At 41.1% G+C, this 144,179-nt stretch overlaps 1 protein-coding gene across 4 annotated transcripts; it reads left to right on the forward strand.

Annotated features, from left to right (window-relative positions):
- The first annotated feature begins 2,689 nt into the window (after positions 1–2,689).
- On the forward strand, positions 2,690–104,348 carry CACNB1 (calcium voltage-gated channel auxiliary subunit beta 1). Of its 4 annotated transcripts, none has more exons than XM_058179666.1 (14): positions 2,690–2,975; positions 7,194–7,280; positions 27,130–27,249; positions 47,495–47,617; positions 48,387–48,523; positions 55,822–55,898; positions 56,580–56,740; positions 59,165–59,245; positions 61,290–61,348; positions 61,816–61,925; positions 63,963–64,114; positions 65,943–66,038; positions 66,837–67,022; positions 69,748–73,844. In XM_058179666.1, the coding sequence occupies exons 1-14, from the start codon at positions 2,889–2,891 to the stop codon at positions 70,258–70,260; spliced, it is 1,989 nt and encodes a 662-aa protein (XP_058035649.1). In that variant the 5' UTR covers positions 2,690–2,888; the 3' UTR covers positions 70,261–73,844. The 4 variants fall into 4 exon arrangements, with proteins under 4 accessions (XP_058035649.1, XP_058035652.1, XP_058035653.1 ...); XM_058179669.1 differs by lacking the exon at positions 69,748–73,844 and adding an exon at positions 103,099–103,206 and having other exon boundaries at positions 2,691–2,975; XM_058179670.1 differs by lacking the exon at positions 69,748–73,844 and adding an exon at positions 104,284–104,348 and having other exon boundaries at positions 2,692–2,975.
- The last annotated feature ends 39,831 nt before the right edge of the window (positions 104,349–144,179 follow it).

The raw sequence follows: 144,179 nt of genomic DNA on the forward strand, positions 1-144,179 counted from the left end.
GTGTGGAAAAAAGCAGATATAGGAACAACTAGACTGCACCTGTATGAATATTCACCTGGAACAAACCTCATAAATACAGGTAATACTACTGATTGTGTTTGAACAACATGGTCACAGAAAAGGAAGTGCAGGACCTATTTCACAGACAAAAGCCAGGAAAAGCTCCAGGCCCAGACAAGATAACTCCTTCTTGCTTAAAAGTCTGTGCTGACCATATTTTCAATAAATCACTAGAGATGTGCTATGTTCCTTCTTGCTTCAAACACTCTACCATCATCCTAGTGCCGAAGAAGCCCACTGTCAAGGAACTGAATGACTACAGACCAGTTGCTTTAACATCTGTAGTCATGAAAACCTTTGAAAGGCTAATGCTTTCCTACTTGAAAACCATCACGGATCCGCTGTTAGACCCCTTGCAATTTGCAGGCAAATAGATCAACAGATGATGCTGTTAATATGGCTCTGCACTACATCCTACAACATCTTGAGTCTCCAAAGACCTATGCAAGGGTCCTTTTTGTAGACTTTAGTTCAGCATTCAATACCATCATTCCAGACACTCTTCTAACTAAGCTAAACCAGCTACAGGTACCGGAACAGACTTGTTAGTGGGTCACAAGCTTCCTAACAAACAGGAAGCAGCAGGTGAAGCTAAGCAAGATCACATCAAATACCTGTACAATTAGCACAGGGGCCCCCCAAGGCTGTGTGCTCTTCCCACTTCTCTCTGTATACCAATGACTGCATCTCCAAAGATCCATCTGTTAAGCTACTGAAGTTCGCAGATGACACAACAGTGATTGGTCTCATTTGAGACAATGACGAATCCGCATATAGACGAGAGGTCGAACGACTAGCCTTGTGGTGCAACCAAAACAATCTGGAACTGAACACACTCAAAACCGTAGAAATGGTGGTAGACTTTAGGAGAAACCCTTCCATACTTCCACCTCTCACAATACTAGACAACACAGTATCAACAGTAGAAACCTTCAAATTTCTAGGTTCTATCATATCGCAAGATCTAAAATGGACAGCTAACATCAAAAACATCATTAAAAAGGACAACAAAGAATGTTCTTTCTGCGCCAACTCAGTAAGCTCAAACTGCCCAAGGAGCTGCTGATTCAGTTCTACAGAGGAATTATTGAGTCTGTCATTTGCACCTCTATAACTGTCTGGTTCGGTTCTGCAACCCAACAAGAAAGACACAGACTTCAGAGGATAATTAGAACTGCAGAAAAAATAATTGCTACCAACCTGCCTTCCATTGAGGACCTGTATACTGCACGAATCAAGAAGAGGGCCATGAAAATATTTACAGATCCCTCACATCCAGGACATAAACTGTTTCAACTCCTACCCTCAAAATATAGAGCACTGCACATCAGAACAACTAGACACAGAAACGGTTTTTCCCCCGAAGGCCATCACTCTGCTAAACAAATAATTCCCTCAACACTGTCAGACTATTTACTGAATCTGCACTACTATTAATCGTTTCATAGTTCCCATCACCAATCTCTTTCCACTTATGACTGTATGACTGTAACTTTGTTGCTGGCAATCCTTATGATTTATATTGATATATTGACCATCATTTGTGTTGTAAATGTTGTACCTTGATGAACTTACCTTTTATGTACACTGAGAGCATATGCACCAAGACAAATTCCTTGTGTGTCCAATCACACTTGGCCAATAAAAAATTCTATTCTATTCTATTTCTATTTCTATTTCTATTTCTATTTCTATTTCTATTTCTATTTCTATTCTATTCTATTCTATTCTATTCTATTCTATTCTAGCTATTTTAACCAAATAGATTTTATGGATTTGTACAATACCGTAAACTAATTATACAGTTTGGGTTCACTCGATATGTTAGACAAAACTATGGTTGGCTAATTTGGGGTTCTGTGTTATTAAAGCAATCCTGAATTGGCCCACCAATTTCAACTTTCCAGTCTGTAAAGTTTGCTATTCTTTGCTTATAGCTGGGGTGGGGGGGGGAGTGTGAGAAATTATCAGTGTTTAATGATGCATTTGAACCAAATTTAATTCCTGGTCATTTTCTTGGCAACTGTATGGAAGTGCTTTGTCATGGCATTTTGCCAGGTAGTAGGTTGACTTCCCAATCATGGGAATGTTTAATGGTCCTCATTCAGTATTAACCCTGCTTAGTTTCAGGGTCCAGAAAGGGTCAGTAGTCAGATTTGGCTATTTTCAGCTACAACCTGAAATCTTCTTGCATGACCCAAATTCTGTAGGGATTTCATCGGAAGATAGAGAGAGCGAAAACAAAACTGAGTTGGAAGCAAAATGGTCGTTGGAGGGACAGAGGGAGATGTTAAAGGTGAATTGACAAAACAAACAGGGAAAAATGTAGCTAGCTATAAACCAGATGGGAAACTGGACCAATTTCCTTCCATTCTGGCTTCCAGGATGGGATAGCAGCAGGTGGACTCTAGAGGATCTTTGTAAGGAAGGTAAACTAGATGCGAGACCATTGACAGGCGCTTCCATCTTGCCCTCCCCTCCCCTCTCCGCCATCTGCTCGGCCCCACTTTGGCTCAAACCACACCCACCCCTTCTTCCTTCCCCTGGGGAACTGAAGGCAGCAGTCAGCCCTTGCCAGTTGCCAGGAAGCGCTCGTAGGCGGTGCCCTATGATTGGAACGCTGGGCTCATCCATCACGGCGGCGGCGGCGGCGGCGCGCGCGTAGGGGGCCCTGCTTGCTCATCTTAGCCGTCAGGAGGGGCCATGCCGAGGCTACGGGTTTGAGGAGGCTGGTGGTCGGCTCCTTGGGCAGGCGAAAGGCGACCTCAATCTTCCCTGGCTTTCACCATGAGTCCGGCGTGAGGTCAGCCGACAGCACAGGCGTCTCCATGGTGCAGGACAGCGGCATGTCACGCACACCTTACAGCTCCAGCCAAGACATCCAAATGGAGGTCTTAGACAACCCTGGCCTCCAGGTGCGTAACCGCCAGCCCGCTCTTCAGTCGGCTGCACCGGTCGGACGCCTTGCAGTCCATTGGGCGGAGGATAGCATGGCTGTGATGTGGGAAACTTTGGACGTGGAGATCGTGTCCGAAAGAAAGCAGGGGCGGGGAGAAAATCAGAAAAACCGCGGCGGCGGGAGAAGGAGGGAGTAGAGAGATCCAGTGGATGCGATCGTGGGGACCTTGCAAGACCCGACCCGGGTTGAGGCACCCACGTTCTGAGCTGAGTTATTTCCTCTCCACCTTTTCCCCAATCTAGCACGTAACTGAGAGAAATGTTTTTGCTGGAAGAGGATGGGGTGGTAGGGCACGTTGTCGGTTTCTGTCTCTCTTCCCTCTATTGCCTCTGATCTTGAACTGCCGGCCACCCAGGAAAGTCAGGCTCTTTGGGATGGGTGCTGAGATGCAATTCATTGAGTACGACAAAAGGGGTGCAAGGAGGGCTGACATGGGGGCTTCGCCTAGCCGTTCGGTCCGGTGAAAAGTGTTGCTCAGCTTCAGGCCCTTTTCTTCTCCTTTACGATCCTTAAATCTATCCACAGCCAACGGCGGGCGGCGGCACTTTCAGATCAGACTGAAAGTGGGAAATCGCCCTGTCTCAGTCCTTCAATTTCACAGGGATACATGATCTGGTGTTTGTGCCTTTTCATATTTTCTTAGCACTTCCTCTTCCTCCCCTCCCCAATATCCAATCGTCATACAAATTGGTTAAGAATAAGATGCTTTTGAGACTGGTAATAGGAGAAGCTCTTCAGGCTGATTCCAGGAAAGACTTTTTGAAGTGCATCAGCCCTTGATTACTAGTGCATCTTTCCAGATATGTCAGAATTTCCAGCCAGTTGAGATCAGGAAAGTGCCCTGGGAATTAAATGACCACTATTGTTTGCCACTGAAGTTCAGATGTTTCATCTGGCTCTTTTCTCAAATAGAAATCAAGACTCGTGGATTCAGGTTTGGTAATGATCTCCACAGTTTATGTGGGAAAATGTTTTTAGGGGACTCAATGAAGACAATTAATTATATATCTAGCTATTGAGAAAACCTGGGACTTGGTAATAAAGGTTTTTTCTCCTCCTACGCTTCTTCAGCCACTTCAACCAGGAAACTGATAAATCTAAGAACAAGTTTCAGATAGATAAGAATTGACAGAATGATGGAAATATCTTCGATCTTTCAGAATAGAAGATGCATAGATGAAATATGCTAATTTGGGGGAAATGATTTGATTGTTCAGTTCATCCTTTCAGATGTGTTAGACTTTGTTCCCATAATCTTCTACTCCTGTGTTTTAACTTTTCAAAGCAAGGAGTTTATATTCAACATCTCCTATATCCAACAGTTATAGCATAATGATACCATATTGACTATTGCTAAATGTTTGTTTAACTGCTAATTTTAGCTATAAGAGTTCCCGAAACAATATTTACTGGGTGGATTATTGGAAAATGGGTGGTGTTTTTATCTGCCAGACACTTTTTAAGGGATAAATTATTGACCCAGACTGGAAATAAGGGATTCTCAGAAACTGCTGTACAGTAGGGTTTTGATGAGCAAAAGAGAGGAGAGAAATATTGAATATTAATAAATCTAGACAGGGAGTGGGAGTTGGCAAATGCCAATGTACTCTTTATTGTGATGTATATGGATAATGAGAGAATAGAACTCAGTGGCAGAATATATTAGGAGAAGAGGTTGAGCTACATGAGTCCTTTGATATGATCCCAAGATAGAAAATATCAATTTTCTTGTGCTCTTTTATGAACATCAGAAGTTTTAAAACATTTCAAGATAAAGGTAGATCTTAGCGGGAGGAGAAGGAAGAGAGACAGAGAGAGATCAAGTTGATAAGGAAGTAGCATCTCCAATGTTCTCACTTGATGAAAGAATCAAATGGGATATAAGATGCTATTTTAGATTTTTCTGTGATGGATGAATGTGTGGTCCTTTGCAAAATGAACCTCATGCAGGTAGCCTCAAAAGCAATGCTAAATTCAATATATGTGAGGTGGTAGTGGGCTGTTTGGAGCTAAAACATCTTCTGGCAATTCTTTTGTCCTGCTCTTCATGGTCCTCCACGTGTTGGATCCTGACTGCGTATTGCAGCTATGAGTGACGCACGTGCCTGATTTAGAACAGGGAGAGGAAAAGCCTAAAAATACCAGCTTCATCTCTGCCTTCTTTTCTTGCCCTGCTTGGCCTTAGAACTACGAGAACCATGTCTGTGGGGGCCTAATAACAATGGGTTTCTCCTCAACCAGCTGTCCTCTCTCTCTGTCTCTCTAGAGACATGCTTGGGTAGCGTCTGGCTCATTCCTGGTGTGCTCCCCCTCCCTCCTTCTCAGGTTCAGTGCAAAGGGTTGATTCATGGGGGAGTGAACATTCTCCCTCGGGATATGGACGGAGGCATGATTCTTAGAAGCAGGTGAAGAAAAGAAGCTTAAATTGATATCCTCTCTCCTAAAAAAGGAAGTTGGTATTGCTAGCTTCTTATGAAAAGAAAAAGCCACAGGTTATAACTGTACTGGGTGTAAGAATTAACTGACCAGCAAATATATGTGGTGGGGGGGGGTAAGCAAGGTGTCTTTCTGCTTATGGTTACATGGGGGGGGGCATGGGGGAGGAAGAGGAGCTCTCTTTTCCATTTTACTTTTAGTAGAACTTCTTAATTTCCCTAAATGAAAATTTCACTAAATCCCTCTAACCTTTTTCTGCTCAATAATCTTCTGATTGGATTATGTCATTTATAGTGTAATATCGATCCTCAGAAAATTATTCACGATCCTCTCAGTAGGCTTTCCCACATCCCTGATAAATCAGCTTTGATATTCAATTTGGATGATCCAGACTGAATTTTTAAAAAGGCTCATGGTTAAAGAACATGGACGCTTGACAGTTCACAGTTTACCCTCTTAAACTGGATTAGGTATCTGGTTGATAAGATCTGAAAAACAATAAACTACCAATGTTTCTTTCTCAGCTTGGAAAAAAAAAGTGAGGAATGTTGGTTATGATAATTAGGCCAACTCTTCCTAACTTTTCCTAAAGAAGGTACTGGTGGAATTTTTTCCAAATCACTATATTCAGCAAGAACAAAAAGGACCAACAAAAAAAGTAAATATGATAATTGTAACCTTTACAATGAAGTCCCACCCTTTTGATGTGTTGCATACGAGGGTGACCAAAGTTTATAGTTCAATCAAGCCAATAAAGGATTCTCCCATTGCAGAATTCCTGATATAATGCATCTAAAAAGCATGTGTTTTTCTACAATAGTTCTTTTTCAAATTACAATGTATTGCAAAGCCATGGCATGTGAAACTGTTGGGCTCAAAGTTTTGGTTCTTGCTCCAGTGCTTGCTTGTGTGAATTTCGGGATCTGACCTGTATGTATCAAAACAAAAGCCATGAAATGGTGGTATACGCCATTAAGGTATTTACACTTCAGATACATTGTTTTGGGGTTTGTTTGCTTTTTTAATGGTCTCTGGCTTTTCATTTTTGCTTTACATGCAAAAGAGGTAGTAGCATTGTAACAGACCTTTACATAGCACAGTTTGTTTATGAGGGGATTGCCATGCTATTGGGGTTTGTGAATCATAACTTATGATTTAGTGTTTTTTTGTGAATCAGGTCACTGTGTCTTGTTCAAAAACAAGTGAATTTGGGTGAAACAATCAAATCTTTTCTGCAGCATGTAATGGCACCTGCAGCATTCTCTGAAGATCTCTAGCATGCTCGCTGAGGAATTCTGGGAGTTGAAATCCACACAACTTAGTTACCGCAGTTGAGAAACATTAATTTAAAGAATATGGAACGTGTTCTTCAACTGTCTGAAGATGGGGTTTATCTTATCTCTCTGCTGGATTAGAGTATAGCTTTACAGCGGCATTGTGTATATCCACACTTTTGGTCATCTACTTACCCAGGGGTGGGTTCTACTTATCCTTACTACTGGTTTGCATTGTGTGTGCGTACTCCACTCGTGCCCCTGCACACTCTTCTGCGCATTCACAGAAGCTTCTGCGCATGCACAGATCACTTTTGATGACATTTGGGTCAATAGGCAGAGCCTCCTGCCAATTTCTATAGAACCGGTACGAACCGGAGGCAACCCACCACTGCTACTTAGCTACTTGTGTATGATTTTCTGAATTCATGCTACTCATGTCCTTTCTATGTTTTTCCCATTAGGGGAAGTATAGCAAAAGGAAGAACCGCTTCAAACGCTCTGATGGCAGCACCTCTTCTGACACAACGTCAAACAGCTTCGTCAGGCAGGTAAGAGCAACCAAAAAAGAGAGCATGAATTATGCTTGAAAGGAAGATGAGCAGGAGACAACTACTAAATCCATGACTTAGAAATTAAAGGCTTGGATTGATGTCATACTAAACTGTAGTTTGCTGTTTTTCTGTCTTTCTTACTTGACTTCCACTCAGTTTTAGTCCTGTCAACTGCATGGACTAGTTCCTTGCATTTGTGAAATAATTTGCCACGGCTTATACTAGAACTCCTTGTCTCTAATCTGGTGCTTTTACACCAAACTGTTTAAATATGTATTCTTAAATTATAAACTTCATGCTTGGCCGTAAGGTGGTTGGTATATTCTGAGGTGAGCATATTTCTAAATTAAGTCATGGGGCTTTTCCTCACTTGCACCTAGCCACAGCACAAACAACTCTTAGCAACGTTTTTCTGCTATGTCCCCATGAGACTGCTTCCCCTCCAGGGGTGTTTGCAGGATGTGGTCAAAAAAGGCAAGATGGCAGTCACAACACTAATTAAAGATCCATCTGCTTTTTATGTACAACACAACATGGCCACCATCTTGACTTTTTTTGACTACACTCCTTGAAGATCCATCTGCCTAGCCCAACATGAACAAGCAAGTTTAGACTATTTTCAGCTATAGTAGTTTTTAATCCCCACCCCCTTTTTCAAGCATCCTCCAAGGGCACCTCAAGGAAAGTGAAGTAACCCAATGGCTGAAACAGAGGCAACAATGGCCGAATTAAAGGATCAACCATAGGGATAGCAAATATTATGCTGATAGAAAATGTTAACCTAGATTAGTTTTCTGCTGACTCGAAGGCAGGTGAACAGCCCTTCAACTCAACAATGGGGAAAGCCCATGGTTTAATATATTTTCAAAGTGTTTCCCAACCATGATGAGTTCCAGGTGAATAGTCTTCAGCTCCAAAATGCCACAGCCATAACCATTGATGAGAATTTGTAGATATCTAGTCTCCGGGAATGGGCCACTGGTGGAAACAATACTCTTCTTAACAATGTACTTTAATTTCAGAATTCACATATTTCCGAGCTTTCATTTCCACCCATCACAACTTTTTTATTGCAATGTTGCCATTTTCTTCACCTGTTGTACATGTGCAGCTCAAAGAACAACAAATAAAAGGGGAATTTCAGTGTGGGGAAGAAATTGGTTTCCTTCCCATATACACTTCAGTAATTTCTTCCTTGGTCTAGAGATTTTATGCTCCTCCACTTCATCTGTTTGCTGAACTTTTTATTTGTTTCCTTTTGTATTTCTCACCTGTTTTTAAAATATTGCCAATAAGTCAAAAGTCTCTAAAGTTTGGGGGGAAATAAAATGATGAGACATTTATTTCATCCTTTCTTTTTCATTTCCAAGATGTAAATCTACAATTTATTTTCCTACTCTTGTTCTCACTTCTTCTAAAAAGGTACCAGTTTTTTTTCCCATATACTATATTTCGTTTTGCAACTATAAGTCCATCCCTTTCCCCATGTGAAGCAATTAAGTGGCTGAAAAAAATCCCCATTGAAGATCAAAACTTGGTTTTTGTATTTGAGAACACTCTAAAGCAGGAGTGTCAAACTCATGTCGTCATGGTGGTGTCACGTGACGTATCAGAACTTCCCTCCCTTTGCTAAACTGGGCGTGGGTGAGGCCAGCATGTGACGCATCTGGCCCATGGGCCAGGAATTTGACAGCCCTGGTCTAAAGCATACTCCTAGGTCTCTTTTCATAAAGTGCTCTGAAAATAAAGCAGCAGCAGGTGGTAGTTGGGAATGTGAACTGTAATCTTCTATTTATGGACCTGGGAGAAAGCCACTCTGACTGAATAGCACTGATTCTTGAGGTTTGGATCTATGAAATGGAACGTTTCAAATGAAACAAATAAAACGTTAAAATGTTATTATATTTATGTAGTTATTTACCAAGCACATCTAAATTATATTAAAGTAACCAAAATATCTTTATAATCCCCAAGGCATGTCACAACCTTTGAGCACCTCTAATGTTTGGAAATTGAAAAGTGAAAAATTTGACATGCCCTAAACTGTCCCTTCTGTATATGAAGGATCTAAATGACCCAAGCAACAGAGACAGAGGGAAAAAGTATTCTGTGTTGAGGTGATGAACAAAGAGTTGGGTCGTACATGATGATAAACCAAATGCAGTTATCTGCTGAGTTCCTAAACTATGCTGGAGAGGAGACATGTTTCAAGGTTTTCAGGATGAAACTTTGTTAAGCCTGCTATAGGACATGCTGTAATTCTAATATGCTTTCTACCTTAAAACAGTGAAAAATATCACAATTTTGAAGCAGTAGCAGCAAGACATTCTGTGGTATGAAGAAACTTCAGTGGGTTGACTATAAATTTGCCACCCAAGTATTATGGCAAGCTTCCATTGGTTTATCAAAATAGGACGTTCGTACTTCCGGAGATCACATCAATATTTAAAAGATGTTTGTGAGGAATGGGTTCCTGTTATTCTTGAAAATGTGAGGACTTTGTGTTTCAGATGATAAAAATTAAGGCCAATAATGTAATTTATATAACACAAGTTACTACAGAATTTTTTCTAATGCAAGGGAACTCCATTCAGTTGAGCTCTGGAACATCTAGATTTCTAAGATGTCAGTGTCATCAATTTCTTTCACCTTGTACAAAATAGGCTACTGATTTAGGAGCTTTAATAAATTTCTACAAAACCTCCCACCACAATAACACTTCAAAACTACAATATCACCTGGATCAGATAGTCCAAAATACTAAATCCTTGAGTTGGCTAATCTGCCAAGCAGGGGTGAAATGCTACTGGTTCACATCAGTTCAGGCAAACAGGTAGTGGTAAAAACTACCGGTTCAGATTAACTGGTAGTAAAAAAAAGCTACTGGTTCATCCGAACCGTTAGTTAAAAAAAGCTACCGGTTTGTCTGAACTGGTATTTCCAACGAATTCTATGTTTTTTATGAGAGTTGTTTTTTATGGATAAAATGTCATAATTTGATTTGCAACCCAATATTTTTCATGCATACATTGTGGCATTAATTGTATGCATCTAAAGTGATTCTCCCATAAATCTCAATATTTCCCAGTATTAAAGGAATAAAACAGCTTTTAAGATGAATCCAAAGAGGAATTTCTGAATTTCCAGTTCCTTATTCAAACCAGCATTTGAGCCTAAAATAAGTATTCAACAATAATCCTGAAAAAGTATGGAAAATTAATTTCTAAATAGATCATTGCAATTTTAATAATTAAATATCACAGCATGTTTTGCCAAATAAATGTATTTAATGATCTACATATTTGCTTAAAGTAATTTAATGGAATAAAAATAGGAATTTCCAAATAGAAATCAGCCTTGGAGCTAAATTTTTCTGAATCATATTTATCTCAGTCCACATACTCAAAACAATTACAAACTCTCTATCTAGATTTTATTTATTTGTATCAAGGTAGAGGATAAATTAAAATATACTAACAGTGAGAATTTACAAAGAAAATTTATTCCAAGGCAAACAAAGGAATCAATACACAACCTAGAGACTTACGGTAGTCCAGTTTATCAGAAGGAATGTGGCAGTTAAGAAGCAAAAAGAAAATTGTCTTCCAAAACTGGAACTGGGGGTGTTCCTTGGAACCCTGACAGAATGATGTGACTGAATGAATAAATATTGATTAATGATTGAGTACGTGCATCAAGTCATTTTAAACTTCTAGCCAGCACAACAGAATAGATTTTCTCCATATGTTATGGATAGATTTTCTTTACACATTATAGATAGATAATCTTCATATGTTACAAACATTTGTGATGTCAAACTCCATATGGTATGTATAATATCACACCCATGCATGAATTTTTTGATATATAAATATAAAGCAAAATCTTATATTCTATCAATCCACTCCTTGTGTAAGTGGGAAGTCCTTTAAGACTTTCAGAAGTCATACTAACACTTGGGAGAAGTTTTAAAACAAGATGTAAATAAAAGAGAAAGAGAGCATCTTTGATGATAATTCACAACCAGCCAGGCAAAGGTGGTAGCGTCAAAATGAGCAAGATGGTGGATAGAGCTTGTGATTCAAGCCCCACTCCTTTTATACTTGGAAGTGGCATTGACATACATCTAAAACAAACAGAGTCTGCATCGCAGTGCTCTGTCAGCCATCTTATTGATTTTGATCCTTCTAGGCAACCCTAACCACAACCACACAAATGCATCTAAGAAAAAGACACACTTTTAATAATAATTTTTATTAGAGAGGTGATTTTTTCCAATCTTTTTTAACATCTGTATGAGGCCTAAGGGTGAGCTCATCCATCACCATGGAGTGGGATATCATCAGTATTCTAATTATATTATACATCTTTCCCCCTGGTGAATTAAGCAGTGTCAGGCCTGTCTTATTCTGGTACCTGGAACAAGAACAGACTTCAGCTGCCATCTTTAGGGCTGGATGCATTACCCCAGACCAGTTTTGTCAGCTGCGGAATTCTGGGAGTTGAAGTCCACAAGTCTTTAAGTTGCCAAGTTTGGACACACTTGTCCCAGACAGACCCAGAGTGCAACCTGGGAGTCCTCTAGATTCTCAACTTCTAATATGAACAACAGGCAGTCATGGCTGGGAGGGCCCTCACATAGCTTCATCTTGGGTGCAGTTGTGTCTGTTCCTGGATCAGCAAGTCATTCTTATAGTTACTCATGTCCTAGGGGCCTACAGATTACTGCAATGCATTCTAAATGGGGCTGGCCTTGAAGATTATCTAGAAGCATCAACTGATACAGAACACAGCAGTGTGGACATGCACATGCATTCGTAGACTAGCATATGTTACATCTTTGTTCTGCAAGCTGCATTGGTTGCCAGTTTACTTTCATGTCCAATTCAAGGTGCTAATTTTAACCTTTGATGCCCCTCATGGCACAGGACCAGACTATCTGAAGGATAGCTTCTCCCTGATTATGTCAGCCTATCCCACTTTACCTTCAAATGCTTTTGATCTCCTAAAAGGCCCTCAAGATCTGGTTATGTACCCAGGCCTGGGGTTCCTATAGAACTGGAGATTTGTCTTGATAGTCCACTGTTGAGAAGTCAATTTTTTTATTCCCCTTCATTTATGTTTCTGTTTATGGGTTTTTAGAAATATTATTAATTTTGTATTTTATTTGCTGTTTTTATACGTTTTGATTTATCTTTGGATGTGTACTGCCCAATCACCTTTGGTGAGATGGGCAGCTTTATAAATTTATTAATCACTTAATAAATAAATGTTGTGATTTGTGGGTTAAATAAATCATATTAAACCAAAGGACAACGTTTTGGAGAAACCAAAAGTAAAGCACCTAAGAAACATCCTAAACAATATAACGACCGTTTTCAGTTTTCAAAGAAATTACAATTGCTGCATTTTACTTATTTTTAATTAAAGTAAAAATATCAATTATAGATCCAATAATGTCAGAATTTTATAAGCCCATATAAATCCATACCAAATGAGATATTTAACAGTCAGAAATTCAGCTACTGTTGCTAAATTAAGCTAGATGTTTAACGGGTTTGGCATTTTTGTCAACCTGTCCAGTCCTTTCCAAGGACTTGGGATATGGCGATGTTGTTGTTTATTAATATTAAAATAATTATTGCAGGATATAAGCTGCTCTAAGCAAATCTATCTTTTTATTATTATGGTTGGCCATATAGTCAACCAGATATTTAAATATTGCTTAATGCTGTCTTTTTTTTAAACTAAATGTTGCTTCTTTTATAATAAGCATATGCAATAATACAACCTCAGGTGAATGCTTTGGCAGTATCCCACAAAATGACATAATCCAGTCCCTATATTTATTTAATATATATCATTTTATAAAGCTATATTTAAGGGCCACTTAAAATTTTTTTTATTTTTCATCAAACTTTGTAATAAACATCACAAGGGCATGATCTAAAATAGCAACAGCATTTTTATTACATGTATCAGCTTAAGAAACCAACATATGAGATATAAGGGATTAATCTATATGGAAATAGTATATACATACCTAAGGGAAAATGTATGTACATGGTGGGAAATGTGTTAACTAAAGGGAAGGATTAATTTAATATGAGGTAGCCATTCAATTGAATTCATATATATGGAAAAATATGAGAAAGCTCACAATATGTGGCAGAGATTCTTCAGCTGTATGGAAAGAAAAAACTTCTATCTAGCTCTTTTAGCAAAGCTAATGCTTCATATTTTAGAGTTCTACAAAAAAGAATTAGTTGTTTTTTCTTTGCTTGCTCAGAATCCCCACAATAAACATATTGGCCTGATGGGAATATGCTTCCAGAGACAATAACTTATTCTGAAATAATTTATTAGCCTTCAATAAACTAGTTATAGATTTACCTCCTCTGTGTTTTCCAGGTGAGATAACTTTATTCTCAGTCATGTCCAAACTTGAGTGTAAAATATTTACAGTGTTATAATAGCTTTTATCTCCTCACCCATCTAAAATAATGTAGCCATTGTAATATTCACCAATATCATTGTTGTCCTATAGGAGAAGATGAGATTGATATTTTCTTGAGCACTTGCTAAACAAGCCACAAACAAAGCCTATATGATAATCAGAGCAGAACATAATTATCTAATTCTGATTTTGAAGAATGCCTACTTGTCAAAATACGCTAACATCTTGGCTAAATGTTACCTGCTTCTTAGAAGGTATGAATATACACAGAAAGTTGGTTCACTAAGCAAACCATAACTTCATTAAGCAAGCCTGTTTGTGTATAACACAAAACTGTAAATCAGGATTTGCAATCCATAGTGATGCTGTCAAGCCTAGATAAATCACATTATAGTACTGCTTTGTATGATTTAAGCATTTTTTAATTTTTTGACAAGTGATGGTGGTTGTTTACACTCTCCAAGTTATCATCTGAGATCAAAGAACCAGCATTTGCACTTCCCCACTACAATATTTTTGTTGTTCATGTTTGTCTGTTTCAGCTGCTTTGTCAGTTTCTTGCCTTAGCAAATAAAAAATAAACAGAAAACATTTCTTCCATTGCACAGGGAGGCAATGAGGTTGCTATAGCAATTCTCATCTGCTGAGTGTCTGGGAGGACAGAAGTGAAGCATCTATCAAAGCATTTATAAACCAAATAGGAGAAACATATTTTAATTTAGATATAGTCCTGGCTCTGGAATAGAAATTGCCTGGGTCACCCTGAGAAGGTCTCTGTTTATGAAGACAGAGACAATGCATAAAAGAATGCAATGTTGTGGATAGGACTAAAATAAAATAAATAGAATAATAACAAATTGTAACCTGACCTATTCTAAACATTTTGAATGGAGAGCCATGTTAAAATCAGGAAACATGGACAAGTACTGAAAAAATCAATTGATCATTTGTCCACCAAAAGTTAATTTAAATGTATCCACTTCAGAAAATTGGCTCAAAAATTCTCTGAAAACAATTATACCCTGCCCATGATTTTTTTAAAGGTTACAAGTAAAAGAATAATAAATCTAATTTATTGGAAAAATATCAAACGAAGGCTGCTGCTAATAGCAACTAATTCAGCAATTTGGATGGAATTTTGTCTCATTGGTTCATGAGAGGAGAGCAGCTGTGGCCCTCCAGTCTCCATCTCCCATCAGCCCAGATTCCTGGCTATATTGGTTGGGACTGGTAAAAGTTGGAGACCAATAGCCTTCTTTTAGAGGGCCACCAATTCTTTAATTTTGCTTGTAAAGGGACACCAATTCTCCAATCTTGCTCCATTCATCTGTTTGATGAATGAAAGCAGGAATATGCTGTATTTAATATAAGTCCAACATAGCTGTTTTAAAATGAGATCAAGTGAGAAAAATAGAGGGAAGTAGAATTTTGAGCATCTGGTTTCTTCAGTTTGTTTTTTACTGGGTTGTGTATTCTATAAGTCAACATTGTACATTTGATATTATAAGCCTCTGTACGCCACTTAGACATACATCATGCACATGAACTTTGTTTTGAATGTGTGAATGGAAAAAAACAAAGAAATGGAAGAAGAGTGTGAGGGAGAGCATCAGTGACCTAGACTTGCATTGCCATAGTGATGACGAAGGAGGCAGTTGCTATGGAGGAGATCCCTAAGCGATCCTTCAGCACAGCACCAGCACACATTTAAAGGCTGTCATGCTATGCAAGCCCTTCATTTACAGCAGAGGTCCTTTCTGGTACAGAGTATCACAATGAGTCCAGGCTTAGAGAACTGGACACAAATCATGGCAAAAAGTTATTTTAGAATCTTAGCAAGGGGCTGTTAGTGTTAGAGCGAGCAGTTTGAATAAGGGAAGCTCAAGCTGGTTTGGAGAAAAATTACAAATTTCTTGTCTGAAAAACGTGCAGCAGGAGAAACCAAATGTCCTCTCTTGGTCGGGGGAGGGGGGATTGTGTAAACCTGGATCCCAAATTAACAATTCAGACCTCAACAGTACAGTCTACAAAAGGGAAGGGTTCTTCTTCCCCCATCCCAACCCTCCCTTACATATCTTGTTGATTGTAGACTGTGGGGAAGTAATTGGGAGAACAATGTGTGGAGTCAGAAGAGGGATGCAAAACATATTGTTTCCTGATTGCTTATTTGTACCTTATGACTGTCATTAAGTGTTGTACCTTATGATTCTTGATGAAGGTATCTTTTCTTTTATGTACACTGAGAGCATATGCACCAAGACAAATTTCTTGTGTGTCCAATTACACTTGGCCAATAAAAAATTCTATTCTATCCTATCCTATCCTATCCTATCCTATCCTATCCTATCCTATCCTATCCTATCCTATCCTATCCTATGATATTAAGGAGATTTGGGTTTAAACAGGTTTAGACACATCATTATTATTATTTCTTCTTCATGATACCCTCAGGCTAGTAGATTGCATGAACACAACCAGGTTTATTTATGAGTTATGGTTAGTATGTTGTTTAAACTCAGCCAAACATAGGTTATTCAATAAGTAAATCACAACTTAATGCAGATATGTACATCTGTGGATTCCCTTTCAGTTTTTCAGATCTTTGTATCCTCAGAGCCCTGCTCTGACCACGATAACTAAAAAACCAGACTGACAGTTTCTGCCTATTTCTGGACGAAACAGATAGAGATTATAATTAATTGTACATATACACACAGAGAGAAATATGCACACAAATACACATGCATGCGCATATAATATTACTCATGAAAAATATTTTAAATAAAACAATGTACTGTAAATCCTGAAATAGGCATAGCAATGTAATTGTAAAAAAACCTTAAAAATCTCCTCACTATCGTATCTGCTTACACGATACCTCCATCTACTTTGAAGCTTACAGCCACACCCTGGACCAGGTCATGAGCTACCCAGAGCAATTTATTGTGTGAATATATTCACTGTGTGTATTATGTGTTCAGATTTATTTTTCAGCAAAATTCCCTACAGCACCGGTAATTATAGCTATGGTAAGAATGTGTGCTGCTCTTGGCTCCTTGTCAGAAAATTTGGATGCCATGTAATTATATGGATAAAAATTTGAAATAGAGATTCAGTCATTTACAGGAAAAGGGTCAAGGAAGCAGTGTTTGTAAGATGCAGAATTACCAGCATCAACAAAATCTTAGGGGAGTCTATGACATTAAGAAATGTCATACAAAGGTTAAATCATTTTTAAATGTTTGTAAGGACAATGATAGCAGAAGGCCTTGTACTCATAGAGAAAAGCATAACACTGTTGGAATGTATATGTGAGTCCTTAATATACACACATTTTCTATATTAATGTTCAACCAACTCATTTTATTCCACAGATAAGGTACAGAAGACTCCTAATTCTTCATTCAATTACATTTGTCTTTAACGGTGTTTTTAATGCAACTGTTAAAGCAGTTGCATCATATTTTAGATTTGAAGTTGCGTCGTATTTTAGGCCTGCAAGAAGACATGTGTCCATTAAAGAATAACAGACGTACTGTCCCTGTATTCGTGCAAGATCCAGAGAACTAATTCTGAATTATTTTCACTGAGTGCATAGCTAATGGATTAGATTAAGGAAAACCCAAATCCTCCCACCACACCCTGCTTGGGAAGATGTTTTCTCAGGGTAATTGTGACATTTGGTCCCACTATTTCAGAAAACAGAAATTCTTAAATTCCAGGACTCATTATAATACTAAATTCCAATTCCCACCCCCCAAAAATAAAGTTGTTGTAATACTGAATGCAGAGAGCACTGGCTATTATATAAACCCAACCCGGCCATTTTAATTTGTAAACCATGATTTATAATATAGGAATTGTGGAATCAAATGACTTGTAGTTTATCCAATAAACCAACATTAAGTAAACCAATTGATTTGTAATATAATGGGTCGACATGGAAGCAAATTAGACAATCAGCTATAATACAGTATAAGCAAACATACTGGAAGATATACTTGGATATACTTCATCACTTGGAAGAAAAAAAGAATGAGGGGGTTGCTTCTGTCACTATTTTAGAGGAGAAGTAGAGTGTACAAGTTCATTTTTTGGTAGAGAGCCTTTAGCTCTCCATCAAGGGGGCAGGCATAGCCGCAAAGACAAGAAGCAGGGAGAACGGAAAATAAATATCCCATTGCTTCTATTGTTTGATTAGGTTCTTATTAATTGCCCAGTATTTCCCACAATGGGGGGTGGTGTAAAATATATTCTTATCTCAGAGCTTCCCCCACCTATTCTGCCTTCTCCCCCAAAAGCTGATCTTTTCTTAGAGTCTTTTATTACTACCTGCTAGCTCATTCTTTGTCTCTTTCAAGTACATCCAATAGTGCATTTAGAAAGCTTAGAGGTTAAAATGACTTAATTCACTGGAAGAAGGATTAGCATGGATCACATTGATTTGAACTGTTATGTTGGTGCACAGTTTGAATCATCCTTTTTAGGCTAATAAAAAACCTCCAGGTATGAGCATGGTAGATAAATTACTGCTTTATATAAAGTGGGCTACCTGAGAAAGAGATCTTAAATGCATGGGAATAAGATCCTTGAAAACTGAATTATTCATTCCAATTGGGATTGGAATGCTGGATTTAAAAACAATTAAGGAGTACTCCATATAGGAATTTGGCATTTATTCACACAGTAGTATCATAAATGGAGCCCATTTTCTTTCACTTTGGCTGAAGATGGAACTCCATGGAACATTGAGGTTACCGCCATAGATAGTAATTTTCATTAGCATTTTCTCCTGGATTCCACCCTCCCTGTAGTTGGAAAATCTCTGGAACACTATGTGAATCTTATTTTCTTGCACAGACTTGTTTTCTTCCTTTTTTGTTACAAAACCAAACTTGCTGGAGTACTGGCAGCCTGCCAGTGTCAGTGCTTCCCTGTTGATCAGTTGGAAGAATGTTAGTCTGCTCAGGAAGAATTCTCAATAACTGGGCAGATATTCACATTATAGCATAATCTGTTTTTTGGGTGGCTGGAAGAGTTTAACAGAAACTTTATGGACTTGTAGAAGTCCTCTATCTGGAATTGGCTTCAAATGACCTTTTCAAAATCTTCATTATATTTATTTATTTATTAATCAAGTTTGTATGGCTGCCCATCTCATGGAAAATACTGAGAAAAAAAATAATGCATAGAGGGATACTAAATAATAAAGGAGTGACCTCATGAGATCACTGTCTCCTGGAGGTCCGAGGTCTGCTGGCATAACCAGGTCTTGAGAGACCTTAGGAAGGTTAGGACTGATTAGACCTACTTTACCTCAGGGAAGAGAATATTTTAAAATACAGACACCACAGCAGAAAAGGCTCACTGCATTGGGCCCACTAAATATAGCATTATCAACATTGAAACTAGTAACATATCAATTCTATGAGATCTGATGCATGAAATTAGGGAAAGGCACATGAAATTAGGGAAAGGCGGTCCCTCAAATAACCCAGTCCCATACCGTGTAAGGCCTTAAAAGTCAATCCCAGTACCTTGAATTGCATCTGGAAAAAAACTGGCAGCAGATGAGCTTGTGCAGCAGAGGTATAATATGTGCTCTACCAGAAACACACATAACTTCTTGCCCTATTGCATTTTGCATCGGCTTAAACTTCTGCATACATTTCCAGGGAGGGAAGCCACATGTCTTATGGGCAAAACATTGGTAGAAGATTCTTCAAGGAAGAAGAACTTCTTCAATGATTTCTTAATGACAAACGTCCTCCTTTGTGATCATAGTAGCGTCATTGCTGAAAAACCCCCAAAAGATAATGGTGTGGTGGCAACTCCAGACAAAAACAGGGATATTCTTATCTTGCCTCAAATTCTCCTATTCCTTGGAATAATTATAAAATATATAATTGGGTATGCATATGTGTATACATATATGTAGTCTAATCCTATAATACATACCACTGGATTTCCATATTCTCCACAAGATGATGCTCTTTCCTTCTTTCTAAATTACCCCTCATTTCAGACTGGGCATCAGCTAGAATGACTTTGGCCTAGCCTCACACACACACACACACACACACACACACACTTGCTGGGATGTCCAGTCCCTAGTCTAAATATACCACAGCTGTTTGCTAATGTAGCAGAATGTTTGTAACCTGAGAGCCCAGGAATCAGGCAGAGCCACCTCTGTCCACATATCACCAGGCCTAGGCAGCATGGAGACGCCCAGCAGCAAAGACCCCAGACCCGTTTTGGTGAGCACTTCTGTCTCTTAGCCTTACCTGGCCTCATGGGAAAACACCCCTTTTCCATAGCCTTCCATTCCCCCCTGTCATTAATGTGGCCCCCAACCTGAATTTGGGTTTTTAAGCTCAGAATAGACCCTACTAGTACCCTCCTAGCCATTTTAATGCCACAGTACTAGAAAATCTGTTCAATCCAAATTCTTTCCTTCCTTCCCCATCTTTTCATTTCTCTTTTACCCCCAGAAAAACTGTCCCATTACCTGTTCTACTCTAATCTCCCCCTTACAAAGCAAATGTACTGTGACAGCCTTTTATTTTATTTTCCTTCTTCTACTTAGCAGCCTTTCCAAATATAATTTGCAATATTACAGTTCGGTCTGACTATTCGGTCAGCCAACCCCTAAATCTTGATTGTTTGGGAGCTAGAAGTAAATCTCTGCCAACTTTTTACATCTTGGAAATGATTCTGCTTGGTTGCGGAAGGGGTGTGAAATGCTTTATAAAAAATAGCGGTTTGAAGTAAATAAACGAACACTGAAGTTTTCAGGCTAATAGGATTTTTCTTTCCAAGTTTCTTTTGTGATATGTTATATAGGATTGTATCCTAATCTGGAAAGTTGCTTGTTGTTCTTTCCCATATTGTAAGATAAGATCTTATAAATTCTTATGAAATCTTGCAAGGTCCATGTTCATTACATGTAAGCTAGTACTTTTAACACTTGCATATGCAGTCATCACGACTAAAGGGATTCATTCTTTCACTGTTTATTGGAATGACTAGAATCATTTTTATTTGAGTGTTATGATGGTATAGTGATGATTGTAAACTCATATAGCTATAAATAGAGTGTCAGGTGATAGCTTCACATTAATTGAATTTAGAATAAAAGAGTGTGATTGTATTCAAATGTCATCTGCCTTTTAAATTCAATTCATTGTTTTTCCACCACTTTTTTCCTGACAATTTTGGCTAGATCAACTTTTTCTAATCTGATGTTTTCCAGATATGGCTACACTCCTTAGAAATGCCCAGTAGATAGTCCCAATTGATGAGAAGGAGGGCTAAGCTGGTGTGTATGTGTGTGTGTGTGTATGGGGGATCATCTGCTTCTGCTTCTTTTATGTACACTGAGAGCGTATGCACCAAGACAAATCCTTGTGTGTCCAATCACACTTGGCCAATAAAAAAATCTATTCTATTCTATTCTTTTCTCAAAAAGCAAGTCTTAAAACTTGCACATTATTAATTAGTGGCTACTTTCTTTCTTTCTGCTGACCCTAGATTAAAGTGACCAGATTTCAGCGATGGCAAAGCGGGACACCATTGACGGGGGTGGTGGTGAGGGGGGGGCTGCGCATATGCACTGACTCTCGCCACCTGGCTGAAGGAGGAGGAGCAGCTGCTGCTTCTTGGCTCTTCCAGGCAGGCTCGGCTCTCCTCTCAGCTCTCCCCGGCTCTCCTCTCGGCTCTTCCAGGCAGCGGGCGATCTCGTGCCCCCTTTTCCACCACTCCCCCTTCTCCGCCTCCTCCTCCTCCTCTTGTGTTGCCGCCTCCCATTTTCAGAATGGGTGTGGAAAAAAAATCGGGACTTTTTTGAAATGCTGCGGGACGCGGGACAAAGTATTAAAAAGCAGGACTGTCCCGCCAAAAGCGGGACGTCTGGTCACTATACCCTAGATTGCCAGGACCAGTACATCAAAACTGACTTTGAGGTGAAGGTAGACCTGGTAGAAGGGAAATGTATGTCTTCTATGGATCGGATAAAATACGTGTTTCTCTATAGGGACATATATAGTAATCCCTCAGCAATGTCCATCTCAGGATTAGAGGATATTCTTGGCATCAATATGCCAAGTCCCCAGCTTTAATTCTTGGTATGTGGAAAAAACTTTCTACCTGAAACCCTACTGTGACATGACCGATCGAGGTAAAATCAAGACTGGGCTAAATGAGGCAGCCTGATGTAGCATAAAGTAGCTTTCTAAGCAGAAGTTTTATTATGCAGTTTAACATATCCCTCAAAAGTATAGCAGGACTGATTTCCAGATAAATGGGAATAGGGTTGCATGTAACAAGGCTGTGATAGCAAAATGACAAAACTCATGTTCATTTTTATTTTGCAAGAATATCATCCATATAGAGAAAAAAAAACCTCTAAGAAAAGTATTGCAAAATTTGTCTGATTGATAAATTCCACTTTTCTCTTTGAAATTAAAATTACCACACAGATTTATTTCTCTCCAAAGATTAGTTGGACAATAAGACTTTGAAGAGGGATCAGTAATTTGGATTTAGAATTAAAAAAACAATTAGAAAATTAGAATTTAGGGTTCAGTTCAAAAATAAAACCACAGATTTATTTCAGAGAAGTTTTCAACTTTTAGATATGGCTATGGAAAATAAATAAAATAAATAAATATGATAAATATTTATAATAATAAATAAAATGAAATAACCTTCTTTGAGACCTTAGATTAGGTGGGAAACAAATCTTAAATATACAGATTTTGGATATATTTGTTTTCGTAGGTTTTCACGGGTATAGGTATGTAGGTCTTGGCATATTCGGGTCTTTTCCCGTGTAAGGTTGAGAGTATCTTGGCAACGTTTTAACAAGGTCTCACTCATCATCTTCAGGTTGGTGCTTACGGCTTTGTGCTTGTGCGAGCACAAAGCTGAAAGCACCAGCCTGAAGATGATGAGTGAGACCTTGTTTAGCTTAGTGCATTATGTAAATTCATCCCTTGCCGTTTTAAACTAGGATCTATGGGTTGGTATGCTATGTAAATCCCAATCCTTGTGGTTTATTCAGCAAAACTATGACTAAACAAATACATTGATGTGGGTATTCAACTAGTATTGGGAATTCTGGTTGAGTACTTACATCACTGTATTTGGTTAATCATGATTTTTCTGAATAAACCGCAAGGATTGGGATTCACATTTTTGCTTGTTTTAATAATATAAAATAATGGTTTATGACGTGAACAAATCCTCTTGCCACTTGCCACAAGCCAAGTTTTTGTCACTTTTGCCACTGGTCAATTTTATGTTCCAAAACATCTCCATCACAGATTATTCACCCTTAATGTCTACACTGGTTTTAAACAATGAGGCTCTTATGCATACATATTACAGATAAACTAAACCACATACCGGCTTTGCTAATGAACAACACATAAACGAATAAGCCATTTGCATCTCAGAAGAACGTCATCAGCACTTGGCTCTTTCGAACATCAGTCTGTAGATCTCATGCATTGGAAGCTAAGACGCTGTTGAGCCAGCAAGACTCTTGCCCAGATTTCTCCTTTTTATCTCTCTTCCAAGTGGGAGAAGGACAGCCGGTGCCACTGGCTGGATTTGCCGTTCTTGCCTATTTGCAGTTTTGTGCTTCTGGAAGTGTTGGGCTGTGGCTTCAGCTTCCAAGCCAGTGCCTCTGTGCATGCTTTTGAGCACAGGGAGGAGCGTTTGTGCTGTACCCTGTAGGCCTGAGCTGCCACCTGCCAGGATGTACCTGTATGAATGGGATGATGATTCAGAGGCGGTGAGTAATTGCATATGCCAATTTCAGTACCTTGCATTGCTTATGTCTGCCAAATTACTGTGGCGCATCTGAAAACATCAGAGCTCAGATTTTATCTTTTTTTTTTTTTTTTGCTTCCCTCTGTTCTGTCAGGGTTCTAATCTGCATCTCTTTCCTTTCTGATCTTTTTCTTTCAACCTTCCTTGTCCAGGGAAATTGTCCATTTTTAAACAGGTCAAAAAGTTGCTAAAAGAAACATAACTTGAAGACCCATTCTCAAATCAGATAAAGTTATTGAGTTGGGACAGATCTTGACAGGACCTTTGGGGAGGTCAGTCAGTACTACTTGACATTCATTTCCAGCTCAGGAATATTCTGATTCTGGTTTTTTTTTTCTTTTTGTAGTGGTAGGGGTTGGTAGGATAACTCCATCTTCCCCCAAATGTCCTTTTCACAAAGAGAAGATTTCACATATAACAAGCTTAGTATTTTTTAAATGGATTTTTCTAGTTTCTATATTGCCACTCTTTATAGTATACTTGTTACTTAAAACATGATTTTGTTTTTGTTTATTTCTGTGCCTAAATCTGCCCAACTCTATCTTCTGTTGTATACCACATGTTGGTACATCAGGCTGAGATGCGGCTTAATACCCACATGGAATGTAGGCCAATTGCAGCTGTGCCGTTTGTGCATTTTGTGGGCATAGAAACTACCTCGGTATCTAGGTATCTCTGGATTAAAAAGGCCGCTACCATGTGAATTTTCAGTCTTTAAATTGAAGCAGAAATCAAGTTTTACTGTGTGTACCTAGGAAGAGTCAAAAGGAAGGGCAAGGTTTTTCCCCCTCAATTTTTCCTATTCTGAACTCCCCTGTGACTCTCTTTTTGTGAATCCCACCATATCTTTTCACTTTGCAAGACATCAGCTTTTTACTTCCAGCTTTTTGGGCAAATTCAGCTGTCCAGTCTTCTTCTCCTAAAAGGAAATAGCTGCACTCCTTTAGCTTGCAGAATGGCCTGCTTTTTGCAATTACACAATCAGCTAGACAAGCCTTTTGGTCTTCATGTAGCTTCTGTTTTTGGTGGGAACCTCCCTTATGTTTGCAAACAGTGACAATAATGGGCAATGTGTAGGAAACCTTGGGCTTAAATAATGGAAATATATCCTCTTGGAGTTGGAAACATTTTCCCGAAAGCAATCAAATTCCCACAGAGTACCTTAATAGGCGAACTAAAAAATAATCTGTATACAATTGGGTTTAAATAAGCACCCCTATTCCTTCCTTCTTACTACTTGATTGGCAACTGCCTGGAGAGTTCTCACTCCTTGAGACTTTTCCTCACTTCAGCTTTTGCAGAAATTCTGCCTTCTTAACTAAGCTTCCTGGGGGGCTGCTAATTAACAGTGGCATTTCAGCCCCTCAGACTCTCTCCCGTCAAGTGACCGCTATTCAAGAATTGCCAGGAGCATTAATTATCTGTTCATCATGAGAAAAACATTATTTCCTGCAAAAAGCTCTGAAAAAAGACAGGATAATTACTACTTGTGTGTTCAGAAAAGATTTAGCAGCAAGATAGTTTGTTTGCCTGTGATAACCAACATGGGAATATGGACATACTTAAATGCATCACATCTGGGATATAGGTAGTCTTCAACTTACAACAGTTCATTTAGTAACTGTGCAAAGTTAAAATAGCACTGAAGAAAGTGATTTATGACAATTTTTCACACTTATGACTGCTGCAACAAGCTAATGGACACTTGGCAACTGACTCATATTAAAGATGTGGGGTCCTGTGATTACCTTTTGCAACCATCTGTCAATGTCACTTAACAACCATGTTATTAACTTAACAATTATGGCAAGAAAGGTCATAAAATAGGGCAAAACTTAACAACGGTTTCACTTAGCAACATAAATTTTGGGTCAATTGTGATTGTAAGTAGAGGACTACTATTTTCTGCAGAAAATGATCAGATATACAAATAAAATTAACTTAGAAAAGAAGACAGCTAAACTGAATGGTCTTCTTTTAAAGGAAACATGAATAGGATCAAATCATAAGAAAAGGAGGAATCCAATCAGGTATTTTCAAGACAAGATGGTACATTTTCTCAATTTTCTGAATGTAAATCAATGGTAATCAAATAAATCCTTTACTGAACATAGTCCACTGGCCTTTACAGGTTGCAGGAAAGCAATAAAATCTAAATATGACATATAAACATGACTAGTCTATAAAATAACAAAGAATGACAAGTATCAATTCTGAGAGATTAATACTATCAAAAGAAATTGCTCAGTATAAACAATTGTTAAAATTGAGTACTATAAGATACTTACTTGTTCTAAGAGAGGCAAAATTATTAGGCCCTTCAGAATAAATTGCTATGTAACAATTGAGTGGTCTCTTCAAAAGAAATCTTTAAATAAGAGGTAGGTTAAACTGTCTCTAGAGCAAAACCAAATGTAAAAATAAGTACAAGGTTTGTTTTAATCTATTAACTCTATCATATTTAATAGAATTTTATAGAATTTTTTTTATAGAATTTTTATTGGCCAAGTGTGATTGGACACACAAGGAATTTGTCTTGGTGCATATGCTCTCAGTGTACATAAAAGAAAAGATACGTTCATCAAGGTACAACATTTACAACACAATTGATGATCAATATATCAATATAAATCATAAGGATTGCCAGCAACAAGTTATAGTCATACAGTCATAAGTGGAAAGAGATTGGTGATGGGAACTATGAAACAATTAATAGTAGTGCAGATTCAGTAAATAGTCTGACAGTGTTGAGGGAATTATTTGTTTAGCAGAGTAATGGCCTTCGGGAAAAAACTGTTCTTGTGTCTAGTTGTTCTGGTGTGCAGTGCTCTATAGCGTCGTTTTGAGGGTAGGAGTTGAAACAGTTTATGTCCAGGATGCGAGGGATCCTCCATATTTGCGAGGGATCCTCCATATAATCCATCCATATTTAATCCATCTCCCTTGTCTTCCCCAATAGTGACTCCCAAACATGTTTATTTTAATCTGGGAACCTCCCTCCAGGTGGAGCTACTCAATTTCTGGATTACTTGGGAGCTACAGGTTCTTTCCAATGGTCTAAAGAAGCGATCCCATCCCTGCACAGCTGGCTAATCTGCATTTTCCCACTTTCTCCTTTTTTGAGAAGGGGAAATCCGATGGGAAAAAGGACGGGAGGGCTGCCCAGGAACTAGACCTTTTTTTTTGCATTTTGAACTATACCAAAATCCATTTGCTATTGGCAACAAATAATTGCCTGGGGACCAGAGGCACGATTGCTCTGTGGTAGAACTTCATGCTTTATTTTTCATACATACTTAATCCAGTCAGCCAGATGCTCAGTCAGGGCTCTTTACCAATGTTCTGGAAATATGCAATCACATTAATTGAGTTATAGGCCATTATTTGAGTATTACACAGTAGACAGCCACCTCTTTCAGGCGACATCTGGTGTCCTTTTGTGCTAGACTAATACTGAAAATAGCTCTATTACATCACTAGTGCCTTCTCCTTGCCCAGGCAAGCATCAGGGGCTTGACTTCATCTTTTTTTCACTTCCTCACGCATTTTCAGGGTTCAGCTGAGTCCTATACCAGCCGCCCATCTGATTCTGATGTGTCCCTGGAGGAAGACCGTGAAGCCCTGCGCAAGGAAGCAGAGCGTCAAGCATTGGCACAGCTGGATAAAGCCAAGGTAAGCATCGTCTTCCTGCAGAGTTAGAGAGTTGGGATTCAGAAGATGTCCTGTTGCAAAGTCACCTGCTTATCTGGCTTTAGATTGGGAGGCAAACATACCATCTTTTCATTCCAAGGATGAATGCAGTACGTGAATAACAGGAAAACAGAAGTTTCCATGAAGATCAAAATATGTTTCCTACACTTTATGAATGAGAAAAACAGAAGTTACGCCTAATCCTAGTTCACTAGTTTTTTTCCTTTGCATCAGATGGACAAACCAAGACAGCTTCTCTTACATCTACTGAGTCTTGTTGTAAAAGATAGCTTATATTCATGTCAAAAATTTCATCACAAATGCACACCTCCTGCTGTTTGAGAAGTTATACCAGAGCAGAAATATTTCTCTAGAAAAAAATATGTCCCTTTCCACTTTTCTTTATGGAAAGAGAGACTGCTTTTCCTGAATTCTTAATATTCGTTTTCTAGGATCGGTATACAGTATATCTGATAGGAAATTGTTTTTGCAAACAGAGCAGAACAGAATTTGGGATGTAATATTATGTAACTTTCTCAGAGAAAAACTTCCCTACAGCAAAGGATACCAATTTTGCCCTGCATGTAAAGCAGAGCAGTTCAGAATGGCAGGTTTGATTCAGGGCCAGAAAAATTGTGAATCAAACTTCTTGTATTAAAGTTTTATTATATCTTGCTGCCTGATTGTTAGATGAAAATTGTATTTCTTTGCTTTGTTAAAGACCAATGTCTCTTCTGACTCAAAATAGTCTTCAGCAAGAATTCTTTTTTTATATATCATTAATTTTTGCAAAGATTATGCATTACAAATTAATCTTTTGTTGCACTTGAAATTTCAGCCTGTGAGAGGAGGTTTGTAGTGATCTACATGATACCTTGGGTTGGCTAAACAGCTTTCTTGTGTAGTTTGGATTATGATAAAAGTAACCCATCTGTGCTTTCACCCTCTTTTAACAAGAAGAAAGTAAAGAAGATCTGACTAAATAGTTAGCTTTAGGTACTATCCAACTGGAAGGATCTCTTGGTCACATACAGTATATAAGCAAGAGTTTCCCAAGTGGCCATTCTTCAGATGTTTAGGATTATAACTTCCTTTGACTTTTTGTCTTCCTGGATGAAGGTGATGGAAATTGTAATCCAAAACATCTGGAGGACTTCAAGCAGCTGTAGTGTTTTTGGTTTATTAAAAGCTCTTGTCTCATTTGTCAAGAAACAGGTAGTTCAAATCACCAATATAAATGTGGCAATCACTTTATGCCTCAATAAATAAAATGGTGCTATATCTGTCACTGCATTAGAGATGATTTGATTGGAGTATTATATTGAAGGGCATGTCAGATTTAAGTGGCTATATGCTGTAGCAGCTTTTTCCCTCCACAAATTAAATCTCCATTCTTATCTAGAGCATATGCATTACCTTGGGAGTATTTTAGATTCAATTCAGCTTTCAGTTGCTCAAGGTATCTCCTCAGATTAGTTTACAAATGTCTTCAGAGAACTGGAATAATAGGCATCCACATTGTAAGCCACATTATTATTATATGTTATACTTATTTCACTCACTTGATCTTTATGGTAGAAGAGGGCTACTATGCTTTGAAAAATTAGTTTCAGAGAACTTTCTGTGTTCATGCAACATACTTGACCAAGTCAGTCACAAATCTATCAACTGCTTTCCTATAACATACTAAATTTGGTTAGTTTGGTAAATTTGATTACTTTGTTTTGTTTTTAGCATGTTTTATAAATGCAGACCATTTGGTCAATAAGTGGTTCAATATATTGTGCAAATCCAAAAATTGGATTAATTCATGAAACACATTTCACATTATCTGAACACAGTTTAGATATTCCTATCTATCTATTTATTTATTTATTTATTTATTTATTTATTTATTTATTTGATTTATTTGATTTTTATACCACCCTTCTCCCGAAGGACTCAGGGCGGTGTACAGGCAAGATAAAAACAATACAATATACAGATTAAAATACCATTTAAAAAACTTATTTAAATTAGCCTAAAATTAAAAATTTCCGTAAACTAAAAACCCCGTTTAGAAAATTGATAAAATTTCACATTAAATCCAATTTAAGCCAGCCCCGCGCGGATAAAGAGATGTGTCTTCAGTTCGCGACGGAATGTCCGAAGGTTAGGTATTTGACATAAACCCGGGGGAAGCTCGTTCCAAAGTTTGGGAGCCCCCACAGAGAAGGCCCTTCCCCTGGGGGCCGCCAGCCGGCATTGTTTGGCGGACGGCACCCTGAGAAGTCCCTCTCTGTGGGAGCGTACGGGTCGGTGGGAGGCGTGTGGTAGCAGGAGGCGGTCCCGTAAGTACCAGGTCCTAAGCCATGGAGCGCTTTAAAAGTCGTAACCAACACCTTAAAGTGCACTCGGAAGGCCACAGGCAGCCAGTGCAGTCTGCGCAGGAGCGGTGTTACATGGGAGCTACGTGTAGCTCCCTCTATCACCCGCGCAGCTGCATTCTGGACTAACTGAAGCCTCCGAGTGCACTTCAAGGAGAGCCCCATGTAGAGAGCATTACAGTAATCCAAGCGAGAGGTAACGAGCGCATGAGTGACTGTGCATAAGGCATCCCGATCAAGGAAGGGGCGCAACTGACGAACCAGGCGAACCTGGTGGAAGGCCCTCCTGGAGACGGCCGTCAAATGATCTTCAAACGACAGCCGATCATCCAGGAGGACACCTAAGTTGCGCACCCTATCCTTTGGGGCCAATAACTCGCCTCCAACAGCCAGCCGCAGCTGCAGCTGACTGAATCGGGATGCCGGCATCCACAGCCACTCCATCTTGGAGGGATTAAGCTTGAGCCTGTTTCTCCCCATCCAGACCCGTACGGCTTCTAAACACCGGGACAGCACTTCAACAACTTCATTGGGGTGGTCCGGGGTGGAAAAGTACAGCTGGGTGTCATCAGCGTACTGCTGGTATCTCACCCCGAAACCACTGATGATCTCACCCAACGGCTTCATGTAGATGTTGAACAGCAGGGGCGAGAGAATCGACCCCTGAGGGACCCCACAAGTGAGGCCCCTCGCAGTCGACCTCTGCCCCCCCTGTCAACACAGTCTGCGACCGGTCGGAGAGATAGGAGGAGAACCACCGATATACGGTGCCTCCCACTCCCAATCCCCCCAACCGGCGCAGCAAGATACCATGGTTGATGGTATCGAACGCCGCTGAGAGGTCTAATAGGACCAGGGCAGAGGAATAACCCCTGTCCCTAGCCCTCCAGAGATCATCCACCAATGCGACCAAAGCTGTCTCCGTGCTGTATCCGGGTCGGAAGCCGGACTGGAATGGGTCTAGATAGACATCTTCATCCAGGTATTGGGGTAGCTGTCGCGCCACGGCACTCTCTACAACCTTCGCAACAAAGCGAAGGTTGGAGACTGGACGATAATTACCCAAAATAGCTGGGTCCAGGGAGGGCTTCTTGAGGAGGGGTCTCACCACCGCCTCTTTCAAGGCAGCAGGGAAAACCCCTTCCAACAAAGAAGCGTTGATAATCCTCTGGAGCCAGCCTCGTGTCACCGCCTGAGTGGCCAGTACCAGCCAGGAAGGGCACGGGTCCAGTAAACATGTCGTGCCGTGAAGCCTCCCCAACAACCTGTCCACGTCCTCGGGAGCCACAGGGTCAAACTCATCCCAAATGGGCTCAACAAGACGTGCTTCCTCTCCCTCGCTTGGATCATCCCAAATTCGGTCCAGACCGTCCCTCAGCTGAGCGATTTTATCGTATAGATAACCGCTAAACTCCTCGGCTCGTCCCTGCAAAGGGTCATCCCGCACCTCCTGATGTAGGAGAGAGCGGGTCACCCGAAACAGGGCGGCCGGGCGGTTATCTGCCGACGCAATGAGGGTGGAGGCATAGGAACGCCTCGCTTCCCTCATTGCCACTAGGTAGGTCCTAGAATAGGATCTAACTAGTGTCCGATCAGCTTCGGAGCGACTGGACCTCCAGGTGCTCTCCAGGCGTCTTCTCCGGTGTTTCATCTCCCTCAGCCCCTCGGAGAACCAAGGGGCCGGTCGAGATCTGCGCCGGGTCAGAGGCCGCAAAGGCGCGACACGGTCCAAGGCCCCGGCCGCGGCCTGTTCCCAGGCCACGACCAGTTCCTCAGTCGTGCCGTGGGCCAGTTCCTCAGGGAATGGCCCAAGCTCCATCAGGAACCTCTCGGGGTCCATCAGGCGCCTGGGACGGAACCACCGTATAGGTTCCGTCTCCCTGCGGTGGTGAATGGCGGTTCGGAAGTCTAGGCGAAGGAGAAAATGATCCGACCATGACATTGGTTCTGTTACTAAATCATCTAATATCAGATCATTTAACCACTGTCCAGAGATATAAATCAGATCCAGTGTGCCTCCCCCCATGTGCGTAGGGCTATCATTTACTCGAATCAGGTCCAAGGCCGTCATGGAAGCCAGGAACTCCCGAGCTGCCGTCGATGACAAGCCGACTGATGGCAGGTTAAAATCTCCCATGACTATAAGTCTGGGGGTCTCAACCGCCACAGCAGCAAGTACCTCCAACAGCTCAGGCAGGGCTGTGGTCACGCAGCAAGGAGCCAGGTACGCGATCACCAAGCCCAGCTGATTCCTATAGCCCCACCGCACATAGAGGGATTCACAGCCGGCAATCTGAGGAGCAGTGGTCTCCCTCGGCTCTAGATCCTCCTTAATAACAACCGCCACCCCTCCACCCCTACCTTGGACCCTCGGCTGATGAAATGCTCGGAAACCTGGAGGGCACATCTCAACAAGGGGGACCCCCCCCTCTGGGCCCAACCAGGTTTCCGTAATGCCCATAAGGTCCGCGGACTCCCCCTGAATAAGATCGCAAATCAGGGGAGCCTTATTAACCACGGACCGGGCATTACATAACATCAGCCGAAGATCCAAGCTCTGAGGATCATGGCCACCCGAGGAACGGGTAGGGACTGAGGGGCCGGAGCACGCGATCGCTTTCAGACATCGAACACGTGCTCCCACAACTCGGTACGGCCCCTCCCCCCCGCCATATCTGCCTCTCCCACTTACCGTACAGATCGAACAACCCTCTAAACCTGGAACGTCCTCCCCCCCTGCCTTCAGACAAGATGGAATAGTGTCGCGAACTAGCACAGGGGCTGGATCCCTCCCCGACGGGTTCTCACCCCCACCCGTCAAATCCCTCCCCCCCCTTAAAAAACCCTTATTTAAAAAACTATTTAAAAAACCCCACAGATTCTTCTTCCTCGCATGCCACCTCTCCGGGTCCTAAGACCCCTCGTTAAGGCAGGCCCTCGATAACCCAGAGGGCCATTCCTGCGAGGCGGGAGAACCTTGCAGTCGGAGAAGGTCAGCCGACGAATATTTCATGGAAAGGATTAAATAACAGTGGGAAAAAAAGGTGTTCCCTAGCCACTTGATGGTATCGCAGCCTACGGACAAAGTCAGGACAGTCACAAAACCAGGGCCAAATGACCGGTAAGGGCAATAAATAAGATGGAAGTTCGGCTGATGGAATCCGCCCTTTAATGCTGCCCATAATGGATACAGCAAAAGTTTTTGCCCGCTGGTGCCGCCCATGATCAGGTCCGAGGCCGTCCAAAGTTGATGCCATAAATAAATAAATACTGGGGACAGGAAAAAAGTTTTCAGCCGCAGATGTCAAATGATGGTATGTATAAAAGTCAGCTAAAGTTCTAAATTCTAAAATGTCTGAGCTACCTGTGTCCAACGCCGCTGGTATCAATGCCGCTGAAAATAATACGGCAAACAATCCAGCCGCCAGCCGCTGATAACAAATGCGGCCATAACGCAGTCAAACGATCCCAGGTGTTACCAATGGTACCGGGTGACAATCCATACCATTCCATACCCCACCGGAATGGACGCCGCCCTCTACCATCAGATGGGTGGAGTCGTAGAAACCATGCCGCTGAGCAATGCCACTGAAGGATAGAGCGGCAAAACAACCAGCCGCTGATGACATGTGTGGCCGGCAGCAGCAAACCACGATCCAGCCCGGCCATTCCTAACGAGCGCCGCTCCGCGCCCCTCCAAAATGGCCGGCGCCATCTACCGTTGCCGCCGATGGTATCAATGCCGCTACTGGTATCCAAGCCGCTGATGGTATCACTGCCGCTGTACGATACCGCTGCTGGCCAACACATCGCACACCCAACTGGCCGCTGATGTCCGAGCGACCGCTTCGCCACAGAACCGCAAGCCGGCTCTATTCCGCAGGCACCGCTTCGCGCCCAGCCAAAATGTCCGCCGGCAACCATCCGCCGCTCGCCCACCTCTCCAGCCCCGTTCCCGGCAGCCGAGGGTCTAACAAGACCCAAAGATCTCCTTTCGGCTGCCGGAGAGATGTTCTACGGGGCGGGGGGCCCAGATAGCTTTAAACCCGCCCCGAGGCATCGCGGCTAGAAAAAACGCCGACCCACCGCCTGCATGATTCTCAGGTCGCCGCCATTCCCACGCATGCGTAGTAGAAGAAAAACTTAATTATCTAATTAAATTAGGGTGGTAACTAACAGGCAAATAGTTTTTCAGCAATGGCTTCTAAGTTAGACAACTTACTCCCCCAAAGCCTTCTTTTTTGTGTATCCATTACACCCACTCCAAGATCATGAGGCCTCGATAACCCAGAGGGCCATTCCTGCAGGCGGAGAACCTTGCAGTCGGAGAAGGTCAGCCGAATATTTCATGGAAAGGATTAAATAACAGTGGAAAAAAGGTGTTCCTAGCCACTTGATGGTATCGCAGCCTACGGACAAAGTCAGGACAGTCACAAACCAGGGCCAAATGACCGTAAGGGCAATAAATAAGATGGAAGTTCGCTGATGGAATCCGCCTTTAATGCTGCCCATAATGGATACAGCAAAGTTTTGCCCGCTGGTGCCGCCCATGATCAGGTCCGAGGTCATTCCAAGGTTGATGCCATAAATAAATAAATACCGGGGACAGGAAAAAAGTTTTCAGCCGCAGATGTCAAATGATGGTATTTATAAAAGTCAGCTAAAATTCTAAATTCCAAAATGTCCGAGCTACCTGTGTCCAATGCCTCTGGTGCCGCTGAAAATAGTCCGGTAAACAATCCAGCCGCCAGCCGCTGATAATATGTGCGGCCATAACGCAGTCAAATGATCCCAGATGTTACCAATGGTACCCGGCGACAATCCATACCATTCCATACCCCACCGGAATGGACGCCGCCCTCTACCATCAGATGGGTGGAATCGTAGAAACCATGCCGCTGAGCAATGCCACTGAAGGATAGAGCGGCAAAACATCCAGCCGCAGATGACATGTGCGGCCGGCAGCAGCAAACCACGATCCAGCCCGGCCATTCCTAACGAGCGCCACTCTGCGCCCCTCCAAAATGGCCGGCGCCATCTACCGTTGCCGCCGATGGTATCAGTGCCGCTACTGGTATCCAAGCCGCTGATGGTATCACTGCCGCTGTACGATACTGCCGCTGGCCAACACATCGCACACCCAACTGGTCGCTGATGTCCAAGCGACCGCCTTGCCACGGAACCGCAAGCCGGCTCTTTTCCGCGGGCGCCGCTTCGCGCCCAGCCAAAATGGCCGCCGGCAACCGTCCACCGCTCGCCACCTCTCCGGGTCCTAAGACCCCTCGTTAAGGCAGGCCTCGATAACCCAGAGGGCCATTCCTGCGAGGCGGGAGAACCTTGCAGTCGGAGAAGGTCAGCCGACGAATATTTCATGGAAAGGATTAAATAACAGTGGGAAAAAAAGGTGTTCCCTAGCCACTTGATGGTATCGCAGCCTACGGACAAAGTCAGGACAGTCACAAAACCAGGGCCAAATGACCGGTAAGGGCAATAAATAAGATGGAAGTTCGGCTGATGGAATCCGCCCTTTAATGCTGCCCATAATGGATACAGCAAAGTTTTTCCCGGGTGGTGCCGCCCTTGAAGAGGTGCGAGGCGGTCCAAGGTTGATGCCATAAATAAATAAATACTGGGGACAGGAAAAAAGTTTTCAGCCGCAGATGTCAAATGATGGTATGTATAAAAGTCAGCTAAAGTTCTAAATTCTAAAATGTCTGAGCTACCTGTGTCCAACGCCGCTGGTATCAATGCCGCTGAAAATAATACGGCAAACAATCCAGCCGCCAGCCGCTGATAACAAATGCGGCCATAACGCAGTCAAACGATCCCAGGTGTTACCAATGGTACCGGGTGACAATCCATACCATTCCATACCCCACCGGAATGGACGCCGCCCTCTACCATCAGATGGGTGGAGTCGTAGAAACCATGCCGCTGAGCAATGCCACTGAAGGATAGAGCGGCAAAACAACCAGCCGCTGATGACATGTGCGGCCGGCAGCAGCAAACCACGATCCAGGCCGGCCATTCCTAACGAGCGCCGCTCCGCGCCCCTCCAAAATGGCCGGCGCCATCTACCGTTGCCGCCGATGGTATCAATGCCGCTACTGGTATCCAAGCCGCTGATGGTATCACTGCCGCTGTACGATACCGCTGCTGGCCAACACATCGCACACCCAACTGGCCGCTGATGTCCGAGCGACCGCTTCGCCACAGAACCGCAAGCCGGCTCTATTCCGCAGGCACCGCTTCGCGCCCAGCCAAAATGTCCGCCGGCAACCATCCGCCGCTCGCCCACCTCTCCAGCCCCGTTCCCGGCAGCCGAGGGTCTAACAAGACCCAAAGATCTCCTTTCGGCTGCCGGAGAGATGTTCTACGGGGCGGCGGGCCCAGATAGCTTTAAAACCGCCCCGAGGCATCGCGGCTAGAAAAAACGCCGACCCACCGCCTGCATGATTCTCAGGTCGCCGCCATTCCCACGCATGCGTAGTAGAAGAAAAACTTAATTATCTAATTAAATTAGGGTGGTAACTAACAGGCAAATAGTTTTTCAGCAATGGCTTCTAAGTTAGACAACTTACTCCCCCAAAGCCTTCTTTTTTGTGTATCCATTACACCCACTCCAAGATCATGAGGCCTCGCATATTCATGCCTCGATCATTCATGCTTCAACTCTTGCAACATGTTCTCTTCAAGGACTATCTTTGAAGACCATTCAGAAACTACAATTGTTCCAGAATGCAGCAGCACAAATAGTTATGGATGTTCCACTTGTTGCATCACTATTTTGCAAGCCACACTATTTTATGTAAGCCTCCAGGTGCAATTTAAGATGCTGGTTATCATCTATTAAACCCTTTATGGAACAAAGTAGATTATTTTCAGGACTATGAACTCTGACAATTCAGAGTTTGTCCTTTTAACAAAATCTATCAGAGTAGTCATGCTTCTAGTCTCCTTCATCAAACAATGCATCTAATGGGAACCAGTTTTTGTTGTGGCATTTGCCTTTTGGAACAACACATCTCCCTCCACACGAATGGATGGATGGATACTAGATAAAGCAAAACAAAAAGCATCTGAAACATTTCTAGATGTCTTCTTTATTGTAAGAAAGCATATATGGTTGTTACAATTTTTAATAGCTTGGTACATACTCAGCTTTGGCTTACTGATTTTTCAAATGTTTTTAACAGTCGACCAGTTGTGACTTTAAATTGTTCGTCCTGGGTTTTTAAAAAAAAAAAATTAAGAAAATTATTATCTTTTAAAGGGAAAAAAAGATGACATCAAGCTTTCAGGTTGTAAATACTAGACGCACCTTGGTTTTCTATTTACACTGAACAATACTTTCCTCAAATATATTAATCTCTGCACTACTGCAGCAGATCTCAAAAGAATTGTTTGTTTTTCATTAACAGTTAACTCAGGTTTCTGCTATGGCACGATCAAATAACCCTCTCCAAGGTGGGAAATATGAAACAGGGATTTGAGGACATGACATATGAGGACAGGCTGAAGGAACTTGGGAGAGAAGAACGGAGAGGAGACGTCAAGTGCAAATGCATGAAAGGGAGACATTGAGTCCCATTACTGCAGAAATTATGGTCATAAATAATGAGTACAAGTTGCAGTTACCTAGATTTTACTTAACTATAATGGGAAAGTTCCTAATGGTAATATCTATGCAGTAGTGGCATAATATGCCTATGGAGATTGTGCGATCTCCTTCTCTGGACGTATTTAACAGTCGACCAGTTGTGACTTTAAATTGTTCCTCCTGGGTTTTTTTAAAAAAATTAATTAAGAAAATTATTATTAATAATAATTATTAATAATAAATTATTATTATTATTAAGTCAGGACAGCAAGAATAGTCTAGACAGCTCCTTCTTAACAATGCCTTAATAGATTTTCCTGCAAATTACAGTAGGTTGGATTAGATTATCTCCATTGTCCCTTCCAGCTCCATAATTCTGTCATTCTATGATTTACTTAATCGGGGCTTTGGGTACTTTTTCTGCTTCTGTATGGAGTACCCAACTTTCTGATTAATGCAAGGTAGCTATATACTTCACTTCACTTTATCAAATAGTATCCATCCAAAGAATGGCCAGACTGTCAGGATTGCTTTTCTAACTTGTTTCTTGATCAATTCCCTAAGAAAAAAAGCACATGAAGTTTATGTGAGGTGCTTTTTTGGAATGGTCTACCCTACAATTATGCAGTCTTCTCTCCTTCCCTGATTTTATGCAATTGGAATCATACCTTTCCCCCTGGAATATATTGTGCAGATGACCTGAAAGAATAGTTACTTTCTGGACTCTGAGGCATGTGCAAATCACTACAAACTTCTACTTGGTTGGATGATCAGTTCCTTGGTTAGACTTCAGAAAAGTTCCAAACCAATTGAGACAGGCACAAAAAATGCCTCAAGACTGGATTGGCTCAGTTCACTAGATTCAATTAAAATAATTGGAGTCATTCATGGTTCAGTGCATGGATTCAGCCATTGTTTTAGGATATGATCCCACAACTGTTGTCCCATTACCCCATGTTAAAATGTAGTAATCCTTGTAAAACCAAGCCATTCATATAACTACTCTAAAACTGTAGCTATATCACTTGCACTAACAAGATTTATTTATTTATTTATTTTGTCAAATACATATTAAATAATATATATAAGTATAAGCATGAATTGAATACATAAAATGAATACAACTAAAGGGAATATTAGGACAGGGACGGTAGGCACGCTGGTGCTCTTATGCACGCCCCTTACAGACTTTACAGAAATGGGGTGAGGTCAACAGTAGACAATCTTACGTTAAAGTTTTGGGGATTTTGGGATGAGACCATGGAGTCTGGTAGTGCATTCCAGGCATTAACAACTCTGTTACTGAAGTCATATTTTCTGCAATCGAGATTGGAGCGGTTCACTTTAAGTTTGAATCTATTGTGTGCTCGTGTATTGTTGTGGTTGAAGCTGAAGTAGTCAGTGACAGGAAGGACATTGTAGAAGATGATTTTATGAGCTATGCGCAGGTCATACTGAAGGCGGCATAGTTCTAAATTTTCTAAACCCAGAATTTCAAGTCTGGTGGCATAAGGTATTTTGTTGCGAGCAGAGAAGTGGATCTGCTATAAGATCCAGCCTATCTTATAAAGAACCCATCACCTGATTTTTATCAGCTTATTTGTTTTTTTCAGAATTATATTGACGCTTTATCTTCTGACATAATAACCTGCACTAAATCATCCAAATGATTCATCCAGATGAAAGATTCCATGAAACTCAAGGATCTGATATATTATTACCTAGAATTTAGAAAAGCTTGTAGGTCTTCCTCATGGTGCCCTGTAAGCCCATTCTTTTCCAAAACATACGGTGTGATTTTCCTTGAAATCTAATAAGAAGCTAGCTTTCTCACATGCGATATATCAGAAGCATTTCTGGTGGGCACCATCCTGCTGTTCTGAAATAAGCAACTTTTCTTGTATTAAAATGCATGTTCCTAAAAGAGTAAATTGGAGGGCTGCATCACAGAACTGCAGGAAGTGGTAGATGGGCCAAATGTTGTAGGTTCAACATTTTTTTTATTGCCTCCCTTATTTTGTAGAGTGGGGAAAGCACTTCTTTACTTTTATCAGAGTCATTCTCTTCCTTTCTCACATGCTTTGCAGTCCATTGTTTATCTCAACCTTACATTTCTGCAGATTGTTTATTATCTTATTATTTCTTTAGCAAACTAATATACTATTGAACCGGTGTTATGTAGTGATAAAGACGTTGGATTTAAACTTGGGAAAGCCAAGTTCATGCTTTTACTCAACAAAGATGTTATTAAGTGATTATGAACCAATCATTCTCTCTCAGCCCAACTTTTCAGGGCTATGAAGATAAAATGAATGGATATGCCACTTTGAATTTCCAAAAGATCTGTTCAGTTACAGATTTTCATAGTAAGATGCCTGGGTCTTCTACCTCCACTTAAAGAGATTGGCCCAAATCTAGACAGACTCCATATTCTTTGCAACTGGCGTCATCCCATTTATCGCTACAAATTCCTGGCTGGCCACTCAGCTGCAAATTAATTTGGCTAATGGCATGGTGATGCTTTATCAATTCAGGAGGTGGATGAATAGCTTCAGTAATATTTCTTATTAATTGAACTGGCTAAAGGAATGCTACAAAAAACATGAACCTTTGCTGCAGATTGGCACAGTCCCAAGTCTTGTCTCAGCACCTGTTCACCACAGGTATGTCACAGTTGCTATTTTCCAAGCACCAGCCATGAATAGCCGATCCTGCTCACAATAACTGCAGAAAGTAGCCTGAGAAGTATTACAGAAAACTATTAAGTTCATCTTTCAGTAGCATCCTTTAAAACAGGGATTGGAAGTCTGTACTTACAGTACTTATTTTTGAAAAAAATAAATAAAACTCAAACAATGAGTAAGAGCTGACATGCGTCTTCTTTCCTCCCTGCTATTCTCTGTACTATTTGTTACTGTACTGATGTTTTTAAACCCAACAAATAGTGAAATAATATTAGGAAAGAAAAAAGCAACCAGATTAATTGGATCAAAGGAAAATATGATTTACAACAATGTTTTTCAAGTTGGCAACTTTTAAGATGTGTGGACTATATATATATATATATGTATGTATGTATGTATGTATGTATGTATGTATGTATGTATGTATGTATGTGTGTGTATATACACACACACACACACACCATTTTGGGGAAGCAATGATTGGCATCCAGTCATTTAAAATGTTAAAGAAACTAGAGGTGCCCAAATGGTATCAATGCAAAAGGTACCAGTACTTGCCTATATAGCTTCCCCAAATGGATGCCAGTCTTTCCAGCAGATTTCTGTTAGGGTCTTGCTCATGATAGCAGGTATTTGTATCCCTATTGTAAACCATCATATTTCTGAAAAGGAGGCTCCTTTTGGCTGAAGCCTCGTGATTTTGACAAATGCAATTAGCTAATGAAACCTCTCAGTCTCCCTCTGTTTCAGCTTTTGGCGGATCCTGTTGCTTCCTTCTTGCAATTAGGATGTCTAGAAGCATTTAGGCATCTGGGATCTGGTCCAGGCTTCCTGCTGCCAGGATGAACCAGGAGGCAGAACTGAGTAGGAGTGGTTGGCACCCAGAACATCCCTAGCTTTCTGCTTGGGCTTCAAGCCAAAAGTTTCATCCGTTGCTTCTCTCAGCAGGTTTTTGAAGCTGTTTATTGACTACAGTTTCAGATTAACTCTGGGGCCCCATAAGGGTCTGAAAAGTCTCGGCCTCAGGTATGTTTCGTACTAGGAATGATGGCGTACTTTTTTACCTGCTTTTTTTGCTGGTTGGCCTCTGGGATGAGGAGAGCTGAAGAGTTGTTTTTCATTTTTATGTAGCATCATACTAATTAACAATATGAAAAAGCAGACGCTTTTCTTGGGTGTGGGAGGCACCGTACTTCGGTGGTTCTCATCCTATCTCTCCGACCGATCGCAGACGGTGTTGGCAGGGGGGCAGAGGTCGACCTCGAGGCGCCTCCTTTGTGGGGTGCCACAGGGGTCGGTTCTCTCGCCTCTCCTGTTCAACATCTATATGAAGCCGCTGGGCGAGGTCATCAGTGGTTTTGGGGTGAGTTATCAACTGTACGCGGATGACACCCAGCTGTACATTTCCACCCCTGACCACCCCAATGAAGCTGTTGAAGTGTTGTCTCGGTGTGTGGAGGCCGTACGGGTCTGGATGGGGAGAAACAGGCTCAAGCTCAACCCCTCCAAGACTGAGTGGCTGTGGAAGCCGGCATCCCGGTACAGTCAGCTGCAACCGCGGCTGACTGTTGGAGGCGAATCATTGGCCCCAATGGAGAGGGTGCGCAATTTGGGGGTTCTCCTGGATGGACGGTTGTCCTTTGAAGATCATTTGGCGACCGTCTCCAGGAGAGCTTTTTACCAGGTTCGCCTGGTCCGCCAGTTGCGCCCCTTTCTAGACCGGGATGCCTTATGCACGGTCACTCATGCCCTCGTCACTTCTCGCCTGGACTACTGTAACGCTCTCTACATGGGGCTCCCCTTGAGGTGCACCTGGAGACTTCAGTTAGTTCAGAATGCAGCCGCGCGGGTGATAGAGGGAGCCACTCGTGGCTCCCATATAACACCGATCCTGCGCAGGCTGCACTGGCTACCTGTGGTTTTCCGAGTGCACTTCAAGGTGTTGGTTACCACCTTTAAAGCGCTCCATGGCATAGGACCGGGATATCTTCGGGACCGCCTTCTGTTACCACATGCCTCCCACCGACCGGTACGCTCTCATAGAGAGGGCCTCCTCAGGGTGCCGTCAGCCAGACAATGCAGGCTGGCGACCCCCAGGGGGAGAGCCTTCTCTGTGGGGGCACCTACCCTCTGGAATGAGCTTCCCCCAGGACTTCGACAATTTCCAGACCTCCGGACTTTTCGCCGCGAGCTTAAAACATATCTATTCTTTCGAGCAGGACTGGCTTAATAGGGTTTTAAATATGGATTTTATTGGGGTTTATTTTATATTTTGTATTGTATTTTAAATTTAGGCTATTGGAATAAGTTTTTTATAATATTGTTTTTATTGAATGTATTGTCTTTATTTTATCTGCCTGTTCACCGCCCTGAGTCCTCCGTGAGAAGGGCGGTATACAAATTAAATTATTATTATTATTATTATTATAGATGCAAAACAATTAAGTTTTAAAATATGGAACAATATATATAAAACCACTCTTAACCAGTGGTGGGTTGCTCCTGGTTTGGTCAGGTTCTTGCGAACCAGTAGTAACGGTGGCAAGAGGCTCCACCCACCCACCCGGATGTCATAATAACATATAACATATAACAACAGAGTTGGAAGGGACCTTGGAGGCCTTCTAGTCCAACCCCCTGCCCAGGCAGGAAACCCTACACCATCTCAGTCAGATGGTTAGCCAACATTTTCTTAAAAATTTCCAGTGTTTGAGCATTCACAACTTCTGCAGGCAAGTCGTTCCACTTATTAATTGTTCTAACTGTCAGGAAATTTCTCCTTAGTTCTAAGTTGCTTCTTTCTTTGATCAGTTTCCACCCATTGCTTCTTGTCCTACCCTCAGGTGCTTTGGAGAACAGCCCGACTCCCTCTTCTTTGTGGCAACCCCTGAGATATTGGAACACAGCTATCATGTCTCCCCTAGTCCTTCTTTTTATTAAACTAGGCATACCCAGTTCCTGCAACCGTTCTTCATATGTTTTAGCCTCCAGTCCCCTAATCATCTTTGTTGCTCTTCTCTGCACTCTTTCTAGAGTCTCAACATCTTTTTTACATCGTGGCGACCAAAACTGATGCAATATTTCAAGTGTGGCCTTACCAAAGCATTATAAAGTAGCACTAACACTTCACGTGATCTTGATTCTATCCCTCTGTTTATGCAGCCCAGAACTGTGTTGGCTTTTTTAGCAGCTGCTGCACACTGCTGGCTCATATCTAAATGGTTATCCACTAGGACTCCAAGATCCCTCTCATAGGTACTACTATTGAGCAAGCTACCACATATATGGTACCGGTGCATTTTGGTTTTTTTTGCCTAAATGTAGAACCTTACTTTTTTCACTGTTGAATTTCATTTTGTTAGATAGCGCCCAATGTTCAAGTCTGTCAAGACCTTTCTGTAACTTAGGATTGAGACTAAATTGATTCTGAATTTAATAACAGCAGCAAGACTGTTGATTGGACAACACTGGAAGAAAGAAGAGATACCTACAATAGAAGAATGGATATTGAAAGTTATTAATTTGGCTGAGATGGCTAAAATCTCAGCGTTTTTAAAAGACAATACGCAGGAAAGATATTTAATTGAATGGAAAAAATGGATTGATTATCTACAAAACAGATATCAGATTAAGAAATATCAGATTGCCTTTGAATAATTAGAAAGTTATTTTATGTAATGGGGAGGGGGTTGGGAGATGAAAAGCTTTGGATGTGGTTATTTGGATTGGAAGGGAAAATTTTATTCTATGTTTGGTTTATGTATAACAATACCTTGTGATTGACCCGGGAAGCCGGGGGGGGGGGGAGGGAGGGGGGGAGGGTTTTTTTTTTTTTTTTTTTGGGAGGGAGGGGGGAAAAAGGGGGGAAAATGTTTTTGTTTTTTAAAACTCTTTCAATAAAAAAAGACCTTTCTGTAACTTGAGCCTATCTTCTGGAGTGTTGGCTATTCCTGCCAGCTTGGTGTCATCTGCAAATTTGATGAGTTCCCCATCTATCCCCTCGTCCAAGTCATTGATGAAGATGTTGAAGAATACTGGGCCTAAAACAGAGCCTTGAGGTACTCCACTGCATACTTCCCTCCATGTGGATGTAGTTCCGTTGAGGACTACACGTTGAGTGCGGTTGGTCAGCCAGTTACGAATCCATCTGGTGGTGGTGCTGTCTAACCCACATTTTTCTACTTTAACAAATGCTTTACTGAAGTCCTAGTAAATTATATCGACAGCATTCCTCTGGTCTACTAATTTTGTCATTTTGTCAAAGAATGTGATAAGATTAGTCTGGCATGATCTGTTTTTGACAAACCCATGTTGGCTTTTGGTTATTACTTTGTTTGCTTCTAGGTGTTCGGTGATTCGTTGCTTGATTGTCTTTTCCAGAATTTCCCCCGGTATTGAGGTCAGGCTGATAGGTCTGTAGTTTCCTGGATCTGTTTTTTTTTCCTTTTTTGAAGATGGGAACTACATCAGCTCTTTTCCAGTCCTCTGGCAGCTCTCCTGTGCTCCAGGATCTTTGAAAGATATAGTTCAGTGGTTCTGAAATCACGTCTGCCAGTTCCTTCAGAACCTTGGGGTGTAATCCATCCGGTCCTGGTGATTTGAACTCGTCTAGGGTAGACAGGTGTTCACTTACCATTTTCTTCCCTATTTTAACTTGTGTTTCTAATAATGAGCATGCACAATAATGAGCATGCACAGAAGCGCGCAAGCGAGCTCCCATTGCGAACCGGTAACGGAAGATAAGTAGAATCCACCCCTGCCCCCACCCTACTTCTTGTGATTCAAAAGGATTATTAGCAGTGCTAATAAAATAACCCTTTGCCAAAGTTCACCAAATAACAAAACAAAAATGTGAGGAAAAATGTCTGGAAATGTATCTCATAATCAAAACAACTGCAAGAAAGTTGGAAAGGTTCCTAAAAAGTTCTATCCCGTGGGTATTCTACACATCAATATACTTATTCTACTAGTTCACTATTATTATTGGTGACAGTCAGCCAGATGTTTAGACTGGATTTAGCATTTTTATCTATGTCTCAAGTTCTTCCCAAGAGCCTGGGACAGGCAGACATTGTTTCATGGTGTTAGAGATATCATTGTGGAATGTAGGTTATTGCAAGTAAAGCTGTCTTTTGCAATTGACTGAGGGTGATTTGATCAATGCCAATGGTGTTCAAGTGGTGCTCCATGTCAGAGTTTGTTGCAAAATCGAATCCAGAAAGCACACAGAGGTAAAATGATTCAGCAGGATTCATTAACTTATTTATAGACATAATAACACATGAAGTAAATGTACAATACCAACAGCAGATTCTTCTAATGTGGTAGAGAGTTACAGGCAAAAAAAACCACAGGCAGAGGAGAGAACAGCAAGATAAGTTTCAGTTCAGGAGACAGACAGACTAGTTTACAGTTTCAGAGCTCAGAGTTTAACACAGACAAAGAGAACCTCCTCTATACAGGGCAGTTAAGCTAAGCCTAAGCCACACCCAGGCTCCAAGCTGTTTCAGCTTCCAAACAGCCCTCATTGGCTGACTTAGTTGCTATGCCCATACATTGGCTAACCTTGTTACCATGTCCTATTCCAGCCAGTCCCCAATAGCTGACCTGTTGCCATATCTATCCCAGTTTATGAATATTCTGACACTCCAGATATTTTGAGATTGCACTTAAGGAGCTTATTACTATTGATCCTAGTGCTTTCTATTTTGCTTACTATTGAGACTACTTTGCTTTCTTTTGCCACAGACATTCTATTTCTATTTGCAGGTCTTTGTATTTTCTGATTTTTCTCCAGTTCTTTCTCTTTTACAGGTAGTCCTTGGTTTACAACCATACTTGGGCCTGGAATTTCTATTGTTAAGTTGGTGCCATCATTAATTGAGTCATTATGTAATCAAACCCAATTTTACAACCATTTTCATAGTGGTCACAAAGTAAATCACTACAGTTATTAAACAAATCATATGGTTGTTGTGCAAATCTAACTTTTCCAATCTGCCTTTTTTTTTTGCCAGAAACTGACTGTGAAGGTTGCAAGTTGGATGCTGCAACCAGTCATAAATATGAATTAATTGCCAAGCAATTATAATCATGTTTGTGGAGATGGTGAGATGGTCATAATTGTGAGGACATGTACTAAATCACTTGTTCCTGAGGGCATTATAACTATGAACCAAAATCTGTTGTAAATTGGGGAATTCCTGTATTTTGCTATCTCCAGGTACTGCAAAGTTCGCTATCCAGACTTTTTGTCTTTTTTTTTTGACAATTGTTGTTTCTGTGTTATGTGGCAGGTGCTTGTCTGTTTGAATTATGAAGTTCAAGCGCACTTTAGCTTTTTCATTTTTTATTATTTTGTCTGTTTTATGATCTCACCTGTTTTTACCTTTAGGCAAATGGTATTTCTTGAAGATATTATGATTCATCATTGTTGCTATTTTGTCATGCAGTAGTTTCTACTCAGTCTGTGTGATCCTCTTGCAGCAGCTGTTGTAATTAGATGGTCTACTGTTTTTTTCAGCTTCTTTTCACAGGTAGCATTTTGCTGAATGTTGCTATCTTCTCAATTCTAACTTTATACACATTTGTTCTTAAGGCTTGGTCTTGTACAGTCAGAATTAGCCCCTATATTTCTTCAGTAACTATTGTAAATATGCTGTGATGATACCTTTAACACCATCAAACATCAATATCTGCCTATCTTAGGTTCTTAAGAAGGACTAAAATGCTAATCCAATCTGAACATTTGGTTTACCGTGCGATGAACCATAATAATAACAATAATGTATATTTTAATGACTTTATTAATTTAGGCTACTTTTACAAATCATGAGGAAGGACAGCATAACAGTTAATTTTAATCAGACAAAGGTCACTTTTCCTCAAAGGTAATCTACTGTATGTAGTATGTAGTATGTAGTATGTATGTAGTAATCTACTATAGGTAGTATGTAGGTAGTGCCTATGGCTCAAGCAAACAAGGGGTGATACCAGAAATGAATGGGAAAAATATGTTCTCTCTTACACCCCCTTCTGTCTTTCCTCTGTGGCAAACTGAGGAAATGACTGGTACTTCTCACCACTTATTAGAGTCCATCACCTGTAGTGAGTTTAAATTGAGAAGGAAGGCTAGGAAATTCTGGAAGCTGATGTCCACTCATCTTAAAGTTGCCAAGGTTGAAGAACAGTGACATAGTTGCTAGACTGAGAGATGTGCAAGGTTAGTTTGAGGATTACATTTCTGTGCTACAAAGACTACTGAGGTAGTTTTGGGTTTTTTTGATCTTCTTGATCACAGAAAATCTATTTGAGTCATTCAGTCTTCTGAGCTCTGGGATGTCAATCTAGATGACCAATGATAAAACCTATCTTTGCTGCTATAAAAACTAGAAATAATTCACTCATGCCAGCGTCTTTCTCTTATATGGATAAATAAATGATTTTGTGTATTTGTTTTTAAACTGAGAAGTTGCATAATTTCTTTTCTGTGTTAGACTGTAATTTCTGGATCTATAGGCTTTGCTAATCTCATCTCTGCTTCTCCCATTGAAGTGCTTTCGCTTGTTGTTTTGTAGACCAAGCCGGTAGCGTTTGCTGTGAGGACAAATGTGGGCTATAATCCTTCTCCCAATGACGATGTGCCAGTCCAAGGCATGTCTATTTGTTTTGAACCCAAAGACTTCCTTCATATCAAAGAGGTAAGACATCCAGATGAGGCAGCAGAAACAATCTGATGGGGAAATGTAAGGGCTCATCCCAATCCCAAGGGTTATAAAATGTACATAGCCATGTTTCTTAACCAAGGGAACTGTTACTACTGGTAACAGTTTACTATCTACAGTAGTAATAATCTGGATGGGGCATGACTCCCACCCTTAAATCAGGAAACAGAAAAAGGGAGTGAAGTGAAGCAGAGGCATTCGTTTCCCCATACTGCATGCTAAGGCAAAGAGAAGGAGTAATTTGGCAGAGCTTCTTGTACATGGGACTAAAGAAAATTACAAGGGGTTTGACATATTAAACATGACCAATGTATCTTTCCCATCCTCTTCCCCCTTTTCATTATTTGAAAATATTTTTCATCTGAGCTTACATAGAATTGCTCCCACAGTGAGAAATGCTGCTTTAACCCCATTAGCTCTCATTTTATAGTTGTCAGTATAATTAATAGTATTAATGCATCTTTTATGTTCTTAAAACTTACGATACTTGATCAATACAGAAAGAGAGTTCTGTAAACATATAAACACACACACATACACTATATCCTTGTTGAAAAAGGAGGCTTTTGATTTTTAGCTAAGGGGAGACCCAGTGTAATTAGTGGGATTTATGATATAAAAACTTGAAAACCATTAGTACTTATCAATAGGCAACAAACAGCAACCTAGAATGGCTCTCCTCTCCCTTTTCCACCTCATACATTTTATGTGTTTTATATATTTGTTTTTGTCTTCTCTGCTTCAGAAATATAACAATGATTGGTGGATCGGACGTCTGGTTAAAGAGGGTTGTGAAGTGGGCTTCATCCCAAGCCCGGTCAAACTGGAGAACATGAGGATGCAACAGGAACTAAAGATGAGACAACATCGGCTCAGTTCCAGGTGAGATAGGATAAGACTGGATGGAGGAGAAGGAGGAACTACCCTGCAACTCGGTGCTCCATAGTTGATTTTCAAAGTTTTGTTTTTAGAAAAGCTAAATGTTTGGTGTTTTATCAGATCAAGCAAGAGAAACCTGTTGCCTTTCACTGTTTTTTAATTATATCTATATCTACCTGTTACTACTGACTTATGTTAGCTGAAGCTGAAAGTACTGTTAACGGAATCCAAGAATATCTGAAGGGCTGCATGTACCCCATCCCTGAATCAAAGGCCAAGGGAAGTTCTACACCTGAGAACTTCAGAAATGTTCTCAACCTCAATACCTTTTAGCAATTTAGTAATTCAGTATGCTGCTCCGCTCTACACATGCATGTACAGCAAGAGTCTATAAGTGCTTATTAAAAAAACTCAAACAGGTCCTCAGAAAGCACCCCTGTTACACAGGTCCAGATTCTGAGTTCAGAGTAGAAAAAATCAATGGGTAACTGAGTCCAATGGGCACATGTAAAATCCAGGAAAGCTGCTCATGAGTTGAATGCTCAAGACCTCAGGACAGGATTAAGTAGGCAACACTGTTGCAGCCCTTCATGAGAGGCGAGGTTGCTTGTTATGAGTAGTCTACTGACCAGCATTGTGCTGTCTCCTCTATGCTGTATGCGTCCTTAGATTGGGGTGTGTGTGTGTGTGAGGTGTGTATTCCACCTCTTCCTCATTGCTAACGGGCAGTGGCTGCACCCAGTCCTCACCTGGAATCTCCTTATCAACTTGCTGCAGCTGTGGCTCGGCTCAGCTTGGCTTGGCTTGGCTCGTTCAGCCTCAGCTGTCATATGTTTGATCGACATAGCTGAAGCTGCTCCATTAGGCTAGCATTCTCTGAGCTCTGATCCTAACACTCAGCTAACACTCAGCTCTGTGCCTTCTTCTGACTCAAACTCAACCTCCTCCTCTAAACTCACGTAAAGAGAGACATCCAGAGATGGATCCATGACATTCAGAATTCTAAAATGGAATAATTTTTCAAAGGTGTTAAAATAGGTGTTAAGATAGAGAATGTTCCTAGTGTTTTTCTAGCTGTTCTATTACTTGCTTTTAATCATGTGGGAAAGCATGAGATTGGCAGGGCACTTGGCTTGACTTAATTCAGGGGTGGTTTTTATAATTATAAGTGCATATTATATACACACACATGTGAATTCAGAATTGGGGTTAAAAAATAGCAATGAGATAAGGTTGAGACAATCTTAGTTAATTTATCATACTATTGACCCTTGCAGATGAGAATGAGCTACTTGAACTTTTAGATTTTCCATCTGCAGACAAGACTAATTTCAAATTGCCTGACAAAGGTTTTGGAGAACAAGATGCCACAGAGAGACACATACCATGTATCAGTATTTTTCAAACTTGACAATTTTAAGGTGTGTGGACTTGAACTTCCAGAATTCCTCAGGCACATCCACACATCTTATAGGACCTAATCTGGTTTGGTCACTGGGACCAGAGATTTAGTCTTCCAAGCTTTCAGACTTGTGCTGGATCTCATCCTCAGGACACTTCTCTCTCACCAGAATGTGTGTGACACCTTCTGTGTGAGAGACATTCCCCGAGAATGTATCCAGTATCAGTCTGAAAGCTCGGAAGACTAAACCTTTGGTTCTGGTGACTGACCCATACTAGATTCCGCAACATTATCTTGAAACACATATATTTGCTTCCACACATCTTAAAGTCGTTAGGTTTGTAAAACTGCGATATAGAGAGGTTGAGGATTTGTTGGGCAGATATATAGAAACAGTTACAGTAAATGTGAAAAGTGCCCTTACAGTAGTTGACATTTGAAGAATTTGGTTATTTTACTGTTCCTGGAAATTCAGGATATTGTAAAAAAAATTAATGAAGTAAATGGAGGGGAACATATCCATTATTCATGAATGTGGTAATAATTTATTTAGCAAATTTCTATATTGCCCATCTCACCAAGTGACTATGGGCAAGTTATATATGCACTCAAATCATAGCCCAAGACCAATTATTCCAACAATATCATCCCCATCATATAAATATGAAATTATACATATGATGTCATTTGTGTCAATTTATATAATTTATATAATTATAAATTATATATAATTTATTTTATTTATTTATTAATCACATTTATATACCGCCCTGTCTCCCGAAGGACTCAGGGCGGTTCACAGGCAAATAAAAAACATATAAATACAATTAAAATAACAATTAAAAAACTTATTCTAACAGGCCGAATTATTAAAAACAGTATAAATAATAAAACCCATTTAAAACCAATAAATTTAAAATCTAATCCAGTCCTGCGCAGATAAATAAGTGTGTTTTAAGCTCGCGACGGAAGGTTCGGAGGTCCGGAAGTTGACGAAGTCCTGGGGGTAGATCGTTCCAGAGGGTGGGAGCCCCCACAGAGAAGGCCCTTCCCCTGGGCGTCGCCAGACGACACTGCCTCGCTGACGGCACCCTGAGGAGTCCCTCTCTGTGAGAGCGCACGGGTCGGTGAGAGGTATTCGGTAGCAGTAGGCGGTCCCGTAAATAACCCGGCCCTATGCCATGGAGCGCTTTAAAGGTGGTTACCAAGACCTTGAAGCGCACCCGGAAGGCCACAGGTAGCCAGTGCAGTCTGCGCAAGATAGGTGTCATACGGGAGCCACGAGGGCTCCCTCTATCACCCGCGCAGCCGCATTCTGGACTAACTGCAGCCTCCGGATGCCCTTCAAGGGGAGCCCCATGTAGAGAGCATTGCAGTAATCCAGGCGAGATGTCACGAGGGCGTGAGTGACCGTGCATAGGGCATCCCGGTCTAGAAAGGGGCGCAACTGGCACACCAGGCGAACCTGGTAGAAAGCTCTCCTGGAGACGGCCGTCAAATGATCTTCCAGAGACAGCCGTTCATCCAGGAGGACGCCCAAGTTGCGCACCCTCTCCATCGGGGCCAATGACTCGCCTCCAACAGTCAGCCGTGGACTCAGCTGACTGTACCGGGATGCCGGCATCCACAGCCACTCTGTCTTGGAGGGATTGAGCTTGAGCCTGTTTCTCCCCATCCAGACCCGTACGGCTTCCAGACACCGGGACAGCACTTCGATAGCTTCGTTGGGGTGGCCCGGTGTGGAAAAATACAGCTGGGTGTCATCCGCGTACAGCTGGTACCTCACACCGAAGCCACTGATGATCTCACCCAGCGGCTTCATATAGATGTTGAACAGAAGGGGCGAGAGAATCGACCCCTGCGGCACCCCACAAGTGAGGCACCTCGGGGCCGACCTCTGCCCCCCTGTCAACACCGTCTGCGACCGATCGGAGAGATAGGAGGAGAACCACCGATAAACAGTGCCTCCCACTCCCAATCCCTCCAACCGGCGCAGCAGGATACCATGGTCGATGGTATCGAAAGCCGCTGAGAGGTCTAATAGGACCAGGGCAGAGGAACAACCCCTATCCCTGGCCCTCCAGAGATCATCCACCAACGCGACCAAAGCCGTCTCCGTGCTGTAACCGGGCCGGAAACCGGACTGGAACGGGTCTAGATAGACAGTTTCATCCAGGTGTAAGGGAAACTGATATGCCACCATACTCTCTACAACCTTCGCCACGAAGCGAAGGTTGGAGACCGGACAATAATTACCTAAAACAGCCGGGTCCAGGGAAGGCTTCTTGAGGAGGGGCCTCACCACCGCCTCTTTCAAGGCAGCCGGAAAGACACCCTCCACCAAAGAAGCACTCGTAATCGCCTGGAGCCAGCCTCGTGTCACCTCCTGAGTGGCCAGCACCAGCCAGGAGGGGCACGGGTCCAGTAAACACGTGGTGGCATTCAACCTACCCAACAACCTGTCCATGTCCTCGGGAGCCACAGGGTCAAACTCATCCCAAACAATGTCACCAATAAGCCAAGAAATTAAAAGACGCCTGCTCCTGGGGTGAAATACTCCCGGTTCGGACCGTCTGGTGCGATCCGGTAGCGATGGCGGCGGCTGCTTTGGAGGACCGGTAGCAAAAATCCCTGGCCCCACCCCCCGCCTCTGCTGAGCCGCACCGTCAGGAGAGGATGTTTTTTTTTTACTTTTAAAAGCCGGCTTTTCTTCAGCCAAAACATGTCTTTAAAAGTAAAAAAAAGCTTTTGAGGATCCTGCCCCTCAGCTGAGATCGGCAGAGCCTTTAAACTTAAAAAAAAAATTTAATGTCTCCTCTGGCGATCTCACCTGAGTTCCTCATCATCAGAACCTTACTTGTACTCTTACTTGTAGAAAATATGTTTGAATAGAGATTCTAAGGCACTTACCTGATTACTGATGAACGCATGGCTCTTTTTCCAGCCCGAAAGCCCCAGTTTCACTTTCAGCCAGACAGAATCAATTGCTTAGCTAATCTATTTCCTCAGTGATCAACTAATGCTGGCTGGCTTTGCTGGCTGAGGAACTGTGGGAACTGAAGTCCACAATAAAATAAAATAAAATAAAATCATAAAATAAAATATTTGTGCAGCTTTCTGAGAGTTGGTGTGTTTCTGCAGTGTTTCACTCTAACTACACAAACAACAAAATCTCAGAAAGCTGTATGTGGCATTTTGTGTGTGTGTGTGTGTGTGTGTGTGTGTGTGTCAGTTGTGTTGTGTGTGTGTGTAAAGTGTGAAAGTTGGTTTTTGAGCTTTTTGTGGCTGTGTGAAGTGTGAAGTGCAGCTGCTTTTACACTGTGTGTGAGTCAGTTGTGTTATATTGTGTTGTGTGTGTGTAAAGTGTGAAAGTTGGTTTTTGGTACCTCTTATTGTTTTTTATACTTGTTTTTTATTTTTATTATTTATTGTTTTTGGCCACGCCCACCCAGTCATCTGACTACCAAGCCACACCCACCAATTAAGCCACGCCCACAGAACCAGTAGATTTCACCCCTAGCTTGCTCCTGGGGAGGAAAGCTATGGCAAATCTAGACAGCCTACATCACCCTGCCAACAACAGTGTGTATAGTCAAGGCTATGGTTTTTCCAGTTGCAATGTATGGCTGTGAAAGTTGGACCATAAGAAAGGCTGAGCGCCAAAGAATTGAGGCTTTTGAACTCTGGTGCTGGAGAAGACTTCTGTGAGTCCCTTGGACTGCAAGGCAATCAAACCGGTCAATCCTAGAGGAGATCAACCCTGACTGCTGTTTAGAAGGCCAGATCCTGAAGATGAATCTCAAATACTTTGGCCATCTAATGAGAAGGAAGGACTCACTGGAGAAGAGCCTAATGCTGGGAAAGATTGAGGGCAAAAGAAGAATGGGACGATAGAGAATGAGGTGGCTGGATGGAGTCACTGAAGCAGTTTGTGTGAGCTTAAATGAGGATGGTAGAGGGCAGGAAGACCTGAGGAATGTTGCCCATAGGGTCGTGATGGGTCGGACACGACTTCACAACTAACAACAACAACAAATATAATTTGGATAACTGCATAATTGAACAAATGATGTAAATATTTCTGAACAATCAATTTTAACAAAACAGAAATGAAGAATACAGTGGAAAAGAAGACTAATGAGGACAGGAAACAGGCTACAATATCTCTGTTTTGGCCATTAGGAAGTCCTATTTAGCATCTGCTACAAGGTGGACAACCAAACGTTCTGCATCAATGAGACAGCTTGGTTTTCCTTAAAATGGCCTCCCATGTCCTAGTGGCAGGTTGACCCAGGATGTTGGAAAGTGATTGAGGAAAACAGGTTTAAACAAAAATAAATTTCTTTAAATCATATTTAAAAATCTACATTTTTACAGTTTTAAGAAAAGAATAGTTTGTATAACCTTAGAACAGGGTAAAAAAAATATGGCTTGGAACTTCTCTGAGTAACAGCTGCAAAACTCCAAAATAAGGATATGGTGGTGTTGTTTTTTAAATAATATTTTCAATAATGGCATTTTCAGGAAAGGATCAAAAGAGGCAAGAGAACGATCAGGACAGTGCAATCAAATTCACCTCTTTTTAGAAGTATGCAAGATCAATATATATGTACAAAAGGACAAAATTGTGCCTTATTGCGCCCCCCCCCCATTTTTAATCTCTTCTCTTCTGGGCATCACTGATAACCAGTATCTCATTTGAGGGGTAAATCTCATTAAATATAGTGTTCTTATGAGATTTCCTCATTCTCGAATGAAATTAAACAAGATCTTGCAGCTGAGTCTGCTGAAATCTCATGTGTGGGACCATTTTTGAAGAATTGTTTCATTACCCATGTCATTATGCAAAACTGTATAGTAGCACCTGGTGCCTGCAAATATTGTCAATCACTGCTTTAGAGTACAAGGTTGGTGTCAATTTCATCTTTCCTTCTACCATCACGTATTTCAGGAAGCTGCATCTAAAATGAAACTGAAATAAAATTGTCATGCACCTCATTAACCTTCATTGTACATTGTTGATCTTAAAATCCCATGGACATTCATTCAACATTCTATGGCTGCCCATCATATGTGCTGTAATCGGTGGTGGGATTCAGCCAGTTCGCACCACTTCGGGAGAACTGGTTGTTAACTTACTGAGCAGTTTGGCAAACTGGTTGTTGGAAGAAATCATTAGGGTAGAGAACTGGTTGTTAAAATATTTGAATCCCATCACTGGCTGTAATTCCTAGTAGCTCACAACCAAAGTTAAAACAGTAAAAATATCCAGCAACCATAACACGTCTTGATAGACCCTGCAGAATCTTTCACATGATCTAAGCCCTCTCTTATATAAATACAAAAGATAATCTCTCCTTACAATGTGTATAAAAGCAGTTTACATTAGTTTCAAATTGATTTAATTCTCATGACTCCTAATCATTTAATTAATGGGTCCATTTTCCTACAAGTCCTGTTTCTAATGAAGAATTTTTAGTAATCTGCAAACTTTAATTATTAGGGGAGCAACTTTCTTGGAAGCGGAATATGGTTACCAAATGTTTTATATCTATATTCAAAGTATGCCTTAAATTTCATAAAAATATTATCATTTATTAGATATAGAGAGCCACTGACTTCATAATATACTTAAAAGACAGGAACCAGATGAACTTGTGTTGCAAGTAGTAGTTTTCCAAGGGAAGCTTATCAGGTGACATAAATAGGCAATTAAGTAATGTTATTCAGCAGCAATGTATTTCCAAAAATTTAACTGAATGAAGAAGTTCATTTTCTACTGAGAAAAGTTGCCAAGCTTGGATCTTATGATGATTCTTCTATGCCACAGCTGATTTTTCCACAATCTCATCTTTTCATATCTTATTTTAATAGTTTGCTTTTGTTTTTGCTCTTGTAGTAAATCAGGAGACAACTCCACTTCCAGCCTGGGAGATGTGGTGACAGGTCCCCGGAGACCCACCCCACCTGTTAGTGGTAAGGCCTCTCCTTCCCAGAGACAATGGCTCTCACTGTTTTTCTACTTTCATCCTAGATGAAAAATCCTGCATCTCTCCTTACTGAAAATGAGAAAAGTCTGAAGCATCAGGAGGACCTGACTCTTTATGGGTGAAGTTAGTCATTCAGCAAAATGAGATTCCATGGATATTCCATATTCGAATATTCCCCACATTTATCTCTCTCCTTCCGCCCAAAAGCTTTTATGCTAGTCAATAGCCTGCATTTCAAATGTATTCTAGCCCCACCTACTTTCTAGGATGCTAGATATTCTTTTTCTCTCTCTTAACAATAAAAAAAATATGCATTTGCAAGTAACAAAAAATTCCAATTGCCCTTGCCTTGTCTGAAATAGTATAGGTCACCCTGCCTCTTCAGGACTTCATCCCTATAAGTCATTGCTTATGAGAAGAACCTGTCTGTGCTTAAGCCACTGCCAGGGGACAACACATTGTGGAAGCTGGGATTTCTACCCCATTTTTTCTTCCTTGCATTCTCTAGATTATTTTATTTTACTTTACTTTGTCTTTCCTTTTCATTTATTTTACCTCCTGCTAGTTTCAGTTTGGTTATTGTTCTTTGGTGCCTTTTTTTTTTCTTTCTCTCCCTCCCCCCCCACACCCCAACCTCTCATATTTTTTCACCTCATCCTTGTCCCAGGTACCTTGGAACTGACTAATTTAGCTTATGACCCAGATGCTCTTGATTTAGAGGAGGAGGAAGAGGCAGGAGTCGACGAGAGCCAGCGCACCCCTAAAACTAGCGTTAGCAGTGTCACCACACCTCCCTCTACCACCAAGCGCATCCCCTTCTTTAAGAAGGTAATGGTGCCCCTCTTGACTTGCAACCTGCTTGCTATGTCCTGATAAGATGCCTGCCTGTGTGCATAGGCCGTTTTTGTCAAGGTCAAGCCCTTGTGCGACTAGGATAGAGGTGTCCAAAGCATGTCGGGAAGCTTATCTTGTCACAGATCATCCAATGGCAATACTGAGCGTAAGTTATAGGAATGAATATGGTGATGGCCTTCAAACAGTAAGTGGCATATTAAATGCACAATCTCTTGGACAGCAAAAAAGCAGAGGTTCTGTTCATAACACTTGTAACATGTGAATATATGTCTTATAAGAATGGTATGTTCCAGTGATCACACCTATTTTTCATGTGTATGAGCTAAAAGATGTATTGGCAGCCAGTTCATACTCATATGTGGACCATATTGCAAGATGGATCCTACAGATTATGTGTCCTTTCTCCTTTCCTCCCTGCTTCATATATAATGAGAATAAAATAATTGAAGGATAAAGAAAGGAATATTTCAGTCATCCAATTATTTTCTCAGTTTGCCCCCTTTGTATGAATCCTTGAAAATGGAAAATTCAAGATTTCAACCATTTTCTCACTTTGCAAGTGACATGTCCCATTCACTCTTCCCTAAAATGATGGGGTTTCCCTGTGCTAATTATAAAGGAATAGAACATATTCTCCATTTGCTCACCCAAGGAAAATTCCATTAGCAGAATGTTCTAATAGCAAATGGGTGAAATAATTCTGCAGTTCCCTGTAACATAGATATGGGATTGTTGGTCACAATCATTCCATAATAAGCATGAATATGGAATTTCTAATACTTTTTCCTTTCCAGATAAAGAGAAACATTCGTAGCACTGAATGTGGTCAAGATACTCTTGAGCACATTCAGCACTACCAATGTTCTTTTTATCTGGAGAGGAAAAATTATTGGAGCATTCCATATTCATGAATATTCTTTTCTATACATTCTGTTTTATACACTGAACATTCTGTACAGTTCGACACAAACATTCTCTTCTTTTGAAACCTCTGAATATGAAATGTGCCTATTCAGAGCCTTCCTTAGAAAGGGGGAAGAAAATAACCTGGAGCCTAATTATTAAACCAATTCAAGATACAAGTTGGGTAGTATTGGAAGACTAAATCACATGTCACATTAATAGCCGAATGATAGTTTGCTATGAAGAAGTGGAAAGGGAATGCTTAACTCTACTAGCTGCCTTTCTCCAGAAATATCTTTCAAAGCTTTTCAGATGGAAGTATAAATAGTTTGAGAAAGTGCCTCCTTGGCAATTTCTCTCTCGGAAGATTGAGTTGCATGTACGACAAAGCTTATCCTGCATCTTTGCCCTTATATCAGCTACCTGGCCTTACAGATGATGATGATGATGATCCTATCCCATTGTCGAACTTGAGGTTTGAAATTTCTAGTTTGTGTGGGTTCTGGAACTGGAGGGAGAGGGATAAAATTTGTTCTTGTTCTTTGCCTTAAGGAGCAAAAGGACTCCCCCGTTGCTCTTTAGTACTATGGGGCTACCATGAGCAAAAAGGGTAAGGAGAAGAGAGAGCAGACTGGATGCTTGATGGAAGGTTGTTCCCCACACCACTAGTGGGTGCGAGGATAAATTTACTGATACTGAAAAACAGCCAGTATCCTGGCCCTAGTTTTTTTTTCTCCCTTCCCTTCCTGTGCCTACCTACGCTTCTGCAAGTGTGAGCTGTCAGTAACACGCATGCCCTGTTTGTTTTTTCTCTTGCCTGTCCCTTCTCCCATTCCCATATCCCTATCCCACCCCAACCATTAATGGCGATCACTGGACATAGCCAAGCAGAAGCAAAAGTCGGTAAGTAAGCTTATAAAATATTACATCAGGTGAAGGTTTCCCAGAAATTTAATTACTGAGATTCTGGGCTCACTTGTGGCCATAAGTCAAGAACCACTTGCAATGCACAACATCAAGCGGTCCAAAGCCCTTCTGTTTTGTCCACTACCTATTTTTTTGAATAGGAGCTTCCAGTCCATGAGGTTCCCAAATTGTACACTGTTTCTGTTCTGCTTTCATCCAGGACAAGCAATGGAAAGTCCTCAGGACCTGGTGACCATTGAACCCAGAACTCCTCAGTCTTGCTAGGGTTGAGTTGAAGCCCATTTATCCTCATCCAGATTCCAATAGCCTCCAGACACCACCATAGCATTATTTGGTTGGCCAAGGGTAGAGATATAAAGCTATGTGCCATGAACATACTGTTAATACCTTATGCCATGTCCTCAGATTATTTCATTCAGTAGCTTCATGTAGATGTCAAACAGAATGGAGAGAGTGCCAAGCCCTAGGGTTCCCCACAACGTAGAGATTGAGAATGTGAGAATCTGAAAGCATGGGTTAAGTAATCAGGAGCAAACCTAATATTTTATTCTTTCTTCTTGTCCTCAGACAGAGCATGTGCCACCATACGATGTGGTTCCTTCTATGCGGCCGATCATTCTCGTGGGCCCATCTTTGAAAGGATATGAGGTGAGGCATAAAGCATGTGGGACGGAAAATGGGATTAACAGTGATGTGGGGAAAATAATATGGAGGACTTGGGTTACTTTACCGGGAAGCCTGAAAAATTTCCAAAGGGCCACCAGAACATCTTTTTTATCTGCCAATTCATCATTCAAATTTGAGATACATCTCCTAAAACCATTGAATTATAGCATGTAGCTTTCACAGCTTTGGTGCAGTCCCCAGAGCAGCTCCAAAAGCTTAATTTTAATGTTTAATTTATAACAGAACTGGGAAATCATTAGATATAGTCTTTAAATGACGTGAAATCAAATGTGCTCCCAGTCCAATTTTTGCTCATTTTTTGACTTGTGGTTTCATGTGGAATATCAAATGATGAATACAATCTCAACCCCTAAAGAAGTCACTCTAATCCAGTGGTTCTCAATCTTTATAGTGCTGCGACCCCTTTAATACAATTCCCCACGATGTGGCGACCCCAACCATAAAATTATTTTCGTTTTGAATTTATCATGCCTGAAGCCGTATTGGCTAGCGATCTGAACTGCTTGTGATTGCCTTGAGGATGGAGGCATTAAAGTGGAGACTCCTCCCCTATTAAGTTTATCGCGCCTAAAGCCAGATTAGGCTAGCGATTGGGAGTGATTGCAGCTGGCTTGTGGAGTCAACCATTGGAGCGCGATTCTTCGACTCGCAAGTATACTTCCCATATTTCCGATGGTCTTAGGCACCCCTGGCAAATCATCATTCGACCCCCAACGGGGTCCCGACCCACAGGTTGAGAACCGCTGCTCTAATCAAACTTCCTTCCATGCATTTAAGTGAGAGCTGATGCCTCATCTTAGTGTAGCTCATCTCAACTTTACTCCTATTTTGACCCATGATTCTATAAATCATTTTTCTATCTGGCTCTACTGGCTCTCTCACTATTTTCCAGGAGAAATGGTTGGGAAATAGAACACCATTGAACCTTGAAATCTCCATTTAAGATAGGGAGATGAAAGATCTTTCAGAGGTGTCAATCAGATGTTTAGAATAGATTGTGAATGTTCCTATCAGCTGTTTGCCCAGAAACACTCATTTCCTTTCTAATATAGTTGATTTTTCTGATCTTTACATTATCAATTTAAATCCACTTTTAGTGTTATACACTTTCCTTTTCCTACAAAAATGTTAAGGAGAATTCTCATAACAATTAAAAAAGCAGAAAACTAAATTGTAATACTTTTATTTAGATTAATATTTTTCTCTTCCTCTTTCTTGAGCAGAATCAATCAAAATAAAAAGTCAAATCATTACAGAGGAATGTTGGTTTTGATTTTGTAGTAATATTTTGCATGAAGCCAACTACAGTGTTTATTAAATGGTCTGTCTGTCTGTCTATCATTTTATATATCATCCATCACATTTATAAACTGCCATTCCAAATAATTCTGGGCAGCATTATAGCTCAGCACTATATGGATGCAGTTGTACATGGTTGTGCAAATCACACTTTGCTATATGAACCTAATTACAGAATAACAGAATAGTAGAGTTGGAAGGGACCTTGGAGGTCTTATAGTCCAGAGGTCTCCAACCTTGGCAACTTTAAGACTAGTGGACTTCAACTCCCAGAATTCCTCAGCCAGCAAAACTGAGGTTGGAAACCTCTGTAATCTAGTCCATCCCTCTGGTCAGGCATGAAACCCTATACCATTTCAGATAAATGATTGTCATATCTCTTCTTAAAAACTTCCAGTCTTGGAGCACCCACCACTTCTGGAGGCAAGTCATCCCACTGATTAATTGTTCTAACTGTCAAGAAATTTCTCCTTAGTTCTAGTTACTGAATCCAAAAGGATATCCATTCATGCAGAGAACACAGACTGTATCAGCTGGCAATTAAACTGCAACATGTCGAAGAGTTTTATATCCAAAGTCTACTCAACAATTTTTTATCAAATGCTGTCATAAAACTTTGCACCCATCTTACTTTGCAAATCTACATACAAACTTTTAGATTCTAACTTCTGTATACCTCTTTTCCCCTTCCCTCTTATCTTCCTAGGTGACAGACATGATGCAGAAAGCTTTATTTGATTTCTTGAAACGCCGATTTGATGGCAGGTGTGAGCAGGAGCCTTGGGGGGGAAAAGAGAGGTCTTGGGGGAAACCTGGAAATCTTATGGCCACTTCTATGTGATTTCAGGAAAAAATCCAAGTAGAGGTCATAAGATATGGGAGGGTTGGTACAGAGTTTCTACCTTCCAGAATTTCTACAAGTTTTCCTGCATTTTACTGACTACAAAACATTTCCCCCTCTTTCTTCCAGGAGCTGAAGGTTAGACATTTCTTTTTGAAATAAAAATTGAAAGAAGTTAGTTTTTTTTTTTGTGGTTTGTTAAAAACTCCTTTCCTAATTCATGAAGAGAAACCCGTTTCAGTTTGGTTGGGCTGAGATGATTAAACTTCCATTGGCAGATATTTAGATTCCTTTTTCTGGTTCTAATACCAGAAAAACATCCTAGTGGTTGGGAATACCTGGCAAATGAAGTTGGCTTCCTCAGCTATTCATCCCTCTGTGTCTTCTACAGAATATCCATCACACGTGTGACAGCTGATATCTCTCTGGCTAAGCGCTCAGTCCTCAACAATCCTAGCAAACACACCATCATTGAGCGCTCCAGTACCCGTTCCAGTCTGGGTAAGGCTAAGTTGAGATCCTGAAAGAAAAGTTCAAAACTTTGTTTTCTTCTAAAAAAAAATTCTCAGGATTTTTTTTTCTGTTGAAATCATGGGAGGGAAGAGAAGGCAGGTCACATTACACTAACATTTTGCATGGTAATTAAGCCTTGTCTAACTCTAATCTGTATCAGTTGAGAATATCTTTTCCTGGATGCTACTTGATTTTTTAAATTTTTTTTTGTAGTGTTGTCTCTTTTTCCCCCTCTCCCTGACAGAACCCCTTTGACACAATCCTTGAGGAGGGCATTGGGATGGTCTCTACAACAACATGAATTTATCTATATCCAGGAATGGAAGTGGGGGCACCCTAAAATACACAGAGCATGGACAATGGTATCAGAAGTATTATAGGGTGCATTTTAAATCAGATACCCTTCTGTGCATGAGGAAGAATGTTCCTTCTCAAACAACAATTGAAAAAGGAGAAAGCAGTTGGGTTTGTCAGCAGCCTTCTCTATTTTTAATCCCTCCCCATGTTGTGACTTCATCAGACTTGTAGGCATCTTCTGCTGCTTCCCAATGACTTCGACTCACTCTTTTCTTTTCCCTCCCCATTCCCACAATTTTCCTTCCCTTGTGTCTGCGCATCCTCTTCCTTTCTGTGCTCCTGATACAGATGTCTTGGGTATGTAACCTTTAACTTCACAAGCTCTCCAGTGTTTCTTCCAAGTACCAATTTAACATGCTTAAGTTTAGCATGGGAAATATGTTTAAGATAATGGGGCAGAGGGTGTTCAAAACCAGAACAATAAATATGCTTCACTCTTGTAAAATGTTTAAAACATTTTTTTGGATTTTTAATCGTGTTTGGGAAGTGAAAAATGCAGAGTCATATCAGTCTCATTTTTCACTTTCATTCATTTCCTTAATGAGCCAAACCAAATCCAAAAAAGAATGTTTCCCCCCCCCCCCAGTTCATCACCATTATAAGGACAGCAACAATGCTTAATGTTTTAGTTGCAGCCCTGTGCATATTTACTTGGAAGAAGACCAGTTAAATTCAGTGGGACATATCTTTAAGTAGACTTAATGCTCTAACATTGTTAGAGAAATCACTTGGTTGTAAAAGGTTACAGATTCTATATTTAGATTTATTTATTCATCTATTTATTTATTTATTTATTGGACATTTCCTGTATTTGCCATTTCCAATTTTGCTACCCTGCAGGTTTGTAGACTTTGACTCCCAGAATTCTCACTAATGGTCATGCTGCCTGGAAAATTCTGGGAGTTCCACACAACTGGACTTAAGTTGAAAACTTAAAAGAAAAAAATAAACACAAATAGAAATATTTAAAACAAGAAGATCACTATGGACTACAGATAACATTTCTACATAGTGTTATTTCCCACATGACTGTCCTAACATGGCATAAACTCCACTAAAAATTATCCTAGAAGTGATGAGGAAGGACAAGATTCTTCCTATTAATGCCCTGGGAGATATCTTCCTGGATCAGGCTTTGTGAATCAAAACTAAGCCTTCTTATTTATACTTCAAACTTGCTTCTTGTGGCTAGGAGCTACTTCACTTTTCTTCGTTTGAGGGATGGCTTTAAATCAAACTGTCAGTGGATCAGACTGACTGTTGATAATTCAGTAATGAAAAGAATTAATGTTTGGCCTATAAAATAGGCAGATTTAATAAGTTTATCCTTTTTTCAAAGGCAGCATCTTCCACAATCTCACAATGATGGGCGCTGTAGCTGTGGTGCCTAAATATAACGGTGAAAATAGTGAGTTGTGTGTCATGTATTGAGCAGATGCTACAGAAGGGAACTGTAAAGATATTCCCAAATCTGTTGTTTTCCTTTTCTGTTTGATACCATTTCTCAGAATTCCATAATTGAAATGTCCAGGTCTTCAGAAGCCAATAAGGTTGAGAAAGATTGTTCTAGAACTATCACAGGGCAGTTGAATCTTGCTGCTATTTTTCCACCATGGCAGTGCTGACCTTGTCTTCTCCTTTTTTGCTGCTTGCTCTCTGCCTTGGCAGCTGAAGTGCAGAGTGAGATAGAGCGCATCTTTGAATTGGCTCGAACATTACAACTGGTTGCCTTGGATGCAGACACCATTAATCATCCAGCTCAACTCTCCAAGACCTCATTAGCACCTATTATTGTCTACATCAAGATATCTTCCCCAAAGGTGAACAAATTCCCTTTTTCTTCTACCTGATTCTACTAACAAATTACTTTCCACCTGGTTTAGGAAAGGAAGGTGGGCGGCCATAGAGGGACTTGGTTCCAAAATAAATTAGAAAATTCTTATGGGACCTCAGTGGGGCATGTGCAGGTGAGAATAGTGTATAGGAATGTTTATCTCAGAAGGAGTGCATAAGAAATATATACATACTTTTGACACATATTGTTAATATCTTTCGGAAACTGGTTAGTGCTAAATTATAGAGGAGAATACACAAGTTACATAGAAGCCAGAAATTGTGGAATTGAACCAGTGGTGCACTTACCTTGCACTATTTTTATTGGCTGCCATTGTTCTCCATGATTTCGGCAAGGAATCTTTTCCAGCCCTTTTAGTGTCAGGGATTGAATTTGTGAACTTTTGCATGAAAACCCTGTGCTGTCTCTAATAAATTACCGCACTTCTTTTGTTGATTTATTCCTGCAGAAGTTTTGTTCTTAAAAGGGAAAGATGTTAAATAGCCTAGAAAGTGAAAATATAATATTCCTCAGATGATCAGAAACGTATAACCTTTTTTTTTTTTTGCATTTATATCCCGCCCTTCTCCGAAGACTCAGGGCGGCTTACACTATGTCAAGCAATAGTCTTCATCCATTTGCATACTATATACAAAATATATGTTTTATATGTTTTATAACCTTATTTTCTTACTTTTCATTAGTTATATTTTTCCATTGTTGTTTCCTTTATATTATTAAAACTACTGGTTACTGCAAAAAACTCTTTTCAACAAATTCAGTAGTATTGCATAAACTGCCTTCTTTGTTCTGTGACGATACGGCTGGTCATTTTTGGAAGTACATGAATGCATGATTCTGGTAGTGTTGAGGCTACTTCTTTAAATGAGTTTATTTATTTAAGAAATATATACATTCACATTTTACTACTGGTTTCCTTTTCTATGGACCTTAATGAATGCCTCTATGGTCTAAATTTGAAATAAGAAACCACTAATAGTAGAAGAAATATAAAAAGTAGCTAATTTGCCAATGTTGTTTTCCTTACGTGCTTATAGTTGTAATCTGACTTTTGTGAACGGAAAATAGCAACCATAATATAAGTGACACTTAGGTGAAATCTTGATCATGAGAAGAGAATGAGCAAGTGTGTGTGCCAAGGAAGAGATAGAAGAAACAGCAAGTCCAATCCTGGTCCCTGAGTGCAGCAAAGACCAAAGGGTTTTCCAGTTTTCACCCCAGGCTATTTGTGTTACATGTTTTCTCTTTTCAAAAACTTGATCTTATTTTGAGCATAGCTTGCTTAAAATTGAGTGTGATCATGCATAAGTGGAATTACGCTCTGTTAAATGTAAAGATATCACATAGTTCATATAAATCCATTTTTAGCTTCTTTTGTTTGCTTCTTTTCAAAGCAACTGCACATAAGGAAATAACTTGTGGCAAATTAGATCACTGGCCCAACTACTTCAGAAACTCTTCAGACTCAAAGGACTTAATTTAAGATGTCAAGAAAAGACACAATCATTTTTATACAAAATGGTAGGAAATGAAGACAGGATGCAGAAGGCAAAACATTGCCCTATTATCACTCCAATCTATCCACTCTAAATTGCTACTTCATCTCCACAATGTGAAATGTAGTCTTCTTCTTGTGGCTATTTAATCTGATGAATAAAGGATTCCTTCAGGAGAAGTATGATAGCAAGAGTTCCTTGGAAGTATCTTCCTCTCTTTTAATAATTGGTTTGTTCTGATCCTGTCTCCGTTCTTTTGGGTCCTGACATGTCTTTCTCCCATTCTTTCTCCAACAGGTGCTGCAAAGGTTGGTGAAATCTAGAGGTAAATCCCAGGCCAAGCACTTGAATGTGCAAATGGTGGCATCAGACAAGTTGGCACAATGTCCCCCAGTAAGTTCTCACACTGGATACAACAGCCTAATGGTCAGGACTCCATCAACTATTCTCTCCCTTCCTTCTATGTTTCCAATCCCAGTTACACCATGCAAACGAAGCATTTGGCCTTCTTCTCACCACCACCAGTTTGCCCTGCCCTTATCTCAGTGATACCAAACTTCACATTTCAGCCTCTGTTGTGCTATTCCATTCCTTAGATAAATTCGTGGTCTGTATCTATGCCCATGCTTACAAAGTAAGCCAAGTAGGGAAGTTATTACGACTCTTCAGTGCTCAGTATCATGTGTAGCCTGGTTTTTTTCTATTGGTGATTTCCAGAGATGATGGATTACAATCCCTAATACGCTTGGCCAGCATGCTCATACAGAGGAAGGGCTGACCAAAAACCACTTTACCAGTAGTAAAAAATAGCAATATATATTTCCCTGTTTTTCTGTTACAATGGCCATTGCACTTGCATCAGAATAGTTTTTCAATACAGTAATGGGACAGTATCTTTTATTGTATCTGAAGGATTTAAGTAAATCTAGGTGGTACAAAAATATCACGTTGTAGCCCTCCTCTTCAACTCTTTGCTGTAATCTCCCAAGGTTTACCCTCTGGAAATTGGAGAAGATTGTGTTTTTAAAAACCTACTACTGCAGCCCACTGGCTTCTATTCATAAGACCTGTCTACTTCCTCCTTTGCTTACTGCTGCTCCTGATATTCCATACCATTTCCCACCCCTACACCATCTCTCTATTTCTCTCATTGGACCAATTTACTGCTATCCTCATCCTGTTTTTCCGCAGGAAATGTTTGATATCATTCTGGATGAAAACCAACTGGAAGATGCTTGTGAACACCTGGCTGAGTACCTGGAAGCCTACTGGAAGGCCACTCATCCTCCTAGCAGTAATCCACCCAATCCATTGCTAACCCGCACCATGGCAACTGCTGCCTTGGCTGCAAGCCCTGCCCCGGTCTCCAACCTCCAGGTACAAGTGCTGACCTCCCTCAAGCGCAACCTGGGGTTCTGGGGTGGGAGGGGCAGCCTGGACGAGGGGCTGAGCGGAGCTATCCGGGTTGAAGAACATGAATTATAGCTTTCTGGAAAAACTGGGATGTTGCTCCAAAAAAAGAAATAAGGGAGACCCACCAACAAGGCTCCCGCTTGCCCTCAAAGGACTGTTGGTACTCCTGTTCAATGAAGGTGATTGCTCTATGTTTTTTTCTGCTCTCTGCCTTACACTTCTTTGATGAATCTCTCTGCTAAGGATCCTTCCGCCTTTTCAAAATTTACACTAATTTTGTTGAAAGGATGGCCTTGTCAGGTTTCCTATGTGTCCACATCTTCCCCTGCCTTGTCTTAACAAGCATTACTTGCTAGGACACCAAGCTAAGAATGTTGAGTCTGGAGGGAAGATATCGCAGTTTATCTTAATCATGGTAAAATGGTATCATAGAAGCCATAAAGGCATTCATTTTCCTTCACTTTCTTGCCAAGCCATGCAGGAATTGACCAAGCTTTTTGCAAATGTATGTACATGAATGCAGAAGCTGGGTTACTATGCCACAAAGGTGCCCATAGTTGCCATTTTTTTCGGGATGAATTTGTGCTACCGTTCACCTCCTCTACCATGCTATGTCCCTGTTGTATTCCTAAGCAGAGTATAAAAATGTAGACAAGGGCTGTACTCAAATGGTAATTATTCTCCAATTTGGTCCTCTTCAGATGTATTGGTTTCAACTCAACTGTGTGAATTTTCAGTGTGCTGAAAATTCTCTGTGTTGAGCTTCAGCACATCTAGAATGCACTTGGGTTGGGGAAGCTTCAGTGGAGTGAGATTATTTTTAAAAACCCACTATTACTGCCTCTCCAAATAATATACTGTCTAAAAACAATCATTGTTGCAACTTATCAAAACAATGTCCCTTCTAACTTCCTAGCAATTAGTAGACAAGTCAATACTAAACTATCAGAATCAGCACACATTTTGTCAGAATAAGCACCTTTCACATCACATTATGCAATGTCTTATCTCTTTACTTTAACTAGGACCCTCATCTTTGCACCTAGTAAACTAACTTCTGGTATGAGGCTCATCTTATGTGTTTCTTTCTTTAGTTGAAAATATGAATTTGCACCATGACTATAATAGTTTATTTTTTCAGGAGTGAAGATAATCTGTTCCTATTATTCATAAACTTGAGCTTTTCTTGTTTCAGATAGATGTTTGAGTATATGATGAAAAATGTCACATGCCTTTTGTTTTAGAAAAGTGCAGGCTCTGAAATGGTAAACATATCTACGAAGCTGATCCTTAAGTTGATCCTTTCCCCAATTGGCCTCCCTTGCTTTTTTATGGGTCTGCATGATGAGACTCAATGGACTAATGATCTTCTAGTTATCTATATAAACGGCATTGTGTCAGAACTTGACCAAAATCCAGGTACAGGTAGTCCTCAACTTATAACAATTCGTTGAGTGACCATTTGAAGTTACAACAGCACTGAAAAAAGTGAACTATGACCATTTTTCACACTTACACCTGTTGCAGCTCCCCCATGGGCGTGTGATCAAAATTCAGACACTTGGCAACTGACTCATATTTATGATGGTTGCAGTGTCCAAGGGACACTTTTTTGACATTCTGATAAGCAAAATCAATGGGGAAGCTAAATTCACGTAACAACTGTGCTACTAGCTACAGTGAGTCATTTAACAACTCTGGCAAGAAAGATCTTAAAACTCACTTAACAACTGCCTCACTTAACAGAAATGTTGGGCTCAATTGTGGTTGTAAGTTTAGGACTACCTGTAGAGCAGTATTCTGTCAGTTTGATCTTGAAGTATATATGCTAAAATCTTACAGGTTATCAAACTGAATGGTAAGTCTTTCTAACATTATAGAAAAATAGAAGTCTCATTTTTCTTTAAATAACTACATGTGTGCATGTATATAACTGTATGTATGTATGTATGTATGTATGTCACAAGGAGTGAACACATAGCCAAATCTGGAAGAAGAAGTGGTGGTGAAAAAAATCCAATTGGAGGGCCAGAAAATTCTCATTCCTGTTCTAGTTCACACTGATTCTGCAAAACTTGTCCAAAACTACATCTAAACAGCAATTTCTGACAATATGCCAGAACTAACATTCTTCTCTGAACCTATTTCCCTTTTTCCTGGTGATGCCATTCAGGGAAGATTTTGGGGGCAAAATTCTAGATCCTAGTTTGGAGAACCAAAATACAGCATGGCATGGTTTGTTTTCTGTTGAAGTAAGTGAAGTAATATACATTATTGCCTAAAAGTACACTTTATGCCATTAAGTCTGGACTTTATAATTAACCAGCAGCACTACTGTTTCAAATTTCTCTCCCGACACCCCTAATTTCTCAGTCCCTCAATTGTCCATCTTCTTTATTTCTTTGCAAGTTTCTTTGGCATTAAGATGCATGAGGGTTTTCTTGTTCATCTGCTTGGGGAGAAAGAAGAGGAAGTACTGCCAAAGGAAAATGGTCTGTCTTGGCCTGGGGAGAGGAAGGCTGGTTGCTTTCTTAAATCTAGGGCGATTCACAAGACTAGAGTTCAAGGGATGTCTCATTCTAACCAGATGGAGGATATTTCTGCTGCTGTGTGGTGGCTGCACTAACATTGTTTTATCTTTTTCTTCTGTTCGTTTGCATGGTGTGCGGTATCTGCTTCTTTCAATCAGGGACCCTATTTGGTGCATGGGCAGGAGCCTCATGACCCTGAGCATCCTGGCCTCCACAGCTACACAGGGCAGCCAGTGGGGCATGGCCAGATCCGTTCAATGGTGCCTCCTTCTCACTTGGCTGCCCGAGGCCTTTCCCGACAAGACACCTTTGATTCAGAGATGGCGGGCAGTCGTGATTCCGCTTACACCGATCCAACGGATTCCTGCATGGACATTGAAACTGACCCTTATGACGAGCCGGAGCCTCCTTGCCTGAGTCACCGCCAGGGCGCCTGGGAGGCTGAAGAACCTGAGCCTCATCACTTCCAGGGCCGTGGTTATCGTCCCCCACAGTGCCAAGGCTCCCTGGAAGCTGAGGAGCCTGACCGACAAAACCATAATCGGTCTCTGCATGGGCGGGGCAAAGGGCGGGAATGCTATTGCCAGGAAGAGGAAGAGGAGGAGGTGGAAGCTCTAGGTCATAACCAAAACAATATGGAAGACTGGGGGCGTGATGCTTATATCCGTTAAGGCCTCAAGGGTGGGTTTTTATCCTTATAGAGAAAAGCTTGTTCCCACTCAAACCTTTGGGGGTGACAGCTGAGAGCCACTGAGGGCAGAGGCTGTCCCTAAAAGATTGGCCTTCAGCCCCACAGGAAGATCTTAATGGCTGCAGTGTTTGTACCCCCCAAAGCCACACCATCATTGACCAGGCCTGTAACTCAAGTCCCCTCCTTGTCTGGGGACTCCCTCCATCCCTCCCCCTTTGCCATTTGTGCCAACAACTTCTTTAACATCCTCTCCCTGCCAGCAGCACTGCCTGGGCTTTCCCACAAGATCATGAAGAATCACATTGACCTTAAATTCTTCTTTATACTTCAGGGCTGGAAGGGTGGGGACAAAGTCCCTGAGGACAGGGAGAAGATTGGTCCCTGCTGGGTGCCACAAATTACCCCAAATGCTTGGGGAATGGCTGGAGTGGACAATGACCACAGGCTGGATCTTCTAAAGTCCTTCGTTCCTGTCCCCAGCCAAAGCCAACCAGCTTCTGGAGGAAGATGACTTCCTTTCCTCTTTCAATTTAAACTGTCATAGATCTCTTCCTTTGCTATCTTATGGTGCTGCAACCAGCCCGCCACTGTGGGGGAAAGGGAGAAAAAGATAACTCTCAATTTTTCTCCTAACATTTGTTCATTGCCAGATCTTTTCCAGTGCCTAGAAGAGAATTACAACACAAATCACCTTAAATCAGCCTTCTCCATTTTGACAACCTCCAGGCCTGTTGCGATAACTGCATAATTCCCAGCCAACACGTCTGGAAGTTATCATGTTGGAGAAGGCTGCCTTAAATGCTTCAGCCCTCCAGTGCCTCTGCTCAGGGCCCTTCTGTTCGTATTTTGCATGCTGAACAGATTCTGATAATACAGAATGCATGCATGTACGTGTGGTATGTGCCATGTGCCTGGCAGAGAGAAAGTCTTTGACATCCCTGTAAATTGTTGTCTGGCTCTTAGTACTGACTTTGGAAAACTCTTTCCAGTATATGTGATAGCCTGGCCTGAGGTATGGGGCAGATAAAAGGCAGGCCAGCTCTCTCACTCCCCTGACCCCACAAAGAGGCAATGAAAGCTAGTCTCCTTTGCCTTTGTTGCAGGAGGTGCCTTCTCTTGTAGAAAGCTTACCTGTTGATGCATCCTGCTATTGCTTCTTTCTTCCTGAAGATTTCTTTTTTCCTTGGTGAACTTAGGAAACTAGCTTGTCTTCCTCTTCTGATAATGTGCTAGATAAGTTTCCGGTAAAACAACAAACATATGGCCTCCATGACAGAAAACAGAAATAAGAGGAATTGGGATAGGTCAAGTTGGAGTCCTAAATCTGTAACCATTAATTACTCATGTGCAGGTCCAGAAACATGCTGGATCTAGGGGAGATTCAGGGATGATCCTCAAGGCAAAACATGTTAACTATATCCATAGTGGGAAATTTGTAGCTGCTTGCTCCTACCATTATCAGTTATGCTGTAATAGACTCTCTTTTACCCAGACCATTGTTTAAAGAATGTAAATTTTTGGGTCCAAATCTACTTCCTGCCTCTAGTCCCCAGGATCTTCCTTTAAAAGGGTTTTAACAGGTAAGAACTGTGACTTCATGGACACATCCATGTGGTTTACATGGCAACAATATAGAGGTAATTTATTATTGTTGCCCTCTAAGTAGTTTTAATCTACTTTGCTTAACTTTTCTTAAAATCAGCTAGATTCTGTACTTACTTACACTTAAAAGGATTGATCTTTACTAAGATTTATTATTGTGGCATGGAACTGTGAGCAACAATTGTTATTTCTAAATAACACACAGATCTCAGGAGTTTCCCTTCCCTCCTCTACAGATATTTCAAGCTTCTATGTGAGCTTAGGGGGGGGGAAAGAAGATGCCACTGCTTTAAGTGTCATGTTAATTTTGAATGAATAGATTCATTAAGACTTGGATGGAAGCCTGGAAAAAAGGAAGGCTAATGTATAGTGGAGAAGTGCTGTGCTTACTCTTCTATGAGTACTGAAGCACTTGCATATCATTTCTGAAGACTACTCTGCCTTTGTTTATAAATTATATGCCCCAGGCTCTGTTAGAATAGCGTTTGTAGAAATATTAAAGAAAGGAAGATACTGGAAACTTGGTTGTATTTGGAGGAAGAAATAATAAAAAATGGGCTGACATCAGATCCTTAGATTTGGGCAACCTTCTTCAATGTGGTGCCAAAGGCTAAAGATTCAAGTAGTCATAGCTCAAGATAGCTGAAAGTCTCCCAAGTCAAGAAGGCATCTTTCTTTGCTAAAGCTGGTAAGATTTTGGCATATTCAACTAGTAGGAAAAAGGGAGGACATTGTGGCATATAAATCCAGCCCACCTATTAATCTACCAAGAAAGTATAAGGAATTGAAATGAAACTGCTGCAAGGCATAGGAACAACTGTTAACTAGAAACACAGGCTGGCAAAATGAGGCACATTTTTTTTGGATTTATGACCTCTTGCAATGATTGGGGGTGGCTGACCCTGGTAGGTTTTGACCTGATGGTTAATGGCAGAATGATTGATTTTTGGTCCTTTTTGCTGTAGGGAAAAGGAAAGAAAAGAAAACAGATAATCTCCCCAGAGCTTTGCTATTGGTTTGATCCTGTTATGTAATTCTTCCTCACCTATCCTTGAAACTAAAGTTCTCTTTGGTTTGTTGGTATCTTATTTTAAGTTGCTGCCTCTTATTCCAGAGCTTTGCACACCCACAGCACTTTAATGGATAATCTTTCTATTAGACACCACAGCTGCATATATTGCTTTAATTTTTCTTTTCTGTGAACTTCAACTTCAGCAGTCCCGGACTTCTTGTATCCAATCGATAAATGACAATAGAGAGAGGAATAGGCTATTTTGAGTTCTGTAAATCCAAATTAGTTTTAGGGTTTTCCATTCTTGCCATGCCTACAAAGTTCTGAATTTGAAAAGCAATAGAAGATCTATTAATCTATCTATATGTTCAAGTTTGTTCTGGGATGGACTTAAATTTATTCTGCTGCTTCAGTGGAGTTAAAAAGTTGCAGATTCATAAACTCTACCAACAAGTTACTAACTGTTTAGCTGAATTTGTTTCTTTGCAACAGATAAAAGGATTACAAATGGGATTTGAACAAGAAGAATATATCAAATTATAAGATTATTTTAAGAGAGTGTATTTTATATTATTTATTGTAGTGTTCCTTGAGATAAAATTACTTGGCCAAATTTCTGATGAATGATTTCACCAAAAGACTTACAAACAGGAGTTTCTGGGGAGGAAAAGGGGTGATGGTGGAGATATTTTTAAGAATATGGTATTGAACTTTCAAATAATTAAGATTGATCATCTTCATCCCCAACCTATTTGTACCTCTTGGTTTTAGTCTCCTCTTTGGGTTGTTTTGTTGCTTAATTTGAGTGGGGAGCAAAAGAGAAAGGTTATTATCAATAGAATATAAATTCTATTAAGTTTTTGCCTCATCATTATACAACTGATTCTTCAATGCTTCAATAATCCAAACCCATCATTATCATGGGAATAAAATTATTTTCTAAAATGCTATCTCTGAAGTGTTTATTGTGTTCAATGAAGAACAATGAAAGATACCATATCCCCAAATCATAAATATTAAAGGGAGAAATACTGAGATGCTGCTTGAGTGCAATTGCATAAAAAGTAACCCTTGCAAAAACCTTCCACATCTAAAAATGTGGAAACTTGGATGTAACTAGGAATCCAAAGCTTCTATAACCCAGATGGATTCATTTGTAATAAGAATCTGTCCTCTAAATTCTGGTCTTCGGGAACCTCGCGAACAAGGTGGGTACACACATTCCACCCAAAACATGAGAGGCAAAGCAGCGCTGTGAAAAGAGACCTTTTAAAACAATGGCCTCTTCCAAGGTGTTCTTTTAACCTGCTTTCTTCTACTACAGCGGTTCTCAATCTGTGGGTCGCGACCCCATTGGGGGTTGAATGACGATTTGCCAGGGGTTGCCTAAGACCATCGGAAATATGGGAAGTATACTTGCGAGTTGAAGAATCGCGCTCCAATGGTTGACTCCATAAGCCAGCTGCAGGCTCTTCAAATTGCTAGCCGAATTCGGCTTGAGGTGCGATGAATTAAAGGAGAGAGAAATCTTTGCTCTGATGTCTCCCTCTCAAGCCAGCTGCAATCACTCCCAATCGCTAGCCTAATAGAATAGAATAGAATAGAATAGAATTTTTATTGGCCAAGTGTGATTGGACACACAAGGAATTTGTCTTGGTGCATATGCTCTCAGTGTACATAAAAGAAAAGATACTTTTATGTACATAAAAGTGTACATAAAAGAAAAGATACGTTCATCAAGGTACTGGCTTCAGGCGCGATAAACTTAATAGGGGAGGAGTCTCCGCTTTAATAGAAATCCATAAAGATAAGACAATTAGCAGAGATGGACACTTTCTTCTTTTCCTGCTTTTGCAGGCACGCACTGAAGGTCGGAGCTTGGCAGGATTATTTATGGGACTCTCGACACTCAGGGCTCTGCTTAATAAAAAACAAAGCCCCTGGGGAGGTCTACCACACCCCCGCAGCTCTTATCTTTCCCTTTCATCCAGGGAAGGAGATTAAAGCCGGCATTTTCCTGGCTTTTATGAAGTTCAGTACGGAGCTCCTTAATTAGGAACTCAGCGAAGAAGGTGGCGCCACCAGAAGCCTTCATGGGGAATTGTATTACTTTTGTTTTAGTAGAACAGTGGTTCTCAACCTTTATAGTGCTGCGACCCCTTTAATACAATTCCCCATGATGTGGCGACCCCTTTAATACAATCATGGGGAATTGTATTAAAGGGGTTGCGACATCATGGGGAATTGTATTAAAGGGGTCGCAGCACTATAAAGGTTGAGAACCACTGTTCTACTAAAACAAAAGTAGGCCGGTATATAGTAATCTACTCTGTCTTGGTAGCTGATTTCTGTTATCCTTCAGTAAAGAGGTCAGAACGTGATGTCCTTACTGCGCAGTGTATTAGTGCAGGAGGCTGCATTACAGGGGTCCCACTTCCACTTGCTAATTGGGAAAAGCATCCTCCTAATGACTTTCTTAATGTGGTAGAGTGAGGTTGGGAGATGGGAGCCTGTGAATCCAGGGCCTGGCACCTTCCCTCCCACAGAAGCTCTCAAGAGTCACATTGACAGTTTAACAAACATACTGAAAATAAATGTCTTGCAGGGCTGTCACTTCAGCTAATTTTGAGCTCATATCTGGTGCTATTCTGGGACAGTGTTAGACACATCTCCCAAAACAAAAAGGTTGATAGGTAAGTTGGTACAGTACGGGGGTGGGGCACAAGGGAATTGCCCAAAATAAAAATGCTTACAGACTTGAATATTGGGCACTATCTAACAAAATGAAATTCAACAGTGAAAAAAGTAAGGTTCTACATTTAGGCAAAAAACCCAAAATGCACAGGTACCGTATATGTGATACCTTGCTTAATAGTAGTACCTGTGAGAGGGATCGGAGTCCTAGTGGACAACCATTTAGATATGAGCCAGCAGTGTGCAGCAGCTGCCAAAAAAGCCAACACAGTTCTGGGCTGCATAAACAGAGGGATAGAATCAAGATCACGTGAAGTGTTAATACCACTTTATAATGCCTTGGTAAGGCCACACTTGACTGAATTCAGTTTTATTTCAGATGTAAAAAAGATGTTGTGACTCTAGAAAGAGTGCAGAGAAGAGCAGCAAAGATGATTAGAGAACTGGAGGCTAAAACATATGAAGAACGGTTGCAGGAACTCGGTATGTCTAGTTTAATGAGAAGAAGGACTAGGGAAGACATGATAGCAGTGTTCCGATATCTCAGGGGTTGCCACAAAGATGAGGGAGTAAAACTATTCTCCAAAGCACCTGAGGTAGAACAAGAAGCAATGGGTGGAAACTAATCAAGGAGAGAGGCAACTTAGAACTAAGAAGAAATTTCCTGACAGAACAATTAATCAGTGGAACAACTTCCCTCCAGAAGTTATGGATGCTCCGACACTGGAATTCTTTTTTTTTTAAAGATAAGATGGCATAGTACAGGGGTAGGACAAAAGAAAATTTCCAGCTGAGCTCCGTTTAACCTGTTTCACCCACTATACAGAAGCCCTTTTTTTGACAGATGTGGTACTCGTGGCCTAGCTAGCTAGCTCCCCCCCACCCCCGTCCCCAGGCTTGCCTGTCTTGCTTCACTGCCGGTGCCACAGCTCCATTCCCAGGTTTCCTGGAGCTTCCGCTTGCCTTTGAATGCTAAATCCAGTTCCAAATAGGAAACTATTAACCTAATATGCCACAAGCAATTTGACTTTCTTTTTACTGAATCTGTCTATATAGTCCATGATTTCTTTATTGTAATTTGTCAAACAGAAATGAAAACAGAAATAATATAAAAATACAATGACAGGGACAATAGTCATGTTAGTGCACTTATGCACACCCCCTCTACCAGTGGTGGGTTGCTATTGATTCTCCCCGGTTCACACGTAAAGTGCGTGCGAGAAGCAAACCAGTGGTCCTCTACGGACCTCTTAAGTATGAAATGAGGTCCATGGATTATTAGAGTTTTGTCAGTTAGAATAGAATAGAATTTTATTTTTTTTAGGGCAAAATTTTTTATTTTCCATAATAATTCCCACAATTTGATCAGCGTACAATACAATCACTTATACAACAATCGATCCTATACTCAAATTATGCTCAATCCAGGCTGCTCGACCGCCACTCCCTCCCTTAATCCTTTCTACCCTTCTCATCCTTCTTCGACTTTCCCCATCATCCTTCTCCTCGCTTTCCTACTTCCCCTCCTCTTTCCCACTTCTCACTACCATCCTTTCTAACCCTCTATCTTCTCCTCCTTCTTTTCCTCCTATCCTTTCTTCTCCCTCCCTTCTTTCCTAACTACCTACCTACCTACCTACTTTCTTCCTTCTTTACTCCTCTTTCCTTACCCTTTCCCTTCGGGAGTGGTTACCGAGCAGCCCCGACTTTACACCATTCCAACTTTTTTAATTCTACCATTATTTCTGTACAATGGCAATCAATCAAGATATAATCTTCCCCTTCCCCCCCCCTCATTTCTCCCCCTTCCCCCCCTCCCCCGAGACTTCCCAGAACAGAATACAGGGTATTGTAACTAACAAACATAATCTAAAATATAACATAAAACATATTCCATTTCACACCATCACACTATCAATTCCCTTCTTTCTTAAACTCTAATACATAGCAATTCCTAACTTCACTCAAAAACTAATTGATATTTTTTAATCTGATACTTATTTTGAATATAATCAATCCACTTTCTCCATTCCAAAATATATTTTTCTTGTGTACAGTCTTTCAAGTAGGCAGAAATTTTTGCCATTTCTGCTAAATTTGATACTTTACTAATCCATTCTCCAATTGTAGGTAAGTCTTCTTTCTTCCAATATTGTGCAATCAATAGTCTTGCAGCAGTTATTAAATTCAAAATCAGTTTTGTCTCTATAACAGTGCAATCTGGAATTATTCCTAATAAAAGAACTGTGGAACAAACTTGATCTTCTTTTTCAAAATGTTCTGCATAATCCACCATATTTTTAATCCAAAAGGCTTTAACTTTTTGCAAGTCCACTGTATATGATAATAGGTAGCATGCTCACAATCACATCTCCAACATTTTGCGTTCACATTTGGATACATACATGACAGTTTTTTGGATCTAAATGCCATCTATAAAACATTTTATAAAAGTTTCTCTTAAATTTTGTGCTTGCGTAAATTTAACATTCCTCACCCAAATTTTTCCCATGTTTCTAACATTATAGGTTGTTGAAAATTTTGTGCCCATTTTACCATACAATCTTTAACCAACTCCATTTCTGAATCAATTTCAACCAATACATTATATAATCTCTTTATATGCTGTTGACCTTGATCTTTTATTTGTTTTACCAAATTATCATCACTTTGCCTTATACCAATTTTCTGATCTATTTTCCATCTAGATTGCAATTGTCCATACTGGAACCATGTATAATCTCTCCCTTCATCCCTCAATTTCTCCCTAGATTTTAACTGTAATTCCCCTTTTTCCATAGTCAAAAGCTCTTTGTAAGTAATAACTTCCATTTTTTGTAATATATTTATATTCTCTATCATATGTCTGGGGATAGTCCATATTGGTATCTTTCCATCTAACTTATATTGATATTTTTTCCAAACCCTCAACAACGCACTTCTGACCATATTATTCTTAAATGTCTTATCAATTTTCTTGTCATATATTACATATGCATGCCATCCATATAACAAACCATAACCTTCTATATTCAAAATCCTTTCCTCTGTTAAATTAATCCAATCAGAAATTAAAGCTAAAACAACTGCATCATAGTACAATTTCAAGTTAGGCATTTTTAAACCCCCTCTTTCCCTAACGTCTTGCATTATTTTTAACTTTATTCTCGGTTTTTTACCCTTCCATACAAAATTATTAATCCCTTTTTGCCATTCTTGTAAATTTGCATCTTTCTTCAATATTGGAATCATTTGAAACAAAAATAAAAATCTAGGCAAAACATTCATTTTTATAGCTGCCACTCTTCCCAACAATGATAATTGTAACTTCTTCCAATTCTCCATTTCTTTAATTACTTTTCCCCACAATACCTCATAATTATTTTTATATAATTTTACATTCGATGCTGTAATATATACTCCTAGGTATTTAACCTTTTTAACTACTTCATATCCAGTTATTCTTTCTAGTTCTTCCCTCTGATGTGTATTCATATTTTTAATTATCATTTTTGTCTTCTGTTGATTCACTTTAAACCCAGATACCTTACTATACTGATCAATTGTCTCCTTTATACAGCTGAATGTATTGGTTGAGATAAAGAAACAACCAGATCATCTGCAAACACTCTTAATTTATAATCTTGATTTTTAATTCTAATTCCTTTTATTCGATCTAAACCACGTATATTACTCAATAATATTTCCAAAGTTAGAATGAATAATAATGGTGACAAGGGACATCCTTGTCTAGTCCCTTTCTCAATCTTGAAAGATTCTGTTAATCCACCATTTACTATTATTTGAGCTGTTTGCTTTTGATATATAGCCTTAATTGCTTGAATAAAATAATCCCCAAATTGCATTTTTTCTATTACTTTAAACAAAAACTGCCAATCCAATCTATCAAAAGCTTTTTCCGCATCCAAAAGAGAATGCTGCTGAGACCTGGCTGTTTCTTTCCAAATATTCAAGTAAATTTACAATTTGTCTCATATTATATCTCATCTGTCTCCCCTTAATAAATCCTGATTGATCATTATGAATTAATTGATTCATCAGTGGCATCAATCTATTCGCTAATATCTTAGCAAATATCTTATAATCAGTATTTAAAAGCGATATTGGCCTATAATTCTCTGGTTTAACACCATCTCGATCTTCTTTAGGTATTAATGAAATAAAAGCTGTCCTCCATGAGGGAGGAGCTTCTCCTCCCCTTTGTATTCTGTTAAATAACTCCTTAAGTGGTACAATCATCTCATTTTGTAAATTTTTATAATAAGTAGTTGTCAAACCATCTGTACCTGGTGCTTTATTCGCTTTAAGCTGCTTAATTGCAAACACTATTTCTTCTGAAGAAATTAATTGATTCAACTCTTCCCTTTGATCTACTGTAATTTCTAAAATACCATGGTCCTGTAAATATCTATCTATATCTTTATCATTAATCACATCTCTAGAATATAACTTAATATAATATTCTAAAAAAGCTTTTTTAATCAAATTTTGCTGATATACTTCCTTACCTCTATATTTTATTTTATCAATTATACGTCGTTTCTGTTTCTTTCTTAATAAATATGCTAACCACCTTCCAGGTTTATTAGAATTATTAAACAAATTGTGTTTTGCATATTGTAAATTAGTTGCCACCTGATCTGCCATTAACATATTAAATTGACCTCTTAATATATCTATTGACTCTTTTATTTTACTATCTCCTGGATTACATACCAATAACTGCTCCTTCCTTTTAATTTCCTCTTCTAATTCTTTTCGCCTTTTGTGCAATCTATTTCTATATTTATTATTCATATCTAATAAAATTCCCCTCATATAAGCCTTGCTGGTATCCCAAACTATCTCTATAGGTGTCCCTTTATCCATATTCAAAGAAAAAAATTCCTTCATTAGAATTTTACATTCATTTACATTTTGTTTGTATTTAAACAAGTTCTCATTCATCCTCCATGACCTCCTGGCCTCTTTTTCCTGATCTAGCTCAATCCAAACCGGGCTATGATCAGACAAAGTTCTAGAACAAATTTTGGTCTTCTTCACTCTGAAAAACAAATCATTAGTAATTAAAATAAAATTGATCCTAGAAAAGGATTGATGTCTGTCAGAAAAAAAAAATGTAAAATCTCTCTCTTTTTCATTGCGTTCTCGCCATACATCTCTCAATTCTAAATCTTCCATCAAATCAAAGAAAGCCTTTGGCAGTTTTACACGATTGGAAATATTTCTAAGACTTCTTTTATCTTTCTGGATATCCATCACTCCATTCCAATCACCCATTAATATATAAGTTTTATAATCCCAAGATGTTATACTTTTATGTAAAAACTTATAAAAATTTTCTTGTTGTTGATTTGGTGCATAAACTCCTATTAAAAGTATTTTTCTCCCCTCCAATAAAAGTTCAATAGCAATATATCTTCCTTGATTATCCACCTCAATTAATGTTGCAGATAAATTACTCTTTATATAAACAACTAGTCCATTCTTCTTTTCTGTAGCAGATGCAGCAAAATGTATTCCCAATTTTGAATTTATCAAATATTTCTGGTCTAATGTTCTAATATGTGTTTCTGTTATGTGACATACAATGTCATTTTTAAATTGCTTCAAATAATGAAATATCTTTCTTCTCTTTTGTGGTGAGTTTAATCCATTAACATTCCAAGATAAAAGTCTAATTGCCATTATCAGCAATCGGAAACTTTTGAAGCACCAGCCGCAAATCATATCTTTCTTTGGGTCTTGCTCCTCCCACTGTTTCCATCTTGGTAATAGCAGATTGAGCCTGTTGAGCCTTTTCTTCTTGTTCCTTGCGTTTGACATCCGCTCTTGTCATCCTTGGCTCTTTTGGGAGCTCTAATCCCATCTTAGACACATCCAACACTTATAAAAGGTCTTCTTCCATTACTATCACTTCTTTTTCTTTAATTTTGCCTTCCTTTCTCCTACCATTCGGAGATGGTGGACTTCCAGCTTTAAGCACATAAGCATAAAACTCTCATGCTTTACTGACTGTATTAAGACGATGTGCTTTCCCTTCATAATAAACTATTATACCAGTTGGGATGTCCCATCTATACTCAATCTGACGTTTTTTAAGTTCGTTCACCAAAAAAGCAAACTCCTTCCTACCTCTCAACATTTTTGGGGGAATTTCCTTTAGTATTAAAATATCTTGGCCGGCCGCTTGAATCTTGTCTCCTTTAAAAGAAGCTTGTAAAATCTCATTTCTCACTGTTCTAGTAGTAAAATAAATAACAATGTCTCTCGGAAGATTTCTTTCTCTTGCTATCCAGGAATTCACACAATAAATTTTGTCAATATGAAAAGCCACATCTACTGGCCGAACTGCCAAAATCTCCGCAAAGGCCTCAGAAAAAAATTGCTTCAAATTCTCTTGTTTATGCTCTTTCAAACCACGTATTCGTAAAGCATGTTCCATAGCTCTATATTGTACCAAAACAATTTCATCATCAACTTTATCCATTTTACTTTGAACTACCTCAATCTTATTTTCCAATTTTAAATTATCTTTCTTTATTTCTTCTACTTCCTCCTCCAGTAAAATCACATTTGATGCCAGACCCTGTACTGCTGACACCAAACCTTCTTTGACTTCTTTATTTCCAATTTGGATTTCTAACATCTGTTTTTTCATCTCTGACATTTCTTCTGTAATTAATTTAAACTTTTCTTCTATCTGAGAAGTTTGCAAGTTCATAGCATCATTAAGAGATTCTTTCATAAAGTCTTTCAGATTATCCTGAAGTGCTTCCAAATTTAGTGATTTTGTATCTGCAGTATGTGCTGGAGAAGCTCCCGGTGTTGATGTTTCTGGGGTTTTTGTAACAGTTGTCTTTAATTGTTTTGCTGCCATCTCTTAAAATTTCTCTTTGACTTAATATTACGTATAAATCTTCTAAGTCTTTTTTTTTTAAAAAAACAGTCTCAATATCTCTTCTCCCTTCTCATTACAATGTTTTAAAAAAAATCTCCAGCTGGTCTTCAGCAATAAACAGCAAGCAATAAGAATTGTAACACTTTTGTTTTCAACTGCGTAGCTCATTAAAGAATAGAATAGAATTTTTATTGGCCAAGTGTGATTGGACACACAAGGAATTTGTCTTGGTGCATATGCTCTCAGTGTACATAAAAGAAAAGATATGTTCATCAAGGTACAACATTTACAACACAATTGATGGTCAATATATCAATATAAATCATAAGGATTGCCAGCAACAAAGTTACAGTCATACAGTCATAAGTGGAACGAGATTGGTGATGGGAACTATGAGAAGATTAATAGTAGTGCAGATTTAGTAAATAGTTTGACAGTGTTGAGGGAATTATTTGTTTAGCAGCGTGATGGCCTTCGGGAAAAAACTGTTTTTGTGTCTAGTTGTTCTGTTGTGCAGTACTCTATAGCGTCGTTTTGAGGGTAGGAGTTGAAACAGTTTATGTCCTGGATGTGAGGGATCTGTAAATATTTTCACAGCCCTCTTCTTGATTCGTGCAGTATACAGGTCCCTCACATCCAGGACACAAGTGTGATTTCACTGTTATAATTGACAGCAATTCTATCTACCTACCTATCTCCAATTTCATTAAAAACTATAATAGCACCATCTCAGCGGTAAGGTAAAGTACAAAGCAATCTTGGTTAATATAGACCATATGCAGGCAAAAGTTTCAAGTTCCCCATTTTAGCTGGGTGCTGCATTGCTTTTAAAACAAGCAATGTGAGATCTCTTTCCATGACAATTTGATGATGACCTTTGTTTTCTATTTTCAACTCTTTTGCTAATATAGCCATGATGTAATGTTTTCCTTATTTGTGGGAATGATGTATCCCTGTTGAACATTAATTCTGAATGTCCAAAAACTGTCCTATGAGAACAAAGACAACAGAGTAAGAGGGAGAATCCATACAGTTTATCATCTGATACAATGCTTGTTTTTATTGGCACCAAGAAATTAACCTTCTTTATCCCCCTCGTAGCTAAGACTGAGACAAAAGCTGGGGACCATTGGGGAAGGCGTGTCCCCGCAGCTTTGACAGTCTCAGTCCTATTGGCTAGCAGACAAGGACAACCCATTCCTGAATGCTACCTCCACTACAATGGAGAAGCACAGGAGGCAAGTGTCTCATCTATGGGCTCCTCTCTGTCACCTCTGAATAGGACAGTGAATAGGAATGAATAGGACAGAGTAGAAGGAAATGCTTCTTGGTAAAATTTTTGCAATTTATTTTCCAAGCATGCTAAGAAATTTGTCAACCTGTGCAATCTCTCAAGTGTTTTTGGCCACCTTTTTTGTGCACAGGGTCCATATTTTTTTCAAATAGTGAGGATATGGAAAAGCTCTAGAATATATGCTTCTTTGAGAAGCTGCAATCACTGCAAAATGACATTGGCAGTCCTCTTAGAAAACCTACAGAGCTGAATATTGGAATTTCTGGAAACTGCGGCCCAAGTTATCTGAAAGCTGTCTAGTTGGCAAAAGACATCTTAAGCAAAATCATAAAGCTAAGTATGAGCCTTCCATATTTAGAAGAAAAATATCACTAAGCAACATACTGTATGCTGATGGAAAATGGGAACAATCATCACCATTAGAGTTCTTCAACCTGCAATCCTCCAGATGTACAAGAATACAATTCTAATAAAGTAAGAACTGAAGTTCAACAAAATCTGAGAAGATTGATCCTTATCAAATTGTAAATATTTTTTATTGTATAATAAAAATCTGATAAAAGTATCTGTCCACCTTCTCATGAAAGTCTCTATAATTAGGTGCACCTTTGATCTGACCCGTAAGGCTATTCTTATTCTTTTTCAAAGATGGAACTCTTCTTTTATCTGATCTAGCTTTTTCCCCCCCAAATGTGCTGAGGGGATCAGCATACATTGTATTTACTTCCTAAAGAGAAGATTGGCTTCACTGCATAGTTATTGTCCAGATATTGTGGGATTGTTGGAGCTAATCTGCAGAGTTAGAACATTTGAGCAATTAGTTGGTTTCTTTTAGAATGTGTTTTCATTGTTAAATCATGATTTTTTAGATAGTGTTTGCAGATTGCACTAAATTGTAGTTGTTGATTTAACTACAGTTAGTTGGGCTCAGTAATTGCATCTGCTATGGTTTATAAACTAAGATGGCTTGATTACATATTACATATAATATATTCATGTCCTGTAGATGGTTTGGCACCAGTATAGGCTGCAACGGGCGGTTGCTCTTAGAGGTACCTATACAACTTTTAAAAGCTTTCCCAGGGCTTGATACCAGACTGCTTTTATAGGTGGATAGCAAGCTGTTTATTTAGACAACTTTTAAGAAGCAATTATTTTGTACAATCTGCTATTGTTTGTATTGCTATTATGTCATTAAAATAATTACAGATGCTTTGTATTTAACCAGACTTTATCTGAAAGACAGAGAACTTGTGTTTCATAGTGTGAGAAGTCCTCCCCTCCTCCTAGAGAATGAAATATTTTGGGGAATATTAAGATGCAAAACATTATATTTCCCCAAAGGAGAAATGGTGAAACATGTCTTTAGAAGCAGAAAGCAGTCCCAATCTTTCTAAATGTGCCTATTCACAAACAAACCATCTTCACCTACAACAATGGGATTAAAATTTACTTCCTTCTCTACCCAAATTCTAAGAACAGGGCATGACCTTTAGAACATAATAGGATTAACTCACCACCATTAGAATAGCAAAAGACATAGAGCTCACTACATTGCACAACCCCCCAGCAGCATCTCAGAAAACAATGAAGATCCATTCACTCATTCAACCAGTTGGTCAGCTGTCCCAGAACCAGATGCTACTGGCTTTTCTGCTCATCAATAAACAGACCTTCTTTCCTAAGCAGCTAGCCTCCATTTTCTTTCCAGCGCCTCTCTCCTAGCTTGGAACTGAACCAGGTGGATTTTTCTTTCAACAATAGGCAACATCCTATGTCAATCCAAGAAACCTATGTGAAAATTTTGAGAGAAAGTTGATGGAAAATGAATGAAACATTCATAGCATCCAGGGATGGGTTGACTTGTCTGTTCAGTTGATTGGACTCAGTCTTACCTTACAACATTCAAAGTTGTAATGCCACGCATCTGTTGCTAGGGCTTCCCAGCTTTTGACGAAGATGAAGTGACAGATTTCTCTCAGGTAAGACCAATGACCCTTCTCCATAGTGCTGGAAATAGCATCCAGGAATGGGACATGCCAAAGCTGGCTGTTCTCATGGGTGGGCTATAGTCTGGTCAGAGGTCTCCCCCTCCCCCCTCTCCTCCCCCTTGAAGGACCCGGCAACTGAATGCCACCTCCGCCAAGACAAATATGTCAAATTTATAATGCTTAACAAATGGAGAAGGAGAAGATCAAATAGCTGCTCTGCAGACCTCCTCTAACAAGGCCTGCATTGCCCACGCTGCTCCAGGTTGAGTGTGCTGTCACTGTGGGCCTAGGAACGGACTGTAGCTCATATGCCTTAGCGATGGTTAGCTGAAGCCACCAACCCACTGTGGAAGGTGTGACCTTGTTACCTAAGGAAGTTGATTGTAAGGAAATAAACAGTGCCCCTGTTTTCCTCAAGTTGGTAGTCCTCTTAACATAGATGTGGAGGGCCTCCTCATGTCCAAGGTGTGCCATTTCTTTTCCAAGGGGTGAACTGAGTTAGGGCAGAAGTTGGGTGATATCAGCTCCTGCACCCTGTGGAATCAAGTGTTCACCTTGGGTATAAAGGAGGGGAGGGGTCCAACCACAAAATTACTCAATCTGTGTAAAAATTCACATATCACTCCTTATGGATAGAGCAGCAAACTCAGAGATCCGCCTGGCTGATGTAATAGCCACCAAGAATGCTACCTCACAGGAGAAGTGGCACAGGCTGGCAGATCGTAAGAGTTCATATGGGACCCCAGCGAGGGAATTCAATACCTTAAGACAGGTCCTAGGTAGGGTACCTGTGCACTACTAGAGAACATAGATTAATTGCGCTCCTCATAAATCATTGGACTGTGGGATGCTGGGTGAGCTTAACAAGTTAATACTGAGGACAGGGCTGCCACTTGCCTCTGGATGGTGTTGGGCGATAGCCCTTTATCCAATCCATCCTGGAGGAATTCCAGGATCTGGGCTATCAATACTTCTACTGGAGAAATCCCTGACTTGATACACCAGTTACAAAAAGGCCTCCAAGTGGTGGAGTATATGCACTCAGTGGAAGGTCTCTGAGAGGCCTGAATAGTCCTGATGACCCTAAAGGAAAAATTGTCCCCTCTCAGAGCACTCCACTCAAGCGCCAGGCGGTCAGTTGGAACCACTGTCGGTCGAGATGGACCAATTACCCCTGGCTGAGGGAGATCACACCCTGAGGGATCCTCCAGGAGAGATTCACGAGATCAGTGAATCAAGCCCTCCTGGGCCACTTCGGGGCCAGGAGCAGGAACTCCGCCTTTTCTTCCAGAACCTTCCTTATCACCCTTGGAAGAAGAGGAAGATGAGGGAAGGCATAAAGAAGTCCTGGAGGCCATGGGCAGCAGAGAGCATTGACTTCCTCAGCCCCCAGAGTTGGGAACCTGGAGTAATTTTCTGGGGAGGCAAACAAGTCCACCTTCAGGATGCCGTAATAGTCTGTCAATTCCTGGAAGAGGACGGTTGCAGGCGCCACTTCACATGGTCAATGGCTGTCCTGCTGAGCCAGTCCACCTGCACGTTGGACACCCTGGAGATGTGCTCCATAGCTATGGACTGCAGATGTCTCTCTGCCCAAAGACCCAGCCATCTGGCCTCCAGTATGAGGGGCCTGGATCTGGTGCTCCCCTGATGGTTTATGTCTGCCTTCGTAACCACATTGTTACTTAGCACTAGAATGTGCTTGTCTGAGATTGAGTGCTGGAAATGACAGAGGGCCAGATGGACAACCCGCAGCTCCAACCAACTGATGTTCTGTTTCCAGTCCAGTTGGTTCTACCGGCCCTGGGCCATTTGCGATTGGAAGTGCGCCCCCAACCGAAGAGACTGGCGTCTGTTGTTATAACTAGGCACTGGGGTTCTCAGAAGAGGCATCCTTTGGAGATGGCCAGTGACATCCACCAGTTGAGGGAACAGAGGACCTCCCTGGAAACCTGGACCCTGGCTGGTGAGATGTTCCTGCCTGTCCTCTGGAAAGGTAAAAAAAAACCATTGGAGATCTCTGGCATGTAGGTGTGCCCATGGTGTGATGGAAATGCTGGACATATTTTGCCCAGGAGCTTAGAGAGTAGGACTAAGGGCACTTTGTGCTTCCTTTGGATCCTATATGCTAGATCCCTGAGACTGTCCTGTCACTCCTGGGACAGATACACCATACCTTCAATGGAATCTGTAACAGCTGCCAGATGGAGCAGGCGGGTTGAAGGAGTCAAGTGGCTCTTCTCTATATTTATAGAGAACCCGTGGTGTCTAAGTGTCTGAACAGTTACCTGGAGGTCCTCTCTTGATTGATGGATAGAGGACTGGATTAATATGTCACCAGGTAATATTGGACATGCACAGGTATGGCCCTGAGATGAGCCGCTAAGCAGCTAGCACTTTAATAAACGCCCAAGGCACTGATGAGAGATCGAAGGGTAATGTCCTATATTGATAGCGGGTGCCTGCATAGGAAAATCTAAGGTATTTCACAGGGGTGAAATCTAAAAATTTTCCCTACCAGTTCTGTGGGCGTGGCTTATTTGGTGGGCATGGCTTGATGGTCAGATGACTGGGTGGGTGTGGCCAATAACAATAAATAATAAAAATAATAAACAAAGTATAAAAAACAATAAGAGGTACCAAAAACCAACTTTCACACTTTACACACACACAACACAACACAATACAACTGACTCACACAGCAGTTGTGAGCAGCTGCACTTCACACTTCACACAGCCACAAAAAGCTCAAAAACCAACTTTCACACTTTACACACACACAACACAACTGATACACACACACAAAATGCCATATACAGCTTTCTGAGATTTTGTGTGTTTGTGTAGTTAGAGTGAAACACTACAGAAACACACCAAATCTCAGAAAGCTGCACAAATATTTTATTTTATTATTTTATTTTATTGTGGACTTCAATTCCCAGAGTTCCTCAGCCAGCAAAGCCAGCCAGCATTAGTTGATCACTAAGGAAATAGATTAGCTAAGCAATTGATTCTGTCTGGGCTGAAAGTGAAACTGCTTTCGGGCTGGGGAAAAAAGCCATGCGTTCATCAGTAATCAGGTAAGTGCCTTAGAATCTCTACTCTTACTTGTAGAAAACATGTATTCTACAAGTAAGAGTACAAGTAAGGTTCTGCTGATGAGGAACTCTGGTGAGATCGCCAGAGGAGACTTTAATTTTTTTTTTAAGTTTAAAGGCTCTGCCGATCTCAGCTGAGGGCTGGGATCCTCAAATGCTTTTTTTTACTTTTAAAGGCATGTTTCGGCTGAAGAAAAGCCGGCTATTAAAAGTAAAAAAAAAAACCACAAACCTCTGCTGATGGTGCGGCTTTGCAGAGGCAAGGGGGGCGGGGCCAGGAATTTTTGCTACCGGTCCTCCGAACCAGCAGCCGCCATCACTACCAGATCACACGAGCCAGTCCAAACTGGGAGCATTTCAACCCTGGTATTTCTGTTGTAAAGGCAGAATTGGAATATGCAGGTAGGCCTCCGTTAAATCGACTGAGGTGAGGAAGTCACCTTCTCTCATGCCTCCAAGAATCAAATGAAGTGACTGCCACATTTTAGTCTTGAAAAGGAGTGATTTGAAAATGCTAGGGGGAAATAGTCCAATAAATGCAGGTTGTTCAGGGATTAAACCCTCATTGTCTAACGGATCCAACTCCCTTTGCTCAACTTCTTCTGAAAGTGATGGTTGACTCTCATGGGAAGGAGCAAGGGAACCAGGATCTCGAAATGGAGGAAATTCCTCTTGGCAAAGGTCTATGCAATTGGTTGAAAAGGCAGAGACCTCAGAATATGCCCATCGGGGCTGTTGTAATCCAGCAGAAATGCCCTGTTCAATGGCTTCTGCGATAATGTCCTGAATTTTATCAGTCAATAAGGAGTCCTTAGGGACGCGGTGGCTCAGGGGCTACGACGTTGAGCTTGTCGATCGAAAGGTCAGCAGCTCAGCGGTTCAAATCTCTAGTGCTGCCGTGTAAACGGGGTGAGCTCCCAGTAGTTGTCCCAGCTTCTGCCAACCTAGCAGTTTCGAAAGCACGTAAAAATGCAAGTAGAAAAAATAGGGACCACCTTTGGTGGGAAGGTAACAGCGTTCCGTGCGCCTTTGGCGTTGAGTCATGCCGGCCACATGACCATGGAGACGTCTTCGGACAGCGCTGGCTCTTCGGCTTTGAAACGGAGATGAGCACCGCCCCCTAGAGTCGGCAACGACTAGCACGTATGTGCGAGGGGAACCTTTACGTTTACCTTTTTAAGGAGTCCTTGCCTATCTCAGCATACAAGCCTGCAGCCGTTGACGTGACTGTGGCTGAAGGGGCTGCTTGGGACCGTTGACGGGTACATTCAATAACCTTTGCTGAGTTGGGCCAATCTGATATAGAGTCCCATAACTCTGTTTTGGAAATAGCCAGAGGGAAGCTGTGAATAGAGAGTTGGTCGGAATTGCTGTCTGTCAGACTCACAGGGCTCGCTTTGCCTTTTATCTGAACCAGAGCTTTTTTCTTTACTGGCTCTGTCACAGATTCTTCAAAGGGCCTGATCTCTGTGCCTTTCATCCTTTTGGGATGCTTTGCAGTTCTTGGCATGTTTGGCAGCCTTGCTGTGAGCCTTGGAGTTGTGAGCTATGGTTCTGTCAGCTGTGGCTTCAGCCCGAGATGTCTCAGGGCAGCTGGCAACTACTATTGCGTCCGCCATATTGGCTGCAATGCTTTTCCTGTCCTTTCTTGCCTTAAATAAAGATTTGGGTATTGGGACTGTGGCTGGCGCCTTTCCCAACTGGGAGCACGGAGCTCCTCTGTCTGGCTATCCCTGCTGTAAATGGGAGCACTAGACTCCACAGCCTGTCTGGAGCACCTGCAGCTCAAAAGACGGCACGGTGGCCAAATGACAGGAGAGTCATTAGCCTGACAGCAGAGAGGCCCTTCCGAAGGCTGTAGCCAAAGCCCCCAGCATTGGGAAACTCCCAGCGACACTATCACTAATGGGAGGCTGCTGTTAAATTCACGATGTTGAGTAGAGCTGAATAAACATCCAAGAATAATCCTTTTCAGCAGTAAAGAAGCTTCCGGGAATAATCCTAGTCAGAAGAGAAACCTTCGACATGTCTGTCAAGGCTGAAGGATTGAGTCAAAAGCTGGGAAGCCCTAGCAACAGAGGCGTGGCATTACAACTTTGACAGACTCAGTCCAATCAACTGAACAGACAAGGTCAACCCACTATGGAGATAAGCACATTATCTATCCTGGAGATTGGTTCTCTTTGTTTTTAGAGCCTTTGAGTGGTGAAGCTACCAAATGCAAGCCATCAGTAGAAGGTAGCCCTCTTCCAAGAAAAGACTAACTGCCTATTTATAATTAATGATGATTGAAAAGACAGTATTATTTTTATATTTTTCTAATAAATGACTTACTAATAGAAAAGGGCGATTTTTGGCCCCCACCCCCAGATCATTATGAATTGAGGGAATGGGCAGCTAAGAATAGTAGAAACCATTGAAAAGAAAGGAAGGAGCAAGAGATGCAAATATTGGCAAATACTGTTCTTGAAAAGACTGGGTGCCCTTGAGATTAGGCTTGGTTAGGTCAATAGGGCTGAAATCCCCTCTTTTGTAGCATCTTTTCTCCCTTTCCAGTTACCTTTTCCTTTTCCTGCTCAGGTTTTTCCCGCATCTTTCTCTCCAGTCCAGCTCCCCATCCCACCTATTGTTCTCTTTTTCTTGACAGGATGAAGGAACAACTGTAGGGGGTCCCAGGGTCTCTATGCTTGTGTTTGTGTGCATGTGAGAAGTTTTGGTATGTAAGAATTATCAGGGGACATAGACAGAGATCAGTCAATGTTATAAATGGAGGCAATCTATTATGCAGGCATGCAATTAGATATTAAGTCTTTAATTAATTATTTTTGGGCTAGCTCTTACTTTTCTTCAAAAGTAGATTCTAGGGAGGATATGTATATCAACAGCAGTTATAGCAAAATAATAAGCATGTGGTGATTTAATCACCCAAAAGTCACCAGCAATCAATTTATTTGTTAGGACATTTGATACAAGGATGTTTCTGTTTGCCATGGCACTTAAATGCAGATACCATGATCGTGTTGCTTCCTCCCCACAAATTTCCCTAGTCTTTATCAAAAGCTTTCCACTCCTATAGCAGAACCCCTAAGCATAATCTTTGAAAAATCTTTCAGGACCAGCTCCCTACCCAACCTATAGTCACTAGCCAAGGTCATCCCTATCTTCAAAAAGGGAGAGCCCAGCCTAATAGAAAATTACAGACCAATCTCTTTATGCTGCGTCACCTACAAAATTATGGAATCAATCACCAATCAATCCATTACCCTCCACTTAGAAACCAACAACCTACTCTCTAATAAACAATTTGGTTTCAGAAAAAAATTATCCTGTAATCTACAATTTCTACATTGAAAAAGCATATGGACTACTACAAATCTCGATCAGGGCAAAGCAATAGATACAATTTACATAGACTTCTGTAAAGCCTTTGATTCAGTGGTACATGATAAACTACTTCTAAAACTAAAATCCTATGGCATCTCCGGACCCCTCCATAATTGTCAAACAGACAACAGTGGTCAAAATAGGGAGCACCCTATCAAATCCTGCACCTGTTAATAGCAGTGTCCCCCAAGGAAGTGTTCTATTTATTTATTTATTTATTTATTATTTAAATTTATATACCGCCCTATCTCCCAAAGGACTCAGGGCGGTTCACAGGCATATAAAACATCGATACACAAAATTAAAATAATCTTTAAAAAACTTATTCCAATGCCCTATCATTAAAAATAGAAATATAAATATTAAAATCAATTTAAAACCCCTATAAAATTTAAAATCTAAGCCAGTCCTGCACAGATGAATAAATGTGTCTTGAGCTCGCGACGGAAGGTACGAAGGTCCGGAAGTTGACGGAGTCCTGGGGGGAGCTCGTTCCAGAGGGCGGGAGCCCCCACAGAGAAGGCCCTTCCCCTGGGCGTCGCCAGACGACACTGCCTAGCTGACGGCACCCTGAGGAGTCCCTCCTGTGAGAGCGCACGGGTCGGTGAGAGGTATCTGGTCGCAGGCGGTCCCAGATAACCCGGCCCTATGCCATGGAGCTCTTTAAGGGTGGTCACCAAAACCTTGAAGCCCACCCGGAAGGCCACAGGTAGCCAGTGCAGCCTGCGCAGGATGGGTGTTATGCGGGAGCCACGAGGGGCTCCATCTATCACCCGCGCAGCCGCATTCTGGACTAACTGTAGCCTCCGGATGCCCTTCAAGGGGAGCCCCATGTAGAGAGCGTTGCAGTAATCCAGGCGAGACGTCACGAGGGCGTGAGTGACCGTGCATAGGGCCTCCCGGTCCAGAAAGGGGCGCAACTGGCGCACCAGGCGAACCTGGTAGAACGCTCTCCTGGAGACGGCCATCAAATGATCTTCTAGAGACAGCCGTTCATCCAGGAGGACGCCTAAGTTGCGCACCCTCTCCATCGGGGCCAGTGACTCGCCACCGATGGTCAGCCGCGGATTTAGCTGACTGTACCGGGATGCCGGCATCCACAGCCACTCCGTCTTGGAGGGATTGAGCTTGAGCCTGTTTCTCCCCATCCAGACCCGTACGGCCTCCAGACACCGGGACAGCACTTCGATAGCTTCGTTGGGGTGGTCCGGTGTAGAAAAGTACAGCTGGGTGTCATCCGCATACAGCTGGTACTTCACACCGAAACCACTGATGATCTCACCCAGCGGCTTCATGTAGATAAAGAACAGAAGGGCGAGAGAATCGACCCCTGCGGCACCCCACAAGTGAGGCGCCCCGGGGCCGACCTCTGCCCCCCTGTCAACACCGACTGCGACCGGTCGGAGAGATAGGAGGAGAACCACCGATAAACGGTGCCTCCCACTCCCAATCCCTCCAATCGGCGCAGCAGGATACCATGGTCGATGGTATCGAAAGCCGCTGAGAGGTCTAATAGGACCAGGGCAGAGGAACAACCCCTATCCCTGGCCCTCCAGAGATCATCCACCAACGCGACCAAAGCCGCCTCCGTGCTGTAACCGGTCGGAAACCGGACTGGAACGGGTCTAGATAGACAGTTTCATCCAGGTGCAAGGAAACTGATATGCCACCATATTTCTACAACCTTCGCCGGGTTAAGGTTGAGACCGGACGATAATTACCTAAAACAGCCGGGTCCAGGAAGGCTTCTTGAGGAGGGCCTCACCACCGCCTCTTTCAAGGCGGCCGGAAAGACTCCTCCACCAAAGAAGCGCCAGAATCGCTTGAGCCAGCCTCGTGTCACCTCCTGCGTGGCCAGCACCAACCAGGAGGGGCACGGGTCCAGTAAACATGTGGTGGCATTTAGCCTCCCAACAACCTGTCCATGTCCTCGGAGCGACAGGGTCAAACTCATCCCATACAATGTCACCAAGACCGCCTCAGCCGTCTCACCAGATCACCGCAATCTTGGTCCAAACCATCCCGGTTGAACGATTTTATCGATAGATAACCGTTAAACTCTCAGCACGCCCCTGCATCGGGTCATCCCGCCTCCCCTGATGGAGGAGGGAGCGGGTCACCAAACAGGGCGGCTGGGCGGTTATCTGCCGATGCAATGAGGGAGGAGGCGAGGCACGCCTCGCTTCCTCATTGCCACTAGGTAAGCCCTAGTATAGGACTTCACTAGTGTCCGATCAGCTTCTGAACGGCTAGACCTCCAGGAACTCTCTAGGCGTATTCTCCGCGCTTCATCCTCTCAGCTCCTCGGAGAACCAAGGGGCTGGTTGGGACCTGCGCTGGGTCAGAGGCCGCAAAGGCACGACCCGGTCTAAGGCCCCCGCCGCGGCCCGTTCCCAGGCCGCAACAAGTTCCTCAGCCGAGCCGTGTGCCAGACCCTCAGGAAATGGCCCAAGCTCCGTCCGAACCCTCCGGTCCATCAGGCGCCTGGGACGGAACCAACGTGTCGGCTCCGTCTCCCTGCGGTGATGAATGGCGGTCAGAAAGTCCAGACGAAGAAGAGAGTGATCTGACCATGACAAAGGTTCAATGACTATTTCCTTTAAGTCCAGATCTCTCAACCACTGACCAGAGACAAAAATCAAGTCCAGAGTGCCACCCCCAACGTGAGTAGGGCCATCAACTACTTGGGTCAGGTCCAAGGCCGTCATGGAAGCCATGAACTCCCGAGCTACCGTCGATGACGAGCCGGACGATGGCAAGTTAAAGTCCCCCACGACTAAAAGTCTGGGGGTCTCAACTGCCACCCCAGCAAGCACCTCCAGGAGCTCGGGCAGGGCAGCTGTCACGTAGCAAGGAGCCAGGTACGCAACCAGCAAGCCCATCTGACATCTATGACCCCATCTCACAAAGAGGGATTCGCACCCGCAATCTGAGGTACAGTGGTCTCCTCGGCTCTAGACTCTCTAATCACAACCGCCACCCCACCACCCCTACCCTGGCCCCTCGGCTGATGAAATGCTCGGAAACCCGGTGGGCACATCTGAACAAGGGCACGCCTTCTGGGCCCAACCAGGTCTCCGTAACGCCCATAAGGTCCGCTGCACCCCTGAATAAGATCGTGAATTAGGGGCCTTATTGGCCACGGACCGTGCATTGCATAACATCAGCCAAGGCCAGGGCCCTGAGGATCCTGACCATCCGGGAACGGGAGAAGTTTGAGGCTCGGGCGCGCGATCGCCTGTAAGCATCGGCGCGCACCCCCTAACACGATATGAGCCCCACTTCCGCCATATCTGCCCCTCCCCTTACCGTGGAAATAGCACCACCCTCCACCAATGGAACACCGACTCCCCATGACCTCGGACCCACCAACCCCGCCACGAGCATGTGCAGGAACTGACTCCCGACGGGTTACCCCAACACCCACCCCTTCCTCCCACCCCCAACCCAAGCCCGCCGGTTTCCTTCCCTTAAAATCCTTTAAAACTCCCTTAAAAATCTATTAAAACAGCCAATTAAAAACCCTAAGCCTCCTATTTTTCGCATGCCACCTCGACTCCAAAGCCCGTCCTCAAGGTGGGCCTCGATAATCTGAGGCCAGACCATGAGAGGGGCATCTCGCAGGGCAAGAAGGTCAGCCGCAGTAAATGTTCGCATCACTGAGACGGTCCGGCAAGGCCCATCCTGGGCTGGTCAAGTTGGCAGCAAAAGTCATAACAGATGATAAAATGACCATGACCAGTCTGTCCTGATGGGAAATAGTTCGAGATAATCCATGTGCGGTAGATGACAAAACCGCTGACTCAGTCAGTTCACCACCCCATACAAACGACCTGGGGTGGGCTAAGGAAGAAAGGGGAGAGGCACGATGGTAGGGATGTTATAAAGATGGTAAATAGTGGAGGGGTGTCCGCTGGACCCGCGGGTCTTCCTCCGGCGCTGTCACATATCCGCGCCACTAGGGCAAGGTCACAGCCACCCTGGGCCTATCGGGCCATCCGCCACTTCAGCACCGGGCAGGCCGCCGCCACCGCCTCCGCCAGGCCATCGCCACTGGAACGCCCCATCGCCACCGCGAGCAGGCCACTGGAGCTCCCCTAGATGAGAGGGGGACACCCGTCGCCAAATCCGCCAGCAGACCCAGGGCTCACCAGTGACAACGCCCGACGGAGAGGGAAGGGCCAGGCCGCCGCCCTCGCCACCGCAGGTTCGAAGGGCCGATGGAGCCCGGGCGGCCCTCCAGATCTTCATTGGGGCGCAGCCCCTCCGGGGCTCCTCCCATCGCCACCGGAGACGCCCAAACTCCAAACCTCAACTTCCACTGGCCAAGTCTTCCAGGCAGGGGTCCAGGGGGCGCTGCCAACGCCCCCCCCCCCCCCCCCCCCCCCCCCCCCCCCGCCGCCAACCCGCCGAAAAAGGCGGGCGGCGGCTCGGCAAGCCGCTAGGCCGCCAGGATTCCCTCTGAGGCGCCGTGACTCCGCCGTGACTCCGGGGCTTCTCCCAACGCCCCGCGGAGTCGCACAGCGCCCAGCCACCCTATTTACGGGTGGCTGGATCTTCCTCCATCAGGGCGGGGGCCTATGATGGTATTAAGGCCCCCCCCAGACCCAAAAAGAGCCTGGAAAGGCCCGTCGCCGCGTCCCCGATCAGCAGGGCGGCGCCATCTTGGACATGCGCAGAACCAACACTCTTCATACTATACATAAATGACCTTTGTGATCATATTATAAGTAACTGCGTTCTCTTCACCGATGATGTTAAACTATTTAACACTACCAACAATGTTGCTACCCTTCAAAAAGACCTTGACTTTGTGTTGGAATGGTCAAAAAATTGGCAATTCTAAATCTCAACCAAAAAATGCTCTGTCTTACACATTGGCTAAAGGAATCAGAACACAAAATATAAGCTGAGTGAACATGACCTTGTAGATGACCCTCATTCTGTCAAGAATGACAGAATGTTATTATCCAGTTAGTCCAGAATGCAGCTGCGCAGGTGATAGAGGGAGCGGTTCGGAGCTCCCGTGTAACACCCATCCTGCGCAGACTGCACTGGCTGCCTGTTGTCTTCTGGGTGCACTTCAAGGTATTGGTGACTACCTTCAAAGCGCTCCATGGCTTAGGACCAGGATATTTACGGGACTGTCTACTGCCATCTTCTATCTCCCAGCGACCGGTGCGTTCTCACAGAGAGGGACTCCTTAGGGTGCCGTCAGCCAAGCAATATTGACTGGCGGCCCCCAGGGGGAGGGCCTTCTCTGTGGGGGCTCCTACCCTGTGGAACGAACTTCCCCCTGGATTTCGTCAACTATCCGACCTTCGGACCTTTCGCCGCGAACTTAAAACCTATTTATTCTGTTTAGCTGGACTGGCTTGATTTTAAAATTTTTAATTTGCTTTTATGGGTTTTAAATTTTTGTAAATTTTATAGGGTGTTATTGTATTTTAAATTTTTGGCCAATTGAATAAGTTTTTTAAGGGGTTGTTCTTAATATTATATGTACTGTTCTTTTTGTATTTTATTCTGGCTGTGCATCGCCCTGAGTCCTTCGGGAGAAGGGCGGTATACAAATTAAAATATTATTATTATTATTATTATTATTATTATTATTATTATTATTATTATTATTATTATTATTATTATTATTATTACTACTACCTTGGAGTACTCATATCAAATGATCTAAGTGCCAAAGCCCACTGTAACAACATCGCCAAAAAGACATTAAGGGTTGTAAACCTAATCTTGCGTAGCTTCTTCTCCGATAATATTACACTACTAACCAGAGCATACAAAACATTTGCTAGACCAATTCTCGAATACAGCTCATTTGTCTGGAATCTGCATTGCATATCAGACATTAATACAATTGAACGTGTGCAGAAATATTTCACAAGAAGAGTCCTCCACTCTTTCGCTCATAACAAAATACCTTATGTTGCCAGACTTGAAATTTTGGGTTTAGAAAATTTAGAACTATGCCAACATCTGCTACAATGTCCTACCTGTCAATGACTACTTCAGCTTCAACCACAACAATACACGAGCACACAATAGATACAAATTTAAAGTGAACTGCTCCAAACTCGATTGCAGAAAATATGACTTCATCAACAGCGTGGTCAATGTCTGGAATGCACTACCTGACTCTTTGGTCTCATCCCAAAACCTCCAAAATTTTAACCTTAGACTGGCTACTGTTGACCTCACCCCATTCCTAAGTGGTCTGTAAGAGGCATGCATAAAAGGACCAGCGTGCCTACCGTCCCTGTCCTAATGTTCCCTTTAATTGTATTCAATTTATGTATTCAATTCATGCTTATACTTATATATATTATCTAATATGTACCCAACAAAATAAATAAATAAATAAATAAATAAATAAATAAATAAATAAAATCCCCAAGTGTGATAAATGTGCAGCCAGGAGGGATTGCTTTTCAGTTTACCTGGGTTTTTGGTTTTTTAAAAAAAAGTCTTCCTTTGGAAATCAGGCTGATGTCCTAGACCCGTGATGGTAAACCTATGGCATGCATGCCATAGGTGGCACAGGGAGCCATATCTGTGGGCACATGAGTGTTGTCCTAGCTCAGCTCCAGCACACATGTGCGCACTGGCCAGCTGATTTTTGGGCCTTCCAGGCCCACCAGAAATCGGGAAACAGGCTGCTTCCGGTCTCCAGAGGGCCTCCGTCAGGGGTGGAAAAGGCCGGCTTCACCCTCCCCAGACTCCTAGAAAGCCTTTGGAGCCTGGGGAGGGAGAAAAATGGGCCTACTTGGCCCACCGTGTCATCGCGTGCCAAATGCGGGGGGAGTGCAGGGGGATCACACGTGCACGCATGAGGGGATGAGGTGCATCGAATTATGGGTGTGGGCCCACACACGCGAGACCCCCCAAACTCCCCTCGCTTTTGACACATGACAGCAAAAGGGTTAGCCATCACTGTCCTAGACATTCTGCCACAGTTGGAATTTGATCATAAACAGCTCAAGTGTGCCTCAGCTTTCCATCTTTTTAAGGTTGGTAAAATGAGGACCAGACTGTTAGCGGTATAAGGTTTTTTAATGCAGCTCAGAATCTGATAAATCCAATGAATCTCTGAACATGAGTCTACTGATAATCAGCTTTTATTTCTAGATAGAAAGCAAAACTGGATGACCCTTTATAGTCTCCCACCTTAACAGCAGGCAGAGAGAAAAGCAGGTATGAGCAAAAAAAACTTTTTCCAAACTTTTTATAGTCTTACACAGCTTGCACTGACTTCATAGTGTTAGAAACATTATTTCATACCACGCAAGCCTCATGATTTTTCTTAGTGCTCTGAAAACAATGGACCTTAGAAAAGGAAAGAAATATATTTTCTGGCCTATAACCCAGAGCTTTGTTAGCATTATTATCTCTTATATTAGGTTGCTGAGAATACACATTTTAAGTTACAGAAAGCAGAATCCACATTTTACTTTTCACAAGTTACTTTAGCTACTTGGCAATTTGCCTAGAGGCTTTACCTACCTTGCTTCCTCCAAAATAAGACATCCCCTGATAATAAGCCCAATCAGGCTTTTGAGCGCATGGCAATAAGGCCAAGCACAGATTTCAGGGTTCAAAAAAATATAAGACAGGGTCTTATTTTCAGGGAAAGACAGTATGCAGATGGCACATTGGGTTACAATGGAGCTCAGCTCAGCAGGAAATCAAAAGTAAAGTTAGGTACAGTCTGTGTATGCTGTAATACTTTCAGGGGCAATATGTTGACATTGTAAACTGCCCAGAGAATGCTGTGAAGTACTACAGGGAGATATATAAGTTAAAGTCCTACTACTTTCCTTCCTCAACTGCTTATCCCTCTTTTTTCTAGTAATTTTTTTTCTAGTAATTTTTTTTAGTAGCTGGAGAATGATAGCCAGGCCTTACAATCTGATTTTCCAGTAGAAACAGATGGTATTCGCTACTGTAACTCTGACCCAAAAACATTAATCACAAATATCTGAGTGATCTCATAAAATCAAATCATTATCTATAAAAGAGACCACTACCTATATTGTTGCAATGGTTTTTGGCAATTCTATGATGTCATGGTAAACTAAACAGCAGTGGCATTATCCTGCAGCCTTCATATGGAACAATATGTGGTTGCTTGGTAACCGCATAGAGTCATCTCAATTGTTCTATGCTACATTCAAAGGCATACTTCACTTGGGTAACATGAAACAGAGGGGATGGACATCATGAGATGTGTTGCCCCTTTTGCGACCCAAATTTTCCTGGCTGGAATTCTATTGTTCTGCTATGAAAGGTTGGATGGATTCGTACTGCCCAGCCACAAACATTAATTCCAAGGTGACTTTCAATGGAAAAATTAGAGGAAACAAAGAGAAAACTCATGAGTTGGAGATACCGAAGGAAGTGTCTAGAGAAATTTCACAAGCTTTGAAGATTAATACGGGGCCAAAGGTGACTCTCAGAGAAAAAATACTAGGAAACAAAGAGGCAACCAGTGAGTTGGAGATGCAGAAAGAACTGACTAGAGAAATTTCAGAAGCTTTGAAGATTAATAAGGAGCCGAAGGTGACTTTAAGACAAAATATATGAGGAAAGAAAGAGGAAACTCATGAGTTGAAGATGCAGAAGGAAGTGACTAGAGAAATTTCAGAAGCTCTGAAGGCTAATAACAGGCTCAAGGCAACTTTCAATGGAAAAATAAGAGGAAACAAAGAGAAAACTCATGCGTTGGAGATACAGAAGGAAATGACTATAGAAATTTCAGAAGCTTTGAAGATTAATACGGGGCCGAAGGTGACTCTAAGAGAAAAAGGAAAAGGAAAAAAAGAGAAAACTCATGAGTTGGAGATGAAAAGGAAGTCCCTACAGAAATTTCAGATGCTCTGAAGGTTGATACCAGGTTGAAGGTGACGCTCAAAGAAATAATAAGAGGAAACAAAGAGAAATCTCAAGACTTGGAGATGCAGAAGAAAGTGACTAGAGAAATTTCAGAAGGTCTGAAGATTAATACGGGGCCGTGGGTGATTCTCAGAGAAAAAACATGAGGAAACAAAGAGAAAACTCATGAGTTGGATATTCCAAAGGAAGTACCTACAGAAATTTCAGAACTCTGAAGGTTAATACTGAAGGTGACTCTGAAACAAAAAATAACAGAAAACAAAGAGAAAACTCATGAGTTGGAGATGCAGAAGGAAGTGGCTACAGAAATTTCAGAAGCTCTTGCTTCACATTCTGTGGCTGAAAAAACAGGGAAGCCTGTAGCGCTACTAAATCCTCAGCAGGTTTCTTCCCTTAAGAGGTTTCCTCAAGCATCTGCTCACTCCTTATGGAAGTGTTTCATTTTACACCTTCCAACTCAGCTGCCTCTGACTTGTAGTGGATAGTGGTGGTGAGGAACAGCCTGATAAAGTGGTCTTTATTTTGAAATCTGGCAACAGATCAGCAAGGCCCAGCCAAGTAAAACATCTTGTAACCAGTGAGGAGGCAAAAGAGAAAAAGACTCAGCACGAACAAATCGAAGATAACTTTTTGGAGAAGGAACTTGCGTCTCAGGAATCAGTAAAGAAAAACCTTATCAGACAGATACTATTTGGAGGAAGCAACTCCAGAATTACAGCTGAGGAGTCTAAAACATTGTCCAATGAAGCACATTGGGAGTATCAGGAACTAAGCCCCTTTGCTCCCCTTTTATCTGACTTTTTCTCAAGCACTGATAACTATTTTCTTCAGGTCGATGTATTTGAAGCTGAGGTGCAAAAATAGTTGGTACACCTGATCCTTAACGAGCCTAGGAGCAGCCTAACTGCCCACTTTATCTGTATGATAGAAGTAAACTGCAGAGAACCAACTACCCAGACGTCTTGTGATTTTCTTATATCTGGAATAGGGCTTGTAATGAAACTCTTCAATAAGAGAAAAACCAACGAGGAAGCATCTGCTCTGTTGAAATCTGACTCGTTGCTGACTAAAAATGAAACCAATATGAACACACCAAGCTCCAGAAAAATGGAAAAACCTTCTGATGAAGTAAAAGCAACCTACATAAATAATCCTAACAGGTGCACTAATAGGAGTATTACAAGATTTGGTTACTTAGATCTCTCTTTTTTTTTCCTCCAGAAGGCTCAGTTGACGTAAATTGCGCATTCATTTCTGTAAAGACAGTTTTGAGTAAAAGCCTTGTTAGATTGTTTATAGTAATGTGCATGTGCCATGACCACTTCTCTGCCTGGTTCCCATGTCTATATACAAGGGTATATAAGCAACATATAAGGTTCTTACTGATTGTGATCAGCATCTGGAGAGAGCGGCATATAGCACAAAGCTAAAGTAATTGAAATGTGAAAACAAAGGGCCGGTTTAGCTCTGCCTGGTAAGGCCTGTTATTAAGAACACAAAGCCTGCAATTACTGCAGGTTCGAGCCCGGCCCAAGGTTGACTCAGCCTTCCATCCTTTATAAGGTAGGTAAAATGAGGACCCAGATTGTTGGGGGGGCAATAAGTTGACTTTGTAAATATATACAAATAGAATGAGACTATTGCCCTATACATTGTAAGCCGCCCTGAGTCTTCGGAGAAGGGCGGGGTATAAATGTAAACAAAAAAAGAAAGAAAAAAAAAAAAAAAGAAAAACCAAATGTGGTTCATTAGAATTAAATCAGAAATTTCAGATATGATTATTTTAATAAAACTGAATTGGTAAACTGTTGTTGCCTTTAAAGGGTAGGTGGGCCTGGATATACTTTTCTTCTGAGGAAAAGAGCTTTTATGTTAAAATAAGCAAAGGCCCATCTTTCACTTTACTTCTCTTTGCAGATACCAAACCAGGGAATTCGACAATATGGCTTCAAATGGTGGGTAGCTGTTTTTGTGACAACAGCGATGGTGCTTATTATTATAATAATTTGATTGATTGAGGTAAGCTAAAATATTTTTCTAGAGATTCTTATATTAATTTATTTGCCCACTATATTTCAAAGTCCAATAATGAAAAGATAAAACTTCTCCAAACTTTCAATATACTGCTTTAGTGAAGAGCCAGCATTTTCTTCAACACCGTAACTCAGAGACCACCTTACTGCAGCCAGGATTTAATATAATATATTCTCACCTCAAACAAAAAGTGGGATTGATTTTTGTAAAATTATTGGTGAGGGGGACAAATCATGACAAAATGGGTGTATTAAGCTTGGATTCATTCCATCTTCAATTCTGAGAGGGAACGTCTGGCTGGTAAGCCTGATATGCTCCATAAGACCTTCTTATGAGGTTTACCAAGACCATGTTGGAGACCCTACACCTTTTTAAAAGCAGAAAATGGAAAAAAAGAAGTTTCTTATTGAGAAGCAGAGGAAACAAAATCATTCTCTGTGTCATTGATTCCTTTTCCTCAGTTCCTCAGCCCTGCATGGTATAGGTCCAGTTTCCTGAGAAACAGTCTTGCTCCACTGAGGCTAGCCCACCCTACTATGTGTGGCCTGCAGAGGAGGCAAGCTTCAGGCCCCATCAGTCAAGGAATTGTGGCTGCTGGGGTCCAGGGGGAAGGACCTTCTCTGCTGTGGCTCCTGTCCTTTGGGACAATTTACCCTTGAGGTGAGATCATCTCCCACCCTTCTGACCTTCCATAAGGTTAGACCTGAAGACCTGACTCTGCCAGATGGCTTGGGACCCCAACAAGAGACCGTATGACACTGGAGGTGGCTGGTGAATTAAGAGGCAATCCCAACTCCTCCCCACCACTGAGCATCCTGCTCCCTCCTTCCCCATCTCTTATCTTTTATTTATTAACTTTGTCTTTGATTATAGCCATTTTTATAATCTTAGAAATATTTATCTTTTATGCTGTAAGCCTCCCAGGGTTGCTTAGGAAGAAGATGAACGGCAATTAAATCAAATAAATAAACAGATAAATGATTAGGGCAAGCTGACCAGGTGAAGATAAAATATTCAACTGCTGCCAGAACAATACTTAAATTCTGCTTTTAATTTTTCTTTAACCAGGGTTTCAGAAGAAGAAGGAACTGAAGGTACTTCAAAGAAAATGTAAGTAATTTCAGTGCTCAAGTCAGGAATATTTCTTTTTAGGAATTTTTGAAGTGATTCAGAATGCATTATAATGTGTAAATTATAATGTGTTACTTAATGTGTAAAACATCTCATAAACTCATCATTTTATTTCACTGTTCAGCAGTGGAAAGAAAAAGTTCTAGTAGGAAATAGGAAAAGGAAGGAGAAAAACTAGAAAAGAGCAACAACTTTTTACCTTTTCCTGTTCTGGAGTACCAAACCCTTATTACAAAAGGGAGCAGTGTAAATTTCAGTATAAATTTCCTTTCAGTGTAAATTAATTGTATGTTTCTGTTGCATACATGTGGGTGTAATTTCCTATCATTTTTCTATCTATCTGATTCTAACAGATTTTTCAGTTTTGCTTTTGCGTTTGTATTTAAATTGGATCCTATATTTACTCTTTGAAGAATAGTCAGAAAACCTGCGGTAAGTTTTGGACAAATGGCTCTTTTTAGAAATGGAAATGTTTGATCATTTAATAAGCCCACTGCTAGAGCATTATATAATTAAAATAGCATGAAATCTAGAATGTAACATTAAACAATAAAACTATTATTCCTCTCTAAAAATATAAAGAAGGAATGGAGATTTTTTCCCCCTAGAAGATTTATGTGCATATGTGTGTGTGTGTGTGACTTCTTTGCTAAAATACAGGACATACAAAGCAAAGGTATATTTAGCGGATATGAAAAATTAGGTTCAAGCTTCAATTATTTTTAGGTGATTTCCTATGTTTGTCTAGATTTCCTCAGAGAAAATGTATGTCCATTCCAGATTTTCTTAATATATTCAGTTTGGGGGAACTTATTTTCCAATGTATGTTAAAATATATAATGACATTTTCATATTAGCTCGGTTTAATAGAAACTGGAAATGCAGATTTAGAAGTCAATCGTTGCTTTCTGTCAAAGAAGCTAGTATCTTGCAACAGAATTAGCAAAAGCAATAGCACTTAAACTTGTATAAACCCCACAGTGCTTTACAGCACTCTCTGAGCTGTTTATATTGTCAGAATAATGCCCTCAACAATATGGCGGCAGTACCAACCTCGGAAGGGGAGGGTATACCAACCTTGTGCCAGTCAGGGTATAACTTTTGACTTTGGGAAGAGTTAGCCTGCAATACTGCATACTAGTAATTAGCTGTACTACTTAGGACAGAAAGTACTGCGATGTGCAGGATGAGTTGGCAAACTGGAGGAAAAGATTCCAGGATTGTTGAGAAATGAAAAACAAACAGAAACTCAAATTCCTCGTTAAAATATCTCAGTAGGCAAGATAATATTCTGTTCTGCCTGTTACAATTCTGGTTCTGATACAAGAATATGGATCCTGATCTGTATAACCAATTCACAGATGAACCCCAGAGGATATAGTGTGTTTTACTCATAAGTACATTTACATTTGGATGCCACAATAAGAATCCTCCCAAACACTGGTTTATTAGGAATAAGCAGTACCCTGTTTTTTTAGTTGCACCCATTGTATTCTTCCTATTGAAATATTTTATTTAGCACAGATGCTTGTTAACCGGGAGGTAGAAATAGTCATGCATTTCACTTATTTATTAAACAAAAGTATATAATTGCCCAACTCACATATAAGTAATTCCAGGTGGCTTATAACATTTATTTAACATTTATTAATCAATTTCATTCAAACGTCAAAAAAGAGAAACCGGAACCCACTATTTCTTTCCTCAGTCTTATTGGAAGGCCTCTGGAAACTTACAGCTCACCTTAGGACTTCACTTCTCCCTTACCGTAGATAGAAAGTGATGCTACCAGACCCAAAGTAGCTATTGTGAGAAGATCCTATGGGTGGTTTCCGAGGCCTTTTCTCTTAAAGCAACTGACTGTGATAGTGTTGTTGAAATGCAACTCAGAAATATTGAAATTCTTGATCTTCTCAAAAAAATAATGTCACCTCAATATATGAATATTACTTTAGATGCATCTGAGAATAAGGGTACTGGATCAATTATAATAATAATAGTTTGACAAAAGTTGAACAGACTAATTAGAAGAATATGTACGTTTTATAACCATATTGTAATATCATCTTTTATTCCTTTTATATCTATAGAAGTTCAGAAGAAGGAGAGGAAGATGAAGAAGACTAATCCTATTTATGTAGAACACTATTATTATATATTGTATTATTAAATACATTTTTCCATGCACCTTTTTATTGTTATCCTTATCCCAAGGCTTAAAAACATTTCGGAATAGCTATTCTCCCATCTGGAGCAACTGCAATTGGGTTGGGCTAAGGCTCTTATGGCCCTAGTGGCTATTAATGATCAAATGTGTATAGGTTTCCTGGTGCCAGAATGATGTTTTACAAATGTGTAGATCATTCAGATGACATTTGTGTAGTGGCAGGATTACCCTCGTATGTATATATTCATTTATTTATTGCATCTCTATAAAATGTTCAATAATGTTTTCAGGTTCCCAAATGCAGAATACAATATCAGGTCTTTTTATATCTGTAACTGAAATTATGACTACAAACTGTAACAAACAAACAAAATAGCAGGGAATGAAATAAGACTCACAGTGTAACTAAGATATTAAAAAGACTGAGGAATAAAACAATATTCATTTGATGACAAAATATGAGCTGTATAAGACTGTTTTCCTTTGCAGGAAAAACATTCTGTTTTCCTCCCTTCGCCCGTCAGAGCAAAAAAATTAAAATTAAAACAACCTTTGAAAAAACGTTTATGGTTAAATTGAGAGAGATGAGAGTATAAACTCTTTCTAAAATCTTGGTCCCAATTCAGAAGATTACTAGATGTTGAGCCCAGAATCTGTATTGAGAATCTGTATTGATTCTGTATTGAATCAATACAGAATCTGTATTGATAATACAATAATGTATTGAAATCAATACAGAATCTGTATTGATTCTGTATTGAATCTGTATTGAGAAACTGTATTGAGCCCAGAATCTGAACATCCTGTTCAGCTAATAAATTATTGGAGTAGCATGGGAAATTTCTCAAGTCTCCAAAAATCTTTCAGCATTATTTGGCCCAATGAAATTTCAAGGCTCTTTGAAAACAATGCCCTGTGGAAGATGACCACAGCAGGATGAAGGGTAGACAGGTTGCCACCTGCAGGAAAAGTGACAACTAGCTTATCAGCCAAAACTGATGAAAAATGTTTATTTCCTGTCACAGAGTCTGCTCAAGATTTTAGGGGCAGTATTAGATCAGGAAGCTCTCTGGTAACCCCATTCAGAACTGGATGAATACTTTAAACATATATGCACACCAGTATTCAAATTAACTATGGTTAGTTTCAAATTTCCTTTTATTCTATCCATTACCATATCATTCTTTATATTTGTTGAGGAAAAAAAACAAAACTCAAAGTCATCTATCCTTTGTGGTATTTCTGGATCTCTCTCATCCAGAGATTTATTGAAATATCAAAGTTAATATGGAAAAAAGAAGGAAATCCTTAATGGGACTCTGCTACTACCACTATTTGAAACTAGTCATTCAAGCAAGAATATAACTAGTTCAAGCCTCACCTCCAGCATACAATTTTAATAGCCTGTCCAGAATGATAGAAGGGTTGATGGTATCAAAAACTCCAATGAAATCAAAGTAGAACCTATTTGTTCCTGAGGTATTGTTATTATTTTAAAAATAGAGCTATTGATCGAAAGCACATGCTAAAGCACAATGTCAGCCTTGCTATCTGGGTTTATAGTATGATAAACAACTATAGTTCAACAAGCATTCTTGCAGCTGTAGAAAAATTAGAAAGAGCAGTATTCTCTTTCACATCCACATGAGCAGTATTCGTGTTTCCTTGTATTTATAGCAGAAGCCACAAAGTAAAGCCACCTTGTTATTTTTACACTCTTGAGTGGTAGACAAAGAAAATAAACATGATTGAAAGATTATCAACTACAATTATAATTATTAAAACACATTAAAAAGGAAAAGGGAAAGGCAATATTTACATAGCAAAGATTTTGGGAAAGTGGCAAGTGTTCAGTAGATGTCTGAGAACCACGTCTGTAGATGTCTGAGAAATATCAGGAGAGAGACCATTCCAGTTGAGGTAGAAGTGGAAGGTTGCAGACAGAAAATCCTAGGAATCTGATTTGATAGCAATTGTTCAGTACCTTTGCCTGTGTCCCATTCATTTTATAATGATGTTTCTTCTTTTCTATTCTCTACATTCCTTTTCTTTTAATATTTCTTGGTTCAATGTCCATCTCTTTTTTGTCCTTTTCATATAACTTTTATTGTGTTATGATCTGCCCAATTGCTTGTTTCAATACTTATTTCTTGTACATTAGCTTTCAGTTCTGCTGACATTCATATCATGTCTATCCTTGACCAAGACTTGTGTCTGTTTGAGTAAAATGAATACGGGTTTTCTTTGTGATGCATTTCTCGCCAAACATCTTGAATAGCTAATTCTTCCGCCATTCTTGAAAAGGCTTTGGGAAGTGTTTTTCTCGCCTTTTTATTTACTTTTCTAGTTTTATAGTCCATTTCTCATCCACAATCACATTAAAATCTTCCAAAATGTTTTCATGCTCCAATTCTGTTATTTTATTATGAAGTTTTTATTTATTTATTTATTTATTTAATCATATTTATATACCGCCCTATCTCCCGAAGGACTCAGGGCGGTTCACAGGCACTTAAAAAACACATAAATACAATATAAAAGCAGTTAAAAAACTTATTCTAAAAGCCCGTTAATTAAAATATAAAAATAAAACCCAATTAAAACCATAAATTTAAAATCTAGCTCAGTCCTGCACAATTAAATAAGTATGTTTTAAGCCCGCGGCGGAAGGTCCGAAGGTCCGGAAGCTGACGAAGTCCGGGGGGTAGTTCGTTCCAGAGGGTGGGAGCCCCCACAGAGAAGGCCCTTCCCCTGGGCGTCGCCAGACGACATTGCCTCGCTGACGGCACCCTGAGGACCCTCTATGAGAGCGCACGGGTCGGTGAGAGGTAATCGGTAGCAGTAGGCGGTCCCAGAATAACCCGGCCCAATGCCATGGAGCGCTTTAAAGGTGGTCACCAAAACCTTGAAGCGCACCCGGAAGGCCACAGGTAGCCAGTGCAGTCTGCGCAGGATGGGTGTTATGCGGGAGCCACGAGGGGCTCCATCTATCACCCGCGCAGCCGCATTCTGGACTAACTGTAGCCTCCGGATGCCCTTCAAGGGGAGCCCCATGTAGAGAGCATTGCAGTAATCCAGGCGAGACGTCACGAGTGCGTGAGTGACCGTGCATAGGGCATCTCGGTCCAGAAAGGGGCGCAACTGGCGTACCAGGCGAACCTGGTAGAACGCTCTCCTGGAGACGGCCGTCAAATGATCTTCTAAAGACAGCCGTTCATCCAGGAGGATGCCTAAGTTGCGGACCCTCTCCATCAGGGCCAATGACTCGCCACCGATGGTCAGCCGCGGATTTAGCTGACTGTACCGGGATGCCGGCATCCACAGCCACTCTGTCTTGGCGGGATTGGGCTTGAGCCTGTTTCTCCCCATCCAGACCCGCACGGCCTCCAGCCACCGCGACAGCACTTGATAACCGTTGGGGTGGGCCGGTGTAGAAAAGTACAGCTGGGTGTCATCCGCATACAGCTGGTACTTCACACCGAAACCACTGATGATCTCACCCAGCGGCTTCATGTAGATGTTAAACAGTAGGGGCGAGAGGATCGACCCCTGCGGCACCCCACAAGTTTTATTGTTTCTTTTATATATAAGGCTATTCTTCTTTTCTTTTGTAATGATAAAGCAGTATATAGCTTCCCAATTTTAGGGTATTCCAATATTTTCATATGTTGTTTTTTATGTGTACGTCTTGCAAACAAATTATGTCTGCTTTTAATTTTTCTAGACTATGGAAAATCCTTTTCCTTTTTATTACCGAATTAAGTCCATTTATATTGATTGACATCAATTTAAGTTCTTTCTTCCATAATTATTTTCTAGATAAGTTTTGTTGTTCTAGTTGTTCTTATCTCTCTTGGTTCTTTTGCTCTTGCTCCCTCTCTTATTGCTATTTCCTCCCGGTCTCTTTCATCTTTTTTTTTTGCATGCTCTTCTTTTCCATCTATTCTTCTCATCGTCTTGGCTTTTCTTTGTCACTTATTCTCATTTCCTCTTGCATTCCAAAATATTGCTCATAAAATTGTTCTCCTTTCTCCTTGGAATCTAATCTGCTCCACCCAGGTCACCAATATTCCCTCCGGAATCAACCATCTGAAGTTTACTCCATGCTTGATTAGTTGAAAACTGATATTTTCCCCTTATTTCTCTTACTCTCCTCAGAACCTGTTTTAATACTATAATTTCCTTCTCCTTGTAATTTAAAGGTTCATCTCTCACTCTTTGTAAAACTTCTGCCTTCATTGCTTTTTTTGTAAATCTCACATGGACCTCTCTAGGAAGTTTATGTGTCGCTTCATATCTGATATTGACTCTGAATATCTTATCGATGTCTGCCAAAAAAATTTCTTTGTCCATCTCTAGGATTCCTGTCAGTAAATCTTGTGATTATTTCCGCTAAATTTTCTCCTTTTTCTTCCTCCATATTCTGAAATCGCAGATAATAGTTAGCCCAGTCTATTTCCAGTGAAATTATTGTTCTTTCTTTATTTTTATCTGCCAATGTAAGTCTATCATCAATTTCATTCACTTTCTTCTCTGCATGTTCAGCTTTTTCTTCTATTTTCTATATATGTTGTTCATTTTTTGCCATCATTTGTTGAACTTTCTCTAGGTTATCTTTTACTTTCTCTACTCTATCGTCTACTTTTCCTATTTTTTCTTCAACTTCTTTGAAATCATCATGCAGCGCTTGAATAATTTCTTTCAGTTCTGACTGTGTTACATTCGCTTTCTCTTGTTGAACTAGAGCAACCAAGGTCTGCTGAAGAGGCTGCTGAAGAGGTTGCTGATGCTGTTTTCCTCATCTTGAATCTTTTCAATATTTGTAATCCACTACAAAAGGAAAATAATAATAATAATAATAATAATAATAATAATAATAATAATAATAATAATAATAATAATAATAATAATCTTATTTATAATATATAATAATAAACTGATTTATAATATATAAACTTATTTATAATAAATAAATAAATAATAGTAAACTGGACACAGGCAGAGCTGGACAGCCTGGATAGGAAAACAAGAAAACTGATGACCATACACTATGCGCTGCACCCGCATAGTGATGTTGACAGGCTATATTTGCCCAGAAAGGTAGGCAGCAGAGGACTTTTGCAAGTGAAGCAAACTGTTGAAGAAGAGAAACATGCTCTGGCAGATTATGTGAAAGACAGTATTGAATCAGCTTTGATGGAGGTCAACAAGAGGAAGCTGTTAAAAGTACAGCAAACCAAGTATCAATATAGGAAAACAGCGATGCAAACTTGAGTTGACAGCTAGTGTAACAAAGCACTGCATGGACAGTTCCTTGAAAAGATCCACGGAAAAGTAGATAAGGAAAAGACCTGGTTATGGCTGACCAACGGAACATTGAAGAAAGAAACAGAAGGCCTAATTCTTGCGGCCTAAGAACAAGCCATTAGAACAAATGTAATCAAAGCCAGAATAAAAAAATCTGCTGATGATCCCAAATGCAGACAAAGAAGCAGATGAAACCATTGATCACATACTGAGCTGTTGTAAGACAATAGCTCAGACCGACTACAAACAACGTCACAACACAGTCGCTCAGATGTCCACTGGAACTTGTGTCACAGCTACCATCTGCCTGTAGCAAAGAACTGGTGGGATCATAAGCGTGAAAAAGTGACTGAAAGTGAGCATGCAAAACTACTTTGGGATTTCCGAATACAGACTGATAAAGTTTTGGAACACAATACCCCAGATATCACAATCATGGAAAAGAAAAAAAGTGTGGATAGTCGACATTGCTATATCTGGTGATAGCAGAATTGATGAGAAACAACTTGAAAAAGTCATCAGATATCAAGATTTGACAATCGAATTGCAAAGACTCTGGCATAAACCAGTGCAGGTGGTTCCAGTGGTACTTGGCACACTGGGAGCTGTTCCTAAAGACCTAGGCAAGCACTTAAAAGTAACTGGCGCTGACAAGATCACCATTGGTCAGCTGCAGAAGGCCACCTTACTGGGATCTGCTCGCATAATTCGCCAATACATCACGCAGTCCTAAACACTTGGGATGTGTTCGACTAGTGATCTGTGATACGAAATCCAGTATAGTTATCTCGTTTGCTGTGTATACTGTCATTTTGTGTAAATAAAATAATAATAATAGAATCTCCAATTGTAACCCAAAAGATAGAAAATAGGCAAAATACCAAAAACCAAAAAAACCAAGAGAAAAGCCACAAATCACTTATATTCCAAAAATCCAAAGGTTCCAAAAGTTCAAATCTCTTAACCCCCCTTCTTCTATTTGTTGTTTATTGTTTGTTGTTTTTTTCGGGTTCTTCTTGTTGCTTAAAGGTTTTGTTTCCTTGCTTATTGCATCTATATGGACTATGCTTGCTGAAAATTAGTTAATGAGCCCACCACACTGGGCTCATCTATTTTGAGAATCCCATGCAATTAATTGTCAGCTGAAAAAAATACTATTGTAATTCAAATCTCATTCATATCTGTAACATTGTAAATAGTATACTGTAAGGTCAATTCTATTTCTAACTCAGCTTAGTAAACTGGAAACTTTACTAAATCTCACAACTTATAAAATTTAAAGATTAGTCAAATTGGTTTCCAACTTCACAAGATCCAAAATAGCAAAAGGCATCATCCTTGAGAATTCATCCTATTTAGTCTTTAGAACTTATCCAATTTCGTCTTGACCAAGATATATCTTGGGGCTTGAGCAGACATGAAATGTTACCTGAAGTCTCTTTTCCTCAAAGATGGTTATTTGTGGAAGTACTGGCTTGATGTTTGACATCTGATTGATGTCTGATTACAACAAAATACTGATTAAAACAAAATACTGATGTCTGATTGAGGTCTAATTACAACAAAATATTTTATGTCACCAGACTTGAAATCCTGGGTTTAGAAAATTTAGAACTCCGCCGCTTTCGACATGACCTGAGCTTAACTCATAGAATCATCTGTTACAATGTTCTTCCTGTTGAAGACTACTTCAGCTTCAATCGCAACAATACACGAGCACACAATAGATTTAAGCTTAATGTGAACCACTCCAATCTTGATTGCAGAAAATATGACTTCAGTAACATAGTTGTTAACGCCTGGAATGCACTACCAGACTCTGTGGTCTCTTCCCAAAATCCCCAAAGCTTTAACCAAAAACGATCTACTACTGACCTCACCCCATTCTTAAGAGGTCTGTAAGGGGCGTGCATAAGAGCACCAGCGTGCCTACCGTTCCTGTCCTAATGTTGATTGTATCCAATTTTGTATAGTTATTACATACTTACGCTTATATATTTGCTTATATATCGTATAGTTATTTCATGCTTATGCTTATATATACTGTTGTGACAAATAAATAAATAAAAATAAATAAATAAATAAATAAATTTCAGTTAATTTAAAAATTAATTCATTTTACCTTAACATAAACCCTAAACCTTGGAAAGAGGCATGGGCAGGTATGTAGCATTCTCCCTTCCTCTCCTGTGTCACAAAGAATTCTATTAGAATTCTCCCCTACCTGCAAAGGAAAAGCTCTGGATTCTGTCCTACATTGAAGGATCAGTGTTCATTCAATGCCTATATTGAAGCATCAACTGATTTTACACATGGGAGAGATCAAGGTTGAGGCCCTGCAGTTGGGAAATGCAGTACAGTTCTGGGACTTCCCTGTCAAGTATACAAATCTGAGATCGCCTGGGGGTCTCCTATCCAAATGGTCTTCCTGGGGTTCATTGTTCAGAGTGGTCTATAAAGGCAATAGAGTTGATTACGACTCAGGACAGGGCCTCACAGAACTAGACAGGCCGGGCTCTCTTCCCTGTCAGGTGTACAAGTCTGAGATCATCTGGTGGTCTCCCATCCAAGTACTCTTTCAGGAGTAACCTAATCTAACCCTAACCCCAACTCTGTGAGTGCCCATCATGCAAGCTATCCCACATACACACACACTGCATGATCCTCCCAGCCAGTCGCTCATTGTGAAAATTTCCTCATTTGTCTTGGTTAGGGTTCATATGCCACCTCAAGCTTGCATAACCAGCGCTCTGCAAATCCTAGCTGACCAGAGTTGTACACTGAACAGAAATGTCCAGGCTCCCTAACTCATTGTTTTAGGGAATTTTAACAGACCTAATCTCATTCATGAGTTGCTCAGATACACTCAGCAAGTCAGCTGTCTCTCCATAGAACATATTGGTTCTCTGCTACACCATGTTAAAAAAAGCTTACCACTTTCTGCTGAAACCAACTTTAGTCTCTCTGATCATTATATGGTCCATCTCATCCCCACCTGCAGGCAGAAACTTAAAACCGCAAAGCCTGTAGTCAAAATAATATTGACTACAGTATTGTAGTATTGCATTGTAGCATAGTACTGTAGTATCGTAGTATTGTACCAGTAGTATTGTAGTACAATACAGTATTGACTACAATATGGACTACAATATTGACTAAAATAATGTTATCTTGTACATTTTTGACAAAGGAAGGAAGGAAGGAAGGAAGGAAGGAAGGAAGGAAGGAAGGAAGGAAGGAAGGAAGGAAGGAAGGAAGGAAGGAAGGAAGGAAGGAAGGAATAGTGAAGTCTTGGACTGAGGAGGCAAGTTAGAATTACAGGCTTGCTCCAATTGCAGAAATTGGAATATTTTTGAAGCTCCTTTAGAACAGTGGTCACCAACCAGTGGTCTTACCTGTGAGTTGGCCAATCACTCACCTGGTTACAATACTCCATTCAATCACCGCTCCTGCTCAAGTCTTTTTGTGTGGCCATCCCAGTGTTTGACAGCTCCTAATGGCTGTCTTCCCATGCTATTGGGTCAGAGGCTAATGCCAGCGCTCCAGGGAATTTGCAACTTCCTTGTTTGCACCACTGTGCCTCCCTTTTTTGCTTTCTCTACAAGACAGCTATGATCCATAGAGGACCCCCAAACAGCTGGGTTATCGGCATTTTCTCTGGAGCACCGGGATCCTCTGTCCTGCCGCGACGCTGGCCACTCCCCCCTCCCTCTTACACTATTCAATAGTACTGTATTAGCAATAGAACCCTTCAAGTTTTTCGGTTATATAAACTCCCAGGATGTCAAATGGACATATAATATTAGAACCATCATTAAAAAGGCACAACAAAGAATGTTCTTCCTTGTCAACTCAAGAAGTTCAGAATGTTCCAAGAGTTGTTGATTCAGTTCTACAGAAGAATTATTGAGTCTGTCATATGTACTTCTAGAACTGTCTTGTTTGGTACAGCAACCAAATGGCATGGGTACAGATGCCAGTGGATAGTTAGGACTGCAGAATGAACAATTGCAACCAGCCTATATAGACTATATTTTGCACAGGTCAGAAGGAAGGCTGAGAAAATATCTATAGACTCCTCACATCCTGGACATAAACTGTTTCAATCCCTCCCCTTGGGATGGCACTATAGATCATTCTCCTGGATGTATGGCTGTCTTTAGAAGAGCATATGAAGGTCGTCAACAGGGGAGCTTTTTATCAGGTTCGCCTGATACGCCAATTGCGTCCCTTCCTAGACCAGGATTCCCTATCCACAGTCACTCATGCCCTTGTCACTTCCTGCCTGGACTACTGCAATGCTCTCTACATGAGGCTCCCCTTGAAGAGCACCAGAAGGCTCCAGCTGGTCCAGAATGTGGCTGCACAGGTAATAGAGGGAGCAACACGATGCTTCCATGTAACACCTCTCCTGCGCAAGCTGCACTGGTTGCCGGTGGTCTTCCGGGTGCAGTTCAAGGTGTTGGTAATCACCTTTAAAGCGCTCCATGGCATAGGACCGGGTTATTTACAGGACCGCCTACTGCCACCAATAGCCTCCCACCGACCTGTGCGCTCCCATAGGAAGGGCCTCCTCCAGGTGCCATCAGTCAAACAATGTCGGCTGGCGACCCCCAGGGGGAGAGCCTTCTCTGTGGGTGCTCCTGCCCTTTGGAATGAGCTGCCTCCGGGGTTGCGGCAACTCCCTGACCTCCGGACCTTCAAATGCGAGCTTAAAACCTTTTTATTTCGCCGTGCAGGCCTGGCCTAACATAATTTTAATGTGGGGGTTTTATTAGGGTTTTATTATAGTTTTAACTCATTTTGGCCAAATTAGAATCAGATTTTTAAAATGTTTTATTTTTGTCTATGTTGTTTTATTCTGGCTGTAAACCGCCCTGAGTCCTTTGGGAGAAGGGCGGTATAGAAATCAAATTAATAAAATAAATAAATAAATAAATAAATTGCGCGTCAAAACAACTAGGCATAGGAACAGTATTTTCCCTTGTGCCAACACTCTCCTGAACACTTATCTAATGTCTATGTATACTTACCCAAGTAGTATGGCTGAAAGAGCTACCAAAATACTTTCAGCATGTCAATTGTCCCACCAGAGGCAAGAATACTCTAGACCATTGCTACACAACACTAAAAGATGCTTATCGGTCTTTACCACGTGCAGCTGTAGGACATTCTGATCATTGCATGATTCACCTTGTACCTGCTTACAGGCAAAGACTTAAAACCACAAAACCAATAATTAAATCAGTGAAGACCTGGACGGAGGAATCAAAATTAAAGCTACAGGCATGTTTTGACTGCACTGATTGGAATATTTTTAAAGATACCTTTGCAGACCTGGATGAACTCACAGATACTGTAACATCATATGTCAGCTTCTGTGAAGACCTATGTGTACCTACAAGGAACTTGCGAATATACAGTAACAACAAACCTTGGTTTACACCTAAACTTAAGCAGCTACGACATTCCAAAGAGGAAGCCTACAGAAAAGGTGATAAAATGCTGTACAATCAGGCCAGAAATGCACTAACAAGGGAGATCAGAGCAGCAAAAAGAAGCTACTCTGAAAAGCTAAAGAATCAGTTTTCAGCAAATGAACCAGCAAACATGTGGAAAACTCTTAAAAATATCACCGGCTATGGCAAACCTCCTTCCCAGGCTGAAGGTAATCAACAATTGGCAGATGACCTGAATGAGTTTTACTGCAGGTTTGAAAGGAAACTACAGCCACCTACCTCCACAACCCCCATCTCAGACACACCAACAACAGCCAAGCCTCCTACAACTGACCCCATTTCATTGGGTTCACAACCCCTAGTGATCACAGAAAAGGAAGTGCAGGACCTATTTCACAGACAAAAGCCAGGAAAAGCTCCAGGCCCAGACAAGATAACTCCTTCTTGCTTAAAAGTCTGTGCTGACCAATTGGCCCCCATCTTCACCCATATTTTCAATAAATCACTAGAGATGTGCTATGTTCCTTCTTGCTTCAAACCTCTACCATCATCCAAGTGCCGAAGAAGCCCACCATCAAGGAACTGAATGACTACAGACCAGTTGCTTTAACATCTGTAGTCATGAAAACCTTTGAAAGGCTAGTGCTTTCCTACTTGAAAACCATCACGGATCCACTGTTAGACCCCTTGCAATTTGCATACCGAGCAAATAGATCAACAGATGATGCTGTTAATATGGCTCTGCACTACATCCTACAACATCTTGAGTCTCCAAAGACCTATGCAAGGGTCCTTTTTGTAGACTTTAGTTCAGCATTCAATACCATCATTCCAGACATTCTTCTAACTAAGCTAAACCAGCTACAGGTACCGGAACAGACTTGTAAGTGGATCACAAGCTTCCTAACAAACAGGAAGCAGCAGGTGAAGCTAAGCAAGATCACATCAAATACCTGTACAATTAGCACAGGGGCCCCCCAAGGCTGTGTGCTCTCCCCACTTCTCTTCTCTCTGTATACCAATGACTGCATCTCCAATGATCCATCTGTTAAGCTACTGAAGTTCGCAGATGACACAACAGTGATTGGTCTCATTCGAGACAATGACGAATCCGCATATAGACGAGAGGTCGAACGACTAGCCTTGTGGTGCAACCAAAACAATCTGGAACTGAACACACTCAAAACCGTAGAAATGGTGGTAGACTTTAGAAGAAACCCTTCCATACTTCCACCTCTCACAATACTAGACAACACAGTATCAACAGTAGAAACCTTCAAATTTCTAGGTTCTATCATATCGCAAGATCTAAAATGGACAGCTAACATCAAAAACATTATTAAAAAAGGACAACAAAGAATGTTCTTTCTGTGCCAACTCAATAAGCTCAAACTGCCGAAGGAGCTGCTGATTCAGTTCTACAGAGGAATTATTGAGTCTGTCATTTGCACCTCTATAACTGTCTGGTTCAGTTCTGCAACCCAACAAGAAAAACACAGACTTCAGAGGATAATTGCAGAAAAAATAATTGCTACCAACCTGCCTTCCATTGAGGACCTGTATACTGCACAATCAAGAAGAGGGCCGTAAAAATATTTACAAATCCCTCGCATCCTGGACACAAACTGTTTCAACTCCTACCCTCAAAACAACGCTATAGAGCACTGCACACCAGAACAACTAGACACAAGAACAGTTTTTTCCCGAAGGCCATCACTCTACTAAACAAATAATTCCATCAACACTGTCAGACTATTTACTGAATCTGTACTACTATTAATTTTTTCATAGTTCCCATCACCAATCTCTTTCCACTTATGACTGTATGACTGTAACTTGTTGCTGGCAATCCTTATGATTTATATTGATATACTGACCATCAATTGTGTTGTAAATGTTGTACCTTGATGAACGTATCTTTTCTTTTATGTACACTGAGAGCATATGCACCAAGACAAATTCCTTGTGTGTCCAATCACACTTGGCCAATAAAAAATTCTATTCTATTCTATTCTATTCTATTCTATTCTAATATTATTTATCATTATTTTCTTTATTACCCCTTTATTGGTATTAAAATTATGATGATGATTATTATTATTGCTTTGCATGTGCACTGAGAGCTTCTGCCCCAGAGTCAAATTCCTTGTGTGTCTAATTACACTAGGCCAGTGATTCTGCTGGTTCTACTCGGTTTGGGTGAATTGGTAGCTGCGGTTGTGGGAGGCTCCGCCCACCCACCCGAACGTCATCATGTCCTGTTTTTGAAGCTCTCCGCATGCACAGAAGGTCCTGCGCATGCACACGTGCTCACATTTACAAATCAGTAGCTAAGAATACCACCCCTAGCTGCAAGCTCCAGCTGAGTCAACTCCTGGACCGGCCCACCTGGCCTACCTGTCATTGCGGAAAGTCCCAGTCAAGTGCCAACTCCCGGGCTGGCCTAGGCTGCTGCAGCTGCTCTGTCCTCCCCTCCATCCCTGGCCTTGCCTGGCTAGCTCTGCCGCCACCACGTCTCCATTGCACGCTGCCACATAGATTAATAGAAAAATCACTATAAGCAGTATCCATTGCTGCACCAAATTAGAATGATGGTGGATCTTTTTGTCCATCTTCATACTGATTTTGCTGCTGCTGTTCCATTCCTCTTTTTAAAGAGGTTTTTTTTTTTTTTAAAGAGCACTTTAGCACTTTCTCGAAAAATAATGGACATGTGCTTTGGAAGTGGTCCAAAAGCTGAGAATATGTTTATAGGAAGTTTATAAAATCCAACTTGGGCTTCAGCAGGCGGGAATTGTGCAAGCCACTACCTGTGGAAACGGGGTGGCACGCCAGTTGAACAGCACAAACCAAAATGTTCAGGACGGACAGCAAGGAGATGATCTATACAGGGGTCTCCAACCTTGGCAACTTTAAGCCTGGTGGACTTCAACTCTCAGAATTCCCCAGCCAGCAAAGCTTAAAGTTGCCAAGGTTGGAGACCCTGATCTATACAAGTGATCGCATCCCAACCCAACCATGTGCTTTTCACCATGATTTTTGAATAAGCTAAAATTGGGTTCATATAACATGATATGCAGTACACCACAATTGACACATTATTATGGTTGGGCTCAATAAACCAAAACTAAATAAAGCTCATTATATTTACCCGATGTATGAATTTGCCACAGAGATTTTTCTGGGTTGTCCAATTTATTAGGATTACTACAACAACAATAAGAACAACACTGCCACCATCAAGTACCAAAGAGAAATTGAAGTCATGGATCTCTCTCTTCAATTCCCCAACTTCTCCTACTACTCCCTTGGAGTGGCAAGGAGGATTCCTCCCCTTTTTCTGTGCTCTCATAGCCACTTTTTTCTAGACTGAATAAATATGGATATAGAAATATGGATAAATGAAAGCAGATTGGATATTATTGCAACTATGCATAGCTACTAAGTGTTGGTTGGAAGATTGCCGGCTATATAAAGATTTTAAATAAATAAATGTGAGGTAAGTAAGTAAAAAAAAAGCTATTTAATAAATGAACTGAGAGCCTTATGGACTCTCCTCCACTGGAAGAATTTAAAGTGATGTTGGATGATTTCTTGTTGTGACTGCTGTAATAGCCAAATCCTGCACTGGGCAGGAAGTTGGATTAGTTTAGATCAGGGATATCTATCTATCTATCTATCTATCTATCTATCTATCTATCTATCTATCTATCTATCTATCTATCTATCTATCTATCTATCTCTATCATCTTTTCTAGCCCTTTTATTGTAATGATTCTGTAGAAGTGGACAAATTATCTTTTTTAGGGGGTAGGAGTCAAATTATTAATGGCACATATTTCCAGAGATTATTTTCTTTTTACAGGTAGTCCTCAACTTATGACCACAGTAGGGTCCGAAATTTCTTTTGTTAAGTGAGATATTTGTTGAGTTTTGCACCATTTTACGACCTTTCTTGCCACAGCTGTTAAGCCAATCACTGCAGTTGATAAATTAGTAACCCAGTTGTTAAGTGAATCTGGCTTCCCATTGACTTTGCTTGTCAGAAGGTCACAAAAGGTGATCACATGACCTTGAGACACAGCAACGGTTATAAGTATGAACCAGTTGCCAAGCATCTGAATTTTAATCACATGATCAGGGGATGCTGCAAAGGTTGTAACTGAAAAACAGTCCTAAGTCACTTTTTTCAGTCCGTTGTAGCTTTGAATGGTCACTAAACAGACTGTTGTAAATTAAGGATTACCTATAATTATATGCAAACTTTGCCTATTGTTAAATGCTAATTTAGGTCACATATATTTATATCTATATTTTTAAAAGACCCAAAGATACAGCTGATATATGTGTTTTATATCTGCATTGTTGTATTGTTACAATTACATACTTATTCTTTGCTTAATAAAATACATTTTTACATGGTTTTTCCATGTCAGGGAAATTTTCACGATGCAAAAAAAAAATTTAAAAAATGTACACAGAGGAAAGAACATGTTATATTCTCTTTGCTATATTTTCTCTATGTTTTAAAGATATATATTTCATGCCTTTATTTTCCTTTTTTCATTTCTTGTCAAATTGCCATCCTTAGGATTTTCAGCAGACTCAGACCTGGTTGCTTACAGCAATGCACTTGCTTGTTACTTTTTACTGCATTCATAGCATGTAGTCTGTCCCTGAATAATTTCCAACCATCATCTCATGAAAATCAGGTGGTTTTTTTTCAAATCACAGCCTTTTAAACTCAAGACTCACAACTGAGCTGTTTATAGAAATCTTCTGTAAGCAGGTTTAATATTCAGAATCCTAAGCAGGATCCTTGCTCCCATACAGATTTGAGCTCCGCTTGGTGTTCATTATTAAGTATTGCAGCTCTACACCAGCGGAATGTTTATATATTTTTATTTAGTGTAAAAATCTTCCCTGTATAGATTTCAGGGTGCTTAAAGATGTACATTCCCGAGTCAAAAGATTTCCTGTAATTAGTCCTATTTTTTCTTGCTGGAAGATACTTCATGGTGAGGGAAAAAAAGCTGGAAAAGAAGCAAGGAGAAAACATAGGAGGATTACAAATGGAAATTAATGATGTCAGACATGTTGATGTCTCATTCTGTAAATTCAAAGAATGTAATGGAATGTGGGAAGGACCTTGGGAGATAGGAAAACCAGCGTGTTGTGAGAAATGTTTCAGAGGGATCCTTCTTAGTTTTACAGGGAGTAAAAGGAAAGGCGGGGGGGGATACTTTTAGTCTTGCCAGCTTCTTTTAATGTAGCCTTACAATAAAGGTAGAGCTAAGTACTCCTGAGTGTGTTTGTTGTTGGGACTGCCTCACAGGGCTAACAGTGAATGAGGCAGAGAGAAAGGCCCTGTTCTCCATACCAGTGAACACCAACTGATGGTCCACAGACCACTGGTGGTCCGTGAAGAAATCTTCGTATTTTTGCTGGTGTACCCTGGTGGAGGAGGATGACCAATGGGCCAGTCCTGTGAGTGTGATTACTACAGCTCTGGAGTATGGGACTGGCCATGGCACAGCTGGAAATCTCTGCCTGGATGGGCAATACGCAAAAAGGAGCGCAGCACTCTCTGTCCAGAATGAGATAATGGTGCTGTTGCCATGGTGAGGGAGGAGGCAGCACAAGCAGGCCAAAGCAGTGATTGTGATGGCTGGAAGCTGTGGGAGCGAAGGACTATTTGCACTTGTGCGGCATCAGCATTCTACCTCGGTATATTTGCACCAGCCAGTGGCACAAAGCAGCCCTCACCTCCTGCTGCTTGGGACTCAGAGTGGTAAACAAACACTGGTCCAGAGAATGTTCTCCATTGTGGACACCAGATAGGCCACTTGCAAGCTCTTGTCTCTCGAGGGGCCCAGCTGAAGTTTTCCGCACCTCTTCAGTGAGTGCTCCTGAAGGGATAAAAGCTTGCAGGGGACTGATCTGGCATCCGCAATGGAGAGCAAAATCTGGCTATTCCCTGGACCAGTCGCTATTTACTGCTCTGAGTCCCAAGCAGCAAGAGACAAGGGATGCTTTGCACCACCGACTGGCGGAATGCTGATGCCGTGCAAATCCTGATGCTGCACTATAGCAGAGAGAAGAAGCCAGATTTTGCTCTCCATTGTGGACACCAGATCGGCCCCCTGCAAGCTCTCGTCTCTTGAGGAGCGTTCACTGAAGCAGCACAGGAAACTTTGGCCAGGCTCCTCGAAAGACAAGAAGGGGGCAGGGGGCTGATCTGGTGTCTGCAATGGAGAGCAAAATCTGGCTGCTCCCCGGACCAGTCACCGTTTACCGCTCCAAGTCCTCTTGTTGGTGCTCTGCGCACCTCAATCTCTCAAGGAGATGCTTGACTTCCTCTCAGCTCCAAGACACTGGCTGGCCCATGAGATGAGAGAGACAAAGAGAATGAGAGAGAGAAAGAGAGAATCAGAGAGACAGAAAGAGAATGAGAGAAAGAATCAGAATGAGACAGACAGAGAGAGAAAGAGACAGAGAAAAAGAGAGAGCGAAAGAGACAGAGAAAGAGACAGAGAATGAAAGAGAGAGAAAGAGAATGAAAGAGACAGAGACAGAGAGAGAATCAGAGAATCAGAGAGAGAGAGTGAGAGAGAGCGAATGAGAGAGGGAATGAGACAGAGAGTAAGAAAGACACAGAATGAAAGGGAGAGAAAGGGAGAAAGAGAGAGAAAGAGAGAGAATCAGAGAGAGAGTGAGAAAGAATCAGAGAGAATCAGAGACAAAGAGACAGAGAATGAAAGAAAGAGAATGAGAGAGAATGAGAGAGAGAGAGACAGAATGAAAGAGAGAATCAGAATGCAAATCAGAATGAGAGAGAGAGAGACGTGGGGAGAGAGAGAGAGAGAGAGAATGAGTGGGAGAAAGAGAGAAAAAGAGGGGGAGAGAGAGAATGAGATAGAAAGAGGGGGGAGAGAGGGAGGGAGAGAGAGAGAAAGGGGGGGGAGGAGAGTGCCTGAAAGACTCCATCTCATCACTGGGAGTCCAGGCGCTTCAGTAAGCAGCACGCTGGATTTGTATTAGTGGTCCGCGGGATTTAAAATTATGAACTTGGTGGTCCCTGAGGTCCAAAAGGTTGGGGACCCCTGCTCCATACAACCTTCTCTGCCACAGTTTCCCCCCATTTTCCAGGCAATTGGCTTTTGCTTTAATAATTACACTGGTAAAACGATTTTTTTTTTTAAAAAATCCACAGGTCTGCAAGCAGTTTTAGGATATAAAATAACAGAGTTGGAAGGGACCTTGGAGGTCTTCTAGTCCAACCCCCTGCCTAGGCAGGAAACCCTACACCATTTCAGACAAATGGTTATCTAACATTCTTTATTTATTTATTTTATTTTATTTATTTGTCACAACAATATATATAAGCATCACACAAAAAGATTATATAAACATATATATGAGGAAATATAAGGAGGTATAAGCATATATATATATATATATATATATATATATATATATATATATATATATATATATATATATATATATATATATATATATATATATATATATATATATATATATATATGTAGATCTTTTACACGGAGAAAACCCGAATAACCAAAGATCTACATACAAACACCATGAAAACCTCAGAAAACAAATATATATATATATATGTTTTCTGAGGTTTTCACTGGTTTTCTATATAGGTCTTTAGTTGTTGGGTTTTCTCCGTGTAAAATTGAAATGTCTTGGCGACGTTTGACGAAGTCTCATTCGTCATCTTCAGGCTTCAGCTTCCTGCTTCTGGGAGCAATGTGTGATCGCAGCTGTTTCTTCCTTTTAACTGCTTGTGGGGGTTTGAACTGATTGGGTGGGAGCTTGGCTGTGCTCTGATTGGATGGGGTTTTTTCTGTGCTCTGATTGGCTGGGGGTGTGTCCTGTGTCCCCCACCAACACAGGACACACCCCCATCCAATCAGAGCACAGAAAAAACCCCATCCAATCAGAGCACAGCCAAGCTCCCACCCAATCAGTTCAAACCCCCACAAGCAGTTAAAAGGAAGAAACAGCTGCGATCACACATTGCTCCCAGAAGCAGGAAGCTGAAGCCTGAAGATGACGAATGAGACTTCGTCGAAACGTCGCCAAGACATTTCCAATTTTACACGGGAGAAAACCCGAACAACCAAAGACCTATATATATATATATATGAAGAAAAAAGAAAAAAACAATAGGACAGGAACAATAGGCACGTTTGTACTCTTATGCATTTACAATTTACAATTTCTGGAGGGAAGTTGTTCCACTGATTAATTGTTCTAACTGTCAGGAAATTTCTCCTTAGTTCTAAGTTGCTTCTCTCCTTGATTAGTTTCCACCCATTGCTTGAATCCTCTTTCTCCAACACCATTTAGCTCTGAAAACGACATCCTATTTTCTTACCAGCCAGCATTGGGGATTGTTTGGCTACCTGCAATGTTGAATTTACCAATAAGGGATTGTAGCCACAGAGCGGCTTCTAATTAATAAATTAAAAAGAAGCTGACCACCTTTCCATCCAACAGGTTTTATTCAAGGCAGTGGTGAAATCTGAACCGGTTTACTACCAGTTTTCTGACCGCGCATGCGTGCTGTGCGCCAAATGTGCGGTGTGTGCGTGCACACAGTGCGCACCAAAAGGACGCATGGGGTAAGTGGAACAGCGCACGGGGGTGTGTGTGTGTTCCTATTTAGGCTGAATAGGTTGTAAAAAAATGCTTTTAAAAGGTCAAAAAAGAGGCTCTGACGATCACAGCTGAGCCGTGTGATCGTCAGAGCCTTTTTTTTAACTTTTAAATAAATGACAACATTTGACAATAAATGAAAAAAGGGAAATAAAGGCATGAAATATATATCTTTAAAACAGAGAAAATATAGCAGAGAGAATATAACACATTCTTTTCTTGTATACATTTTTTTTTGTATAAGACAAGCTTATCTTTGCATCGTGAAAATTTCCCTGACCATGGAAAAACCATGTAATAATAATAATAATAATAATAATAATAATAATAATAATAATAATAATAATAATAATAATAATAATAATAATAATAATAATAATAATTTAATTTTTATATGTATTTAAATGTATTTTATTAAACAAAGAATAGCCTAATGATAACAATTCAATAATGAAGATATAAAACACATATATCAGCTGTATCTTTTGGTCTTTTAAAAATATAGATATAAATATATGTGATCTAAATTAGCATTTAACAATAGGCAGAGTTTGCATATAATTATAGGTAATCCTCAACTCAAAACAGTCCTTTTAGTGGCCATTTAAAGCTACAATGAGACTGAAAAAAGTGACTTAGGACTGTTTTTCAGTTATAACCTTTGCAGCATCCCCTGATCATGTGATTAAAATTCAGATGCTTGGCAACTGGTTCATACTTATAACCGTTGCTGTGTCTCAAGGTCATGTGATCACCTTTTGTGACCTTCTGACAAGCAAGGTCAATGGGAAGCCAGATTCACTTAACAATTAGGGGCCGTGATAGCTCAGGCTGTAAGAAGCCTGTTATTAGAACACAGCAGCCTGCAATTACTGCAGGTTCAAGCCCGGCCCAAGGTTGACTCAGCCTTCCATCCTTTATACGGTAGGTAAAATGAGGACCCAGATTGTTGGGGGGGGCAATAAGTTGACTTATAAAACTATACAAATAGAATGAGATTATTGCCTTATACACTGTAAGCCGCCCTGAGTCTTCGGAGAAGGGAGGGATATAAATGTAAACAAAAAAACAAAAACAAAAAAAAACACAACTGGGTTACTAATTTATCAACTGCAGTGATTGGCTTAACAACTGTGGCAAGAAAGGTCGTAAAACGGTGCAAAATTCAACAAATATCTCACTTAACAAAAGAAATTTCTATTCAGCCGAATAAGTTGTTAAAAATGCTTTTAAAAGTAAAAAAAAGGCTCTGACGATCACGTGGTTCAGATGTGATCGTCAGAGCCTTTTTTTTTTTTACTTTTAAAAGCATTTTTTTACAAACTATTCCTACCATTTGGGTGGGAAAAGCGAGCGAGCTGGAAAGAAGTGGCAAGCAGGCAAGCGGGCAACTGGGCGATTGGATGGGCATGGGGGCATGCAGGGATTTTTGCTACCGGTTCTCCGAACCACCCACTGCCATCGCTACTAGATTGGCTGATCCATTCCGAACCGGGAGCATTTCATCCCTGATTCAAGGGCATATTATCTGACCCGCAGCTCATTCAAATAAATTACAGGTCAAGGCTTAAAATTATGAGGCCCTCTCCAAACAAAGAACAACTAACTTTCCTTTTTTACATCATTTAGAAGTATTGCTAATTTGCTTGCATTTATTGAAAGATAATGGCTGTCCTTTAAATATTAACTAAAATATTTTATTATTTTTGCTTGACTTTTTTTTCATACAAAATCATACAAAAAGCCAGTATTCTTCCTCTTTCTCAGAGGTAACTTGAATAGAGTAACTTTTAACAAATGAAGAAAATATGGGAGTTGACTCTTCTGCATGAATGATGCTCTGGAAAGACTAGAGATAGAAAAGTTATAAATGGATGAATGCCTGGACTGTGGCATGACAAGCAAAGGCTGTGGTACTGAATTATACCCTTGCTTTTCATTGTGAAATGATAAGTATACTCCCCAGGGCACCAGTGGGATCATCCACCAAATATCATAACATATTTGCATTGTTTGAATTCTATTTTGCACATGTGCTTTTGAAATTGGTATTTATTTCTGTACCTGCAGATTTTGAATCTGGTTGCACATCTAATAAAAAAAAGCCTGAATGTGCTATTTTCGTCATAGTAATAATTGAGCATTCTGGACAGCAGATTTATCAAAAGAAATCATGAGCTTGTATATCCTGGACTGCCTTTTTCCCCCCAATTACTTGGGATACAGATAATAGCTTTCCTGCCCTGAATATCTAAAAGCTAATCAAGGAGTGATTCATATGGCTCATGGAGTTAAGGGTGCCAAGAGCACTGAAGGAAAATGAAGAACAAACTTCTCCAAATACAAGTTAAGGCCACAAAATACTCTTATTCTAGAATGCTGCCTTAGGTCTCCTTGGAAAGGGAAACTCGGAGGCCCACTTACAAGACCATGAGGAGGAATTTTCCAGGCATCTGGAGGATAGTATCACTCAAATCTGCTCCCAGTTGGATACCAAGTATGGTGCAAATTCTGTGGAGATGCCTGAGGAGAGGGCTTACCCAGTTATGTGGGAACTGCAGGATCCATTTTGGGTCAGTCACCAGAACCAGAGGTTTTGTCTTCTGGGCATTTGGATTCTTGCTGGAGCCCATCCTCAGGGAACTTCTCTATGTGCTTTGGACTGTTCTGTGGGTGGCATTTATGGTGACTGCTGTGTGTAGCTTTTTTGCCAGTTGTCAACACCCCAATCTACACCTAAAAGCTACACAGAATAACCACCATATAACTACTACACATAGAACATAGTGGTCACCAACTGGTGGTCTGTGGACCACTGGTGGTCCATGAGAAAATTTTGGTGGTCTGCAGAAAAATTATTTCCATTTTTTAATATTGACTAAATCAGAGGTCCTTAAACTACAGCCCCTGGGCTGGATACATGCAATGAATGTTTGTGTTGCTGCAGAGAGTCTCCCCCTTTGGAGTCTTTTTATGTGGGTCAGAGGGGCGCAGAAATTCCGACCCGGGGTCTGTTTTAGCCTCCTGGTGTGGGACTTTGGGGGAAGGCCAGAGGGAAGTGCCACTGGTGGCGAAGAACCAGAGGACCTCATTCCAGTGGGACTGCATCATGGCTTGGAACTGGCTGACCATCTCAGCCCATTGAGCCTCCAGGCGCCGGTACCTGGCCTTGCACTCCCACAGGTCATCCCCCTGCTTGGAAAGCCATGCTCCTAGTCCTGAGTGAGGTGCTTCTGCTGAGCCTCCTTCTCAGTCAGATCCAATTTGAACTGAGCCAGCTATTTTGCCAACTCTTTCTCGTGGTGGCTGCTTAGTTCCAGCAACTGCCTCCTGTTGGCGCCCTAAGGAGCCCAGGCGGGGAGGGGAGGAGGGGCTGGGAGGAGAGCGGTGAGTAGAGACTGGTGAGGTGCCCTTCGATATGAGTGACATCTAGTTGGCCATGCCCACCCAGTCGCATGACCACCCAGCCACACCCACACAGCTGGTCATGAGGCAGATCGTATTAGTGGTCCGTGGGATTTAAAATTAAGAATTTAGTGGTCCCTGAGGTCCGAAAGGTTGGTGACCCCCGATTCAAAGCATACAGAGAAGTTCCCTGAGGATGTGCTCCAGCATGAGTCTGAAAGCTGGGAAGACAAAGTCTCTGGTCCCGGTGACCAATCCAGAATGGATCCTGCAATATTATCCAAGGACACATAAATTTGCCTTCGTTCATATCTGGGAACTGTTTGATTCTGTTGGACCTGAGGAAGTGGACTGTAAACGTCATCACCTGCACTTTAGATCCATGTCCCCTTCTGGTTGTTAAGGCTACTCAAGAGATGTCATATAGATGAGTCCAAGCATTAGTGAATTCATCCTTGTTGGAGGGATATTACCGGCTCTTTTTAAAGGGGTACTGGTGTGCCCCCTATTCAAGAAACCATTACTGGATCCTACCATTGTGGACAATTTTTATCCAGTCTCACACCTCCCCAATTTAAGAAAGGTGGTTGAGAAGGTGGTGATGCAATTCCAGAAGATCTTGGAGGAAATGGATTACCTGGATCCTTTTCAGTTAAGTTTCAGGCCTGGATATGGGATCCCCATGGGATTAATTCACTCATGAACAATCATCCTTCACTTCTTGATCTCTCACCAACTTTCAGTACTATTGACCATGATATCCTTTTGGGCCAGTTGGGCATGGGTGGCAGAATTTCATGCTGATTCACTTCCTTCCTCCAAGGCTCATCCCAAACTTGTTTTAGTAGGAAGTGAGACATCCAGCTCACTGCCACTGCTTTGTGTGGTGCCATGGGACTTTGTTCTCTCTGTGCTATTTTTTCAAATCTACGTGAAACTGCTGGGTGAGATCATCCATCGCCATGGGATGAGGTATCACCAGTACACTGAGGATACCCAATTGAATATCTCCATCCTGGATGAAATGTGTTGATAGTGTGGATGTTCTTTCATAATGCCTGTAGGCCTGGATGAGGAACAATAGACTTCAGCTGGTTTACCAAGACAACCCTTGTAAAATGGAGTGGCTGTGGCTCTTCTATGTCCAGGAGTTTTATCATCTTTGATCTTGAATGGGTGGTGCTACCTCAGACAGATACAACACACAATCTATGGTTCTCTTGGAATTATGGCTCCTGCCCAAAGAGAGGTGGCAACCATAGCTAGCTCAACTCTGTGTTGTGCACCAGTTATGCCCTTTCCTGGATAGGATGGCTTTCCACTTGGTCACTCATGCCCTGGTCATCTCCCATATGGATTTCTGCAATGCACTCTACATTGAAAAATATCTGGAAGCTTCATTTGGTATAGAATGTAGCCACGTGATGTATAGACCCAGAGAAGGGCACATGTAACACCATTGCTCAGCGAATTACATTGGGTGCCTGTTCGTTTCCGGGTCCAATTCTGGTAGTGACCTATAATGCTCTACATGGCATGGGGGAAGGTTACTTATGGGACGGGCTTCATTCCATTACATCAGCCTGTCCCACCCAGTCAGGCAGGGAAAGTATGTTGTGTACCTGTAAGTTAAAGAACTCTGACTGGCAGGGTATAGGAAGAGTTTTTTCTCCTATTGCTCCTGCGCTACAGAATATTCTTTTTCTGGAGGTGAGGCAGCCCCTCCCTCTCTTCTGGCCTTCCAAAAAGGAGTTAAGACATAATTCTGCAGCCTCGTGAGGGGAGCCCAAAAAAGCAGGCAGCTGCAGGGTTGGGTGGTGCCTTAAGACCCTTCCCCTCGCCTTTTCAGTGGGGTTTAATTATTCTTGTCTCTTTCCAAAATCTTAATTCTAAAAATTTAATTTTAACAGCTTAATCTTTATATATTATTTTTATATGTTAACGTTTTATTGTACAACAACCAGAGTGCCTCTTTGAGGAAAGCCAACCAATCAACAAGGAAACAGATAAACAATCAAATCCTAAAACAGTTATTTCATACTTTTTCTTTTATTATTTACTTATTTGTTTAATTAATTAGCCACCTAACTCCAGTGGGTTCTCCTTTCCTTCATGGAAATTAACATTATGCAAAATATAGAAAACATGTAAGAACTAAGCAAAAGAAATTAAAGAAATGAGATAAAAGAAAGGGGAAATGCTATTCTCAGTTCTTTCCTATACATTCCTGTGTTGCAAAGTATGCTGTCATCACATCCATACTCCAGTTCCTTTTGTTTTTAATTTATATTTAAAACCTTTTTCCTGGCTTAAAGGAAACTCTTCTAGGTTGTCCTGCATCTAGTTTCAGGTATATTGGACAATGCAGAGTTTATAGTTTGGACAAAGGGAAAATATTTGGAGGGCCACAGATTAAAGAAGATGAGGAACATATTTTATCGGAATGATAAGTAATGCTTCAAGGCTGCAGAAATGGATTCTCTTCCTATGTTTGGATCAACAGATTCAGCAGTGAAGTATGTAAGAAAAGCAGGAGAGCGAATCTGGAGACTTTACACAAACTCAGCAATTTCAGCAGCTGCCCAGCCCATCTATCTCCACTCCACTTCCCCAAGAGCTTTGAGGTTTGCACATATTCCAATGTACTTGCTACACAGCACCTGCTTAAGAAACTTGACCATCCCCCTGAGAGGCTGAAAAGTCAAAATATCTCCTGGACTGATGTTCAGCTCTTCCCACTTCAGGATGTGTTATGATAAACTTAGCTGGCTAAGAAGGACAGCTGAGAAGGAAGAGCGAATCTAAAAAAGGATAGACATGGAAGCAGGGTTGGAAATAGAGCTCAGGGCTGATTCACAAACAGCATTTTCTTTACAGTAATAATAAGGGATCGCCAGGTTATAACATATGCTCTTTTTACAGTCAAACAAGAGGAGGTTTTGTTCATGGCAAATAACAGGCATAGAAGGCACGCGATCCTGCCAAGAAATAGCGTTTAACTCCTGTCTTCCTGTGCTGCAGACTCAGAAACTATTGGAAGTACATCTGTTGTTTATATTAAAATAAAAGCTTAATCCTGTTCACTAATAGGAGTTTTCCTCCTCCGGTACGTTAAAGTTACAAGATAAGTTCATCCCGCCCTATTATATGCACTCTCATAAAGATGTACTTTATAAGTACATATTCTCCTCAGCAATAGGGAGATGTACATGAAGGCAAGACAGTTACACCCTTCACATAAGCACATTGTTTAGTGATAGGATATTTTTAGTAGTTCCTCATCCCTACCAATGGCGGTCATGAAAGGAGGCCTCCCCAAAGACTTTTGGCAACTAAGCATCCCCTGGGCAACAATGATGTCACTGGCAAATCCTTTCAACTCAGAAGCATCTTCAGTCAGAGGTAATTCATAAGAAGAGCAATCTCAAAATACGCTCCTTCTCAGGACCCAAACTGACATTAATCACAGTTAACATAAAAAGAATATCCTTGGTCAAAGAAATCCTGCTCCAAGAATTTTGTGGCAAACATAAATGTGACCTATTATGTTTGCAAGAAACTCATAGGGAGGAAAACCAGCAATGCCCTAAAGTTCCTGGAATGCAATTGTGGGAAGCCACCACCACCCCTCCTGGAAGAATGAAATATTTTTAAGAATATTTTAAAAAGGCAGAATATTATATTTCCCTAAATGAGAAACAGAGAAACATGTTTTTAGAGGCAGGAAGCAGACTCAGTCTTTCTTAATAGGCTTCAGCAGGTATTTTGGTTCGTCCAGCACCGAAAACCTGAGCGTGCGGCTTAAGCACATGCACATGGCTTCAAAAACACGGAGATATAGCACCCCAAAGTGGTCCAAATCAGCAGCAGCCCACCTCTGCCCATTAAGAAAGATTGAGTCAACCTATTCAGAAACCCACCCCAGTGTCCCTGTCCCCAAGCAGAAACTGAGGAGGCCACCTTTTAAAAATGCAGATTTGGTAATCCATTTATGGCAGGATATCTTGAAACAAAGGCAGAATGGTGGGATTAGAAGCAGCACAGAGCGTCCAAAGCCCCTTCATTGCACCACTCCCAGAGCAGTCCAAACTTCACCTGGGAGCTCAGATAAACAATAAGTCAGAGATTGATCAAGATTAGCTCAGACAAGAAGGACAGAAGAGGTGGCAAGATTACACAGAAGAAATATACAAGAACGAGCTTAACATTCCTGATAACCACGTTGGGGTGGTCATTGACCTTGAGCCAGACATCCTAGAATGTGAAGTCAAATGGGCCTTAGGAAATCTGAGCAACAACAAAGCTAGTGGAGGAGACAGTATTCCAGCTGAGCTATTCAAAATCTTAAAAAACGATGCAGTAAAAGTGCTACATTCAATTTGTCAGCAAATTTGGAAAACTCAGCAGTGTCCACAGGATTGGAAAAGGTCAGTTTACATTCCAATTCCAAAGAAAAGCAATGCTAAAGAATGTTCAAATTATAACACCATTGCACTTGTTTCACATGCTAGTAAGGTTATGCTTAAAATCCTACAAGCTAGGCTCCAGCAATATGTGGATCGAGAACTACCAGAAATAGACAGGATTTCAAAGAGGCAAAGGAACTAGAGATTAAATTGCCAACATATGCTGGATCATGGAGAAAGCTAGGGAGTTCCAGAAAAACATCTACTTCTGCTTCATTGACTATGCTAAAGCCTTTGATTGTGTGGATCACAATAAATTGTGGCAAGTTCTTAAAGAGGTGGGCGTACTAGACCATCTTATTTGTCTCTTGAAAAACCTATATGTGGGTCAAGAAGTAACAGTGAGAACTGGACACAGAACCACTGATTGGTTCAAATTGGGAAAGGAGTTCAGCAAGGCTGTATACTATCACCCTGCCTATTTAACTTATATGCAGAGCACATCATGAGAAAGGCGGGGCTGGATGAATCAAAAGTTGGAATTAAGACTGCTGGGAGAAATATCAACAACCTCAGATATGGCAGAAAGTGAAGAGGAACTAAAAAGCTTCTTGATGCGGGTGAAGGAGGAGAGTGCAAAAGTTGGCTTGAAACTCAACATTAAGAAAACTAAGATGGGGGCATGGCCAACGTCACGGGCGAGATGGTCACATGCCCCGGTGCCTCCGGGGTATGCACCGATATTCCCCCCCCGATATGGGGGTTCATCCATCTTTTGGATCAGACTATAGCTATCTCGAAGGGTCAGCAAAGAATGGGGGAGCCGCTAGAGCAAATGGGGAGACTGAAAATTCCCCGCACCTCTGGATCTCTTTCCCCCGACCCAGTGGGGGAGAATGAAGCCGCCATCAGCTGCAACAAAGCCGCCACAGCCACAAGATTGGGCAGGAGGATGAAACACCAAAGAAACAGATCGCTGAAGTCGGGTGAGTTACTATCAACTCATGAAGAAACTTTATTTTAAGTTTGGCACAAGCTTTGGAAAAAAAATTTTTTAGACTGGCGGCTAAATGTATTGGAAAGTGAAAGTGGAAGAAACCAATTTAAAGAATACACATTCTGGAAAGTGAATGAGTTTTTGATTGGGCTTGGAATGGAAGTTAAGAGCCCTAATTAAATAAGAGAAGAAAGTACATATTTTTAATTAAGCAATTGTTTTGAGAGCCCTGGAAGTTTTAATGGACTATTCAGGAAATAAAAGAAACAAGAGAAAAGAGTTTAAGAAAATATTGTATTGACTTTAATGAAATATCTCAAATCCCTCTATCCTCTAATTCGGGATTGGAAGAAATTTAAAGAAACGATTGAAAGGGGATAAGATTTTGAATAAAGACAAACAAGCTGAGACAAAGGGAAGGCGTGGTTTATTATTACAGAAATAAAATGGACACTGTGTCAACTGAGATTGTAATTTAAAAGAAGACATTGACAGAGGAAAAATGAAAGAAAGAAATTGTTTCTCAGGATTTAAAATACTTATAAATGTGATTTTAAAATACAGCCAAGTAAAGATGTTGGAAAATTGACCTCCATGATCAAAAACATCTAAGACTAAGAAGAAATTTAAGTTGTCACTTAAAATGGCTACTTGTTACTTGTCGCTTGCAATTGTATCAAAGAGTGACATCTAGAGGCAGAGGAAGAAAGTAAGAGTTGAATAGCTTTTGTTTTATGACTATTCCCACAAGGATGGGTGTGATTATGCAACAGTTTTTTAAAAAAAGGACCTTGGATGGCTGCCTCTGAATTACAGAATTAAGAGAAAATTTTGTTATTTAAGCAAGAATACAAGGAATGAATATGGAACAAAAGAAAACATTTAAAACAAGAAGAAATTTAATTGTGATTTAAAATGTTTAATTTGTTATTTGTAATTTGTAATTGTACTAAAGAATTATTTCCAGAGGCAGAGGAAGAATGCAAGAATGGAATAGCAGACTATTCCCACGAAGATGGTTTTCTTGGTGTGATCACACAACATTTTTCAGAAAGGATTTTAAATGGCTGTTCTCAGATTTATGTCAAGGATTTAAGTAGAGAATGTTAACATTTATGTAAAAATATAAGTGACAATTATGAAATAATTATTAATGATGTTTTGGGGAATGGAGGGAAAGGCTGCAATAAATTGGGATAAGAGGAAAATGAGTGGCATTATGCAGAGGGAAGGTTACTTCTTTTTTTTTTAAGAATACGTAAGGTAATAAAAATGATTAGTGACAAAAACTTCCAAGGAAATAGTTAAACACAATGAAGGATTGGGAGAAATAAGCAGTAATTACCCTTTTTAATGTTAAGTTTTTTGTTTTTTTATTGAGAATTGATTAGATGGGGAAAAAATTTAAACATATGTTATTTAGAGGCAGAGGAAGATAATAAGAGGGAATAGTCTTTGTGAGTTCATTACTATTCCTAAGTAAGATTGAAATTGTCTATGTGATCGCTGGGCAGTTTTAAGAAAGAATTGTTAAATGGTCTGACCTTTGATTAAGTAGTATAGATATATGTTCAGATCTGTGAAATTTAAGAAGTTAACAGAAGATTTATTAAGGATGTTTTGGGGAATTAAATATGGGGATTAGACTTCATTCAAATATTTTTCAGAATGGGATGGAACTGATTTTTTTTTATCAGATATGTGCAAATAATAATTAATTTTAAGAAGGAGAAGAAAATATATTATATTAGATCATAACAGGGGGTGAAATTTGAAATATATTTAAAGATGTACCTGACAACCTATTCACAATGATTTTTTTATTATGCTTATAAAAGATAAAAAGAAAAAAATTCAAAAAAAAGAAAGGAAAACTAAGATCATGGCATCCGGCCCTCTCAATTCCTGGCAGATAGAAGGGGAAGAAATGGAGGTAGTGACAGATTTTATTTTCCTGGGCTCCCAGATCACTGCAGTCAAGAAAGCCGTGGGTGGCTCAGGCTGTAAGCCGTGGGTGGCTCAGGCTGTAAGATAGCCTGTTATTAAACACAGCTGCTTGCAATTACTGCAGGCTCGAGTCCCACCAGGCCCAAGGTTGACTCAGCCTTCCATCCTTTATAAGGTTGGTAAAATGAGGACCCAGATTGTTGGGGGGGCAATAAGTTGACTTTGTATATAAATATACAAATAGGATGAGACTATTGCCTTACACAATGTAAGCCGCCCTGAGTCTTTGGAGAAGGGCGGGATATAAATGTAAATAAATTTAAAAAAATTAAAAGACGCTTGCTCCTGGGGTGGAAAGCTATGGCAAATCTAGACAGTGTACTAAAAACCAGAGACATCACCCTGCCAACAAAAGTGCATTTAGCCAAAGCTATGGTTTTCCCATTTGCAATTTATGGCTGTGAAAGTTGGACCATAAGAAAGGCTGAGCGCCAAAGAATTGAGGCCTTTGAACTATGGTGCTGGAGAAGACTCCTGCGAGTCCCTTGGACTCAGTGGTGGGATTCAAATATTTTAACAACCAGTTCTCTGCCCTAATGATTTCTTCCAACAACCAATTCAGAAAACTGCTCAGAAAGTTAACAACTGGTTCTCCTGAAGTGGTGCGAACTGGCTGAATCCCACCACTGCTTGGACTGCAAGGCGAACAAACATGTCAGTCCTAGAGGAGATCAACGCTGACTGCTCTTTAGAAGGCCAGATCCTGAAGATGAAACTGAAATACTTGGCTACCTAATGAGAAGGAAGGACTCACTGGAGAAGAGCCTAATGCTGGGAAAGATTGAGGGCAAAAGAAGAAGGAGACGGCAGAGAATGAGTGGCTGGATGGAGTCACTGAAGCAGTAGGCATGAGCTTAAATGGACTCCAGAGGATGGTAGAAGATAGGAAGGCATGGAGGAACGTTGTCCATGGGGTCACAATGGTTCGGACACGACTTTGTAACTAGCAACAACAGCTCAGACAAACATCTAGGATTTGCATTTCCTCTTTTGCCTATAGAACCAGCTATGACCCCTACATACATGACCCCGTAGGAATCTGACAACAGCCAATAGAATATTAAAAGACATGTTTTTGCACAGGAACAGGAAGCTCAAATACAAAGCCCAAAGAAGGTATAAAATCTTCCCAAAATTCCATTGCACCAGAACCATAAATGCTGGTTCATTATTAAACCATCTTTCCAATCAGCCTCCATGTTTCCAGTGTCTTTCTCCCAGCTTGGAACTGAACCAGACTGATATTTCTTCCAACACAATTACCTGTTGACAATGTCACCAGCAATATGGAAGCACAGATTTTGCTAGAACCAATCTCCGTATCTTGTCTATGGCAGTGATGGAAGAAAATAATGTAGAAATATTAGTAGCTGAGTTCAGTGACTGCACAGTGACATCTGTTTATAAACCACCACCTATAAAATATTCATTCATTGAACCACCAAACATCTGTAACAAACCAGTTAAGTTTATAATAGGTGACTTCAGCTGTCATAATAATCTGTGGGGATATGAAGATAACAATGAAAGCTGAGACAGCGTAGTAGAATGGGTGGAATCCGACCAACTATCACTTATCCATGACACCAAACTAACAGTGTGCTTTCCACTTGAAAAACCATAGGGTGTTAAGAATTCTGCAGGTATGATGGAATGGAACAAGCATAGAACGTTGTGTTTTTCTAAAGTATCTGGCAGTAATTCTGATCTGCACACTTATCTTAAAGTGTACTCGGAGGCTTCAGTTAGTCCAGAATGCAGCTGCGCGGGTGATAGAGGGAGCTACACGTAGCTCCCATGTAACACCGATCCTGCGCAGGCTGCACTGGCTGCCTGTGGCCTTCCGAGTGCACTTTAAGGTGTTGGTTATGACCTTTAAAGCGCTCCATGGCTTAGGACCTGGGTACTTACGGGACCGCCTGCTGCTACCACACGCCTCCCACCGACCCGTACGCTCCCATAGAGAGGGACTTCTCAGGGTGCCGTCCGCCAAACAATGCCGGCTGGCGGCCCCCAGGGGAAGGGCCTTCTCTGTGGGGGCGCCCACACCCCCGGGTCTACGTCAAATACCTGACCTTCGGACATTTCGTCGCGAACTAAAAACACATCTCTTTATTCGCGCGGGGCTGGCTTAAATTAGTTTTATTGGGAAATTTTATCAATTTTAAACGGGGTTTTTAGTATGGAAATTCTTAATTTCAGGCTAATTTAAATAAGTTTTTTAATGGTATTTTAATCTTTATATTGTATTGTTTTATTTTGCCTGTACACCGCCCTGAGTCCTTTGGGAGAAGGGCGGTATAAAAATCAAATAAATAAATAAATAAATAAATAAATCTTTAAGAACCACTGTTTTAAAGCCAGACAGAAAATATTGACTCCAGTACAAAGGGTGTATTATCTAGCTCAGTGATGGCGAATCTGTGGCACACATGTCACAGGTGGCACGTGGAGCCATATCTGTGTGGACGTGAGCTTTGCCCTAGGTCAGCTCCATTTTGCATGCGCACACCGGCCAGTTGATTTTCAGGCTTTCTGGGACCACTGGAAGTCGGGAAACAGGCTGTTTCCAGCCTCTGGAGGGCCTCTGGAGGGGTGGGTTGGGGAAGGCCGTTTTCGCCCTCCCCAGGCTCCAAGAAAGCCTCTGGAGCCTGGGGAAGGTGAAAAATGGGCCTACTGGGCCCACCGTGCCATTGCGTGCCAAAAGTGGAGGGAGCGCATGGGGGGCGTGCACACATGCACGGGGGCCGGGGCATGTTGAATTATGAGTGTGGGCACGCGCATGCACACACCCCCATGCTCTCCCCACTCTTGACATGCGACGGCAAAACGGTTAGCCATCACTGATCTAGCTAATATCCCTCCTTCAAAATTCCTCCAGGAAAGTGTTAAGCATAAAGAGTGAGTTAAAGTGACATCTACAGAAATACACTATTCTATGGCCATCAACCTCCAAGGTCAAGACTGAGATCGAGAAATGATTTCTTCAAAACTTCCATCTCTCCTAACAGTCACCAAATACTGTCTTGGAACTAGGGAAGGCAAGTAAGGAGCTACTGTGCAACTGAGCATAACTACACAATTGTCACCTGGTCATGAACAACCTTATCCTCTATGGAAATCATTAAATAGACTGGGCACCAAGGTAGGGAGATCAAAGGACAATCTAAAAAATGGAGCTTTCCCTAGAAGATATTCTGTGTGAATGTGGAGAATAATACATCTCACATGTGCTATGACCTTCAACATGTATGCAGGAAGACATCATGCTGGCGAAAAAAATGCTGTTGATGTGGCCCGATACTGGCCAAATGTCATTTAGTTTCAATCCTATTTATTTTATATGCTTTTTACACCTGCTATACTTTTATGACCTATTTTATATCTATTTTATTTGCTCAATATTAAGGCTGTATGTTTATAATTTGAAGGTGCTTCTGATACAAATAAAGAAAAATCCCAACCAGTGCTCATGTACATTCTCAAGGTAAGGAAACTGTTCCAATTATTCAATTTGTACTTGGTTTGATCCAGTGGTTAAAGTACCAGGAAACTGGGAGATCTAGTCCTGCCTTAAGAATGAAAGCTTGCTGGATAACTTTGAGCCAGTCATTCTCTCTATGTCCAATCTACCTCACAGCGTGGTATGAGGAATATTAAGGATGGAAGGAAGCAGTATTATGTATATTCACTGCTTTGAGATATTTATAAAAATAATAAATATGATATAAAATAATTAAACAAATAACTTTTGAAACAGGTTCTGCATTTCTAAATTTTGACTTTTCTCCCTTGAATTGAAATGCTTCAAGGAACTGATCTGTCATGGCAGAGATGTATGACTTTTGCCCTAATGTCCCAAAGGTGTTTTTTCAAGAGGCAACTTGACTTTCTTATTTTTCTGAAGAAACGAAACACCTTCAAAGAAAAACAAGAATGTCCAGTTACCTCTTGAAAAAGCACCTTTGGGACAACTATGACTTGGATGACTGAGAATCTCCGTAGACATTTAGTTTTGCCCTAATGCCAAGCACTGCATTTCATAGTATACCACCAACTTTCAGTGGTCAAAATTGATAGCTTCATATGATAAAAAGCAATAAAATCATCTGATGTTATAATAGGTTTAAAACAAGTGTTTAAAAAGGAGAGAGAGAAATCCAGCAACCTGGATAATTATAATCCCAGCTTTACATTGTCTATGACATAGCCCCTATATATTTAGCATAATTGTCCAATTTATAGCAACTATTCCTCTCATTCCTCAAATCTTGGCATCAAAAGGTCAAATCAGATATTTATTATAGTCAAATACCAGCACTAGGAGGGTGGGGTCAAAAGGTGGTCATCCCTATTTTGTAGATTCACATAAATTACAAAAATATAGTTTCATTCAGTATCATAGAGTACTGAAAAGAAAAATGTATAACTCAGGATTATACCTATGCAAAAAAAAATAAAAAATCACCTGCAGTCAATTAAGGGAGAGCTAAAAGAAATACACTGTATATGTGTTGGATGTAATGGACACAAAGCATGAGAAAGAATGGTTTTTGAGAAGCTGATCCATACACTGTAGCATAAAACATTGGGGAGGCACACAGAGATAGCCTTTTTAATAGACACCGACAAGTACGATGTGGAATACTCTTACTTCCGTTTAGGAGGAATTCTACCAATGCTACAATCCAGACAATGATTTCTTTAATAAGTTAAATCTGACATAATAGAAAGAATAACTTCTTTTCATTAAGAAACTGCTATAGGGGTATTTTTATAATTGGTAAGAAGTTTTTTTTTAATTCTTAGTTGTACAAAACACTGTGTAGGTTCCTTCAAGGTCAAGACTATGGTAATGATCTTGTAAGAACATTTTAAAAGAATAAGACCACCTGCATAGGCATGGTCTTGTTAACATTAAAAATCCCTTAAGATATCACATTCATGTTAAATGAGAAAAGTTTACCTTATTTTTTTCAGTATACAGTAGCCAGACTTATCAGTGCAAACTCAACCAAATCTCCAGATCCAGGAAATGCCAATCCATATTTTGTGAGCTCTCCTGTAAGAGTGATGGCCAGCGATGATCATTCTTTATTTCTTAACAATTAATTTGGCTAACAGAAGTCCCGTATTAAATATTGCAGGTTGCAATATTGCAACTTGCCTGTTTCCTCTGAAAACAACAAAATACCTTATACCACCAGACTTGAAATCTTGGGATTAGAAAATTTAGAACTCTGCCGACTCCGACAAGACTTGTGTTTAACACACAAAATCATCTTTTGCAATGTCCTTCCTGTAAATATGCACCAAGATAAATTCCTTGTGTGTCCAATCACACTTGGCCAATAAAAAATTCTATTCTATTCTATTCTAAAAGACTACTTCAGCTTCAATCGCAATAATACAAGAACAAACAATAGATTCAAACTTAATGCTAACCGCTTCAATCTCGATTGCAGAAAATATGACTTCTGTAACAGAGTTGTTAACGCTTGGAACTCACTACCTGACTCTGTGGTCTCTTCTCAAAATCCCAAAAACTTCAACCAAAAACTGTCTACTATTGACCTCACCCCCATTCCTAAAAGGACTATAAGGGGCGTGCATAAGAGCACAAAAGTGCCTACCATTCCTGTCCTATTGTTCCCTTACATTATATCAAATTAATATAATTGTTGTATACTTTTGCTTATATATATGTTTATATGATGTGTTATTATTTTGTGTCAATGTTTGCGTATACTGTTGTGACAAAATAAAAAAAAATGTGTTTCAATATTTTACATTCTGGATTCAAGCTAACCTCAATAATATTGCCACTCTCCTTTTAGCTGTTTTCCATCATTATGCAAATGACACCTGTAATGTATTACTGTAAGTTTTGGCGGGAGTTTTAGGCGGGAAATATCTCGTTCCTGATTGGTTGCAGCCTCAGGCTGAAGTGTATATAAGGAGAGGTTTTTCTCCAGAGTTTTGCTGGGTCACACTATATTAAAGAGCTGTTGTCACTAACCTGGTCTCCTGCCTCGTCAATACCCGAACTTAACATTGGCGACGAAGGTGGGATCTTGAGGCAGAGCACCAGAACAGAACTGAACTCACTACGAGAATCAAACCCAGCAAGGTGATAGCGAATGCAGCGATGACCGGCTACACGCCACCCACTCCGTTTGACCCTGCCCAGGAAACATGGGGAATATATATGACCCGTTTCGAAAGTTTCCTGGAGGCAAACGAGTTACAGGGAGTCTCCGACAACCGCAAGCGGGCTTACTTCATAAGCCACTGTGGGTCCGCAGTCATCGCCGTCGCAGAAGCCCTGGCGGAGCCAACACCGCTACACTCCGTGTCGTGGCAGACCCTTCAGACCCTCCTGAAGAATCACTTCGCACCGGCCCCGTCCGTCGTTCGACGGTACGAGTTTGGGGAGCGCAGGCAACAAGAAGGCGAGCCTATCAGCGACTACATGGCAGCCCTGAGACAAGCCTCCAAGCATTGCGAGTACCGCGATCTGGACGAAGAGCTGCTGGAACAACTTATACGGGGGGTCAGAGACATCCGTTTGAGGAGACGGTTGCTAGCCAAGAGCAACCTGACATTGGCAAACGCTCTGGACGAAGCCAGAGCCCATGAGATGTCCAACCATGCAGCAGACACCTTGCAAAAGCGACTCACGCCGATGGCGGGCGCAAAGCCGAGCACAGTCCACCACGAAGAAACCTATCGTGAGTCAACCAGCGAAGAGGAGGAAGAAGTCCACTACACCGAAAATCGACAAGGGAAGACCCGGAGGAATGCGGAAGCTGCGGGCGACATCAGCGCCAAAGATGTAAGTTCAGGGACGCCATTTGCGGCGGTGTGAGAGAAAGGGCACCTGGCCCAAGTCTGCCGAGCACCCCAACCTTCCCGAAAATTCAAATCGGCCAATCAGAGCGGCTCTGAGTCAGAGATGCAAACCCCACATTCCGCGAAATTTCAAACCAGCCAATCAGAGCGCGAAATCGGCAAGGCGACCCATGATTGGCCAGGAAAGAAAGAGCGAAGTCAAACCGAATGACTGTTACCATAGACCACGCAGCTACCGCATCGAAGAAAAGATCTTCACTAACCCAACAATTGAAGGCGTACCGTGCCGGCTGGAAGTAGACACAGGATCCGCCATCACAATCATGTCCTGGGACACTTTTGTGAAAGCCTTGCCGCACATCGCAAAGCGCAAGCTACAGAAACAACGGCTCCGGGTGCAGGATTACCAGGGCAACCGCATCCCTGTTCGAGGGACAACGACCGTCGAGGTCAAGTATGGAACATACGAAAAGACCCTGCCCATCACGTTAGTCGAGGAACCTTGCCAAGTTTGCTGGGGCTAGACTGGTTCCGGGCGTTGG

This window comes from Ahaetulla prasina, chromosome 4 (genome assembly GCF_028640845.1).
Source record: "Ahaetulla prasina isolate Xishuangbanna chromosome 4, ASM2864084v1, whole genome shotgun sequence".
Lineage (NCBI taxonomy): Eukaryota > Metazoa > Chordata > Lepidosauria > Squamata > Colubridae > Ahaetulla > Ahaetulla prasina.

What these genes read in the sequence shown, in the direction of transcription:
- CACNB1 (XM_058179666.1), top strand. Translation starts at nt 2,889, where the DNA reads ATGGTGCAGGACAGCGGCATGTCACGCACACCTTACAGCTCCAGCCAA. An exon ending in CATCTTTGAAAGGATATGAG is followed by an intron (nt 59,246 to 61,289) that starts GTGAGGCATAAA and finishes TTATCTTCCTAG; the next exon opens with GTGACAGACATGATGCAGAA. An exon ending in TCAAGATATCTTCCCCAAAG is followed by an intron (nt 64,115 to 65,942) that starts GTGAACAAATTC and finishes TTTCTCCAACAG; the next exon opens with GTGCTGCAAAGGTTGGTGAA.